Source organism: Mytilus edulis, chromosome 7 (assembly GCF_963676685.1).
Source record: "Mytilus edulis chromosome 7, xbMytEdul2.2, whole genome shotgun sequence".
Classification (NCBI taxonomy): Eukaryota; Metazoa; Mollusca; class Bivalvia; order Mytilida; family Mytilidae; genus Mytilus; species Mytilus edulis.
Window position 1 is genome coordinate 90,653,663 of NC_092350.1, and position 144,179 is coordinate 90,797,841.

The 144,179-nt window shown below is 32.1% G+C and overlaps 3 protein-coding genes across 3 annotated transcripts; 2 read left to right on the forward strand and 1 right to left on the reverse strand.

The window, feature by feature from the left end:
- The first annotated feature begins 13,089 nt into the window (after positions 1 to 13,089).
- On the forward strand, positions 13,090 to 103,603 carry LOC139483493 (uncharacterized). Its single transcript, XM_071267515.1, has 14 exons — positions 13,090 to 13,137; positions 14,780 to 14,878; positions 27,898 to 28,137; positions 41,796 to 41,888; positions 52,298 to 52,322; positions 78,497 to 78,757; positions 80,497 to 81,048; positions 88,292 to 88,398; positions 88,728 to 89,181; positions 92,376 to 93,154; positions 94,296 to 94,326; positions 96,849 to 97,117; positions 101,036 to 101,063; positions 102,863 to 103,603. Exons 1-14 carry the CDS (start codon positions 13,090 to 13,092, stop codon positions 103,252 to 103,254), a joined length of 3,378 nt encoding a protein of 1,125 aa, XP_071123616.1. The 3' UTR covers positions 103,255 to 103,603.
- Positions 103,604 to 122,882: 19,279 nt separating this feature from the next.
- LOC139529672 (uncharacterized) lies at positions 122,883 to 127,062 on the reverse strand. The gene is made up of 5 exons (XM_071325516.1): positions 126,952 to 127,062; positions 126,396 to 126,543; positions 124,966 to 125,138; positions 123,794 to 123,989; positions 122,883 to 122,989 (listed from the first exon to the last, which is right to left on the reverse strand). Exons 1-5 carry the CDS (start codon positions 127,050 to 127,052, stop codon positions 122,897 to 122,899), a joined length of 711 nt encoding a protein of 236 aa, XP_071181617.1. The 5' UTR covers positions 127,053 to 127,062; the 3' UTR covers positions 122,883 to 122,896.
- An 8,131-nt stretch (positions 127,063 to 135,193) lies between these two features.
- Positions 135,194 to 140,722, forward strand: LOC139483494 (uncharacterized). Its single transcript, XM_071267516.1, has 6 exons — positions 135,194 to 135,336; positions 136,299 to 136,416; positions 137,824 to 137,936; positions 139,185 to 139,262; positions 139,461 to 139,580; positions 140,684 to 140,722. The coding sequence occupies exons 1-6, from the start codon at positions 135,307 to 135,309 to the stop codon at positions 140,720 to 140,722; spliced, it is 498 nt and encodes a 165-aa protein (XP_071123617.1). The 5' UTR covers positions 135,194 to 135,306.
- Positions 140,723 to 144,179: the final 3,457 nt, after the last annotated feature.

Here is a 144,179-nt window from a genome sequence, read left to right on the forward strand (position 1 = left end):
AAAAATAAAATTTTTGGTATCTCTTTGATTTTTTTCCAAAAATAAGGTAAAAAAATGCTAAAATAAGGAAAATTGAAAAAAAAAACAGTTTCCAAACGTTTTCAATTATTCATTACCAGAGGAAAACACCACTTATGACTAAATTACCAATATGGAAGTCTAGTTCTATGTTGGTGTAAAACATAATGGAAATAAAACTTTTGGTTTCTTTTTTATTTAAAAAAAAATAAGATAAAAAAAAATGCAAAAATAGAGAAAATTGTAAAATTGAGAAAATTATGCTTTGGCAAACCAAAATGGTATTACATCGATTAAGTTGCAAAATACCATAAACTTTTGCATCTTTATTGTATTTATCATGTTTAAGTGATAGTTTTTGATGAAAAAAATTAAAGAAAAAAAGTTGCAGTCTCATCACCACTTTGTTCATTTGGTTGCCATAGCAACGATAAAATGTACACTATACATTTCTTGTCCTTTCTTGTACAAATTTTCACCATGAAAGTACTTAGTTGGAAAATGCAAGAACATTTTCATTGAATTGGCATGTAGATCATAAGTCAATGCCACAGATACCTACAATACAATTTTTGGCTGTACTTTGACCTTTGACTTCAAAGTAAAAAGATGATTTTTGTTTACACTTTTGTGTAGGGAGCATGATTTGTTTGCCCTGTGACAAAATCTTTTGATATTTGGCACATGTGTGCAGCACCTCAGGATAATGTGTAGTGTTCCATGGACCATCATCCCCAAATTTATCCCAACCTTCCTTTTGGGGGTATTGAACCTTCTTACTAAATTTCATAGAAATCCATTCATTAAAACTAAAGTTAATGTCCGGAAACCAATGTGTCTTCAGACGTCAACGATGACGACATAATACCATTATATGATCCCAAAAATTGTTTGCAGTCATATGAAAACTGATTAGATCCTCATTTTTAACCTAATATATTCTGAACTCCCAACTGGCATGACCATCATGACCATAGATCTTGTCCATTTAATTTTTTTTTTTTTGGGGGGGGGGGGAGGATTTAAAATCATTTTTCCAAGGTCAGCTTTAGTTAGAGGACGGACACAAGATGAATACATTAGTATATGCACATATATACTTGATAGTGACAAAATAAGCATGCTCTTGGTTTTTGCAAAATCAAATATGATATGCAGAGTGGTTATTTCTTTATTAAAGGCTGTACCTATTACTATAAACTTTTACATTGTATGGTCTCTTAATGGAGAGTTGTCTCATTACAATTATACTACATCTTCTGATTTTATTGTGTTCCATAGCAGTTTCTTCACAACCTTTGGAAATAGAAGCATTGTTTATCTTCATCACTTGGTTTGTATAAAAGTCAGAATAAGACAACAGATAATTCTTCCCATACGTCACAAGGATTATGACTTAAGGATAACTATGATAGGTACCGTACATGTAGCTGTGAAATTGGCAATCATATCAAATCCCCCTTTTTTTATAAGGGAGCTACCATTTGATTTTTATGGGGGGGGCTAGGATGAAAAATTTTGTCCTGCTTTTTTTTTTTAGTTGTAATCTCTGTCCTGCCTTTTTATTTTTTACTCTATTCGGTCCTGCCTTTTTTTTTACTAGTTTATCCTGACTTTTTTTTACACAAATTATCATCCTGCCTTTTTTTTTTAACAAGTTTCTCATCCTGCCTTTTTTTTTACTCAAAACTCCTGTCCTGCCTATTTTTTTCAAATTTCATCCTAGCCCCCCCATAAAAATCAAATGGTAGCTCCCTAAGATGGATAACTTGGCCTGATTAAATGTGACATATACTTAGCTACAGTGTTAACATAACAATTAGTTTATCATGTTTATTCAATCGATGGATTTTGAACAAGATTCAAATGCATGTACTGCACAAAACAAAAAATAAACAAGGGCATACCACAATGATACTTAAATAAAAAAAATAAATTTTTTGGTGCACATATTTCTAAATAGCACAGAAATATTAACACAATTATTTTGAAAAATACAACTTTTGACTTTTTTTTTCCTTTTAACAGATTTGTTTTAATATACATTGATCCCATTTTCTGTTACTCTGTAATAATTTGGAATTTGTTTAATCAAGTTCAACACATACACATCTTTTTTTTAATTCAAATAACGTCAGAGTACCCAAATTGCACCTATTTTGACAGTTTTTTTAACCAAAGTTTATTTATACTTCAAACAAAAGTTTTCATTATATGTTTAAAAAGATGACGTTTTGATGACGTCGCATGGTGACGTTTCAGTACATTTTGCTTTTTCAGTAAACACTTCATCTGTTGATAAATACTATGAACGTTTTGTGCATATCTAAATAGTTTTACCTATGTTGAAAGATGTGCATAGTATCAAATCATAACCAGATGCTCCGCAGGGCGTAGCTTTATACGACCGCAGAGGTTGAACCCTGAACAGTTGGGGCAAGTATGGACACAACATTCAAGCTGGATTCAGCTCTAAATTTGGATTGTGATTAAATAGTTGACACAGCATAGGTTTCTGACACAGAATGAATGTGTTCTAATGAACTTAAAATTTTTGTTTTCTCTTAGAGCAATTCACTATGCTGTTGAATATTAATCCTCTCAAAAAAATGTTTGAAGAAATTTTCTTTTTTATTTATGAAATTTCAAATGAGAAAAATTGAACCCAATTTTTTTAATCACATTCCCCTTTCCCTTATTCGAAAACTAATCTGAATTAAAATTTCTAATGGAGTTTGCAACAATAACTACTCATTTAAATACATCATAAAATATTAAGATGTAAAAAAACTGCTTGTTATCACTGAATGGTAAAGATTATTTTAATTTATCAGTTGGTAGTAAAAAGTGAATATACATTGTATATTGTATATAACAAAGATTTAAGTTGATTCTGGACAAAGAAAGATAACTCCAATTAAAAAAAATCTTGCTATTGCACAATATTTTGCAATTAGATATTTCTTGCTTACTATTCTGGACAAAGAAAGATAACTCTAATTAAAAAAAAATTTGCTATTTCACAATATTGTGCAATTAGATATTTCTTGCCATTGCGCAATACTGTGCAATTGAAAAGACTTGCTATTGCACAATACTTAATATAATAATTTTGGATCCTGATTTGGACTAACTTGAAAACTGGGCCCATAATAAAAAATCTAAGTACATTTTTGGATTCAGCATATCAAAGAACCCCAAGATTTCAATTTTTGTTAAAATCAGACTAAGTTGAATTTTGGACCCTTTGGACTTTAGTGTAGACCAATTTGAAAACAGGACCAAAAATGAAGAATCTACATACACAGTTAGATTTGGTATATCAAAGAACCCCATTTATTTAATTTTTGATGAAATCAAACAAAGTTTAATTTTGGACCCCGATTTGGACCAACTTGAAAACTGGGCCAATAATCAAGAATCTAAGTACATTTTTAGATTCAGCATATCAAAGAACCTAACTGATTCATTTTTTGTCAAAATCAAACTAAGTTTAATTTTGGACCCTTTGGACCTTAATGTAGACCAATTTGAAAACGGGACCAAAGGTTAAGAATCTACATACACAGTCATGACAGTTAGATTCGGCATATCAAAGAACCCCAATTATTCAATTTTGATGAAATCAAACAAAGTTTAATTTTGGACCCTTTGGGCCCCTTATTCTGTTGGGACCAAAACTCCCAAAATCAATACCAACCTTCCTTTTATGGTCATAAACCTTGTGTTTAAATTTCATAGATTTCTATTTACTTATACTAACGTTATGGTGCGAAAACCAAGAAAAATGCTTATTTGGGTCCCTTTTTGGCCCCTAATTCCTAAACTGTTGGGACCTAAACTCCCAAAATCAATACCAACCTTCCTTTTGTAGTCATTAACATTGTGTTTAAATTTCATTGATTTCTATTTACTTAAACTAAAGTTATTGTGCGAAAACCAAGAATAATGCTTATTTGGGCCCTTTTTTGGCCCCTAATTCCTAAACTGTTGAAACCAAAACTCCCAAAATCAATCCCAACCGTTCTTTTGTGGTCATAAACCTTGTGTCAAAATTTCATAGATTTCTATTAACTTAAACTAAAGTTATAGTGCGAAAACAAAGAAAATGCTTATTTGGGCCCTTTTTGGCCCCTAATTCCTAAAATGTTGGGACCAAAACTCCCAAAATCAATACCAACCTTCCTTTTGTGGTCATAAACCTTGTGTTAAAATTTCATAGATTTCCATTCACTTTTACTAAAGTTAGAGTGCGAAAACTAAAAGTATTCGGACGCAGGACGACGACGACGACGACGACGCCGACGCCAACGTGATAGCAATATACGACGAAAAATTTTTCAAATTTTGCGGTCGTATAAAAATACAAATTGTTTAGTCTCTAGGAAATCTTGTAAGATTTCCGCTGCTATTTTTTCTAAATAGGTGCAATTTGGGTACTCGTTGCAATTTGGGTACCGTTACGTTACATGATATTAACCCTTGCTTAACATAAATGACATATATAAATATTTGCCTATAAACACATGAAACATAATAAATATCTAAATAGTTTCAGAAGAAATTGAAATATTCTTTTAGACACCTAGTAGTATTTTAAAAGATAAAGATCCATAAACAATAAAGTTGGTAGTCTTATAATTGTTCTCTATCAAAATTGTCATTTTCAACATTGATGTGTCTCATTAACTGAAGAAACTGCCGAAATATTACCAAAAGTCAAACATATACATAAAAAACTTAAGAGGTATTTAAATGTTATGTTGGTCACTTTGATGGTGCTAAACTGGTTACATTTTCATGTTTGTTTTTCTTTTAGCTCAGTCAACTGAAAAAAAATAAAGGAACAGTTAAGCTTTACATTTATACTCAGTTTTTTGCTTGAAAATGTTTTAAATTAATTATATTAAATAAGATGAATTTGAATATTATATATACATGTATTCAAGTACACATATTTGAAGTTTAATATAATTTTTTAGAGGATTTCACATTCAGGACTTCATTTTCATTTGTAGTGGGAGATTAAAACCCTTCTTGCATATCTGGAGTACATGGTCTCATTAATTTTTGTATGTGTGTTCTCTGTGTTTTAATTTTGTCTTAAATTAAGGTGACACGGGTCATCTTATAATTGTTTAACAGTTCAATTGTTATGCCTTCTTATTATGATTTGCATTATGTACATGTATGTACTGATGTATAATGTCTAGTATATAATATACTGGATTTAAGATTCTACATACTTTATCTTATATGGTACTCTATCTAAATGAAGATAAACATGTAAAAAATGTACTTTAAGAGATACTGGTACTCACTTCTGAATTTTTCATATAAATGCAGTAGGTTAACTTCAAAATCAAGTTGATTCATTTCTCTAATTAAAGGCTCCTCTACATGTAAGTCTGTCAGCTGATGTATCTTTTATCTGTTTAAAGAAATAACAGCTTATCAGGTGATCAATTATTCTTTGAATTGAATTTGGAAAATTGTATTTAATATTAAATTAGTTATTTTATTATCCTAAGAACCTGTGGAAAATATATAATGATCTCTTAACCTCTTACCATATTAAAACATAGAAAACTTATTCAACCTTTCAAAGTTACAAGACTTTTTTGTATGATTAATTCTATTTTAAAATGGACAGGTTAATGTACAAAATGATCTAAATGAACAATTTAGAACAGAAAGGTGAATTGTGATTTACTTATTACTTTACAAGTTTACTTGATATATTTGAGTCAAACTAACCTTATATGCTCACCATGATCATACATGTACATGTACAAATGTACAATGATGTATCTGTAAATACTAATGACAAGATCTCAAAATAAGCTATTTTTTTTTCCAGTTTTGTACTAAATGTTAAAAGTTTGAAATCATTGTATCATGTATCAGAGGCGGATTTAGGGGGGAGGGGGCTTTTTGGGGAAAAAATTGGTTGCTTATATAGGGAATCATTGAAGCATGACTGGAGCAGGCCCCCTCATAGGTCAGTCAGTGGGCCCTCACTAACTTATGAAAATTTCTGGATCCGCCATTGTGTATATCATGTCTAGATTTTGTTTCTAAGGACATGAACATGATGAAGGACAATAAACAACAAATTTATGAAACAAAGGTATTGCCGTCCCAAAAGAACCCATCTAAAAAGTGGATTAACAATACAATTATCTAAGATTTAATATACAAGTTTTTTTAAATAAATATATGCAATAACCACTTTAAAATATATGAGTCTTTCGTATGTCATAAGGTCATGTAAAATATAGGTACATTGTATATGTAGCAATCAAAATTACAAAAAAATTAAATTTGACTCTCATAATTTAAAAAACAACAATTTGCTCCTGCTTTTTAACAAATTAAGCTTACTGTTTACATGTATATCTGACATAAACATATATGACTATCCTGATAACTGTAGGATTGTCTTTTATAAATTGTGACCTGGATGGAGATTTGTATCATTGACACTCATACCACATCTTTTTATACATGTATCTATTCTACATGTATATACAAATGTATTCATTTGTAGTTGCTTACATGTACAGGATGTACATGTACATATTAATGATAAACATGATAAACATAATGAATAAGATGACATGGTCTGTTATGTATATGGAGGATACATGTAGTTGTACATGTGATTTTCTCATTGGCAATCATCATGATCATACAAAATCTTCTTCTTTTGTAATTTTTGAGTCTGATAGTGTTTTTTTTTTATTTTATATTATTATCCTATTCAACATGTTCAAATAATGTTTGAACATGATGAATAAAATTGTATAAAATTGCATTCAGCACAGATCATAAACATACATGTGATGGACTGTAAAATTCAGATCAGGAGATTTGGAAATTTTGGTCAGGAGATTGGACCTCAGATCAGGAGGTTTTTTATCGACATATTTTTCGTCGTAAAACTAACCGTATGATGTGTTTTTTTCTTCAATCTTCCTTGTGAATGGCATTAGTTAAAGTCTGCATATATTAAGGAATAATTGAGAAGAATCTTTTTTTCTTTTATTTTACATTGTTGATTGCTGATGAGAATATTTTTTTCTTTTGTTTTACATTATTGATTGCTGATGAGAATCTTTTTTTCTTTTGTTTTACATTGTTGATTGCTGATGAGAATCTTTTGTTTTACATTGTTGATTGCTGATGAGAATCTTTTGTTTTACATTGTTGATTGCTGATGAGAATCTTTTGTTTTACATTGTTGATTGCTGATGAGAATCTTTTTTTCTTTTGTTTTACATTGTTGATTGCTGATGAGAATCTTTTTTTATTTGTTTTTCATTGGCATTGGCTTGAGATATAAGAGAGATTTATGCTATACATTTATTACATAATAAATAAATAATAAATTAACAAACATTGTTGAACTTTGTCAAATATTTCTGTTGTTTTGAAACTGGTGTCTTTGAAGATAACTGTCGTTTTAGCATTTTGAACACATAATGGTGTACAAAATAATCAATTTGCTTATATAATTTTTCAGTCAGCTTGTGTAGCAAACAGCTCACATTGAGCTGAAACCATTCCTTTTTCCAGTATTTTCATCTCGAGATTTTCATATACAATAAGTGTTTTTCTCGGCATCAAAAAACTTCCGATAAATTTTTGGACAACAACATTCCATTTTCCATCAATGCCGGTATTTATCGGTATTTGCCTTTAATCATCCTTGGCGTGTGCCATAAACAGAAGCCACATCGAGTAATTGATATACAAACACCTTATGATTGTTCAATCAAACTATTATCACTTGTTAATTAGCCTTTAGCAAGAATTAAAATCTCCACATGTTGCGTAATCAGGTAATGTCAGTTACACCGGATACATTCGATAAACCTCGTGTTTTTACGACTTAAAAAATCTCGGGTTTTTACGATCTGAATGATAAATTTTGTAAACAAAATAGTAAAAATGGCGACTGAAAATTTTCATTCATGAAATTTTTTCTACACGGGATTTTTTTCTCTTCGACGGGAGGACGGGAGGGGACCCCTGAAAACGGGAGTTTTGTACTCCCGTCGGGAGGTTCACATGTATGCGTAAATTTGCAGATAATAATTTCACATTGTAACTAAAAATATGGGGGAAAGTGGGGATTTATTGAGATTATTAAAGAGGCCTCATGATTGTCAGTTGGGAAAACATTGTAATTGGTAAATGACTTCTAGTTTTCAAAATAAAGCAGCATCAAACAAATGAATGTGTCTAGAAAATTCAAACAATAATTTTATTTTAATTCAATTTAAAAAAGACATTTTGAAAAGTATGTTTAGTAAAATTTATTTAATTCAATTCAAATTCAAATTCAAATATTTATTGCCATGTAAACTTTAAACATTAAGTTTGTGACATACAAAATAATAAACAATATAACTATATTTAATCTTCTGAAAAAATTATGCTTTGATCTGGGACTTATGTATACTAGTTTAATAGTCCCAGCTTTGATTGATGCCTTTTTGTATCAATTTATCCCAGAAGTAATTTCAAACTTCCATAATTTAAACTATTACCTGTTCCAACTGGTATAACTGTCGCAAAGAATTCTTTTATACATTATAACTATCATCTGCTTCAAAGAGATCCGCCTTTCCAGTTTTCAAGATGCCAAAAATTATGGCATTTAGATCTTTCTTTGTCTTTGGTGTCCTGTCCATGATATATTATGTACTGTTTTAAGGTGGGAGCAAACTGTATCATTTCCAGCTGAATCATCAAAACTACTCACGGATGGCTTTAAATTTCTCATATTCCACATTTCCAGCAAATAGTACAATAATTTCAGTCTTATAAATAATCCTCATTCCCGTACAGAATTTGTAACTGCCTTTATTAAACCAATGTGTCTAGGAATAGATCACCCGTACATGTATGCAACAATCTCTTGATGAGGGAAATAAGTTTCCCAACACCACAAAGTTATATACTTTTGTTAAATCGTATCAAAATGTTCAATTATGTATAAAAATATGCAGCAGAAGTTCATTATAGGTTAAAAGGAAGTAAATATAGATCGCTGGCGCCACCTAGATTTTACATCCAAGATAATAGGTAGAAGTAAATTTATTTTCTGCTGCCTTGGTAATTAGAAATTAAAATTGAAATAGTGAGAAATGAGTGTTGGCCATTGGTGTAGAAATAGCGAGAAATTTAGAGAAAACTCTCTAAGACTAGCAAGATTTTCTATGCCAAATTAAGCAAGGGGTGTTCTTCATTCATACTATTTCGAAAATTCCGGAACCGTTGAGTACCCTTAAAAAATGCCATTTTTCTATCAAAAAAGCTGCGGCACCATATGTGTTTGACCATTGCAATTACACCCAAAGGTGTTGATAATTCAGAATTCGAAAAATTTTTTAATGGATCTTTGATAGTGAAAAGGCAGGACCAAATAAGGCTACCATTGTCGCCTATGTAAATAATTACTTCCTTGTAACCTTAACCAAACAGCTGATTACAACCTTTATCGGTTTTTAAATTGAAGAGCATCACTTTTGGTATGTCTAAACACCAAAAAGTCGAAAACAAACTGCTGTTTCCCGACAGTTTACTGCATTAGAACATTTACATATCAACAGATACCAGAGATGTTATAATAATTTCCTGCTGTATTCATGGTCACCTTTTAGAATATATATATCAATTGTTATATTGTAGGCTGTTTTTGTTGAGAAATTAATACCCATATTTCCCTATATAAGCAGTCAAATTTACTGAAAAATCAAATTCATTTTTTTATACATAATAACCCAATATGACTTTAAAAAAGGTCATTTCCCAACAAAACAAGGTGGATACATTACAAAAACACATTTATCTCAAAAAGGCTGTTGAACAAAATTTCCAAGTTCTGCCTGGTTTTCTCTGGCATTGCCTCTTAACACATATAAAGGTATTTATTATATAGAACTCACACTATGGACCAGTTAAACATAACCCTTGTTAGTGTTGAATCTATTGCAAATACTCTTGTCTTCAAAATATTTAAAAAGAAACATCATTAAACAATCTCAATGTATATAGAACTCTTTTTATTCCATAAAAAAGAGTGTGAAACATAATTACACAACACCAATATATACCAGTATACAGCTTTTGTATTCAACACAAACAGTGAGAAACATCAATATGCACCACCAATATATTTACCACCTATACCCAAGTATAAAAGTGAAGCAAAAAATACCAAAAGGACAATCAAAACATACAAGTAGAAGAAGAATAGACAATGCCATGCCAAACAAAAAGATAAACAACAGTCCCTAAATATTACACTGAATTGGTCCATAAAAACAAACATGAAATACTGCATTACACTGATGAATACCAATCCAGTTTGTTTGTCAAAGGGTTTCTGTCTGATACTTCCTAACTGTATACAACTGACATATTGTGATTTACTTCAGAAAGCTCGACATAGGGATAGTTATCCGGCTACGGCGGCGGCGTTAGCTCTCTTCTTAAAAGCTTTATATTTTAGAAGGTAGAAGACCTGGATGCTTCATACTTTGTATATAGATGCTTCATGTTACGAAGTTTCCGTCAGTAACATGTCCAATGTCTTTGTCCTCATTTTCGTGGTTCAGTGACCACTTGAAAAAAAAGTTCAAATTTTTTGAAATGTTGAATTCTCTCTTATTATAAGTAATATGATAACTATATTTGATATGTGCGTACCTTGCAAGGTCCTCGTGTCTGTCAGACAGTTTTCACTTGACCTCGACCTCATTTCATGGATCAGTGAACAAGGTTAAGTTTTGGTGGTCAAGTCCATATCTCAGATACTATAAGCAATAGGGCTAGTATATTCGGTGTATGGAAGGACTGTAAGGTGTACATGTCCAACTGGCAGGTGTCATCTGACCTTGACCTCATTTTCATGGTTCAGTGGTTATTGTTAAATTTTTGTGTTTTGGTTTGTTTTTCTCATACCATATGCAATAAGTCTACTACATTTCTTGTATGGAATGATTGTTAAGTGTACATGTCTAGCGGGTAGATGTCATATGACCTTGACCTCATTTCCATGGTTCAGTGGTGAAAGTTAAGTTTTTGAGTTCTGGTCTTTTTTATCTAATGCTATATGCCATAGGTCAACTATATTTGGTGTGTGGAAATATTTTATGATCTTTATGTCAGTCGAGCAGGTTTTATTTAACCGTGACCTCATTTTCACGGTTCATTGCACAGTGTTAAGTTTTTGTGTTTTGGTCTATTTTTCTTAAACTATAAGTAATGTGTCAACTATATATGTTGTATAGAAGCATTGTTAGCTGTACATTTCTGCCTGGCATGGTTCAGCTGACCTGGACCTCTTTTTCAAGGTTCATTGGTCTTTGTTTAGTTATCTTGGTTAATGTTAAGTTTATGTGACAGTTGTAATAAAGCTTAGCCTTATACTTAGGACTATCAACATAATATCAATGATTAGTATAGAAGGCGAGACATTTCAGCGTGTGCACTCTTGTTTTGTCAAAGGGTTGCTGTCTGATACTGCCTAACTGCATACAACTAAAATATTGTGATTTACTTCATTACACTTAACAAACTATTTCATAGTATTCTACTCTAAAAACGAATTTTATTAAACCACTCTTGTACTGCACATGACATGTGACACCTGTTCATACAACATACACTCACCACTCCTGTACTGAACATGACATTTGACACCTGATCATACAACATTCATTAACCACTCCTGTACTGAACATGACATTTGACACCTGATCCTACAACATTCATTCACCAATCCTGTACTGAACATGACATGTGACACTTGATCATACATCATTCATCCACCACTCTTCTAGTGAACATGACATGTGACACCTGATCTTACAACATTCATTTACCACTCCTCTTCTGAACATGACATGTGACACCTGATCATACAACATGCAATTACCACGTATGTACTAAACAAGACATGTGACACCTGATCATACTACATTCATTTACCACTCAAATACTGAACATGCCATGTGACGCCATGTGATATCTGATTATACAACATTGATTCACCACTTCTGTACTGAACATGACATGTGACATCTGATCATACAACATTCAGTTACTACTCCTGTACTGAACATGACAAGTGACACCTGATCATACATCATTCATTTACCCCTCCTGTACTGAACATGACATGTGACACCTGATCATACATCATTCATCCACCACTCCTCTACTGAACATGACATGTGACATCTGATCTTACAACATTCATTTACCACTCCTGTACTGAACATGACGTGTCATCCGATCGTACATCATTTATCTCATTTATCTAACACTTATTTACTAAACAAGACACGTGACACCTGATCATGCAACATGCATTTTCCACTCCTGTACTGAACATGACATGTGACACCTGATCATACAACATGCATTTACCACTCCTGTACTGAACATGACATGTGACACCTGATCATACAACATGCATTTACAACTCCTGAATTGAACATGACATATGACACTGCTTCATAAAACATGCATGTAACATAACAATGACACACTTATACTATTATACTCAATATCAATGTGTAACATAGCAATGACACTTGGACACTCACACCAACATGTGACATAGAAATGTAATTCTTATTCCCCATACCTAACTTATGACATTACATTGACATTTTCATACTCAGCACCAAAAAGTGATATAGCCATGATACTAGTATACTTACCACCAACATGCGACATAGCAATGACACTTGGAAATTCAACCCAACATGTGACATAACAATGACACTCTTTTACTCAACACTAACATGTGACCTTGGCATGACACTCTTATACTCAACACCAACATGTGACATAGCAATGACGATCTTCTACTCTACACCATCATGTGACCTAGCCATGACACTCTTTTACTCAACACCAACATAAGACATATCAATGACACTCTTTCACTCAACACCAGCATGTGACATAGCAATGACAATCTTCTACTGAACACCATCATTTGACCTAGTTATGACACTATTTTACTCAACATCATTTTGTGACATAGCAATGAAACTCTTACACTCAGCACCAACAGGTGGCATAGCCATGACACTCGTATACTCAATCCAATCATGTGACATAGCCATGACACACTTAAACTCAACACCAACATTTGACATAGCAATAACACTCTTATACTGTAAACCAACTTATTTTCGCGGATACTTTATTTTGCGATTAGGCCTTTCTAGTGCATTTCGCGGCGATTTAATTACGAGATTCTCAAATTTACTTGATGTAGTTAAAGATGGAAAAATCCCAAGTTTAAATATTCGCAACGATTTAAAATTGTGTATTTTGTCTACTCCCAAAAGTCGCGAAAACAAATCGCTCGTGAAAATTAGTTGGTTTACAGTATACGAAATACTAACCAGAAACATGTGACATAGCAATGTCATTCTTATACTCAACAGCAACATCATGTAACATAGCAATGATACTCTTATACTCAACACCAACATGTGACAACAATGACACTATTATACTCAACACCAACATGTGACCTAGCCATTACACTGTTTTACTCAACACAAACAAGTGACATAGCAATGACACCTTTATACTTAACACCATCATGTGACATAGCAATGACACTATTATAATCAACACCAATATGTGACCTAGCCATTACACTGTTTTACTCAACACAAACAAGTGACATATCAATGACACCTTTATACTTAACACCACCATGTGACATAGCAATGACACTATTATAATCAACACTAACAAGTTGAATGACCATATCACACTTATAGGCAATGCAAACTTAAAATATTTTACTCAAAACAAACATGGCTTTTTTGCAGAATTTCACTTATACTCAACTCAAACATACGCCATTGCTATATTACCCTTATATATAACAGCACACATGATATGAAGCAACTATTATACACCAAACAAACATTTTACATGAAAATACCACGGAACACTTTTTAGGCTTTGATCAGTATTCTGATTCAACACAAAATACTGGTAATCAGACAGGTTTCATGGACAACAAATATTTGTTAGAATTATATAAAGTGGGGTCTCATTTTATTCGTAACACAGAACTGAATCAGATAGTAAAGGTTTCATTTTGTTTTCTGACGAAAAATTATTTTGTAAACATTTGATTTTAAGGAGAAGTTGACGAGAACAAGTTGTGTTAACATCTTTAGTCAGATAATGTTAATTCTACAGATCTAATGTAAAACATCTTTTAAAAATAACAAATACTTGACAGAATTATATAAAGTGGGGTCTTATTTTTCTTGTCTCTTCGTACTGAATCAGAACATATAACTCGTTTTTATATTTCTTGAAAAAAAGTTTTTTTCTTCACTTTGATCATTCTTCTTAATCATTGTTAATCAGACAGATTTAATGGATAACAAATATTTGTTAAAATTATAAAGTGGGTCTCATTTTAATTGTCTTGTCGAGCTGAGTCCATTGATATAAATATTGTTTATGTTTCTTGATAAAAGTTGTTTTTTTAACCTGACAGTTCTGATGGAAGTTCTGACATCTCACAATAAAACATGTTGTTTATTTGTTGTTTATATAGAATATAAATACGAGTGTGACTGGTCATTTTATTCAGTTTTGACTACTGACTCATGTGATATATATTTTGTTTATATTTATTACACAACATTGTCCAGTTTATGACACAAGTTTTGATGTCTGTTATATGTTGATATTACAGGATGAATTGACACCATTAATGTGGGCGGCTTTTAAAGGACACCTGGAGGTAGTGATGTACCTGGCCAGTCAGGGCACTCAGTTAGAAGCCACAGACCCGGTAATGATAGATATAATGACCTTACTCTGACCAAACATCACTTGATACAGAATCTACACAAAATCATGTTGTTAATCAGACAGGTTTAATGGACAACAAATATTTGTTAGAATTATATAAAGTGGGGTCTCATTTTATTCGTAACACATAACTTAATCACATAGTAAAGGTTTTATTTTGTTTCTTGACGAAAAATTATTTTGTAAACATTTGATTTTAAGGAGAAATTGATGAGAAAAAAATGTGTTAACATCTTTATTCAGATAATGTTAATTCTACAGATCTAATGTTAAACATCTTTTAAAAATAACAAATACTTGACAGAATTATATAAAGTGGGGTCTTATTTTTCTTGTCTCTTCGTACTGCATCAGAAAATAGAACTTGTTTTTATGTTCCTTGAAAAAAAGTTTTTTTTTTAACTTTGATCATTCTACCATGTCTACTGAATCAACATAAAATCATGTTATTAATCATATTAATCAGACATGATAAATGAACAACATATATTTAAACTTTGAATTGTTAGACTTATATTAAGTGGGGTTTGCTATTACTTTTTCCTGTTCTGTATACACAGGAAAAATTGCAACATATGTTTTTTATATGTTTTGAAAAACATATGAAAAACATATGAAAATCATATGAAAATCATATGTTTTCATATGTTTAGGACAAACATGATAAACATATGTTTGTAAACATATGAAAAAACATATGATTTTCATATGTTTTTAAAGACATTAAAAAAATGTTTGGAGAAAATGTCAAAATCAGTATAAATGCGTGTCACCCCCACAGCAGAGCTTTTTGTTTTATTCTAGATTGATCAGAATGCAAATTAGTGAATAGGTTATGATTAATGAATAATAATATGAATAAATATTCTTTATTTTATAGTTTGTTCTATATGAAGTTATTTTTTTTTAATAACCCCATTCTCTTTATTCTATGATTCTGCTTTTCATACTATCTGTTCTTTATTTTTTTATTATTTTTTATTCTGCATTTTTTTTTCATTATTCTCTATTCTTAAATCCCTAATTTTGATTCCGGACCTGCATTTTACGTACTTGGCACGTCGAGTTCGAAAACTCGGAAAACTCGGAAATCTTTTCACGGCTGAGGTTTTGTACACTATGACACAAATCCATGGACGCTCACGCGATCGTCTGCAGCTGTGTTTTTTCAATTTTTTGAATGGACAGAAATAGATTCTACTTCTACGTCTACTTATAAACAGATTAATTGAAATGGATGACTTGTCGATTAACTAGACGGAACCTGGAAACGATACATTGAAATGAAAGTCTTTATAGAGTGAAACACTGAAAGTCAACAGGTCAACGCAACGACCTTGTTTTCATGGATTACGTACATTAAAAACAGGGCAAAGAAAGGTAAATATGATAATGCCAATTTGTTTCATTATTGGACAAAAGCAGGAAGATGTGTGATTTATTTTTCACGACTGTTGAATTGTGTAAACCCGAGAACGGCAGTCTTCACGCTGAATGGCAGCCCAGGCAGCCCAGGCTTGTAAAATTTCTCTCGGACCTGTTAAAATCATATCTACAGGCCAATAGAATCTAATTATTTTTTTTTCAAAAATTGAGCTCCGGGCCTCTAGATTTAACTGTTCATCGTGAAGACTGCTTAACGATATTTCAATGTTTTAATTTATAAATATAACTGCATTTAGTAATCCGTTTCATTATCTATAATGAGGATATTACAAGATTAAGCCACAAATACATCCCAGATAACCATATTTGTAAACCCTTTAGAAATATAAAGTTAAACTTTGAAAAAAGGGGGGATTAATATTAATAAACATATTTACACTTTTGGTATTTAGCTGAAATTTTCATTAGAATAACCCAAAATGTACTCTGAATAATCTGAACAAAGCTCACCTGTGTGATTTCACCTATTAAAAAGTGGCGGATCCATAAATTTTCATAAGTGGCGGCCCCTTCCGGTCAAGCTTCAGTGATTCCCTATTTAATTAACCAAATTTTTCCCCTGTAAAGGTAACCCCCTCTAACATGTCTAAATCCGCATCTGCATATTGCCTAATGGCTGACAAATTTTCATACAAGTGTACGTTTTTGTAGATCTCTGGGTGGACTGGGGGGAGGGGAGCTTCAATACTTAATGGATAGGGGCCTGGTTGTCACTTGGGTTCTGTTATTCAACCCTTTTCATTTAATTTAGATCTTAAAAATGTATATTTTTTCCTATATTGCATAGGTAAAATTGTAGTTAAACTTTTCCTGTATTGGTGGGGTTTCTTGGTGTGTGTGTGTGTGTGTTGGAAAAATGAAACATTTAAGGCTAAGATTCTGTTAACTTACAGCTACTAAAATTGACAGGGATTTGACATTGACATATTTTCAAGCTTGAAAAAGTGACCTATTCCAGCATCACATCCTATTACCCTGTATATTACAGTATATTTATATTTCTGTACTTAAAATCAGTAGTACTGGAAATTTACTTTTAATATTAAGTACTATTTCTTTAAAATTATTTTAATATTTAGGTACAATGTATGTACTTTGCAGTACTTGATTTGTACTTAAAGTTTTGGCACAGAAAAAATACCAAGGCAACAATGATCACAATATTTCATTTTTGAAAATCTTAATTTTAAGAGATTTGAAATAGACAAACTTTCAAAATGCTGAAAATGTAACAGTGTACATTTGTAACTAAAAATCTTTAATACAAAACAAGTACTGTAAAAATCAGGTACATACTTTAACCTATAATGGTTTACTTTTTAAATTGTTATTTGTATGGAGAGTTGTCTCATTGGCACTCACACCACATCTTCCTATATCTATTAAGTTATCGTACAAGTACAAAATTAATGTAGTCTAAATAATTATGAAGTCTTCAAAGCTGTTAAATTTTATTTTATTTACGCCTTAAGTCGCAGAAAGACATCAAAGCAAAAATTTGAAATAGCTTTCAAGAAGGCTTTCTAGATGTCATAATAATTTGGACTATCGTACAATTTGACTTCAACAATGAGAAAAGTGAAAACTACAAAATCAGCTTAAAAAGACATAAAATGAAAATGACAAATGTGAAATAATTGAAGGAACAAACAGACTGATAATGATTTATATATTTTTTTATAAACAAAACAAGGAACATATATAAACAAATAAAATATACAGCAACGACCTACAGCATGTACAGTGTATAATATACTTTAGAAAGATAAAACAGTTCATAGTTAACCAATCATGCATACATGGCATAGAACACCTATGTTATTACAGAAATAAATGGGGAATGTGTGGATGGGACTCAGTTGATGCCCTGCTTGCATAGATCTTTATAGTGGATCATAAATGAATTAATCAAGAACACGTTGAACAGTTAAACTTTAACTTAAAGTAATACCTGTACTACCCAAATGTATTCCTGATTTGAGTTTTGTGGTACATTTTTAATAAGAACTTTTTATTAGTTTCATAACATTTGGTTGAGGCAAACTTGTAAGTCATGCATGTACATTTGTAAGAGAGTGGAAACAAAAAATTCAACAATTTATTCATTTGTAAAGGGTCATAACTCTAGAAAGGTGTAAGTAATTTCTCTAGAATTCAAACTTTATCTGTGTAACAAAGAGTACATTTGATGTGGTTATATTAAAGCATTGTGTTTAATTTTCATTGCATTTGGTCAAGGCAAACCAAGGTTAACCAAAATAAGTAAATGGAAACAAAACAAAATCAGCCATTTTGTATTTGTAAAGGGTATAACTCAAGAAAGTAAAGCCACCGAATATGAACTTGATCTGTATTTATAAATGTGAAAATAAGCATTGTGTATGAGTTTCATAACATTTGGTTGAGGAAAACTAAAATTAGAGAACAGAATAAGAAAAAATCAGCAATGTTTATGTTACTAAATTAAAGGGGCATACATGTAACTGAAGAAAGGTAAAAGCGAACTTGATTTGAATTATGTGGTTATAAGCATTGTGTAAAAGTTTCAAAACATTTTGTACAGTCTTCATGCTGAGTGGCAGCCCAGGCAGCCAAGGATTGTTGTAAAATTGTTCTCCGGGCTGTACAAATCATATCTACAGCCTAACATGCCAACAGAATCTAACTAAAAAAAATTAAAAATTGAGCCCTGGGCCTGTAGATTAAACAGTTCATCGTGAAGACTGTTGGTAGAGGCAAACTTAAGTCAGAGAATGAAACTAATACATGTACACGTACGTACTGACACGTAAACAATATGCATTAAAAGATGATATAAGAGCTTTTCTATATAACTTCAAAGCTTTTGCTTCGAGATATATATATATAGTTTATCATGCTTAATCACAATGTATTTTAATTTATTGTAAGACATAATGATCATGATGATCAGAGCATGCAATGAGGTTCTTAATTTACAGCGAGCTTCAAAGTAATTACTAAACTCTCTCATATAATACATGTAATACATTACATGTCTGTAATAACCATGATAACTAAGCCTTGTTATAACAGCTAAGTTTAATCACTTAAAACCTTGTCTTATTGACTAAAGAAATAAGTAATACCATATGATAGTTGATTAAAAATGTATTCATTTAACTTGAAAATTAATTATAAAGGCTATGAAAAATACTCACTAAGCTTTGAGCAGAAGTTCAGTATAATACAAAGGGAACAAATAATGGTCCAGAGTCATTCCATGACCATTATAACGAGCAATGTTTATAGTTGTCACCCAGCTATTTACGTTTTTCTTGATACTATTATAAAATTGCAAACAAAAACATGCACAAAAATTTAAGTATAGACGAATGTGCATCACAATCTAGACAATAGAAAAAGAAAGAACAGTTCTCAATGCAAATCAATAGTATTGTACAGGGGGTATGTCCAGAGGTCATTACATACGTTCTCTAGGATCTAAATTCCAGGCTAGAACAAACTTTTAGCATTTGATTAAATCGTTTATACATTATGTGCCGTATTTTAAAGGACATCATATGTTTTATATTGTGCTGTCTTGAGTCTGTTAAAGTTTTTTTTATTTTTTATACTTATCACACTATAATGGGTTAAAAATATTTCGCTAAATTGGGCTTTGACAATTTTAATTTTCAGTAAAATCGGTTAAAATCAGGCGCTAACATTGGTTCTACTTTGGTGCTAAAACGTCCCATTTTTTACGCTCAAATGTCCTACCAATGGGCTGAAATGTCCTCCGCCTGTATTTACATGTAGTTACTGCAGCAGCACACATATAGTTTCAAAAATTCTCTAGTGCCCAACAAAAACAACAAATAACTAACATATTGTTACTACAGATAAAGAAAATTTTAGAAACAAAGTGTAGACAACTCATGAAATTATCTGGCATACAACAAAATGCATGTTATTTTCACCAATAAGTCATGTAAGTTATCCCCTTAACCATGTACTGTTGACTGATGAAAAATATTGGCATTATATACTACTAGTAGTTTATTCTTTTTTCAGGCCAAATCTAGATCTGTTGATCTTGTTTTAAAAGATAAAAATAAGCCAATTTTATCATATTATAACATACATGTTTAAAAATATTTACAGCAATTTGGCAGATATTCTCACTTCATTTGATTTTACATTATTTCTTTTAGCATTTTCAATGAAAGTACATGTTCTTCAAGAAGAAGAAGCTAAGCAACAGAACGGAATTATTTGAGGCACTGCTTTCTAGATTATATAATGGCTTCATAGATTTTCATATTGATTTATGACTTTATGTGCATATAAAGAGCAGCAGGCAATGGATTATTTATGAAGAGAGGTATGTAATGAAAAGGATAACTTTATTTGAATATTTTGTTATTGTCGGACTCTCTACATGTTACAAGTTTCGATTTCATGTAAGCAGTGAAAAGTTATTTTTTCTACGGATCAATTTTACAGAAAATAGCATTGGAAGCTCTATTAACACTTCATTTCTTGTTCTTTTTAGGCTAAAAAGAACAGAAAAAACTTGTCTGTCAATATCCTTTTAGTTTTACAAAAATCCTTTCCTCTGAATCTACTGAACCAAAAAAAGAAAACCTAATTTGGCCTAAATCATCATTAGGGTATACATGTACGTATCAAATTTGAAAAAATGTATCTGTTGAGCCCGCCCATCAACCAAGATGACACCTCTGACAACCTGTTGTTGGGTTGCTGCCCCTGAATTGGTAATTTTAAGAAAATTGGTTATTGTCTTGAATATTATAATAGATAGAGACAAACTGTTAATAGCAATAATGTTCAGCAAAGTAAGTTCTACAAAAGTCAACATTACCAAAATTCTCTATTGACCCCATAAGGAGTTGTTGTCCTTAATAGTAAATTTTTCATAAATTTTGCAATCTTTTAGTCAAGTTTTCCAAAGATAAGTAGACCGTGTCTCATTATAGGAGTAATTGCCTTGAAATGATTTTTTTTATATCCTCTTTTGTGTTTTAAGCAAAAACTAAATAAGATGTAGAGAGAAACATAACAGGCTATTTACAATCATTGACCATGATAAGCAATACAAGATCAATAGAATGTGTTTACAGGAGTAATGCCTCTTGGAAATAACAGGCTATTTACAATCATTGACCATGATAAGCAATACAAGATCAATAGAATATGTTTACAGGAGTAATGCTTCTTGGAAATAACAGGCTATTTACAATCATTGACCATGATAAGCAATACAAGATCAATAGAATATGTTTACAGGAGTTATGCCTCTTGGAAATAACAGGCTATTTACAGTCATTGACCATGATAAGCAATAAAAGATTAATAGAATGTGTTTACAGGAGTAATGCCTCTTGGAAATAACAGGCTATTTACAGTCATTGACCATGATAAGCAATAAAAGATTAATAGAATATGTTTACAGGAGTTATCCCTCTTGGAAATAACAGGCTATTTACAATCATTGACCATGATAAGCAATACAAGATCAATAGAATGTGTTTACAGGAGTTATGCCTCTTGGAAATAACAGGCTATTTACAATCATTGACCATGATAAGCAATACAAGATCAATAGAATGTGTTTACAGGAGTAATGCCTCTTGGAAATAACAGGCTATTTACAGTCATTGACCATGATAAGCAATAAAAGATTAATAGAATATGTTTACAGGAGTTATGCCTCTTGGAAATAACAGGCTATTTACAATCATTGACCATGATAAGCAATACAAGATTAATAGAATATGTTTACAGGAGTTATGCCTCTTGGAAATAACAGGCTATTTACAATCATTGACCATGATAAGCAATACAAGATTAATAGAATATGTTTACAGGAGTTATGCCTCTTGGAAATAACAGGCTATTTACAATCATTGACCATGATAAGCAATACAAGATCAGTAGAATATGTTTACAGGAGTAATGCCTCTTGGAAATAGATATTTTGTTTGGAAAATTGCATACCACAGTGACACATGTTTAAATTTCTTGTAGATTATTTATAATTTTTGAAAAAGATTAAAAGAACATACATATTTTTTGTACTTATTGCTTTTTGACAGCAAATTTTATATGTTCATCATTTGTCAAAGTACATTGAAACACTGTTCTTTTATTAAATGCATGAAGTATTGATGGTTAACACAAATGACAGCATGTTATGTTCATTAGCTAATATTGCCTCTAAATGTTGTATTTTAACAATTTGCCTATGAAACAGCAAATCAAGATTTAATAAACAGGAGTTAATGCCTAAATGTTTTTATGGCCCCGCAGGTGCCATATAGCTTTACCCTTGTCCGTAATTCCGTCATTCCGCAACAAACCATTATACAGAGTTTTTTTTCTAAATGCCTTCAGATATTGGGCTGAATTTTGGAATGTGAATTAACCATGATGAGTTACAGATCAAGTTTAAGTTTTGTTCTGCTCTGCTAATTTTGGGCGAAATTACGGGCTTTGGACTTTGATAATTTTTTGAAAATCACAGTTATACAGGCTTTCTTCTAAACTCTTTCAGATATTGGAATGATTTTTGGCATGTGAGTTAACCAAGATGAGTTACAGATCAAGTTTAAGTTTCATTCCGCTCCTCTAATTTTTGCCGAAATTACAGGCTTTGGACTTTGATAATTTGTTGAAAATCACAGTTATACAGACTTTTTTCTAAACTCTTTCAGATATTGGGATGATTTTTGGCATGTGAGTTAACCAAGATGAGTTACAGATCAAGTTTAAGTTTTGTTCTCTGCTCGGCTAATTTTTCAGAAATTACAGTCTATGGACTTTGATAATTTGTTGAAATTATAGTCAGTCATACAGACTTTTAAACGCCTCCATATTTTAAGACTACCATCATGTTTTTGTCCTTATGTGTTATTGAAATTGCAGATTTTTCAACTTTTTGAGACGGGGCCATTCGTGACGCTTTGACACATCTAGTTTTTTAAACTTTAGACAGCACTTTACAGTCTGTGCCAAACTGTTTGAGGGTCTGAAAAAGAAATTTAAACTTTTCATCTGTATACATTGTATATTCAACCTAAAAAACTTAGAAGTTCTGTCTATCTGAATGATTTTTTTGTCTGACATTTTGTCGGTCAGACAGTTTTGGATACACTGCAGAATAGTTAATTTTATTTGAGAAGTTCATAATAGACATATATTTATAATTAGGGCCCCGCCAAAGGCGGGTCCCCTATAGTGATCAGTCTGTCCGTCCGTCCGTCCATCCGTGCGTCCGTTCGTAACACTTTGTGTCCGCTCCATATCTAGAGAACCATTATGATTTCATACTTTATACTTTACATGTTTATTAACCACCACCAGAGGGCGTGTCATGATGTATGTACAACTTCCTTGGTCAAAGGTCCAGGTAAAAAAACTTTGGTTTCAGTTGACAACCCTGTGTCCTGTGGTGAAGATCGTGTCCGCTCTATATCTTGAGAACCGTTATGATTTCAAAGTTTATACTTGACATGTATATGAACCAACACCAGAAGGTGTGTCATAATTTATGAACGACTGCCTAGGGAAAAGTTCAAGGTCAAAAACTTTGGTTTCAGTTGACAACCCCATGTCCTATGGTAAAGATTGTGTCCGCTCTATATCTTGAGAACCGTTATCATTTCAAAGTTTATACTTGACATGTATATAAACCAACACCAAAGGGTGTGTCATAATTTATGTGCAACTTCCTAGGTCAAAGGTCAAGGTCAAAAACTTTGGTTTCAGTTGACAACCCCATGTCCTATGGTAAAGATCGTGTCCGCTCTATATCTTGAGAGCCGTTATCATTTCAAAGTTTATACTTTAATGTTTATAAACCAACACCAAACGGTGTGTCATAATTTATCTACAACTTCCTAGGTCAAAGGTCAAGGTCAAAAACTTTGATTTCAGTTGACAAACCCATGTCCTATGGTAAAGATACACAGAGATGGCTCACATCTCAATGAAATCTAGTTTTCACTGTTCTTCTTTCTGTTTGTTTATATGTTGTTTCCATTCACTCAAAAGTAAAAGTATAAATTAGTGAGCATCAGTTCTTATTACATCTAGTTTTTATCTGGCCATCTTGAATAAATTAAAATTGACAATTTTAGCTTGTTTCTAAATGAAAAGAAAGTGCAGCATTATAATCACTTGTGTACATGTACATGTAAGCGCGGATTTCCTGCAAAAAGAACTGGTATCAAAGTAAGTTCATATGAAGCATTGCAGTTAATTTAAATAGTTTAATGTTATCTATTTAAAACTTCTCAAGTGTAATTGTAAATGTATATTGTTGTTTATTTTTCTGTCTTTCTGATGTCAAGTATATATGCATCAAGGAATCCTTACCTGTCTCCTGCTGCACAGGCATGAAATGTGAGAAGCTCAAATAGTTCAAGCATTTGCATCACAGACCTTATATTATGAAACGTATTTTTAAAATGTTCAAAAGTTGTTCTCGTCTTGAATATACATAAAATATTTGCCACTGGACATTAAAATAAGCAAGACAAATCTATAAATTAATCTTTTTGCATTATTGGAATGAGTTTTCAAACATATATCAATTTGATAATTTTATTGTAACTGTAAAGTAATTTTTAAGAACTAGAATATAGATATAAGGAGATGTGGTATGATTCTCAATGTGACAACTATCAATTAAAAAAAACATGACGAAGATAAAACATTTACTGGTCACTATACAGCAATGAACAATAATCATAATCCAAACCATAAAGTAACCTTCCTCTTGTATAAGGATGCAAAATGTGAACCATTGAAAAATTAAAAATACATACAGTATGGTAGACGGCATCCAACATAGGAACCATGTTAAAATCAGCCACAAAGGGGTTGACTAATTAACAATTACTTAAAAAAGAAATAGCAAAATAATAATAGATGCAAAAATATCTATCAGTTCACTTCAATGGATTCAATGTAACAACAAAACATTTTTCATTTTAAGCAGTCTAAGAAAGCGTGACTTTGTGTAAAGCAAAAATATTGAACACACAAAAAGATGTAGGACCACACCAGCATAAGTATTAATAATTGCACAGATATACATGTTCTGTTTTTGTTGAGATTTCAAAAGCAAAACATTGGTCCTAGACCCTAGCTTATGCTGGATCCGTCGGTGTTGTCTGTATCCTCAAAATTTAGGTTCAGTCTGTGGTTACAGTTTTTTTGAACATCAATAACTTTGTCAATCATTCATTGGTCAACATTATTTTTTTTTTCTTGATTTGGTCTTTTATCGATACTTAAAGCAAAGTTGAACTACATTATATTTATGGAATGATTGTAAAGTGTTTATATATGTCTTGCAGGTACAATGTACCATTCTTGACAGATTTTTTAAAAACTTATACTGTACTTTAATATCAGCAATATCTTGGTCAAGTTCACGAATTTTGACCAATTAACTATTTTCAAAAGAGTTATGCTCCTTGAAAATATTAAATTTAAAATAGTGGAAAATTGCCTAATAAGTGGTCTCAACAGTACAATTTTTTTTATCAAACATATAGCATACTATTAGTAATGCCCTTGAAGGTCTGTTGAGAAAAAGATTTTTTTCCAAGCACACTTTTTATTTATAATTTTTTTCAAGTGCCGTTTTTAGTTATTGCCCCTTGATAGATAAAGTGTATGCAACTCAGTGGACATTAAAACTCTGTTCTTTTATTTTTATTTGTAGGAACTGAACAGTAAAGAAACAGAATCAAAGAACATTCATTTTAGATTAATACAATATTGAACTCAAAAGTCAATCTAGTTGTCTTTCTTAATCATATGATATAAGAAGATGTGGTATTAGTGCCAATGAGACAACTCCCCATCCAAATCACAATTTGTAAAGGTAAACCATTATAGGTCAAAGTACGGTCTTCAAAACAGAGCATTTGCTCACACCAAACAGCAAGCCATAAAAGCAGCTGCATACACTTGCACCTGTAATAGCTAGCAGTGACAGTAGACCATTAACATCTGTGTATGGTGATATAGCAATAGAAATTACACATGCATCAGAGGAAAATAGAATAAAGACAATAGAAATGGCGTAAGTCACAGAGACAAACATTTGCAAATAAAATAAGACGATAGAAATGTGATCTGTCATAGAGACAAACATATGGAAATAGAATACAGACAATAGAATTAGGGTATGCCAAAGAGGCAAACATAGAAAATAGATTATAGACAATAAAAATGGGGTATGTCAAAGAGACAAAAAATATGAAAACAGAATATAGACAATAGAAATGAGATATGTCAAAGAGACATACATATGAAAATAGAATAGAGACAATAGAAATGGGACATGTCAAAGAGACATATGAAACTAGAATATAGACAATAGAAATGGAGTGTGTCAAAGAGACAAAAATATGAAAATAGAATATAGACAATAGAAAATTATGGGATATGTCAAAGAGAAACATATGAAAATACAATATAGACAATAGATATGGTGTATGTCAAAGAGACAAAAACATGAAAATAGATGATACAACAACTTAATAAAAAAAAACGGTTCTACTTGATATTTGTTTGAACTTTTGATTTTGCCATGTGTTTTCTGTGGAGTGCAGTAGTTTTCATAGAGCAACTCATCACATTGTAGTATTTACACTCAAAATGAGTTCCTGACAGAGAAAAAAAGATAAAGAAGAAAAACATCAAAAAATTACCCTTAAAAACAAATCCCAACAAAAATACATCTACATGCGAAAATAAATGCATTTAAAAAATAAAAAAAGTAAAATAAAAAATAAACATATTTAGGACCAATATGAAAACATATGTTTTGGCCAAACATATGAAAACATATATTTAGACTAAAACATAAACATATGTTTAGGTCTAGTATGAAAACATATGAAAAACATGTTTTTCATATGTTAACATGTACGAAAAACATGTTTTTCATATGATTTTAAAAACATATGTTGTTCATATGTTTTCCATATGTTTTTCATATGTTCGAAAACATATGCTTTCATGTCGGGCCTAAACATATGTTTACATAAGGTTTTAAACATATGAAAAACATATGTTGCAATTTTTCCTATGTAGAACTGAATTAGAAAATATTTTTTAAAAATACTTGACAGAATTATATAAAGTGGGTTCTCATTTTTTAATTCTTGTCGAGCTCAGTCAGAAAATATAACTTGTTTTTATGTTTGTTGAGAAAATTTTTATTTTCAACACAGAATCAGCATAAAATCATGTTGTTAATCAGACATGTAAAATGTGCAACAAATACTTGTTAGAATTATATAAACTGAGGTTTGCTATTATTTAGCTTGTTCCAATTATATACCATACTAATACTAATTTTTGTTGAACTGAATAAGGAAATATATATTTAGTTTATAATCTTAATCTACCATTTATAAGTTTATACATAAGTATAATTGTTTATTTTCTTACTCGATGTGATATTTCTTACATTTTGATAAATGTTTGACTCCTCTCTTGTTTTATTATCACACATCATTAACATGTTTATATTTTATATTGTCATAGGATGGACAAACAGCTTTACATTATGCTGCTAGGAAAGGGTATATTGACATAACAAAATGTTTAATAGATCAAGGTTGCAGTCCTTGGGTGAAATCAAAACAGGTAACATTCAGTTTTATTCTTATTAGACAGATACTTTATTCTCTAAAGAATAAATACCAGTCAACAGAGAAAGTAGAATTACAAATGGATATAAATACAAGTACAATAGTTGAGTGTAAACAGATGCAGTACAATAATGTAAACTGTAGTACAACTTTATGATGAAATACCTATATAATAAACTAAATATGAAGAAATCAGTCTGGCGCTTTACGTTTACATGGAGGGACTATCTTTATTAACACAAAAATGTATACAATTTATATATAGAACGAAAAATTCATTTGATAAGTTTAACATACATTGTAAGTCATAAAACTGATAAACCACAATTCAAACAAAATCAACACAATGATAACTAATACAGTATTTATAAATTTACTGTTTACAAATTTTTGAATTTTTTGAAAACTTAAGGCTTTACTACCTCAGGCATATATTACCTTAGCTGTATTTGGCAAAATTTTGAGGAATTTTGGTCCTCAATACTCTTGAACTTCGGAATTTATTTGGCCTTTTTAACTTTTTTGGAATCAAGCGTCACTGATGAGTCTTTTGTAGACGAAACGTGAATCTGGCGTATATACTAAATTTAGTCCTGGTATCTATGATGATTTTTTTTCAACTGAATGATAACCATTTTTACACTACCAACACAACAATCATCTCATCATACACCACCAACACAACGAAGACCAATTATACACTACTGACATAACTACCATCTCATCATACACAATCAACACAACAAAGACCAATTATACACTACCAATACAACTACCATCTCATCATACACCACCAACATAACTAAGACCAATTATATACTACTGACATAACTACCATCTCATCATACACCACCAACACAACTGAGACCAATTATACACTACCAACACAACTACCATTTCATCATACACCACCAACACAACTAAGACCAATTATATACTACCAACACAACTAACACCAATTATACACCACCAACACAACTACTATCTCATCATACACCACCAACACAACGAAGACCAATTATACACCACCAACACAACTACCATCTCATCATACACCACCAACACAACTAAGACCAATTATATACTACTGACATAACTACCATCTCATCATACACCACCAACATAACTAAGACCAATTATATACTACCAACACAACTACCATCTTATCATACACCACCAACACAACTAAGACCAATTATATACTACCAACACAACTATCATCTCATCATACACCACCAACACAACTAAGACCAATTATAAACTACCAACACAACTACCATCTCATCATACACCACCAACATAACTAAGACCAATTATACACCACCAACACAACTAAGACCAATTATAAACTACCAACACAACTACCATCTCATCATACACCACCAACATAACTAAGACCAATTATACACTACTAACACAACTAAGACCAATTATAAACTACCAACACAACTACCATCTCATCATACACCATCAACATAACTAAGACCAATTATATACTACCAACACAACTACCATCTCATCATTCACCAACACAACTAACACCAATTATACACCACCAACACAACTACCATTTCATCATACACCACCAACACAACGAAGACCAATTATACACCACCAACACAACTACCATCTCATCATACACCACCAACACAACTAAGACCAATTATATACTACTGACATAACTACCATCTCATCATACACCACCAACATAACTAAGACCAATTATATACTACCAACACAACTACCATCTTATCATACACCACCAACACAACTAAGACCAATTATATACTACCAACACAACTATCATCTCATCATACACCACCAACACAACTAAGACCAATTATATACTACCAACACAACTTCCGTCTCATCATATACCACCAACACAACTAAGACCAAATATATACTACTGACATAACTACCATCTCATCATACACCACCAACATAACTAAGACCAATTATATACTACCAACACAACTATCATCTCATCATACACCACCAACACAACTAAGACCAATTATACACTACCAACACAACTTCCGTCTCATCATATACCACCGACACAACTAAGACCAATTATATACTACTGACATAACTACCATCTCATCATACACCACCAACATAACTAAGACCAATTATATACTACCAACACAACTACCATCTTATCATACACCACCAACACAACTAAGACCAATTATATACTACCAACACAACTATCATCTCATCATACACCACCAACACAACTAAGACCAATTATACACTACCAACACAACTTCCGTCTCATCATATACCACCGACACAACTAAGACCAATCATACACCACCAACACAACTACCATCTCATCATACACCACCAACACAACTAAGACCAATTATATACTACTGACATAACTATCATCTCGTCAAACACCAGCAACACAACTAAGACCAATTATACGCCACCAACACAACTACCATCTCATCATACACCAACAACACAACTAAGACCAATTATACACTACCAACACAACTACCATCTCATTATACACCACCAACACAACTAAGACCAATTATATACTACCAACACAACTACCATCTCATCAAACACCACCAACACAACTAAGACCAATTATATACTACTGACATAACTATCATCTCATCAAACACCAGCTAAAAATAAATACTAAAAAAATAAATTTTGAACGATTCCCATTTAGTGGAATGTGACTTTCAATTATTAAATTCACAGACTTCGGTCATCTGAATTTCCATTAGAAGTATCCACTATTGTTAAACATACAACAAATTCTTAACAGAATGCAGCACAATTACCTTATAACATAACAAGTCTCTTTATTTTACAACCAAACATATAGAAAATTAATAGTGAACTTTTTGTAGGGGCGTGTATATTACCACTATCGGACTTAGTGATCAGACAATTTTTTTCTGGATTTTGACAAACCAAAAAAAAAAGCCCACTTACGGACCCTATTTTTTTCAGGATGTTACTGGAACCACCCATATATTTTTGTTTAGCCTTACACTTTACATTTCAATTTTTATCCAAGAAATAGAAAAAAGCCTCCGATTCATACTCCTTAACCTACTATTAGTACAACTGGTCGGCTCGTAATAAATGAAAATAAAACAAATCATCTGAGTGATTACGCAACATTCTCATGAAGAAAATCATCATAAATGAGATAGCTCAAACAGTCCCTCAGTTTCACGTTACTGTCCATCCGTCAGTCCGGCAAATCAGCTTTCCCACATTTTTTTTCTTCGTTCTTAAAGATATTGATTTAGTATTTGTTTAATGGTTTTATCATGACAAGTTATAGATCAAATTCGAATTTTGTTTCATTCTGATGATTTAGTCCATAAAAAAATCCATATCTAATGTTAGAGTACTATGTTCAACCATATTTCTATACAAAGAGAGATAATTCATTTTTTTTAAGGAATTCTTTAGTAAATTGTTTGAAAAATTTGTGCCAGTAAGTTTGTTTGTTATTTTGTATTAACTATTTTTTTTATACGACTGCTGAAATTGAAAATTTTTTGGTCGTATATTGGTATCATGTTGGTGTTGGCATCGTTGGTGTTGGCATCGTCGTTGTCGTCTGAAGACATTTTGTTTTGGCACTATAACTTTAGTATTAGTGAATAGAAATCTATGTAATTGAAACACAAGGTTTATGACCACAAAAGGAAGGCTGGAATTGATTTTGGGAGTATCGGTCCAAACAGTTAAGAAATTAGGGGCCAAAAAGGGCCCAATTAAACATTTTCTTGGTTTTCGACTATAACTTTAGTTTTAGTAAATAGAAATCTAAGAAATTTTGACACAAGGTTTATGACCACACCAGGAAGGTTGGGATTGATCTTGGGAGTTTTGGTCCCAACAGTTTATGAAATTAGGGGCCAAAAAAGGGCCCAAATAAGCATTATTCTTGGTTTTTGCACAATAACTTTAGTATAAGTAAATAGAAATCAATGAAATTTAAACACAAGGTTTATGAGCACAAAAGAAAGGTTAGGATTGATTTTGGGAGTTGAGGTCCCAACAGTTAAGGAATTAGGGGCTAAAAAGGGCCCAAATAAGCATTTTTCTTGGTTTTCGCACCATAACTTTAGTTTAAGTAAAAAGACATCTATGAAATTATACACAAGATTTATGACCACAACAAGAAGGTTAGGATTGAGGTCAAAAGGGTCCAAAATTAAACTTTGTTTGATTTCATACAAAATTGAATTCTTGGGGTTCTTTGATATGCTGAATCTAACCATGTATTTAGATTTTGGATATTGGACCATAATAGGTAAATGTCCAATTTAAAAATTTTAAGTTCTTAGACCACATTCATTCTGTGTCAGAAACCTAAGCTGTGTCAAATATTTATTCACAATCCAAGTTCAGATCTGTAACGAGCTTGAATGTTGTGTCCTACTTGCCCCAACTGTTCAGGGTTCAACCTCTGCGGTCGTATAAATTTGCGCCCTTCGGAGCATCTGGTTGTAATCTATTACAAAAATCTTCTCCTTTGAAACTACTGAGATACATTTAACCAAACTTGCCCACAATCATTATTAGGGTATCTAGTTTTAAAAATGTGTCCGATGATTCCGCCTACCAACCAATATGGCTGACATGGCTAAAAATAGAACATGGGGGAAAATGCAGATTTAGGCTTATATCTCTGAAACTAAAGCATTTAGAGCAAATCTGACTTTGGGTAAAATGTTCATCAGGTTAAGATCTAACTGCCCTGAAATTTTACAGACAAATCAGACAACCTGTTGTAAGGTTGCTGCTCCCAAGGAAGTTTTGCAGTTTTTGGTTATTATCTTGAATAGTATTATAGATAGAGAAACTGTAAACAGCAATATTCAGCAAAGTAAGATCTACAAATAAGTCAACATGACCAAAATGTTCAATTGACCCCTTTATGAATCATTGCCCTTTATAGTCAATTTTTAACCATTTTTTGTAAATTTGTGTAACCTTTTACAATATCTTCTCTGAAACTCCAAAGACAAAAACCAAACTTGGCCACTATCATCATTAGGGTATTTTGTTTAAAAAATGTGTCCGATGATCCTGCCTACCATCCAACATGGTCGACTTGGCTAAAAATAGAACATAGGAGTAAAATGCATGTTTTGTCTATTATTTTTTGTACCGTTATAAATAGAGAAAATCTGAAAGGAACAAAAATGTTCAGAATAATGAGCTCTACCAATTGTCCATATACTTCGAAACAGTTAGATAAATTCTAATAAGAGTTATTGCCCATAAAGGACAAGTTTTACCTTTTTATGCCCCCGGCGTAACCAAGGGGACATACATTTTTACCCTTGTCCGTCTGTACATACGTACGTCCAAAATTGGTTTCTGTTCTCTAACTTGAGTTTGTCTCAACCAAAAATTATGAAACTTATACACAATGCCTTTTACCACAAAACACAGACCAAGTTTGAATTTTGGTGGGGTCATTTTAACCATTCACAAGCTATGTCCGTTTATAAATGGAAAACAATGCAAAATTGTTAGTTTCCGTTCTCTAACTTAAGTTGCCTCAACCAAATATTATGAAACTGATACACAATGTTTTTACCACAAAATACAGATTAAGTTGAATTTTGGTGGTGTCACTTTAATCATTATCAAGTTATGCCCCATTAAAATTCGAAAAATAGCAAAATTTTTATTTTCTGTTTTGTATCTAAAGTTTGTCCCAACCAAACATTATGAGACCTATACACAATACTTAATACCACAAAACTCAGATCAAGTACAAATTTGGGTAGCGTCACTTTTATCGTTCTTAAATTATATCCCTTTATAATGTTGTATGCAAGCGGGGGCATCATCTGTGTCCATGGGGACACATTCTCCATTTATTTTTTTTATTTTTGCCTATTATCATGAAAGATATGATGTTAAGAGAGAAACCCTTTTTTCCGTTATGCCTTACATGATTTAAATTATAGTAGATTAATAAACACTTTAAATCACAAAAATTATCAGCAAGGCAAGATCTATTGAAAAAAGGCAAATTTTGAAGATATAGTTGGTAGACTGTCAATCTTCATAGGAGTGATTGCCTTCAAATGAGGATTGTGTATGCCCCACCTACGATAGTTGAGGGGCATTATGTTTTCTGGTCTGTGCTTCTGTCCGTCTGTTCGTCCGTCCGTTTGTCGTACCGTGCGTCCGTCCGTCAGCCTCGGTTAAAGTTTTTGGTCAAGGTAGTTTTCGAAGAAGTTGAAGTCCAATAAACTTGAAACTAAGTACACATATTCCCCGTTATATGATCTTTCTAATTTTAATGCCAAATTATAGTTTTGACCCCAATTTCATCTGAACATAGAAAATGATAGTGCGAAGTTCAGGTTAAAGTTTTTGGTCAAGGTAGTTTTTGATGAAGTTAAAGTTACATCAACTTGAAACTTAGTACATATGTTCCCTATGATATGAACTTTCTAATTTTAATTCCAAATTAAAGTTTTGACCCCAATTTCACGGTCCATTGAACATAGAAAATGATAGTACGAGTGGGGCATCCGTGTACTATGGACACATTCTTGTTTTACTCTCCTTTGTGTTTTGAGCAAAAACTAAAGAAGATAAAGATAAACTAAAAAGATTCATAATACAAGATCAACAAAATAGAGATCATCAACCATCTAATCATATTCTAATTACACATCTAACACCAATAATACACTACCAACACATCAACCATCTAAACATACTCCACAAACACATCTAACACCAATAATACACTTCCAATACATCAACCATCTAATCATATTCTGATTACACATCTAACACAAATAATACACTACCAACACATCAACCATCTAATCATATTCTAATTACACATCTAACACCAATAATACACTACCAACACATCAACCATCTAAATATACTATAATTACACATCTAACACCAATAATACACTACCAACACATCAACCATCTAAACATACTATAATTACACATCTAACACCAATAATACACTACCAACACATCAACCATCTAAGCATACTCTAATTACACATCTAACACCAATAATACACTACCAACACATCAACCATCTAAACATACTATAATTACACATCTAACACCAATAATACACTACCAACACATCAACCATCTAAGCATACTCTAATTACACATCTAACACCAATAATACACTACCAGCACATCAACCATCTAATCATATTCTAATTACACATCTAACACCAATAATACACTACCAACACATCAACCATCCAAACATACTCCACAAATACATCTGACACCAATAATACACTACCGACAAATCAACCATCTAATCATACTCCACAAACACATCTGACACCAATTATATATACCAGCACATCAACCATCTAATCATACTCCACAAACACATATGATAATAATAATACACTACCACCACATCAACCATCTAATCATACTCCACAACTACATCTAACACCAATAATACATTACCAACACATCAACCATCTAAACATACTATAATTACACATCTAACACCAATAATACACTACCAAGACATCAACCATCTAACCATACTCCACAAATACATCTAACACCAATAATACACTACCAACACATCAACCATCTAATCATACTCCACAAATACATCTAACACCAATAATACACTACCAGCACATCAACCATCTAATCATACTCCACAAACACATCTGATAATAATAATACACTACCACCACATCAACCATCTAATCATACTCCACAACTACATCAAACACCAATAATACAATACCAACACATCAACTATCTAAACATACTCTAATTACACATCTAACACTAATAATAGACTACCAACACATTAACCATCTAAACATACTCTCATTACACATCTAACACCAATAATACACTACCAAGACATCAACCATTTAAACATACTCCATAAACACATCAAACACCAATAATACACTACCAGCACATCAACCTTCTAATCATACTATAATCACACATCTAACACCAATAATACAGTACCAACACATCAACCATCTAAACATACTCTAATTACACATCTAACACCAATTATACACTACCAACACATCAACCATCTAATCATATTCTAATTACACATCTAACACCAATAATACACTACCAACACATCAACCATTTAAACATACTCTCATTACACATCTAACACAAATAATACACTACCAACACATCAACCATCTAAACATACTATAATTACACATCTAACACCAATAATACACTACCAACACACCAACCATCTAAGCATACTCTCATTACACATCTAACACCAATAATACACTACCAACCCATCAACCATCTAATCATACACTAATTACACATCTAACACCAATAATACACTACCAACACATCAACCATCTAAATATACTATAATTACACATCTAACACCAATAATACACTACCAACACATCAACCATCTAAACATACTCTAATTACACATCTAACACCAATTATACACTACCAACACATCAACCATCTAATCACACTCTAATTACACATCTAACACCAATAATACACTACCAACACATCAATCATCTAATCATACTCTAATTACACATCTAACACCAATAATACACTACCAACACATCAACCATCTAAACATACTCTAATTACACATCTAACACCAATAATACACTACCAACACATCAACCATCTAATCATATTCTAATTACACATATAACACCAATAATACACTACCAACACATCAACCATTTAAACATACTCCACAAACACATCTAACACTAAAAATACACTGTCAGCACATCAACTATCTATTCATACTCCAATTACACATAATACACTACCTACACATCAACCATCTAATCATACTCCAATTACACATTATACACTACCAGCACATCAACCATCAAATCATATTCTAATTACACATCTAACACCAATAATACACTACCAGCACATCAACCATCTAATCTTACTCCAATTACACATATAACACCAATAATACACCACCAGCACATTAACCATCCAATCATACCTTACTATCATAACTACCATCTAATCACATTCCACCAACACCTTACATCAATCATACACTACTAACAAAGCTATGATTTAATCTTCTCCAGCAACACATCATGCACTTCCATTATACAACTACAATCTTATCATATTTTACCAACACACTTGTTACCAAACATTCACTGACAAATCAATTAGCCGATATAGAGAGTATAAAACAAGAACAATGTTACACCACATATTTCAGTCTTTTATGCAGGTGTCATTTTGCTCGTAAAAAGAACACACACAAGAAAAATGATACTCAACAGTCACATATATCACAGTTTTCTTCATGTGTCAATATGCTAGTGAAAAGAGCACAAAAAAGAATAGTGACACTCCACAGTCACATGTGTCAGCCTTTTACTCATGTGTCATAGTGGTTGTCAATAAAGCCTGAAATAGAATAATAATACTCTCATTGTTTATGCGAATCGAACACAAAACACGCATAATAGCACTCCACAGTAACATATGCCAGCCTTTTACTCATGTGCTATTGAACTTGTGAATATAGCACAAACAAGAATAACAAGTATATGGTTTGAGCACATGTATATTTTAGGAGTAGCACATACAAATGATTATTTTTTTTCAAGAAATAATCAGAGATATGTATGAAGAAAGAAACAATCCCAGAAACATATTTCATCCTTTTACACATGTGTCATAGTTGTTGTCAACAAAGCATGTACTAGAATAATAATACTCTCATCGTACATGTGAATCGAACAAAAGTCACGAATAATGACACTCCACAGTAACATATGTCGGCCTTTCACTCATGTGTCAATAGTGGTTGGCAATAAAGCCTGAAATAGAATAATAATACCCTCATTGTCCATGTGAATCGAACACAAGGCACAAATAATGACACTCCACAGAAACATATGTCAGCCTTTTACACATGTGTCATAGAAGTTGTCAATAAATCATATACTAGAATAAGGCCTAAATTAAAATATTGTTTGTTTGCCCTTTTCCGACTCTATGTTTTGAAACAGGGTAGGTAGGTAGGTAAAATATTTTATTTTTCTTTCCCAAAAAATAACTTAGCTCAGTACATTTTTTGTCATGGGTGGGCAGGTAGGTATAATATTTTATCTTATAGATACATAATCTGCATGACATCATTTTTGTCTGTATTGCTTTTGTTTAAGTATGCTTTTGCTAATAAATTCATATGCACTACTATTTTGTTTTCAAATATCAAAATATAAGGCTGTGCGGCATATTTTCAACATTAATATGCCTGGAACTTTTGAGAGTTTTAACTTACATTAATATTCTGTACTACGTACATTGTACGCTTACCTCGACCTAAAGGTTTTCTGTAAAATATAACTTTATCCTGGTAAAATATGTCCGGGCAGACATACATTACTAGTAGAAACAGTCCCTAGAGTGTTTAAATTTTCGTGTGTGCCTGCAGGGTTTCCAATAAAAATGATACAAGACTTGAAACTCAATTGTCACGTATTTTTCATCGCATTTATAAATGATCTGTATGAAAAAACTTGGCGATTTTACTGCCAAATATTCTCCACTTTACAGACCTTTGGTTCATGTCAGATATAAATAATATATCAATGCTTGTTGAAGGCATCGTTAACATAATCATCCTGATCCACCAATCACCAAAGGCCATTCCTACATGGGATACAACGTTCGTTTACAAAATATTTTGTACACACGTTGATAATTTTGTATTGGACGAACTTTTTTTTTAATGAACCCTACTCTTCAAGTACAAAGACACAGAGTAACGTTCGTCATATCATGATTTCAAACAAATGCTTTGAATAAATAAAGGCAACAGTAGTATACCGCTGTTCAAAACTCATAAATCCATGGACAAAAAACAAAATCGGGGTAACAAACCAAAACCGAGCGAAACGCATTAAATATAAGAGGAGAACAACGACACAACATCGAAACGCAACACACACAGAAACAGACCAATCATCAGACAAAACACCACGAGAATAACAAATGTAACATGAAAACCAAATACATGAATTTGGGATAGACAAGTACCGTGCCACGTCTTATCTCAATATCTCAAAAATAAGAGAAAACACAAACGACTCAACGTTAAAATGCAACACAAAGAGAAACGAACAATATATAACAATGACCATCTTCCTGACTTGGTACAGGACACTTTTAAAGGGGAATAAAAGTGGTGGGTTGAACCTGGTTTTAAGGCATGCCAAACCTCGCACTTTAATGGCAAAGTTAAATATAACATTGAAATGACAACATAATATTACAGGACTACAATACAAATAAATAGGAGAACATATTAGACACAGAAAAACATGATTAATAGATAACAAAAAGCATCAGGTTTAAAATTCAATACGCCAAAAACGCGCCTTGCCCACACAAGACTCACCAGTGACGCCCAGATATAAAAGATCGAAAGTGAAAAAAGTACAAAGTTGTACAGCACTGAAGATCAAAAGTTGAAAAGGTTTCGCAAAATACGGCATTGTTTTTATGCCCGGGAAACTCTAAATGCAAGTGTTCATGTCAAACCCTCACGTGATACCAAACGGACTAGACCTTATGCGGGAAAGATAAAACCCGAGGATTCCGGTTAAAAGGTTTTGAGCGGGAAATACAAATATAAGATTATTTGTAGGAACAGAAAAACAAAATAAAATAAAATCTTGCAGGTAAATACAAATAAAAGATTTTCAGGCGGAACGAATTAATAGGGTCTGTCGGTAAAGGGCAAACAAACAATATTTTAATTTAAGCCTAATAATACTCTCATTGTCCATGTGAATAGAACACAAAACAAGAATAATGACACTCCAGAGTAACATATGTCCGCCTTTCACTCGTGTGTCAATAGTGGTTGGCAATAAAGCATATACTAGAATAATAGTACCCTCATTGTCCATGTGAATCAGAAGCAAAACACGAATAATGACACTCCTCAGTAACATATATATCAGCCTTTTACTCATGTGCTATTAAACTTGTGAATATAGCACAAACAAGAATAACAGACCTAGGTTTGAGCACATATATAATTTAGGAGTCACACATAAAAATGTTTATTTCTATGCCCCTGCCGTAGAGGAGGGGGCATAAAGTTTTACCCTTGTCTGTACGTCCCAAAGTTGGTTTCCGTTCTCTAACTTTAGTTTGCCTCAACCAAATCTTATGAAACTTATACATAATGTTTATTACCACAAATCACAGATCATGTTTGAATTTTGGAGTCGTCACTTTAACAGTTCTAGAGTTATGTCCCTTTACAAATGGAAAAATTGGGGGGGGGGGGGGGACGGGTGGGCATCATCAGTGTTCCATGGACACATTCCCATTTTTTTTTCAATAAAGAATCATAGATATGTATGAAGAAAGAAACAATTCCAGCTGTATTTTGCAGAATGTATTTTAAAATAAAAGTTGTACCGATAATATGAGATTTTTCATATGTGAAAAATACGTAGAGTTAATAAAATCCCTAACACTGGTGTAACTTATTACAAGTTAATGACACTTTGCTGAACATTATTGCTGTTTACAATTTATCTCTACCTATACTAATATTCAAGAAAATAACCAAAAAACGGCAAAATTTCCTTAAACAATTAACTGTAAAACAGATTGTTGAATTATCATAAAAATAACTTTATTTTTTTTTAGTTTGTGTGGCGTAAATGTAACATTTTACATACTATAATTTCTTTAACAGTAAAATCTCAAATATTATTCATTGATCTCTTTATAATGTTACTTCATATTTGTTGTTGATTTAGGTTCACTGGTTTTTATGTCAAGTATATATGAATAAGTCAACATTCAGCATTGTATAGGTAAAACTAATGCAACAATTACCTGTTATTTATCGTTTTATATTACATAGGTAAAATTAATGCAACAATTACCTATTATTTATCGTTTTACATTGTATAGGTAAAATTATTGCAACAATTGCCTATTATCTATCTTTTAACATTGTATAGGTAAAATTATTGCAACAATTGCCTATTATCTATCTTTTAACATTGTATAGGTAAAAGTAATGCAACAATTGCCTATTATCTATCTTTTTACATTGTATAGGTAAAATTAAGGCAACAATTACCTATTATTTATCTTTTTACATTGTATAGGTAAAATTATTGCAACAATTGCCTATTATCTATCTTTTAACATTGTATAGGTAAAATTATTGCAACAATTGCCTATTATCTATCTTTTAACATTGTATAGGTAAAAGTAATGCAACAATTGCCTATTATCTAGCGTTTTGTATTATATAGGTAAAATTAATACAACAATTACCTATTATTTATCTTTTTACATTGTATAGGTAAAATTATTGCAACAATTGCCTATTATCTATCTTTTTACATTGTATATTAGGTAAAATTAATGCATTAGTTACCTATTATTTATCTTTTTACATTGTATAGGTAAAATTAATGCAACAATAACCTATTATGTATCTGTTAACAATATATGGGTAATAGCAATGCAACAATTAAATTATTATTTATCGTTTTATATTATATAGGTAAAATTAATGCAACAATTACCTATTTTTTGTTGTTTTACATTGTATAGGTAAAATTAATGCAACAATTACCTATTATTTGTTGTTTTACATTGTATAGGTAAAATTATTGCAACAATTACCTATTATTTGTTGTTTTACAGTTTATGAAATAAAGGAAGATGTATATGTGTATGATTGATAAAAGAGTTTTTGATTGTATTTCAGGGTGAAACTCCATATGATATAGCAACAATAGTAAACAGGTATGATACTGAGGAAGAAAAAAGGAAGACGAAAGCAGTGATGGACTTCCTAAAGGTAAATATTCTGTCTTAATTAAAACGAAATATTGACACAAATGTGACAGATTGTTAGAGTCACAACAGACTTGGTACAAAGAAGTTACAATAAAACAGTTGCCTTTAGTTGTCTATGTGACTGTGGCATTTGTTATCAGTTGGCAATTCCAAGCTTGTAGCCTAGTATAGATGTTGGCATTTATGAACGAAAAATTTTTTGGTCGTATATTGGTATCACGTTGGCGTCGTAGTCTGCGTCGTCGTTGTCGTCGTCGTCGTCCGAATACTTTTAGTTTTCGCACTCTAACTTTAGTAAAAGTGAATAGAAATCTATGAAATTTTAACACAAGGTTTATGACCACAAACGGAAGGTTGGGATTGATTTTGGGAGTTTTGGTCCCAAAATTTTAGGAATTAGGGGCCAAAAAGGGCCTAAATAAGCATTTTCTTGGTTTTCGCACTATAACTTTAGTTTAAGTAAATAAAAATCTATGAAATTTTGATATAATGTTTATGACCACAAAAGGGAGGTTGAGATTGATTTTGGGAGTTTTAGTTTAAACAGTTTAGGAATTAGGGGCCAATAAAAGGGCCCAAATAAGCATTATTCTTGGTTTTCGCACAATAACTTTAGTATAAGTAAATAGAAATCTATGAAATTTAAACGCAAGGTTCATGACCAATAAAGGAAGGTTGGGTTTGATTTTGGGAGTTTTTGTCCCAACAGTTTAGGAATAAGGGGCCCAAAGGGTCCAAAATTGAACTTTGTTTGATTTCATCAAAAATGGAATAATTAGGGTTCTTTGATATGCCGAATCTAACTGTGTATGTAGATTCTTAATTTTTGGTCCCGTTTTCAAATTGGTCTACATTAAGGTCCAAAGGGTCTAAAACTAAACTTATTTTGATTTTAACAAAAATTAAATCCTTGGGGTTCTTTGATATGCTGAATCTAAAATTGTACTTAGATTTTTGATTATTGGCCCAGTTTTCAAGTTGGTCCAAATCGGGGTCCAAAATTAAACTTTGTTTGATTTCATAAAAAATTGAATAATTGGGGTTCTTTGGTATGCCAAATTTAACTGTGTATGTAGATTCTTAATTTTTAGTCCCGTTTTCAATTGGTCTACATTTAAGTCCAAAGGGTCCAAAATTAAACTTAGTTTGATTTTAACAAAAATTGAATTTTTGGGCTTTTTTGATATGCTGAATCTAAACATGTACTTTAATTTTTGATTATAGGCCCAGTTTTCAAGTGGGTTCAAATCAGTGTCCAAAATGATTATATTAAGTATTGTGCAATAGCAAGAAATTTTCAATTGCACAGTATTCACCAATAGCAAGAAATCTTCAATTGCACAGTATTGTGCAATAGCAAGAAATTTTCAATTGCTCAGTATTGCGCAATAGCAAGAAATCTTCAATTGCACAGTATTGTGCAATAGCAAATATTTTCAATGGCACAGTATTGCGCAATAGCAAGAAATATCTAATTGCACAATATTGTGCAATAGCAAGAAATTTTCAATTGATTGGAGTTATCTTTCTTTGTCCAGAATAGAAGTTGAATCAACTTAAATTATTGTTTTATACAATATACAATGTATATTCACTTTTACTATCAACTGATAAATTAAAACAATCTTTACCATTCAGTGATAACAAGCACCTTTTATTACATTTTAATATTTTATGATGTATTTAAATGCGTAGTTATTGTCGCAAACTCCATTAGAAATTTGAATTGAGATCAGTTTTGGAAAAAGGGAAAGGGGATGTGAAAAAAAGGGGGGGGGTAAATTTTTCTCATTTCAGATTTCATAAATAAAAAGAAAATTTCTTCAAACATTTTTTTGAGAGGATTAATATTTAACAGCATAGTGAATTGCTCAAAGGCAAAACAAATATTTTAAGTTCATTAGACCACATTCATTCTGTGTCCGAAACCTATGCTGTGTCAACTATTTAATCACAATCCAAATTTAGAGCTGAATCCAGCTTGAATGTTGTGTCCATACTTGCCCCAACCGTTCAGGGTTCAACCTCTGCGGTCGTATAAAACTGTGCCCTACGGAGCATCTGGTTGGTATTTGTTTTGTCGGCTTGCTATCTTCTGGGTTGATACATCACATCTCCTTTTATTTAAGCAAAATATGTGCATTATGTATCAGTGTATGAAAAGATTGATTTAAATGTGTATGTAAGTATGTGATAAACATATATATATAAATGCACTTTTTTACATCATTTTTAATATGATGTCAACATGTGTGTGTTTTTTGTTGTTGTGTGTAATACAATTAAGCATTGTCGTAGCAGATAGGCCCGGCCACCTTTTACATGTAAAGAAAAAAATGTTTAAAATCATTCTGAATCAAATACAAATACATATGACCTTCTGCTGTTGTCGGTTCTATTGTCGGGTTGTTGTCTCTTTGATACATTCCCCATTTCCATTCTCAATTTTAAGTTAATCACATCATTATTAAATATGCTAATTTGTACCATCGTCATATATTGCATATAAGAAAAACAAATTATCATGACTAGAAAAGGATAAAGATTTTTGTCGAGCCTGCAACTTTTTTCGCTAAAGTGAGACATACCGATCCTGCATTCCGTCGGGGCGACGTCCAAAATATTCACCCTGTAGTTAAAGTTTTAGAAATTTTAATAACTTTCCTGTAAAATTCTACCAAACATGGACAGAAGCTTGTTCCTGATCATAAGATAGTATCCAGAAGTAAATTTTGTTTATGATCATAATTGAATATGTCAAATTCATGTTCACCGATTTAATTCTAAATCTCATATTTTATTTATAACAATGTAAAACATTTATCCAAACTATCAAAAATCTGAAATATGTAAAACGTAGCTTCGTTTCGTGAGTATTTTAGTCCAAACGCCATCTTATTAATTAACGAGTTGACCTCTTAAGTCATGCGATGACCAAATAAGCGATGTAAACATAAATAAAGATATAAATAGATTAAGCAAACTCATGCTGTTGGATTATTCTTGGTCTATTTAATTTCATTTTATATAGATGAAAAATTAATTTTTTTCATCGTTTTTACCTCTATAAGAATGATTTTTTGTGGATTGGATCAGTCATTCAAATAATTTACCTTTGTTTCACTTTCAATGTTTACATTCTTTTCCTTTAAATAACTTTACACATATAATTCACGTGTTCGATTTTCAACTGGAAACTCCACACAAAAATTTACGACAAAAGGGACGATTTTTCGTTCCCTATTGTTAATTTTTCATTTTTAGATGGTGATGTTCCTTTGGCACCATCTTACGGTGTTTATATTTCACAGCTAGTTTGCTATGCCAGCGTCTGTTGTGACGTTTTTTATTTTAACGGACGAAATTTATGTATTACTGATAAATTATTAAACCAGGGATATCGTTACCATTAATTACTTAAAACCTTTACTAAATTTTTCCATAGATATAAGTTTGGTTGTACCTGTAGAAAACTTATTTCAAACGGGATAGCACATCCTCATTTTTACGGAAATGTTGTTAACCGTGCCCGGAAATTTAGAAATGATCCATGTAAACTTATCGCTCCTTTAAATAAACTTATTCTAAAAGGTTTCCAATTCAATACTGTAATAAGATCATTGAATATTATTTTTATTGGTATAATTATTGAGTTTGTTATCAGTAAATTAAAAGCAAACTAAATATTACTAGTATGTTATATACAAATACACATTCATGGATCTACAATCTGTCGATACCTGTAACTTTACATTGCACAAGGTCATGTTTTTCTCTGGCTGTTTATGACGTCTTTACACTAAATCCATTGGATGTTGGATGTATACAAATTGATAGTTTAGTCTTAAATGCATGATTTTTAGAAAGATTGGAACTTGTTCTAAATCTTTCTTAAGGCACTGGCCTCCCTAACAACACGACAGGTTAGCTACTAAATGATTATGTATTCACTGCACTGAAATATAGTTCCCTATAGTTCTCATGTATATGCACATAATACACATATAAACTGGGAAAAAATGGATATATTTTTGGAGCAGTTTATTCAAGAATGTATGTCATTACGATGTGTGCATTTGCAGGCTTTTTTTAATGAGTTTGATTAAGTAATTGAGTATTTATACAACACTAGTATGATTGATAACTGTCATTATTACTAAACAATGAGAGACAAGGTGTACCTTTAATTACAATGCCCCACCTCCTTGACTGCCAATCAAATTGACCACATTACTTATCAACCTCAGTCTTACATAATTATGCAGAACAATATATATCTCAATATACAAATTATTTGACCTCATAATTGAATACACAAATACATGTATATACATTAGGTGTTTGATATATAAGGATGATAGATTTATTCATTGCCTATTACTTTTGATCTACACTTCATAAAGTGATTCTGTAAATTATGTCTGAAAGATAAATGATTAATTAAGAATTATCAAGATCTTTAAAAAAAAAGGTAAATAAAAATATAATTATGAATATTTAAAGGTATTCAGGTAAGGTCTATAATTTACTTGATAAATTTCCAGTAATCATCTGTAATTAATGAACAATTCAGGTTAGTTCACATCTTTTTTTATCAGTAATTGGCTTGAAACAGTTAGTAAAATTTGAAAACTTTTATGATAATTACATGTATAACAAACATTTTGTTTCTTAAATTTTATTCCCCTTCAAATGTCTATTAACAATTTTAGTCAGTTGAATATTTAGAAGAAGTGAATATATATTTTTACAATCACGAAACATAAAATCTACATTTCAATAAATAAAGTTTTTTTAATTTGTTTACGTTGAAAAGTACATTTTCAATGCTCTGTGCTGGACAATACTTTATAAGTTGATCAAAAGGAACTCTATAACTGTTAATCTTTACTGCCATATAACCTATGTTTTAACTTATAAAATGCCCCAAAACTACATTTTTAGATTACTTTTGTTGACACTTTAAAGTTCTTAGCTTTATGTTTATCTGTTAATATTATGTCTTACAAGGATTGATGGTGAAATTTACTAGGATAATTTTAGATTTGCAATTGTTTTGAGACCCATGTTATTTAATTTGAGCTCATTTTATCTTCATACTGGAAAAGCACTTTTCCTTCCTAAGACCTGCTGTTTATGTAATTTTCAGCATTAGTGCTTTATTAATGTTCTTTTTTTGTCCCCACCATACCTTGATATGAAATTATTCAAACTACTCTTCCAATCTTTCCATGAGTGATATCCATCACTTTGATTTTATTAGTTGTTAGTGGCTTTTAACTAGCTGTCAGATAACTGCGAGTACTCTCAGATCTGTTCCTAGTGTCTTTTTGTTGTCGGGAAGTATCCGGCCACGTCAACTTGTATTTTTGTCCATCTGATGAGTTAAGCCTTTTTCAACTGATTTTTTAGTTCGTTCTTATGTACTGTTATACCACTGTCCCAGGTTAGGGGGAGGGTTGGGATCCCGCTAACATGTTTAACCCCGCCACATTATTTAAATATGTGCCTGTCCCAAGTCAGGAGCCTTTAACTCAGTGGTTGTCGTTTGTTTTATGTGTTACATATTTGTTTTTTGTTAATTTTTTATATAAATAAGGCCGTTAGTTTTCACGTTTGAATTGTTTTACATTGTCTTATCAGGGCCTTTTATAGCTGACTATGCGGTATGGGCTTTGTTCATTGTTGAAGGCCGTATGGTGACCTATAGTTGTTAATGTCTGTGTCATTTTGGTATCTTGTGGACAGTTGTCTCACTGGCAACCATATCACATCTTCTTTATTATATTATTACCATATAACACATATCAAGTTTGAATTTTGGTGGCATTACTTTTACTGGTATAGAGCTATGCCCCTTTACAAATAGAAAAATTCCTGATTTTTTTTCCTGTTCTCTAACTTAAGTTTGCCTCACCCAAATGTTATGACACTTATACACAATGTCTTTTACCAGAAAAAACCACAGATCAAGGTTGAATTTTGGTGACCTCACTTTTACTGTTATTGAGTTATGCCCCGTTACAATTGGAAAATTGCAGAATTTTTCGTTTTTATGTATGCCCCCGCCATAGTGGAGGAGGCATTATGTTTTACTATTGTCCGTCTATACCTACGTACGTATGTAGGTCCTAAAAATGGTTTCCGTTCTCTATCTTTAGTTTGCCTCAACCAAATGTTATAAAATTTATACACAATGTTTATAACCACAAAACACAGATCAAGTTTAAATGTTGGTGGCGGGCGTCCCTTTAACCTTTCTAGAGTTGTGCCCCTTTACAAATGGAAAAAAAATGCTGTTGTATTTTTGTTTCTGTTCTCTAACTTTAGTTTGCCTCAACCAAATGTTATGAAACTTATACACAATGTTTATCACCACAAAACACAGATCGAGTTTAAATGTTGGTGGCGTCCCTTTAACCTTTCTAGAGAAGTGCCTCTTTACAAATTCAAAAGACCCTGTTGATTTTTTTGTTTCCGTTATCTAACTTTAGTTTGCCTCAACCAAATGATATGAAATTTATACACATTGCTTATAATTAAAAAACACAGATCAAGTTCGAATTTTGGTGGGGTCTCTTTTATTGTTCTAGAGTGATGCCCTTTTACAAATTGAAAAATCGCTGAAATATTTGTTTCTGTTCTGTAACTTTAGTTTGCCTCAACCAAATGTTATGAAATTTATATACAATGCTTATAACCACAAAACACAGATCAAGTTTAAATGTTGATGGCGTCCCTTTAACCTTTCTAGAGTTGTTCCCCTTTACAAATGGAAAACAAAATGCTGTATTTTTGTTTCCGTTCTCTAATTTTAGTTTGCCTCAACCAAATATTATATGAAACTTATATACAATGTTTGTATCCACAAAACACAGTTCAAGTTCAAATTTTGGTAGCGTCACTTTTACCTTTCTAGAAAAGTGCCTATTTACAAATGGAAAAAAATGCTGATTTTTTCGTTTCCGTTCTCTAACTTTCAAGTTGCCTCAACCAATTGTTATGAAATTTATACACAATGCTTATAACCAAAAGACACAGATCAAGTTCGAATTTTGGCGACGTCAATTTTGCCTTTCTAGAGTTATGCCCTTTTACAAATTGAAAAACTGCTGCAATATTGTTTCTGTCCTGTAACTTTAGTTTGTCTCAACCAAATGTTATTAAACTTATACACAATTCTTAAAACCACAAAACACAGATCAAGTTTAAATTTTGGTTGCTTCACCTTTACCTTTCTAGAGTTGTGCCCTTTACAAATGGGAAAAATTCTGATTTTTTTGTTTCATTTCTGTTACTTTAGTTTGCCTCAACCAAATGTTCTGAAACTTGAGCACAATGCTTATAACTACAAAACACAGATCAAGTTTGAGTTTTGGTGGCGTCACTTGTATTCTTCTAGAATTATGTCCTTTTTCAAATGAAAAAAAAGTTGAATATTTTCATTTCCGTTCTCTAACTTAAGTTTGCTTCAACTAAATGTTATGAAACTTATTAAAAAGCAATGCTGATTAACACAAAACTCAGATCAAGTACACATAAGGGTTGTGTCACTTTTACAGTTCTTGAGTTATAGTTATGTCCCTTTATAACGTTGTATGCAATATGTATATAATATTGTAAACTGAAGATATAGACAACAGCAAAAGTAGGCGAGACACTGGGTTCCGCGGAACCCTTACAAATTTTGTTTCAGTGCGTGCAAATACAAATATTTGAGACATTATTTGTAACTATAGTAATGATGTTAAATAAGTTTTAATTAGTTATGAATGTAACCTCAATTTTGATAATTTGATTAATTACTCCAAGTTTGATTTAAAAAAGTGCGGTATTTTCAGTTTGAACCTGGCGCACAAATAAAGCAAGTTATTTACAAATGATGAATACATCATGAATCTTGTCCTGGATTTATTTGTATGCTAATAAATGAAATATAACAGTATTATAACAAGAAGAAGATGCATAACCCCTATAATGTAAATAGACCTTTTTTTTTGGTGTTTTGAAAAATTTAAAGATGTCATTTTTGTCGAGCCTGCAACTTTTGTTGCAGAAAGCTCGACATAGTGATAGTGATCCGGCGGCGGCTACGGCGGCGGCGGCGGCGTTAACTAACTTCTTTATATTTTAGAAGGTGGAAGACCTGGATGCTTCATACTTTGTATATAGATGCCTCATGTTACGAAGTTTCCGTCAGTCACATGTCCAATGTCCTTGACCTCTTTTTCATGGTTCAGTGACCACTTGAAAAAAAAGTTCAGAATTTTTGTAATGTTGAATTCTCTCTTATTATAAGTAATAGGGTAGCTATATTTGATATGTGCGTACCTTGCAAGGTCCTCATGCCCGTCAGACAGTTTTCACTTGACCTCGACCTCATTTCATGGATCAGTGAACAAGTTTTGGTGGTCAAGTCCATATCTCAGATACTATAAGCAATAGGGCTAGTATATTTGGTGTATGGAAGGACTGGAAGGTGTACATGTCCAACTGGCAGGTGTCATCTGACCTTGACCTCATTTTCATGGTTCAGTGGTTATAGTTTTTGTGTTTTGGTCTGTTTTTCTCATACTTTATGCAATAGGTCTACTATATTTGTTGTATGGAATGATATTAAGGTGTACATGTCTAGTGGGTAGATGTCATCTGACCTTGACCTCATTTTCATGGTTCAGTGGTCAAAGTTAAGTTTTTGAGTTTTGGTCTTTTTATCTAATATTATATATGCCAAAGGTCAACTATATTTGGTGTATGGAAATATATTATGATCTATATGTCAGTCCCGCAGGTTTTATTTGACCATGACCTCAATTGCACGGTTCATTGCACAGTGTTTTGGTCTATTTTTATAACTATAAGTAATAGGTCAACTATGTTTGTTGTATGGAAGCTTTGTTAGCTGTACATGTCTGCCTGTCATGGTTCATCTGACCTTGACCTCATTTTCATGGTTCATTGGTCTTTGTTTAGCTATCTTGGTTAATGTTTAGTTTATGTGACAGTTGTAATAAAGCTTTATACTTAGGACTATCAACATAATATCAATGATTAGTAAAGAAGGCGAGACATTTCAGTGTGTGCACTCTTGTTATTATTTTATTGTTATAGTCATGTTTACATGTATTTCATGATTTCTAACTGAACTGTCCTGAAGGGCCAAATAAGTTTTTGCCATTACTTTTTATCCATCGATTGTTTTCCCCTGTCCATTGTCCCTTAACTGTTCTTAAAAAAAATTCTCTGAAATTGAATCTCATCTATCAACATTGCCACCGTGGATAAACATAGGACATAAGGTATAAATACAGTTTTGGCTTATACCATATATATCGAAAACTAGAGCAATAGAAGTAAACTGTTTGTAATTCGTTTATTTTAAGGGGACCACTTATGTCAAGTTAAAATGATACTTGATATGCATCAGGATGGGCATATATATATATATTGACCCTATACCCACATGGTTCAGTGACAATGTTTATATATTTTACATGCCAAGGTATTTGTGTTTGATATAGCCTACACATAAGACATATATCTATGTCGACTGTGTATCTTTACTAGCACTGGGTCAATATCACTGCTGGTGGACTATGAGTATACAAAAATGACTGTTAACAAACTTTTGTCACATTCCACATTTCTATTTTTATATATGTACAGAAATGGTGGTTTAAGTTAAGTTTAGATACATTTGACGGTTTTATGTCCCTTTTGATCTTATAGCATATATAATTAACATGTTTAGGTCTTATATTTTTTTTTTAGCTTAAGGAGGTAGACCTTGGTTCAGGTAGATAACTCTTAAATCAGTTATGCGTTTGTAAAAGTCAAGTTTCGTCAACGAATTTTAAGCATTTACCTGAAACAGATTGGAAATAATCTATGTATCCAAGAAGCTTAGAACATATTTATGAAAATGACTGACACAAACGTACTGATGATTTTAAGAGTTATTTCCCGTAACCTAGTTCTACCTTTTTAAATAGTCAGGTTTGAGCGTTTATGATGATGGTAAATTCAAAGTGTTTCAAAATTAATCAATAAAGTGTAATTTCCGATTAGGTTTTTTTCTTTTTAATTTCTGTCTTTTTGTCTTGTTTTTACTTCATTTCGAACTGATGTTCATGTTAGTTATTGTGTTGTGTTGTTGCACCATTATCTCAAGTTTAGGGGAAGTGATCACTCACAAACCTGTTTCACCACCACATTCTGTATATGCATGTTCAAAGTCTGAAGCCAGTACTTCACCGGTTGTTTTTGGTTGCTGTCTGATATATTTGTATTTCTATTATTGATTGCTCGATGTCAGACTTGATTTTCTCGTCTTAATGGCTTTACATTTAACCGTGGACACACCAAGTTTATGAATTGTTATGTGATATCAGATTGTTTATTGTTTTGTAGACTGTCATGTTAGAGACTCCAGAAGGTAAGTCTAGTTATGATCTGCAAGTATTCTTTTTTTTTTAATTTTCATTTTTTATTGAAATCTGTACATTTGTTAGTAATGAAAACATCGAATACCGGAACCTTATCCCGGCCTCGTTAATTTTAGTAATAGATCATGCAAATATATATGTGTTAGTATTTGTTAGTTCATTTTACAAAAAAATATATCAGCTGTAGTTACAATATAATATCGCATTTTGTATTTGCATTAAAAAGTAACATAATAAAAGTTCAAAAATAAGGACCACAAATAAATGTATTCAACATATTAGAATAATTGTTTAACAAACATACAGATATTCTAAGTTTTTATAGTTTTTTTAAAATGGAAATTTTGAGGAAAAATAAGTTAAATAAAATTTAAAATAATAAAAAAAACGAAAAAATTAACACAGAAAAAAAAGAAAATAAATATAAATATAATGTTCTGATGAATATTTTTCATGTAACTTTTTTGTTAGTTCACAAATTAACATTCAATCATGTTTTTCACATATGAATTATAATAGGACTTTAATTACAATCGAACAAATGAGTAAATTGAATCCAAAATTTATTGAAACTCTCAAGCTTATTGTTTCTTACTGCTATACACTTCTCTAAATTATAAAGATCTTTTAGAACTTTCTTCACAGCATGAATTGATAAAACTGTCTGGAAATATCTTGTATTATAAATATATTGTTTAAGGGCCAGTCTGCCATAAAACCATGCAAAATCTCAAATTTCGTCCAAAATGGTAGTTATAACTGAGCAACATTATATATATTTCCAAAATCTTTGGGTATTTAGGAGTTAAGATAATAAAATATTTGTAAATTCACACTATTTTTCATTTAACAGCCTTATTTGCATATTTGTGAATTATAAAAAAAAAAATGCAAAAAAAATCACCATATTTAGGTACTTTTTAAAGGTCTGGATAATTGATATATCTCTTAAATATAGCATTATCTTGTTACATTTTGCAAAGAACATTATAAAAAAAAAGAAAAAATGCATTTTGACATTTTTATTACCTTTTGGCAGGTTGTCAGAGAGGTTCGTGCAACAGATGTATTAGATAACTTGCATGTAGTACATGTACTCAGTAGGTGTTTTCTCTCAAGATCATATTTATTTTTTTCAACTTTTAGGATTTTTTTGAAGGTGCATATCAGTTCTAAGACAAGTAAAAAAATTTAGCCTGGCAAATATTGGGAATTTGGTAAAAAAATGCTTCCAAATATCTATAAAATGCACTAATTGTAATAGTTTTTGCCCCTTAATATTTTAATTAAAACTGATCAAAGTAGACTTACATTCCGGACAATAACTTTAGTTTAAGTGTATTATAGATCTTTATGGGTTTTTTTTTCAGAAGGTTCAATACCACAAAAGAAAGGTTTGGATCGATTTTGGGGATGACGGTCCCAACCGTTTAGGAATTAAGGGCCCAAAAGGGGCCTAAAACAAGCATTTCATAGTTTAAGGATAATAACTTGTGTATAAGTATTTCAATTGCTCTGATATTGTATCACAATGTTTAAAACCACACGTAAAAGGTTTGAATTCATTTAAATGGGTCATGGGTTCAAAGTTAGGAATTAAGGGCCAACAAGGGGCCAACAAACAAGCATTTTTCTAGTTTCACGACAATAACTTGTGTGTAATTGTATGGATCTCTCTCAAATTGTACCCCAATACTCCATATAACAAAGGGGAGGCTGGGATTTAGTTTTGGATTAATTATCCAAAATATGTAGAAATAAGGGGCCAAAAAAGGGCCAAAAGAAGCATGTTTCTAGTTTCCAAACAATAACTTGGGTTTAACTTTAAGTATATGGATCTCTCTGTAATTGTACTACAAGGTTCTATACTTAAAAGGAAAGGATGGGATTGTGTTTAAGGGTTATTCCTTAAAGGGGGTTTCCATAAATGGGGGGGGGGGGGGATTTGTAAACAATTTTTTAAGAGGGATTTCTTTTTTTTTTTTAATTTTTCAAATTTCAAATTATGAAAATTTTCAAGAAGAAATCTTCAATTGCACAGTATTGTGCAATAGTTTGACCACATTTATTTTGTAACAAAAACTTTATTTTGTCAAAAATGCAATCACAATCCATATTCAGACAGCATCAAGCTTGAACATTGTGACCAACTTTAATTTGCCCCAACTGTTCAGGGTCCAACCACTGCGGTTGTATAAAGCTGCGCCCTGCGGAGCACCTGCTTTTCACATACTTTCAATTGATGACAGTCTTTTAAAAAGCTTGTTATATGAAACAGAGTTGTGAACATACTTGTACTTCAAAAAATCTTCCTCTTTGAAACTTTTGATTGGAATGCAACCAATTATAGGGGCAATCACTCATTGAGTGTCTACAAAAAAGTTTATATGTGCATATATAATGTGCCATATAAAAGTTTTTGATTTATATCTCAGATTAAATCAAGATAAAAGAAAGACATTTGAGGTGACCCTACTTCTTCAAAAATCGAAAGCTTTTCCAAAATTATCTTGAATGTTCCTCTGCAAAGAACATCTCTTTCTGTTTGTTGATACTTTGAGATTTTGATTTTAAGTCCCCTAACGGCTAACGTCTAAGTGGACTTAGGTTTGCACTGCGTTTGGCTGTCTGTCAGTCTGTCTATCTGTCATTTCGGCAATTCAAGACTTTTTGTGCCTGTAGATTTTGATTTGATATTTGGTTTATCGATTCATCATGACAAGTTACAGGTCAAATTCATTATTCACGCTTTAAGCTTTTCTCTTTGTTCAGTTGAAGCCCTTTCTCTAGAATAAAATTTTTGATGAAATACTTATTCATTAGAAGATTTCTGTTCAAACGGAAATAACTGATTTTTTTTAAAGACAAAATGACATTTTGAATGTTTTTCCTTTTCTTTGGTATTTAGTGATTCAGTTTTGTTCCAGTCTGATATTTGTGTGCAGAGTTGTGGTCTTTGGACATAGGAAATTCACTTAGATAGTCAGAATTTAACAAGTTTTTTTTTTGTTTTGCTTGTCTCGATATTTTTATGTAGTTTACACCATGAAAAATTATAGAACAAGTTAAAATTTTGTTCCATTACAATGAATTTGTAACGGGTTGGGGACTATGTATTGCCATGTATTACTCACAGAATGCTTGTTTTTATCGAAAAAAATTCTGATGCTGCAAAATTGTTTAATATTTAGTTAAAATAGATATTGATGACTTTATTATGTTAAATTTTTTCAGATCTTTCAAACTTTTACTTTGTTTTGCTAATACCTTCATCATAAAATTGAGAATGGAAATGGGGAATGTGTCAAAGAGACAACAATCCGACCAAATAAAAAACAACAGCAGAAGGTCACCAACAGGTCTTCAATGTAGCGAGAAATTCCCGCACCCGGAGGCGTCCTTCAGCTGGCCCCTAAACAAATATATATACTAGTTCAGTGATAATGAACGCCATACTAATTTCCAAATTGTACACAAGAAACTAAAATTAAAATAATACAAGACTAACAAAGGCCAGAGGCTCCTGACTTGAGACAGGCGCAAAAATGCGGCGGGGTTAAACATGTTTGTGAGATCTCAACCCTCCCCCTATACCTCTAACCAATGTAGAAAAGTAAACGCATAACAATGTTCATTCATGACTAAAAACTTAGACCATTTTGCACGTTTTTCTTTACGGTAGACCACCATAATATTACATGTATATAAACAGTAAAATCTTTCCATTTTAATGACAATATAAAAAAGAAGATGTGGTATGATTGCCATGGAGACAACTGTCCACAAGAGACCAAATTGACACAGACATTAACAACTAAAGGTCACCGTACGGCCTTAAGCAATGAGCAAAGCCCATACCGCATAGTCAACTATAAAAGGCCCCGATAAGACAATGTAAAACAATTCAAATGAGAAAACTAAAGGCCTTATGTATATAAAAAATGAATGAAAAACAAACCTGTTACACATAAACAAACGACTACCACTGAATTACAGGCTCCTGACTTGGGACAGGCACATACATAAATAACGTAGCGGGGTTAAACGTGTTAGCGGGGGATCCCCCCCCCCCCTAACCTAGTACAGTGGTATAACAGTAAAACATAAGAACGAATTATAAAAATCAGTTGAAAAAGGCTTAACTCATCAGATGGAAAAAAAAATACAAGTGGACGTGGCCAGGTTGTTTGCTCAACAGTTTAACCATTTATCTGTGCATATTTGTTTTTATACAACCGCAAAAAATGAAAGATTTTGGTCGTATATTGGTATGACGTTGCCGTTGTCATCGTCATCCAAAGATATTTTGTTTTTGCACTATAACTTTATCATAAGTAAATAGAAATCTATGAAATTTAAACACAAGGTTAATGACCATAAAAGACAGGTTGGGATTGATTTTGGGAGTTTTTGTCCTAACAGTTTAGGAATTAGGGGCCAAAAAGGGTCCAAAATTTAACTGTTTGATTTCATCAAAAAATGAGTTATTGGGGTTCTTTGATATGCCAAATCTAACAGTGAATTTAGATTCTTAATTTTTGGTCTTGTTTTCAAATTGGTTTACATTAAGGTCCAAAGGGTCCAAAATTAAACTTATTTTGATTTTAACAAAAATTCAATTCTTGGGGTTCTTTGATATGCTGAAAATATATATATCTAAAAATGTACTTAGATTTTTTATTATGGGCCCAGTTTTCAAGTTGGTCCAAATTGGGGTCCAAAATTCAACTTTATTTGATTCAAGAAAATTGAATAAATGGGGTTCTTCAATATGCTGAATCTAACCATGTATTTAGATTTTCAATATTTGGGCCCGGTTATCAAATTGGTCCACATTGAAGTCTAATGGGGTCTAAAATTGAACATTATTTGATTGCATCAAAAATTGAATTCTTGGGGTTCTATGATATGCTGAATCTAACCATGTATTTAGATTTTGGATATTGGACCATAATAGGTAAATGTCAAATTAATTTTTTTTTTAAGTTTTTAAGTTTAAGTTGTTAGACCAGACTCATTCTGTTGTGTCAACTATTTAATCACAATCCAAATTCAGAGCTATACCCAGCTTAAATGTTGTGTCAATACTTGCCCCAACTGTTCAGCGGTCGTATAAAGCTGCACCCTGCGGAGTATCTGGTTATTACATGTGGTTATGAAATAAATTTTATTGCAATTTGAAATATTTGTGTTTGTCTCAGCTGGTAGGAATAGGCCATCTGTATTTTACATGTCTTATTCCAAGGCTTCAAATTGTTAGAGATTCAGGGCCGTAACTAGCCTCTTTTAAAAGTGAGGCAAAATATATTCACCAAAAATATTTCAGCGAGGGGTCAGGGGGGCCCCAGAAACTCTGAAAAGAATGACGCAAAATCGTGCATTCTGAGCGTTTCCCGGACTTTAAGGAGGCTCGAGGGTATAAAAATTTCAGGAAAAAATCAAACATTTGTTTTTCATTACAAATTTTATTTATTTCCTTGTGTAGCTGTTACTTTATCATATGGTACAAAAATCATTCAAAACAATCAATTCGTGTTGGTCCCAGATGACTTTCAAAATGTATACATCATTGAAAAAGTTCCAAATTATCTCCCTTTGGTGGAAAAATGTCATTTTTTGGCTCTAAAATTGAAATATCTTTTTCAAATCATCGGTGACCTATCTTTTTTAAAATAATTTCCATATAAGCTGTACTTAAACTAAATTATTGTAAAATTTTAGCGATTTCTGTAATAAATTTCTTTATTTTATTTCGATATTACCTTTATTTTTCCTATTACTTCAACAGAAAAAAACCACCTTTACCAAAATGTATGCTTCTTTCGAAGGCATATTGTGAGCGCAAATGAACGGTGACCCCACTTTTTTATTTTATTTTTCTATTAACTATAAGATAAAGTTCATTTATAGAAAAATATAGAGAAATCCTATATAAATGATTTAGACCCGCGAACCCCCTTAGACCGATATGTAGGATAAAGCAAAAATCGTAATTCTCATAATCATTAATATCGGAGCTGTCTGTTCTTGTCTTGTATTGTGTTTAGACTTTGGTGATTTTTTTTTATGAATGAATATAAATATAATAACAATGCAGTATAATACTTTAAGTACTGCTAAAGTCGACACTAGGGACCATCTTGACCGTGTTTTATGGTATTAATGATTCTTTCATTGTTGTAGACCCTCCAACGACTGTCAAGATGAAGAACAGGATTAAAAACCCTGACCATTGATAATTTGTATTTTTTCTATGTATTGACTTTGTGGTCGATTTAGTCCCGAGCATGTTTAATCCATAATTCCTTTATTTTCTATTAAAGGGTCTGAACACGACTTAATGCAAGGTTTAACCCTTCAATGTAAAAGGTCATATGGCAATACATTTGTTGTTTTTTTCAAATGATTTGATACCGGGAAATTGGTGGTCGCACTAAAATTTAACCTATGTCAGCTAACTAGTTTTATCTGCAATAAAAAGAGCCAGTTGAAGAGTTTTGTATTCTTTTATATTAAGTTCAATTCTCCATGATTTTTTATGTGTCCAGTAGCATCGTATCTTCTAACATGTTCTTAAAATATTTTCTCGCAGAATGTCTGGCCATCGGTGGACATGCAACATTGCCAAACCACACAACCGTTCACTCGTCATCGTAGATCTAATTTCAAATATTCTTACAATTTAATGTAGTTTTTAAATTAGACAAAAGGTCCTTCGATATAAGAAAACTCAAGTTTAAAACAAAATTACTTAATTTACAAATGAAAATCAACATTTAGACTATAGTCATAAAGTAGGACAATAAATGAACAAAAGACAAACCCGGATACAGATAAGACACATAACTACAAACAATAGACCATCAACACTGAAAATTAAAGTAAATTAGAAACATGGATCACAAAAAAACATGCAGGGCGACATCAGAAAGTGAAGAGAACTTGCTTATTGCAAGACACTCGCCGAGAAAACAATTTGATATGAAGACAACTTTTTTTTTAAATTTCCAACATGAGGCATTTGCCTCATTTGCCTCCATGTAGTTACGGCCCTGAGATTACATTCTAGGAGGAAACTTAACATTACTGTTATGTCAACTGTTCTCCTAGAATTGACATAGGGATAACTAACTGGTTCATGTCAGCGTCACAAAATTTCAGTTCCAGTTTTATCAGGAACTACTAGGAGTAGTCTCTTTATATTTGACATAAAGCTTTATCATAGTATACAAAATATAGCACTTTTCTAGGTAAGAGGCACAATTCTATGAAATTCACAAAACTATTAGATCTTCCTCTTTTCTGGAAATAGATAACATGGATGTACAAGGCAGCGCTGTTTGTACAATTTTGTCTACATTTTCATACTATTATAGAAAAAAAAATACCCCGATTTCATCTGAAGGAGACGTGCTAAGAATTTTTAGTACTTTTATGATAGTATTTTTGTCTAAATTGCAAGGGGTTGCATTCATGTTGAGTCTCTATCTCTTATATGTTAAACAGTTTTATGAATCATTATCAAATACAACATGTTTTAAAAATTTAAGACTGAACTCAATTGTGGCCACTTTGAATTTAGACAAAAAGCGTCTAAAAACTAGACTATTATAAAATGCTTAAATTGTAAAGAACTCATGATGATATTACATGAGTGTGCATAGTATTGTAAATAAAACAGCCCATTTTTAAGTTACTAAAGTAATTTACTTCTGAATAAGTTAAGATTTTAAACATATGGTAAAAATGCTCAGTTTAGGGGCAAAAAATGCAAAAAAGCGATTTTCCCGGGTTTACTCCTTTAGTATATTTTATAATTTAAACTAAGTTAAACTTGGTTTATTCAATAAATATAACCAGTAAACATCAGTTCAGTCAATATTTTTCTGATATTTTGACTATTACATACTTTTAAAAAGTTTCTAATGAAACAGATAAAAAAATCAAAACATCGCCAAAATGGCCATCACGCCTATCTTTAATTATTATTTTCTCGTAAGAAGGTATCATTTGCCGAGCACTATTTTCTTGCATTTTGTAGATAAATATATAAGCTTCATGAAATATTACATTTTATTGAAAATAAAACATGATTTTACAAGATTCAAGCCTTTGAAAATATACAAATTTTGCTGAATCGGCACTTTTTCAAAACCATGCAATTTCAACCTGTTAGTAGGGGTATTGAAAAATCTCACAACTTTTTGAATTATCGTAATTTCCTTTCATTTTAAGTTGTTAGTTAAGATATTTGTTATCATTAAGCTGTATTATTTCTATAAAACAAAACAAAAATCAGGTCAAAATACCCTAAAATAGACTTGAAATGGCCATTTGTCAGTACAGAAATAGACAATTATCGAATGTTTGGCATACACAAATAATGGTTGAATATTTTTTCAAAATATTTTGCACAAATAGTTATTACATATAAGGTATCTAAAATACAAAATATCAGTCTGATTGGAATATTTTGGATTTGGACAATTTTGCATGGTTTAATCACAGACTGGCTCTTAAGACACAGAAAAATCAGATTTGAAATTTCACCCTTGTATACATGTGAGACATCACCAAACAAAAAATTCTTTTTGGTGAATGAAATACTTATACCATTAGATAAAAACCATATATCTATTTCTTCTAATAAATTTTGGACATTTTCACAATTCCATAGTACATGTTCTATAGTTTCTATTTCTTCCTTACAAAAATTACATATCTGACTATTTGTGACATTAATTTTACACAAAAATTTGTTTGTAGCTAATATTCTATGATTTATTCTAAACTGTAACCATTGTAATTTTGTGTTATTAGTAACTGCAAAAGGAAGTTTGAAAATTTCTCTCCATTCCAAGTCATTAAGTTCCAAAATTTCATTCCACTTTTTCTCCCCATTAGGAACCACTTTAGGTATTAACATCCAATATATATCTTTAGTTCCCTTTTTTCTTTTTAAAATGGTTTGAACAAAAGAGGGAATAAAAGGTTCTGTGAGCTTATTATCTCCCCTTGAATACAGCTTCTTAGTCTTATGTAATGCTGAAATGATACTATTATACATCATTATATTCCCAGAAATATCAAATTTGTCTTTTATTTCCCCATAGGAGAGAAACTTTCCACTATTACTAATCACATCATTTACAAAAACAATACCTTTATTATACCAACTTCTATAAAATACATGTTTGTTGTTGATATTTATATTCTTATTCATCCATAATGGACTAGCAAGAAAATATTCCCATGTAGAATTTATATCTTTATCTACAAAATATTGCCATGCTTTAAATACATCAATCCAAAATTTGTTTTTGACATTTGAAATAGTATTTGTTGTGTAACTATTTCCTAGTTTGAACAATGTTTCTTTATCTATAGTTGTAAATAAAATATTTAACCATTTACAGTTAGAACTAAACAATTTTCTGATACATGTACATTTTAAAGCTATCATAAATAGATGAATATTTATCATCTTTAAACCACCATTCTTATAATCCATGTTTAACACTTCTTTTTTAACTCTATGAACTGGTGAGTTCCATAAAAAATAATAAATAGCATCATTAATTTTCTTAATCATCTCAGCATTTGGGTTTGGTAATGTTAAAAAGATATGATTAAGTATTGGAAGAATAAGAGTTTTAACCACAGATATTTTACCAATAACTGTTAAGTTTCTTTTAGACCATGTTTTAATCAAATTTTTTATCTGAAGATACCTATCAGTATAATTTAAGTTTAAAATTTTATCAAGATCAATATCAAAGTTTATCCCTAACAGCCTAAAAGAAGTTGACCCCCATGATAAATCTCTGTTCTGGCATAACATTTCTCTACTGTATTTTTTACTTCCAATCCATACTACTTGAGTTTTTGTAAAATTTATCCTTAGTCCAGAAAGTTTTGCATACCAATCTAGCTCTAATAAAGATTCTTCCATAGATTCTTCACTGCCATCTAAAATCAGTGAAGTGTCATCTGCAAACTGAGATAGTTTATGTTCAACTTGAGAAATTTCTATACCCTGTATATTCGTATTACCTCTAACCTTTATTGCCAAAATCTCTGCACATAATATGAAAAGGTACGGTGATAATGGGTCCCCCTGTCTACAGCCTCGTCCAATACCAAAGAACTCTGATAAATTTCCACCCTGAATGACTGCAGAGCTAATACTATTGTAAAGTACTTTTATCCAGTTGATTATGGAATTCCCAAAATTGAAAAAAGTCAGAACTGCTAAAAGAAAATCCCAGGATACTGTATCAAAAGCTTTTTCAAAGTCTATCAACAGTAATAAACCAGGTATATCTTTTTCTTCAGTATACTGCAAAATAACATATATAAGTCGGATATTATCCCCCATATAACGCCCACTTATAAAGCCAGTTTGATCTAAATTGATAAGTTTATCTAAAACTTTTTTAAATCTATTTGCGATCACCCCTGACCCAATTTTATAAACTGTATTTAATAACGAAATGGGGCGCCAGTTCTTCAGAAAATGGCGTGGCTTGTTATCCTTTGGCAAACATGTGATGATACCTTGTTTTTGAGTGACTGATAATGATCCAATGTGAAATCCATAATTTAGAGATTCTACAATAAAATATTTTAAATCTTTCCAAAAAAATTTAAAAAACTCAGTCGAAAAACCGTCAGATCCAGGAAATTTATTATTTTTCATTTTATGTAATGTTAAACCTGCCTCGGCTATAGTTATCTCCCCTTCTAAATTATTTTTTTCATCCTCTGTTAATTTTTCAAAATATAGATATAAATAGATAGCAAACTCTTGCAGTTGGATTTGTGTCAGTCTGTCTAATTTTATGGTATAGGTTTAAATATATGTTTATCATAATTGTATCTGTATAATAATGAGTTTTTGTGGATTAAACCAGTCAATCAAATGGTTTACCCTTGTTTGATTTCAATGTTCACATTTTTTCCATTTAATATTTGCGTACGCCTAATTCCTGCGTAACCCATCTCTAGCTAAGGGGTTAAGGTCACATGAATACGGATCCAATGATGTTTAATTATTCACTTGCAAGCATTAATTCTTCAGTGATGTTAATGTTTCTTAGCTTGTTTTGACAAAATTTCACTTTCATTAATGATTGACGAAGAATATCATATTTTTTTTTATCTTTTTTTTGTATATCTCGTAGCTAATGCCCCTTTGATAAATTTGTCATACCTTCAGGGAAATTTATGAAACTTGAACTGGACGTCTGTTTATGATCATAATACAGTTTCTGCAGCAAAATTTTAAACAGTATTTTTTTGTTATATTTCAATGTGTTATTGCTAAAACTACTATAAATAAGTTAACATGATGGAAATCATTAGTCCACTCCTTTTTGAAGTGATTGCCCTTCACTGACGATTTTTTTTTGCATATTTCCTATTATTTTCATAAATTTAATAAATATATAGAAACTTCAAACAGTATAAGACATAATCTAGTCCAGATTTAATGATAGATCTTAGTTTGCTGAACAATTTTGATGTTGAAAATTTCTCATGGACTATCAGTTGATCCCTTATAGGAGTTTTTGCCCTTGAAAGTCTATTTTTATGCCCCACCTACGATAGTAGAGGGGCATTATGTTTTCTGGTCTGTGTCTCCGTTCGTCCGTCCGTCCGTTCGTCTGTGCGTCCGTTCGTCCGTCCGCTTCAGGTTAAAGTTTATGGTCAAGGTAGTTTTTGAAGAAGTTGAGGTCCAATCAACTTGAAACTTGGTACACATGTTCCCCATGATATTATCTTTCTAATTTTACTGCCAAATTATAGTTTTGACCCCATTTTCATGGTCCACTGAATATAGAAAATGATAGTGCGAAGTTCAGGTTAAAGTTTTTGGTCAAGGTAGTTTTTGATGAAGCTAAAGTTACATCAACTTGAAACTTAGTACACATGTTCCCTATGATATGATCTTTCTAATTTTAATTCCAAATTAAAGTTTGACCCCAATTTCACGGTCCACTGAACATAGAAAATGATAGTGCGAGTGGGGCATTCGTGTACTATGGACACATTCTTGTTATTAATTCTTTAATTATGTGTAACATGGTAACACTAAATGGAATGATATGAAACTTGGAAATAAGGTTCTCCAGCATCAGGAAATAAAATCTTAAGGGCTAAGTTAACTTTATATGCTTTAAATGTTTCTAGTTCTATTATCAATTTTAAGAATATTTCATTTTTTAATCTTGTCTTTACCGGAATACTGACTACTGACCTAATGATATCCTTGCCTTGGGGAATGATAGTCCAACTGAAGAGGTATCGACCCAGTGCTGTAAAATTGAAAACAATACGTTATATAGTTCATGCAACCTAAGCACTTTCCTGTAAACATTGTTTACTCACCTGACTGAAAAGCTAAGTGAGATTCTCTCATCACTTCGTGTCTGTCATCTTTCGCTGTTAACTTTTACAAAAAATCAGCCCTTTATAGTAGCTATCTTATGACGAAAAAATGTAAGAAGAATTTACTGAAGCAGACTTGGCATTTTTTGTTTATTTTTCAGTTTTCGGGGTAATAAGTGATGCTACACCGTTTTATTGCCATGTAAACTATGATAGATATAAAAGAATTTGAAATAGCAAAACATTATTAGCTTTACTAGATTTTATTATAAGTCAATTAAGCAAAATCGTCAGATATTTCCTTATAAGAGTTAATACCCTTAAATGGCAATTGTTTACCCATATTTAAATTAACCTCAAAGACAAATTATGGTACAACATTGTTTGTTCGTTTGTCTCAATCCATCTGTCCATAAATACTTCATATGATACCTCAAATTTGGTTTTATCAATCATCATGTTATTCTAACACACCATTGTGACAGACAGAAGAAAGCTCCTTTTTGAATTTAAAATTTGATGGATTTGAGGTTTCAGATTTACAAGACCTTCCTTGATTTTTTTCACTGTTTTCTCATTTACCGATCATTTGTGAAAAAAGTTGTTCCATTCGCTAGTTAAATAAATGTTCTTTGCAAATGATTGGTCAACATTTAATTATGACGTCAAATTTAGTTGATTTCTTCTAAATCTCCTATTGTGACGTCATGAAAAATGCAACCATGCCTGATGACGTCGCATATAAAGAACACAACTTTCTGCAAACCTTTGAAAATGAAGTATAAAAAATAAAAAGATTCTCCAGTATGGTTGGATTGATCTTTTCAAAATTTTATATTATTTTTTGGGATTAATAAATGGAAGCTTCTCTTCGATGTTTTCTTATTTTCTGATTCGTTGTTCCATGAACATGATAAACAAAATTTAATTTGTCCGATTTAAGTAAATGTTTCCCATGTTGAACCAAAGCTTGAGTTTGTTTTAATTGATGTATTGTAAACTTTGTATAATTGTTGGAATAAGTGACCATAAAACTATGTTTAATTAAAAAACGTCATTCAAAAGTTCTGGAACTTTTATTATTATATATATATACATCAAAGGCACTTTTTTTTAAAATGTTGTATGCTTGGATCAAATGACTACAACATTTACGCTGGTAAGAATGGTGGATGCAGACTCTCTTTGATTTTTGAATTTTTTAGTTTGTCATTTCAGACTTTTTACAGTCATATTTTTGCAATACTTATAGTCCTGGTACCTTTGATAACTATTTTATGCCTAAGAGTATTGTTATGCATTTTTTCGACAGAGCCATTTTGTGTGCTTCTGATGAAATGCTGTTTAAATATTCGTATTTAATTTTGAAACAATTCTAATACGCACAATAAGAGTGAAGCATGCTCTCATGGTGTAGCTTCTTATTTGTATTTGTGGCAAACATTATAGTACAAGTTGCTTTTAAAAAAAATTGCAATTTTGAACCTGAATGCCTGTTTGAAATGGAAGATCATATATTTGTTTACGATGCATGCTTTTACCTCATTGCTTTATGTAGATAAACTAACATGTATTCTTAATGAAACTAGTGCTCTATGTTTTTTCTTGTTAAGAAATATACTCTCTCTCTCCCATCCCCCAGTCGAGTCCAAATGATAACATTACATTATGATAAATAAGAAGCAACCACTGTATGCTAATTTCTTTCAGAGGTGCTATTCTGAGCTCGAAATGTAACCATGAAAACAGTCTTTCTTATAAAAAGAATTAAATGAAATGAATAATGATTATTAGTTTTTGTAGCCATTTCCAAGTGTCCACAAGTTAATAGTTTTGTATCTAAAACAAAGTTATCAGATAGCCAGTTAAAGTTATTGAATAAGGTCTTTCTACATAATTTGTATTTTGAACAAACGAAGAAGTAATGGTAGACATCCTCAATCTCGGACCCACAATGGCAAGAAGGAACATTTATAATATTAGCTCTAAATAGGTCATTGTTCAAGGATGAAGCGGAACAGCGCAATTGCGTTAAGATAATATTTAATTTTCTTGGGCCGTACAAATAAAACGTTTCAATTTTACATAATAGACTATCGTTTTTTATTCTTTCTTAAATTTAGAAATAGAATCTACATTGCAAATTTTTGGATCAAGTTTATTCCATTCACGTATTGTAGATCGAGGGAATACACGATTCAGCAGTAAGGGAAAGTCTACAAAATGGAACAATAATATCATGACCTTTTCGCAACGGATAACTGGTTGTACTTTGTACACAAATATTACATAGGTACTCTGGTGCATGCTTTTGGTTCATCTTATAAAACATCTGCAATTTTCTTCTCCTTCTTCTTTCAAAAAGAGATTCCCAGCCAACCTCAGAATATAAAGTTTCAGTTTTTGTAAATATTGGTAGACCTGTTACGATTCTTGTGGCTTCTAACTAAAAATTTTCTAATTTATGTGAGTAGGCTATTCCACAACTATCCCACACTTCCGTGGCATATTAAAAAAATGGGTCGAATACAAACTAAGTACAGTTTTTCTAAATTGTTTCGAGATAATCGGTATTTAAGTTTAAAACATTTTAGTGTTTCTTTTCACTAGTAATTATACTTTCAATAATTATGATTGTTCCATTTTGCTTCACTACTGAAATTAACTCCCAGATGTACTTAAAGGTATATTTTTCCTTTTTAAGGAAAAGCTAAGGTCTGGAGTCTCAATATTTGAAAAAATCATAATTTTGGTTTTATCTGAATTAAATGACATCTGCCATTTAGAACACCAAACATCCAGCTCTTTCAGGTCGCGAACGATAACAGATTTAATCTGTTCTCCAATACCAGAATAATTGAATGATGTGTCGTCAGCAAATGGCCGACACGGTGAAGTAAGCTTATCAGCAATATCATTGATATATAAGACAAAGAGAAGTCGGCCAGGAACTGATCCCTGGGGAACACCAGCTGGAACATTACAGAAGGAAGAAGACAAGTTATGTAATACTACTCTGTGTTTTCTGTCGTGTAGATCAATTCCTGAAACAAATTCCATACGTTTCCGTCAATACCATAAGCTTTCATTTTACATATAAAACCCCTATGTCAAACTTTTTTGAAAGTCACAGAATACAAAACAATTTATATCTTTTGTTTTCCAAGGAGTTTAATATGCAGTTATATATTTCTAAGAGTTCATGGACAGTTGACTTTTTAGGGAGAAATCCTGATTGGCACTCATAAATTAATTTATTAGCTTTTAAATGATTGTATAAGTGCTTAAACACAACATTTCCATAACTGTTCCGGCACAACTAATTAAGGATATCGGTCTATAATTTGATGGCAAAGATGAATCTCCCTTTTTGAAAATGGGAATCAGATTTGCTATCTTCCAGATAGCTGAGTATATCCCCTCTCTTAAGGATTTATTCAATATAATTTGGAGCGGAACTGCTACATGTGTTACATGTTTTTCATCAGACTGTCGGCATTCCAATGGGAACAAACTGTGCCCCTCTTCTTGCCGAATTGTTTCTTTATTATTATGAGGCTGACTTCATGCAGGAACTTCTTAGGGAGAAAGATAAGAAGTTAGCAATATCCTTTAACTCTGCTTTCCGCTATATAGATGGTGTCTTTCACTAATAATTCAAAATTTGATGACTATGTGGAACGCATCTATCCCATCGAACTAGAGATAAAGGATACTACATATACAGTTAAGTCGGTCTCATGTCTTGACTGACATCTAGAAATTGACAATGAGGGTCGGTTGAAAACAAAACTTTACGACAAAAGAGATGATTTCAGCTTTCCAATTGTGAACTTTCCATTTCTAAGTAGCAACATTCCAGCAGCACCTGCATACGGTGTATATATCTCCCAATTGAGACGATATTCCCGTGCTTGCCTTTCCTATCATGATTTTCTTGATAGAGGGTTGCTGCTCACAAGGAAGCTATTAAACCAAGAGTTCCAAATGGTGAAGTTGAAATCATCCCTTCGTAAATTTTACGGACGCCATCACAAGTTGGTTGACCGTTATGGAATAACCGTTTCACAAATGATATCGGATATGTACCTTACGTCGTTACTACAATCCCCTTCCCTATCATGAATGTGACCTACCGAATTAAGACTATTTACCGGATTTGTTAGCACATAAGTACCACGATGGGTGCCATATGTGGAGCAGGATCTGTTTACCCTTCCGGAGCACCTGAGATCACCCTTAGTTTGGGGTTCGTGTTGTTTATTCTTCAGTTTTCTATGTAGTGTCATATGTACTATTGTTTGTCTGTATGTCTTTTTCGTTTTTAGCCATGGCGTTGTCAGTTTATTTTAGATTTATGAGTTTGACTGTCCCTTCGGTATCTTTCGTCCCTCTTTTCTTGACACAGCTTTAGCATCTTATGACTGATCACATCAGGACCAGATGCCTTGTTTGGAATTAATATCTGAATAATATCTTTTATTTCTTTTATATTTACTTGGATATCTGAAAACTAACTATTAGTTTTTGTATCAAATTCGTTCTTCATCTAGTTTTGAAAGAGAGAGTAGTCAACACACATGCTTTGGAAAACTCAAACATTATCCTATTATCTCCGTCAGAGACAATATGACGTAGATATTAACAACAATTGTCACCGTACAGCCTTTAACAATGAACAAAACAAATATCGCATAGTAAGCTATCAAAAACCCCGAAATGACATATGTAAAACAATTCATTTGAGAAAACTGACTGCCACATTCCCTTATTTTTATATAGCAGTAACATCACTTTCAGCACACTCAGCTACATCATGGTAGTCATGTGTTATTGATGGAGGACTAACATTAGATAGGAAAACTGTCAGTAATATGTATTTATATCGAATAACCAAGTAGATTATTGTAATAAATCTGTAGGCAATATAGGAAAAGTATACTGACATAAGAAGTCTCTAAACACATCAACTCCAAATGGAGCTTTCGTTAGTAGAAGCCATATTAACTATGTGTATCAGTGAGAAAAATGTAAAAGTATAAAAATATAGTATATATTACAATACACATAATTAACATCGCCTGGTGATGTTTCATAGCATAAGGCCATGACACATCACCAGGCGCTGTTAATTATGTGTATTGGAATATATACTATATTTTTATATTGTAATAAATCTATTTTAATTCATAATGATAAGAACTAATTTGCAATATGATATTATGTTTTTGAGCCGTCGGTCAGTCCTACACAGGCAAATTTTGTTCACGTGAAATTGACGTGAAATTAACGTAAATTTCACGTGAAAAAATTCACGTGAATTTCACGTTAATCGAGCTTATACGCGTAATTCACGTGAAATATTTCACGTGAATTTCACATGAAAAATTTACGTGAATTTCACGTGAAAGCTTAATTCACGTGAATTTCACGTGAAATATCTGATTCACGTGAAATATCTGATTCACGTGAAATTCACGTGAAATATATCGCGTGAAATTCACGTTAATTGAGGTTTCACATGAAATTCACGCGAAATTCACGTTAATTGAGCATTCACATGAAATTCATGTGAATTGAGCTTTCATGTGAATTATTCTATATTATAATTAAACTTTAAAATATCCATATCATTTGACAGTTTAGCATAATATATTAGGCACACATCATGTTCTCTCTTATATTCACTGCAATGATTCATCTCTAGATCTATAGTATATGATACTTCTTCCAAATAAACTAGTTTATTTTATGGTTATTCCTAATGTATACAGTAAAAGTGTGTAAAAACCAAACATTAAGTGCACAGACTCAGATTACTTTCCTGGTTCTAAACATTTTATTATATTAGACATGTACATAAATATTTGTAATAAATCATTTAACAACCCTAACAATAGTGCATTATTATTTAAGGGAATAGTCGAAAGATTTATGGATTGTGGTCATTTAAAGAAGATGTTTGCACTGATGTATTTTAACATTTGAAATGATTTTTATCATGTACAAATGTATACATAGATGTATAAGTCATATTGTGTGGTCATCAATTATGACAAAAACCAATCATATTCTGGATAAGAACTATTTGCAAAAGATGCCAATTTTTTAGATGGTTTTGAAGAAATAACTAGTTCACCTCACCACATATTCATGTACCGATTTAAAGTCAGAAACCTTTTCAGTGATTGTCTATTATCTCATCTTAATTAAAAGACAATTATTCAGAGAATTTGGTGTTGATGGCAGCTCTTGACTCATATTGTAATCGTTTATAGTCTCTGGTCAATTCAATAGATTATGGCAAATCTTTTAGACACCTGGCTTTTGTTGAGGATTGCATGTTAGCACCTATAGCTAAATGCCTTTCGGGTGTTTTTGTTGTTTTATTGAAGTCTGATTGATGTATACCTCATATCTCATTGTATTAATAAACTAAAAAAGAAAGTTCTATGAAACAAAGGCTAGCTGATATACAAATGTACCATATTGAAAGTTTCTCTGTAATTAACAACCATTTACTTCTTTTTTTCATATTGGCATATACCATTAAAAGATTTCCAAGTTTGGCTGCACAATATAAAGCTAAAAATTCTTGTTATTTCATTTTTTTATATAAAATTTATTTTAAAAACATATGCATGATATATATGCATTTTCATTTTGTTTAAATGTAACTTGTACATTTTTGTATGTTGACACAATAATCTGAATTTGAATTGTATTGTATTCTGAAAGTACTTATGGTTGAAAAAATATACACAATAGTTAATTCCAGTTGGTAATAGTATAAATTTCCTGACTACCATGTCTGTAAATAATGTTTAAGAGTCCACTTCTGCATATAATTGATATTTGTACCCAAGGATTCCTTCATACATTTCCACTTATTCTCCTTGGATGTTGCTCCAATGATAAAATCCTGTAATGCATACTTAGCAATCATACTCTTTGAATACTTCCCACAGTTCCTGTAATACAATAAAATCAGCATGTAATGTTTATTTCTGTATTGTAGTCCAGCAAAAAAGATAACATCAACTTAATCTCCAATAATTTACCAAACTTATAATTAGAAGAAAACTGTATTGTATTTTAAGCTCTGACATAATCAATTTGTGACTTTATGGTGATTTACCCAGTTAAACCTTGACAGTAAAACCTGGGTTTTCCCAGTATTTCCCACCGGGGTGGGCAATACTCATAAAACACAGGTTTTTACAATCCCTGTTTCAGGACATTTTATAGTTCGCTATTCTGTATCAGTTTTCTTATTGTGAAACCTGTACATATGATCATTTATAGTTAGCAGTATTCAGTCATTTGGGCTCTAGTGAATAGTTGTCTCATTGGCAATCGTACCATGTTAAATTTTTATAATAAACTTCTTAAATGAAAACAAACTCTATTCATGTATGTGTACTACACATAACCTGTAAATGTAAGTATAGTTAGTGCCTATGATAACACAACTCATCATTTTCAAGCCCCTTTCTTACATGTCTTAGCCTCTTACAATCATTGCTTACACCAAATATAGCTGATCAATATCTTAATTGATTATATACAGTATACAACAAACAGACTAAAATATGAAACTTAATATTGACCAATGAACCATCATAATGAATATCAGGTCATGGTAAGATGAACCATGCCCAGACAGACATTATGACAATTCAATCAGTTGCAGACAAGACAAAAAGTACCTAATTCAATATATTTATCAGTAATTTTTTTAATCTTAGTCAAGCTATTTTGATATTCTATTTTCTTCAAACTACAAGCATAACACATAGGTATATTATAGGATTTAACACATTTTTTTTCTAGAGGTTATTGATGTGTAAACCAGGGCGATTAACTCACAAACTGAATAAAAGTCATAAATAAGGCTGTTAGTTTTCTCGTTTGAATTGTTTTACATTGTCTTATTGGAGCCTTTTATAGCTGACTATGCGGTATGGGCTTTGCTCATTGTTGAAGGCCGTACCGTGACCTATAGTTGTTAATGTCTGTGTCATTTTGGTCTTTTGTGGATAGTAGTCTCATTCAGTCATTGGCAATCATCCCACACAATGACGTCATTCAATAAATTGCGTCAAGCCCGAATGACCGTTCTATTGGACCTACATATGATAAATGTAACTACATGCCTATTCCATACATGTATATATAGTAGATTATTTTTTCCCTTGATCAGGTCTGTTGATTGATAGTGGTTTTTTTTATTTTGTCAGTTTGTGTCGACTCCTTTTTAAATTTAAAGAGACACCATTTATATTATTTCACGTGAAATTCACGTGAAATTTTTACGTGAAATTCATGTGAAATTCATGTGAAATTCACGTGAAATGAGATTCACGTAAAATTCACGTGAGCAAAATTTGGCTGTGTATTCTTGTCTTTGCAACGCCTCTGAAACCGCAAAACACAATTTCATGAAACTTTGTTTATAAGAAGGTCATACTATGTGGATGTGCATTTTTATAATAATGATTTAACTTATTTTAAGAAGATATGACCCCTTGACAAAACAATTGGGCCACCCGGCATATACTGCTGCACCAATGTATTATCACCACTCTAAACCATACCTAAGAATCAAGTGAGGAGCGCCTGGCCTTTGTTAGTCTTGTATGCTTTTTAACCGGATTTTTGTGACAAAAATGTCGGTTATTGATTTGGGGATGTACAGCGGGCAGGCGGGCGGGCGTCAATCAAATGTTGTCAGTGCATTAACTCATGAACCGTTCAACCAAAGCTTTTAAAATTTTAATATGTTGTTACTGACAACTAAATGAAGGTCAAGTTCAATAATGGCGATTTTGACTTTTACCGTTCAGGAGTTATGGTTCTTGAAAGATTGAAAAATGCAGTTTCCAGTCGTGTCCGTGCATTTTCTCATAAACCATTCGACCAAAGCTTCCCAAACTTTAATATGTTATTACCGATGACAAAATGGAGGTCATGTTCAGTAATGACGGTTTTGGCTTTTACCTTTCAGGAGTTATGGTTCTTGAAAGATTGAAAAATGGTGTTTCCAGTCGTGTCCGTGCATTTTCTCATAAACCATTCGACCAAAGCTTTTGAAATTTTTATATGTTGTTACTGATTACAAAATAGAGGTCAAGTTCAATAATGACGATTTTGACTTTTACCATTCAGGAGTTGTGGTTCTTGAAAGATCGTAAAATGGCGTTTCCATTCACGTTGTTGCATTTACTAATGAACCATTCAATCTAAGCTTTTCAAATTTTAATATGTTGATACTGACTACAAAATGGAGGTCAAATTTGATATTGACGATTTTCACTTTCAGCATTCATCAGTTATGGTTCTTGTGATATTGCCAGGACACAAATAAATGTTAATAAATCCGGTTTGCTGTTGTTGTGACAGCCTCTTGTTAATTCTAGTTTCTTTTATATATTTTGGAGTTTAGTATGACGTCCGTTATCACTGAACTATTATACATTTTTGTTTATGGGCCATTCGATCCACGCCTCTGGTAGCCATTGGTGGCCTTCGGCTGTTATCTGCTCTTTGGTCGGGTTTTTGTCTCTTTTACAATTTGATTTCAAATATTTTGGCCACGAGCATCACTGAAGAGACATGTAATGTCGAAATGCGCATCTGGTGCAAGAAAATTGATACCGTTAATTTTATTACACATTCCCTATTTCCATTCTTAATTTTATAAAAATTTCATCAAACGTTTTCGAAAATACGGACATACTTTATAGGTGTGCATATTGACAGGAAACTATTATTCAATGTTTTTTTTGTACAAGTTGCTCCTATGAACGTAGATTTAGCCATTGTTTACTACTGTTACAGTTTTCCAGCGAAAATCCTCTTTATTTGAACTAAACAACATAATTTTAATTATAATAATTCTATGAAACTTTTAGATACTAATTTGCATGTGCATAACAATAGGAAAACTCGATTCAATGCTTTTCAATTAGTTATTCCTCTTTGAATTTATGATTTTTACAGTCAGATACTACTGCAGAATTTTTGCAGCTCACCTCCTCTGAAATCATCCATTATGAATTATTTTGTAAATAATAAGGATATACAATATAGATGTGCAAATTGACAATAGATTGAGAGTAATTGTTTTTTGGGGTCAAATTCCTGACTTCTGTAAGAAAATGGTGGATCGAACCTGGTTTGATAGCTAGCTAAACTTCTCACTTCTTTATTAGTCCCATTAAATTTATATTTACAACAATGCGTGAACAAAACAAACAGACACAATAGGTAAAAATAGTTGATCACAATCCTCCGACAGTATCAAGCTTTAATTGTGTGTTCATCTCGGTGGTCGTATCAGGCTGCACTCAGCAAAGCATTATGTTTCTAGGAGTTAAACCCCTTGAATCAATCAAAGTTTGTCCCATGTTATGTCAGTTTTTCCCTCTGTCATGTATACTGTTCTTGCTAGATTTTTATGAACATCAAAATGGTTTATATGAGCAATGTCTTGGAAGAATTCGAAAAAATACAGTGCCGATCAATTATCTGTAAAATAGTTATGCCCCTTTGATACATTGATTATTTTGAAAACTGTCTCGTTAGTGCTCTACGTGTACAGTTCATGTCAGATTCGTATGAAACTTGTATCATTGATTTCTAGCCGTAATGACTTGAAAGAATTCAATAAAAACAGGGTCGTTCAGTTATTCAGTTATTATGCCCCTTAGAAACATCGATTATATGGATAATTGCATCATTGGCACTCTCGTGTGTACAATTCTTGCCAGATTAGTCAGAAACTTACACTATTAATTTTTATCACCAATGTTTTTGAAGAGTTACAAAAGCAGTACCGATCATGACCTATTTTGAAAGAGTTATACCATTTGGAAATATTAATTTTTGTGGAAAATTGCAATGTTTTTTTTACGTTAAACATGTTAAATGTTGCAGAGTTATCAAAAGAAGCATTGACTACATTATTGTTTTATACATTTTATTATTTTATTATTTTATTACATTCAAATTGAGAGACGTTTACAAATAAATAGTTACTTTCAACCCACCATTGCTTTTGAATATTGTACCAAGTCTGGAATATGGCAGTTGTTCGTTTCTATGTTTGTTGGCGTTTGTTTTTGTTATGCTTTAGTTGTTCCTTGGTTTTCCTATTATAATTGATATGTTTCCCTTGGTTTCAGCTTGTAACCTGGATTTGTTTTCGCTCAATCTATTTATGACTTTGAACAGCGATATACTACTGTTGTCTCTATTTATATTCTTCTTGTGGTTGTCAGATAATTTTAAGACATAAAGTCTAAAATATAGGCACAATGCTGGTACAGTGTAAAGAGTCCATGTATTATTTATTGTTCGTTTAGGCTTTTTTGCAATTCGGATATACGTTTGATAATGATTTAAATCAAATTTGATAACAGGAATTTGACAACTTATACTTTTTAATACGACCGCAAAAACTGAAAAAGTCAGCGTCGTCCGAATACTTTTAGTTTTCGCACTCTAACTTTAGTAAAAGTGAATAGAAATCTGTGAAATTTTGACACAAGGTTTATGATCACAAAAGAAAGGTTGGGATTGGTTTTGGGAGTTTTGGTCCCAACATTTTAGGAATTAGGGGTCAAAAAGGGCCCAAATAAGCATGTTTTTGGTTTTCGCACTATAACTTTAGTGTAAGTAAATAAAAATCTATGAAATTTTGACATAAGGTTTATTACCACGAAAGAAAGTTTGAGATTGATTTTGGGAGTTTTGGTTCCAACAGTTTAGGAATTACGGGCCAAAAAAGGGCCCAAATAAACATTATTCTTGGTTTTCGCACAATAACTTTAGTATAAGTATATAGAAATCAATGAAATTTAACACAAGGTTTATGACCACAAAAGAAAGGTTGGGATTGATTTTTGGGAGTTGAGGTCCGAACAGTTTAGGAATTAGGGGCCAAAAAGGGGCCCAAATAAGCATTTTTCTTGGTTTTCGCACCATAACTTTAGTATAAGTTAATAGAAATCTATGAAATTTAAACACAAGGTTTATGACCATAAAAGGAAGGTTGGGATTGATTTTGGGAGTTTTGGTCCCAACAGTTTAGGAATAAGGGGCCCAAAGGGTAAACTTTGTTTGATTTCAAAAAAAAAAAAATATTTGGGGTTCTTTGATATGCCGAATCTAACTGTGTATGTAGATTCTTAATTGTTGGTCCCGTTTTCAAATTGGTCTACTTTAAGGTCCAAAGGGTTCAAATTCAACTTAGTTTGATTTTAACAAAAAATGAATCGTTGGGGTTCTTCGATAAGCTGAGTCTAAAAATGTACTTAGATTTTTGATTATGGGTCCAGTTTTCAAGTTGGTCCAAATCAGGATCCAAAATTATCATATTAAGTATTGTGCAATAGCAAGAAATTTTCAATTGCATAGTATTCAGCAAAAGCAAGATATCTTCAATTGCACAGTATTGTGCAATAGCAAGCAATTTTCAATTGTACAGTATTGCGCAATAGCAAGAAATCTTCAATTGTACAGTATTTGGCAATGGCAAGTATTTTCAATTGCACAGTATTGCGCAATGGCAAGAAATATCTAATTGCACAATATTGTGCAATAGCAAGAAATTTTCAATATTCCTTTAAAATTTGAGTTATCTTTCTTTGTTCAGAATAGTAGTTGAATCAACTTAAAATCATTATTTTATACAATATACAATGTATATTCACTTTTACTACCAACTGATAAATTAAAACAATCTTTACCATTCAGTGATAACAAGCACTTTTTTACATTTTAATGATGTATTTAAATGAGTAGTTATTGTTAGGGGCAATTGGAAATTTGAATTGAGATCAGTTTTGGAATAAGGGAAAGGGGGGTGTGAATTTTTTTTTATTAATATTCAACAGCATAGTGAATTGCTCAAAGACAAACCAAAAAATTAAGTTCATTAGACCAAATTCATTCTGTGTCAGAAACCTATGCTGTGTCAACTATTTAATCACAATCCAAATTTAGAGCTGAATCCAGCTTGAATGTTGTGTCCATACTTGCCCCAACCGTTCAGGGTTCAACCTCTGCGGTCGTGTAAAGCTGCGCTCTGTGGAGCATCTGGTTATGTAATGCCTGTCAATATTCTATTTATAATTGATTTAAATTGATGTGATCAGTTGTATTGCCCATTTACGTATTTGTACATTGTAATTACCCCGACGTAGAAGAGAGGCATTTTGTTTTACAATTGTGTGTCGGTCGGTACGTACGTATGTCCGAAACTGGTTATATCGTTCTATAACTTTAGTTGGTTTAAAACAAATGGTATGAAACTTATACACAATACTTATTACCACAAAAACAACTTATACCTTTTTATGTAATGCCTGTCAATATTCTATTTATAATTGATTTATGTTGATGTGATCAGCTGTATGGCCAATTTGTGTATGTGTACATTGCAATGCGATATATCGTTTTAATGACCCCGACGTAGTAGAGAGGCATTTAGTTTTACAGTCGTGTTTTATATAGTTGGTTATATAGTTCCTTAAATTTAGTTTGCCTTAATCAAATGTTATGAATCTTATTACCCCAACATTCACATCCTTAAGAATTTGGGAAGCGTCACTTTTACCATTCTTGAGTTACGTTCCTTTATATTAACGTTAATATGAGTAAGGGCATTGTCTATGTTCCATGGATATATTCCCATTTATGTTATCCTCTTTTCCTCTGACACCGTTTTTTTTTATAATTTAAGTACAAAATATTTATTTATTTTTATCAGAATACAAAAACATGATGAAGAGGATAAAACAGTCTACCATGTTAAACCGTTTAAATCGTTTAACGGGTGAAGGTACCTACGAATCGTATGACATGCGCTGTATGGTAACTGGCCAGTTCGCCGTCGGAAAATCGACTCTGGTGAAGCTATTAGTTGGGGAAATCATTCCCGAAGGAAGACATCCTACAGATGGAATCTCTCTCCTTGAAGGTCGATGTGGTCTTGATGTCAAGACAAGAGAATGGGTTCTTATAAATCCAGGTAAGAGTTGAAATACACAAAATGTTTTGTTTTTGTCCTGTCGCATTGGGGGGAGCATTGAGCGTTGTCCGTCTGTTCGTCCGTCCGTAGATAATTTGAAGTTCAGAGGTATGTCCAAACTAAGTTTAAGTACTTTTTATTTAGTTTGCCTCCAATAAATGTTATGAAACTTACACACAATGGTTATTACCACATAACATAGATCATGAAGATCAAGGTTGAATGTTGGTGGCAACTGTTTGCTTTTTACAATTATGCTCTTAACAAATGAAAAAATTCCTGAATTTTATGGTTTCCATTCTCTAATTTCAGTTTGCCTCAACCAAATGTTACGTAATTTATGCACAATGCTTATAACCTTAAAATACTGATCAAGTTTGAATGTTGGTGTGTCATTTGGATTAAAGCTCTTCATCTTTTATATATACTTTGGATTGCAAATATTTTGGCCACGAGCATCACCGAAGAGACATGTATTGTCGAAATGCGCATCTGGTACAAGAAAAATTGGTACCGTTAATGTTATTATACCGTTCTATTCCTTTACAAATAATAACTAAACATTTTTTTTTATTAATACTTATTACTACAAAGCTGATCAATTTCAAATTTGTGTATCGTCGCTTCTACCGTTTTTGAGTTATGTCCATTTGTAACATTATATGGAAACGGGTCACCTTCCAAGTGCCATGGCCACATTTCCCCTTTATTTATAGAACTTCACTTTATCTCTGATAGAAAGGTCTCAAATTATTTACCTGTTTAAGGTCATCAGTTCGTCTTTCCTTCCTGTTCTTATCATCGCAACTCATCTGAAACCACAAAACATAAATTTCATAAAACTTCGTAGATAATAGTAATATAATACTATGTAGATGTTCATATCAACAGCAAATTATGCTACATTTTTTTTCTCCGAGAGATAAGTCCCTTTTAACTTAGGTTTTTGACCTAAATACACTCCTGCAACAGATTGCCACCACAACTCCTCTGAAACCGCATAGCAGAATTTCATTAAACTTTGTAGTTGACGGGGACTTAATATGTAGATATACAAATCCACAAAAACATTATGAGCTTACTTTTGTTAAAGTTATCAGTCTTTCAACTAAAAAATGTGATGAGATTTTGTTTGCCAATGACACAATGAGGGCAAACGGTATATGAGCGTCCTAACAAAGGTTCTTTACTGTTTATAGTAATGGCAATTACGACATAATTTCACAGAATCAAGAAATAGCACATGCAACATTTTTTTCTTCTTCTTTTTTCTGTATTTTACCAAGAAATGGACTTAGTTTTTTAACAATATTTCAATAAATGCAGACGCTGCAGGCGGAACACATAGTTCTATGTTCCTTACATACTTTAATTTTACAAGTTGTTTTCTGGTTTATTTTTTGGAGTAGGAGGGGATTGTATTTTTTTTATTATAATTTTTGTATCAGAAATATGTATAAGTAATGTACATACAAGGCAGAGATTTGTTACACGTTTTTGCATGGGTTGGGCGTCTTAAATTGATTGTTGGTGTTAGCCCTATTTTCAAGACTTTTCAACACCAAATCATCCTTCTTGGTTAGTGAAGCAGTCAAAACATTTTAGCATGTGTACAAAATGTACCCTTGTTTTCAATTTCATTTTTATCTCAGTGTAATTGGCTAGCACATCATATAAGCATTATCATATATTTATATCTTCTTATAATTCTATACAGTGGTGTTGGTTTTTTATTACAGGAACTTATAATGCAATGGACGGTGTATACACTAAGGTATTAATGACATCAAAAGAAGAGGAGGAACCCAATCCAAACAAAAAGTTAGACCAACCACAAGCATCAGATATTAGTCCTTCTAGAAGTAAAGATGATGACATGGATAATCCAGGTGTTCTACAGCAGTCACAAGCTGTGTCATGGCCTCTCCCATCAAACACATCAAGTAATATCTCCAACCAAACTCCAGCATCCCTGACGTTATCACCTCAGTCGTCCTCCGTTGTACCTCTATCAAGATATCAGCTGAAACAGAAAATGAAAGCAAAGATGACAAAAGATGAAATCAGAAAGCAAATGGAAAAAGTCCTTAAAAGTGGAAAATACAAAATGAAAGTTGGAAGACTCATCTTCTGGGACTTTGGTGGACAGTATGTCTATTATACAACACACCAGACCTTCATGACTTACAGAGCTTTGTTTCTGGTTGTATTTGATGGAAGCAAAGGATTACATGAACAGGTTCCTGATGTATTGTGTTTTCCTGGGCAGCATATGATACCAACCCCAGCAGGTAATACAGTAAAGGTGTTCATTACATGATTGACATATTCAGAAGTTTTACTTCCGTCTGCATAAATGTCTTTATACAGTCCTATTTGAGACACTTGCATATGATATCGAGATAAATCAGAAAATATCATTCAGTAAAGTGCCTATTATTTATCAGTATTGTTGAATTTAAAATCATTCTAAAACCCATCTTACATCTTTCACGGATTTAACATGCAAAGACCCGATGGATGGATAATTCTTTTTTAGCTCACCTGGCCCGAAGGAGTTATTGCTCTTTATAGTCAATTTTTAACCATTTTTCGTAAATCTTAGTTATCTTTTACAAAAATCTTCTCCTCTGAAACTACTGGGCCAAATTAAACCAAACTTGGCCACAATCATCATTGGGGTATCTAGTTTAAAATTGTGTCAGGTGACCCGTCCAACCAACCAAGATGGCCGCCATGGCTAAAAATAGATCATAGGGGTAAAATGCAGTTTTTGGCTTATCACTCAAAAACCAAAGTATTTAGAGCAAATCTGACCGGAGTAAAATTGTTTATCAGGTCAAGATCTATCTGCCCTGAAATTTTTAAATGAATTGGACAACCCGTTGATAGGTTGCTGCCCCTGAATTTGTAATTTTAAGGAAATTTTGCAGTTTTTGGATATTATCTTGAATATTATTATAGATAGAGATAAACTGTATACAGCAAAAATGTTCAGAACAGTAAGGTCTACAAATAAGTCAACAGGACCAAAATGGTCTGTTGACCCCTTTAGGAGTTATTGCCATTTATAGTCAATTTTTAACCATTTTTCGTAAATCTTAGTTATCTTTTACAAAAATCTTCTTTGAAACTAATGGGCCAAATTAAACCAAACTTGGCCAAAAGCATCATTTGGGTATCTAGTTTAAAAATTGTGTCCGGTGACCTGGCCAACCAACCAAGATGGCCGTCATGGCTAAAAATAGAACATAGGGGTAAAATGCAGTTTTTGGCTTATCACTCAAAAACCAAAGCATTTAGAGCAAATCTGACATGTGGTAAAATTGTTTATCAGGTCAAGATCTATCTGCAACAACAAAAGAGAGTTTTTAACGACCTCAGATGGCTATACAACCCTTGCACAATCAACTGAATTTTGCAGAAATCATTAATAGGATAGATTGCCCTTATATGATAATTTTTTATTACCTTTTTGGGTTTTTTTTGGCAAAGGGGGAGCTGGGGGGGGGGGGGTTGCGCAACAACTTCACAACTTCACAACTTTTTCATGACTTTGCATTTCTCGTTAGATAAATTTTACAAAATTCTCCCCTGAAACAACTGTCAAATTTAAACAAACTTGGTTTAAATCACCACTAGGATATCCACGGGACCACTGTGTATGATGACCCTGCCTGCCCACATGGCTGAAATAAAACATAGGTTTCAAACGCACGTTCTAGTATTATATCTCTGAAACTAAACGACAGTACAACAGTTGCATTTATCATGCATCAATTGTAAATAAAAATATCAGGTGAGCGACACAGGGTCCTTGGACCTTCTAGTTCATAAATTTAATGCAGATTTTGGCTTATAACTCAAAAACCAAAGCATTTAGAGGAAATCTAATGTAGTAAAAATGTTTATCAGGTCAAGATCTATCTGCCCTGTAATTTTCAGATGAATCGGTCAACCCGTTGTTGGGTTGCTGCCCCTGAATTGGTAATTTTGAGGAAATTTTGCCGTTTATGGTTATTATCTTGAATATTATTATAGATAGAGATAAACTGTAAACAGCAATTATGTTCAGCAAAGTTAGATTTACAAATAAGTCAACATGACATAAATAGTCAGTTGACCCCTTAAGGAGTTATTGCCCTTTATAGTCAATTTTTAACCATTTTTCATAAATCTAAGTAATCTTTTACAAAAATCTTCTCCTCTGAAACTAATGGGCCAAATTAATCCAAACTTGGCCACAATCATCTTTGGGGTATCTTGTCTAAAAAATGTGTGGCGTAACCCGGTCAACCAACCAAGATGGCCGCCACGGCTAAAAATAGAACATAGGGGTAAAATGCAGTTTTTGGCTTATAACTCAAAAACCAAAACATTTAGAGGAAATCTGAAAGGGGTAAAAATGTTTATCAGGTCAAAATCTATCTGCCCTGAAATTTTCAGATGAATCGATCAACCCGTTGGGTTGCTGCCCCTGAATTGGTAATTTTGAGGAATTTTGCTGTTTTTTGTTATTATCTTGAATATTATTATAGATAGAGATAAACTGTAACAGCAATAATGTTCATCAAAGTAAGATTTACAAATAAGTCAACATGACCGAAATGGTCAGTTGACCCCTTTAGGAGTTATTGCCCTTTATAGTCAATTTTTAACCATTTTTCGTAAATCTTAGTTATCTTTTACAAAAATCTTCTCCTCTGAAACTACTGGGCCAAATTAATTCAAACTTGGCCACAATCATCTTTGAGGTACCTTGTTTGAAAAATGTGTCCGATGACCTGGCTATCCAACCAAGATGGCTACCACGGCTAAAAATAGAACAGGGATAAAATGGAGTTTTTTGCTTATAACTCTGAAACCAAATCATTTAGAGGAAATCTGGCAATTAGTTAAATTGTTAATCAAGTCAATTTATATCTGCCCTGAAATATTCAAATGAATTGGACAACCGGTTGTTGGGTTGCTGCCCTCCAATGGTAATTTTTAAAGAAATTTTGCTGTTTTTGGTTATTATCTTGAATACTATTATAGATAGCAGTAAACTGTAAACAGCGATAATGTTCATCAAAGTAAGATCTACAAATAAGTCAACATGACCTAAATGGTCAATTGACCCCTTAAGGAGTTATTGCCCTTTATAGTCAATTTTTAACAATTTTCATTAATTTGGTAAATTTATGTAAATTTTTACCAAATATTTTTCTCTGTTACTTATAGGCAAAGTTCATTGTAGATATAATTGTAAGAAGCAAGAACGTTCACTAAAGTAAGAACTTCAAACACATCACCATCATCAAAATACAATTTTGTCATGAATCCATCTGTGTCCTTTGTTTAATATGCACATAGACCAAGGTGAGCGACACAGGCTCTTTAGAGCCTCTAGTTCGTAAATTTTAGTAATCTTTTACAAAAATCCTTTTCTCTGAAACTACTGGGCCAAATTTATCCAAACTTGGCCACAATCATCTTTGGGGTATCTTGTTTAAAAAAAGTGACCCGGCCATCTAACCAAGATGGCCGCCATAGCTTAAAATAGAACATAGGGGTAAAATGCAGTTTTTGGCTTATAACTCAAAAACCAAAGCATTAAGAGCAAATCTGACAGGGAGTAAAATAGTGTATCAGGTCAAGATCGATAGCTATCTGCCCTGAAACTGTCAGATGAATCGGACAACCCGTTGTTGGGTTGCTGCCCCTAAATTGGTAATTTTAAGGAAACTTTACTGTTTTGGGTTATAATCTTGAATATTATTATAGATAGAGATAAACTGTAAACAGCAATAATGTACAGCAAAGTAAGATTTACAAATAAGTCAGCTTGACTGAAATGGTCAATTGACCCCCTAAGGAGTTATTGTCCTTTATAGTCAATTTTTAACAATTTTCATAAAATTTGTAAATTTTTACTAACATTTTCCACTGAAACTACTGGGCCAAGTTCATTATAGATAGAGATAATTGTAAGCAGCAAGAATGTTCAGTAAAGTAAGATGTACACACACATCACCATCACCAAAACACAATTTTGTCATGAATCCATCTGCTTCCTTTGTTTAATATTCACATAGACCAAGGTGAGCGACACAGGCTCTTTAGAGCCTCTAGTTTTTAAAGTCCAAAGTCCAAAAAGTTGGATGCACTACATAACGAGAACATGTAAATGACAATGTTAATGATCAAAATCACATTTTCACTAAACAGTAGTTTTTTTTCGATTGTTGGGGACAAGTGGACATGAAGTCGGACACGTAGAATCATCATATTAAATGTTCGACGAGACAAGTGAAAAATCATTGATAAAAAAACATAAAACTTTCAAGACTAATTACAAACCCCTAAAACATGAACTATTTTTGTATTGCTCTAAATTAATGCTCGAAATACAGGGGTAATATGAAGGGTAGGCCAGGGACATCAATGATAAAACATGCTGACTGACGGAAGCTTTTCTATCAAGTGATAAACCTATAACACACTTTATTACTACTTTCACTATTATCACTACTAGGTAACATAAAAGCCCAAGGTAAGACTGTGCATATTATCTTGTGACCTACATCTAGAAATTGGCAATGAGGGTCGATTGAAAACAAAACTTTACCCGACAAAAGAGATGATTTCAGCTTTCCAATTGTGAACTTTTCATTCCCGTGCTTGCATTTCCTATCATGATTTTCTTGATAGAGGGTTGAAACTCGCAATGAAGCTATCAAACATAGAGTTCAAAATGGTGAAGTCAAAATCATCCCTATGTGAATTTTACGGATACCATCACGAGTTGGTTGACCATTATGGTATATCCGTTTCACAAATGATATCGGATATGGCTTTTACGTTGTAACTACAATCCCATTCCTTTTCATGAGTTAGACTATTTACCGGATTTGTTTTACTCAGCCATTAAAAAATAAACTAAACCTACAGACTTTGCCTCTTAATGTCAAAATGTCAGGTTATAATATATGCAACAGTAAAAACTAATAATCGCACTAGTCAAAATGCACCACTTGTAATCTTTTTGTATAAATAACATGTTGGAAATATTTCTTCACCATAGTATTTTTATCATAATCATTAGGGTCATTGGAAATTGACTGCTTTGTCCCTTGTATGACCCGTTACAAAGTTGTTGGGCCATATAGCTTTACCCTTCTCCATCATTCACTTATTTTGTCATGTTGTCATTCTGTCATTTCTTCATTCTTTCATTAATTTATATTTAATGCTTGATATGGTAAACTGAAAACAGCATAAATAGTTATTAAAGGTACCAGGATTATAATTTAATAAGCCAGGCGCCTGTTTCGTCTACATAAGACTCATTAGTGACGCTAAGATCAATAAGTAGAAAGTTGAAGAGCATTGAGGACCCAAAATTCAAAAAAGTGATGCCAAATACGGCTACGCTAATCTATTCCACAAATAAGAAAATTCTTTGTTCTTGCAACATTTAGAGTTTTGTTACAGAAAATTTATAAAAATGACCATATCATTGATATTCTGTTAACACCAAAGTGTTGACTACTAGGCTGGTGATACCCTCGGAGACGAAACGTCTGAATAACGATATATGTCTTTCATTGATGTTGACCTTAGACCTGTACCTGACAAACCTCAGAATCACGGTAAAATAACAGATTTTTAGTCAAAGCAGTCTTTAATTGGTAATGATCTTAGACCTGTATGTTACAAACCTCGGAATCAAGGTAAAATAACAGGTTTAATTCTGCAATGCAGTTTTTAACCAGATTTTTGTGACAAAAATGTCGGTTATTGAATTGGGGATGTACGGCGGTCGGGCGGGCGGGCGGTCGTGCGGTCTGGCAATCAAATGTTGTCCGTGCATTAACTCATGAACCGTTCAACCAAAGCTTTTAAAATTTTAATATGTTGTTACTGACAACTAAATGAAGGTCAAGTTCAATAATGGCGTTTACCGTTCAGGAGTTATGGTTCTTGAAAGATTGAAAAATGGAGTTTCCAGTCGTGTCAGTGCATTTACGCATGAACTGTTCTACCAAAGCTTCACTAATTTTAATATGTTGTTACTGATGACAAAATAGAGGCCAAGTTCAATAATGACGATTTTGACTTTTACCGTTCAGGAGTTATGGTTCTTGAAAGATTGAAAAATGGTGTTTTTAGTCGTGTCCGTGCATTTTCTCATGAACTATTCAACCAAAGCTTTTAAAATTTGTATATGTTGTTATTGATGACAAAATAGAGGTCAAGTTCAATAATGACGATTTTGACTTTTACCGTTCAGGAGTTATGGTTCTTCAAAGATTGTAAAATGGCGTTTCCATTCACGTTGTTGCATTTACTCATGAACCATTCAATCTAAGCTTTTCAAATTTTAATATGTTGTTACTGACAACTAAATGAAGGTCAAGTTCAATAATGGCGTTTACCGTTCAGGAGTTATGGTTCTTGAAAGATTGAAAAATGGAGTTTCCAGTCGTGTCAGTGCATTTACGCATGAACTGTTCTACCAAAGCTTCACTAATTTTAATATGTTGTTACTGATGACAAAATAGAGGCCAAGTTCAATAATGACGATTTTGACTTTTACCGTTCAGGAGTTATGGTTCTTGAAAGATTGAAAAATGGTGTTTTTAGTCGTGTCCGTGCATTTTCTCATGAACTATTCAACCAAAGCTTTTAAAATTTGTATATGTTGTTATTGATGACAAAATAGAGGTCAAGTTCAATAATGACGATTTTGACTTTTACCGTTCAGGAGTTATGGTTCTTCAAAGATTGTAAAATGGCGTTTCCATTCACGTTGTTGCATTTACTCATGAACCATTCAATCTAAGCTTTTCAAATTTTAATATGTTGATACTGATGACAAAATGGAGGTCAAACTTGATATTGACGATTTTCACTTTCACCATTCATCAGTAATGGTTCTTGTTATATTGCCAGGACACAAATAAATGTTAATAAATCCGGTTTGCTGTCGTTGTGACAGCCTCTTGTTTATTGATGATGACCTTAGACATGTTCGCGTTTTTTATAAAGCTGGGTTCAAATTCATATTAAAACAATTAACGATGTTTCATTGTTAATCTAACTACTTGCTAGATTAATCAACTTAATGCTTGATATGGCAAACTGAAAACAGCATAAATAGTTATGAAAGGTACCAGGATTATAATTTAATAAGCCAGATACGCATTTCATTTACTCGTTAAGACTCATCAGTGACGCTCAGATCGAACTAATTATAAAGTCAAACAAGTACAAAGTTGAAGAGCCTTGAGGACCTAAAATTCAAAAACGTTGTTCCAAACAATGCGAAGGTAATCTATTCCTGGGATATGATCATCCTTAGTTGTTTCGAAACATTTGGAGTTTCGTAACAGAGAATTTATAAAAATGACCATATCATTGATATTCTTGTCTTGACTACTGGACTGGTGATACCCTCAGGGACGACACGTCTAAACACAATATATGTCCGTGTTAGAGATGACCAGGGAAAGCACATTTTCACATAATTTTCATATGTTTCATTTTCAGTATTTTTACAACACTGGGTCAACTGTATCCTTACTTATTGTAAAGCAGTATATACAGGAATTCCTAAGATTTTATTTGTTGCAACTCATAAAGACAGAGTACCAAAGGTAAGGGAACAAAGTTATCTGATATATTAGCCTTTTTTCTAATACTATATGAAATAGTTCAACTATATCTATATCAATCTCAATATAATGTTATTCCATTAGATATTTATAAGTTTGGCAATCATCAGTTATGACCCTTTAATGATTTAATTAAGTTATAATCAGTAAACGGCTGGCTGTCAATTTTCCTGTCCTCATCAATGATTGTTCTTCAGAACTTTTTTTTTAGATTAATGGTATAGTGGTAAATTCCTTTTACATGAACTTAAGTATTGCATAGATTGTTCTTCACCATGAAATCTGATCACTCTCATGTACTTTCTTTAAAGGAGGAAATTGAAACACGGCGTACAGAGTTATATAGCGGAGTAGAAGAGTTATTCAAAGACCACGAAGGACGAGCACATCTGGTTATCAACAACAAAATATTTGTCAATGCCACAGACAACACAGATCCAGAGATCAATGTCCTAAAGAAAGCAATCACAGATCTTACCTTTCAACATCCATGTTGGGGAGAGTCAATGCCCAATGCCTCTGTTCCTCTTGAACTTGAGATTGCTAACCTGGTAGCAAACGGGAATCAAATATTGTCATTGTTGGAAGTTGAAGAATTAAATGCCATCAGCAAGGTGTCCGTCTTGTCAAAGGAAGAGCTCAGTGATTTCCTTCACTTTCAGCACTCACTTGGAAAGATGATCTATTTTGATACCCCACAGTTGAGAGGTTATGTGATCATAAGTCCGCTACTTCTGGTCGAAGTTATGAGATCGTTTGTTACAGGTACTATCTTATATAATATCAACATGTATACTCCGTGGTCATCAAACACTACCCGATGCCCATAGTACATGTCAATAATCTCTGAATCTTTTTATCGTCCGACGCCAAATATATGTCCAAACAATTCCATATTAACTATAAAAGATAAATACTTACAGTCATACAACTTGTTAAAACAATTATCGTACTCAGACTCAGAAATCATCCAATCAAGGAAAGTTTTTTTTGACTGAAATGCCTGAAATTAACACTTTTTTCCACAATCAAAGAAAAGAAAGAAAGAAAATGACGACACGTTCACCTGGTGGCAATTGCCACTACTTGATGTCAAACATGTTCTTCTATGAAACTACACAAACAGTTGCAACCAAATTTGAAATAAATGGTCAGTGAGGTATCTCTTCTTGATTGTGTTGGTGGGTTTTTTTCATTCCTGTCAGTAAATCAATGTACAGAAGCTGCCATGTCTAAGAACTTATCATAAGTAATAAATGTGTAAATGGCCTCAATATCTTGAAGTATTATACTGTAGATAGGGAAAATATAAGTAGATCAAACATGATCAGAACGTTAAGATCAGGACTCTCATAGAACAATTTGTTGTGCTTTTTTTCCATGAAAAAACAAGTTTTTAGTAAAAGTATGTTTTTACTGCATATTGCAATATAACAGATCTTCAATATAAGACCAACAATAACTTTATGCCAGTCCTGTTATCTCGGAAACTTTTTATAATAAGTACGTAGAAAAAAATCTACACACTATTGGAGCACCTTAATTAATTGTTTGTCTTATGGTAATATGTGGCGCGGACATAGATTCGTACCCTCCCTACAGTCAAACCAAATACATGAACATTGATATATTTCCTATGTCTCTCCTAAGAACGCAACATTTTAGAGTATGAGCTATGGCTAGTCGGCTCCGATTTAGAATAAATATCCGGCTAAGTTGAATCCTAACTTTTAAATTAATATCTTTAAAAATATTAAAAATACAATTTCTCTTATAAGATGAACCACACAATTTGTAAATTAAAACAGAACACGTAAATCAAATATCATTGATAAATTACTTTCATAAACTAAAATGTTAAATAACTAAATTACCGAACATCAACGAAATTCAAATTAGAAATCTTTTACGCTGTTCTGCTGTACTATTTCGTAGATCTGTTTAGTAGATTTTTTGTCTCCCGTTTTGACACTGTTATGTTTACTAATTCGTAGATCTGTTTAGTAGATTTTTGTCTCCCGTTTTGACACTGTTCTGTTGTACTAATTCGTAGATCTGTTTAGTAGATTTTTGTCTCCCGTTTTCACACTGTTCTGTTGTACTAATTCGTAGATCTGTAGATTTTTGTCTCCCGTTTTCACACTGTTCTGTTGTACTAATTCGTAGATCTGTAGATTTTTGTCTCCCGTTTTCACACTGTTCTGTTGTACTAATTCGTAGATCTGTTTAGTAGATTTTTGTCTCCCGTTTTCACACTGTTCTGTTGTACTAATTCGTAGATCTGTTTAGTAGACTTTTGTCTCCCGTTTTTGCACTGTTCTGTTGTACTGATTCGTAGATCTGTTTAGTAGATTTTTGTCTCCCGTTTTATCACTGTTCTGTTGTACTAATTCGTAGATCTGTTAAGTAGATTTTTGTCTCCCGTTTTCACACTGTTCTGTTGTACTAAGTCGTAGATCCGTTTAGTAGATTTTTGTCTCTCGTTTTCACAATGTTCTGTTTTACTGATTCGTAGATCTGTAGATTTTTGTCTCCCGTTTTCTCACTGTTCTGTTGTACTTATTCGTAGATCTGTTTAGTAGATTTTTGTCTCCCATTTTCACACTGTTCTGTTGTACTAATTCGTAGATCTGTTTAGTAGATTTTTGTCTCGCGTTTTCACACTGTTCTGTTGTACTAATTCGTAGATATGTAGATTGTTGTGTCCCGTTTTCACACTTTTCTGTTGTACTAGTTCGTAGACCTGTTTAGTAGATTTTTGTTTCCCGTTTTCACACTGTTCTGTTGTACTAATTCGTAGATCTGTTTAGTAGATTTTTGTCTCCCGTTTTCGCACTGTTCTGTTGTGCTAATTCGTAGATCTGTTTAGCAGTTTTTTGTCTCCCGTTTTCACACTGTTCTGTTGTACTGATTCGTAGATCTGTTTAGTAGATTTTTGTCTCCCCGTTTTCACACTGTTCTGTTGTTTGTTTTCTTCATATTCAATCGTCATCATTTAACTTTTACAAAACATTTTCGACTATGAAACTTCTCAGCAAAGCTTTACCAAACTTCATAGTCATCATAAGGGTATCTAGTTTAAAACAGGTATAATGACCTTGTCAAACTTCATAGTCATCATAAGAGTATCTAGTTTAAAACAGGTATAATGACCTTGTCAAACTTCATAGTCATCATAAGAGTATCTAGTTTAAAACAGGTATAATGACCTTGTCAAACTTCATAGTCATCATAAGAGTATCTAGTTTAAAACAGGTATAATGACCTTGTCAAACTTCATAGTCATCATAAGAGTATCTAGTTTAAAACAGGTATAATGACCTTGTCAAACTTCATAGTCATCATAAGAGTATCTAGTTTAAAACAGGTATAATGACCTTGTCAAACTTCATAGTCATCATAAGGGTATCTAGTTTAAAACAGGTATAATGACCTTGTCAAACTTCATAGTCATCATAAGAGTATCTAGTTTAAAACAGGTATAATGACCTTGTCAATCATTCAATATGGAAGATAGAACATAGGCATGAAATGCAAATGTTCGTTTATTGTCATGAATATAATAAAATACAAAAAATCTGAAAATTTGAAATTATCAAAAGGTTGAGATCAATTAATAAGCTGTCTGTTAGCAGCAACACTGTCAGGCAACTTCTGATAGAAGTTATTGACCTTTAATTCCGAATGCTACAAGTCTTTTGTTTTATATTTTTTCCTATTCAGTTAAAAACGTTAAAAAAGATGGAAATGAAAAAACCGGATATGATCAGCAATACAAGATCTTCAAATAAGTCATTTTTCCGAAATCGTTAGTGAAGTCTTTAGAAAGGCCAAGGAATCATAGTGACCTAAAACGATTCATTTTTAAAATACCGTTTTGTGTTATAGGCTATTTTTTGCTATTGTAAGATACTTTTAATACTATTTTTGATTATCAATTGATATTTTTCACTTAACAGATATTGCCTTTTGGCCGAAGAAAGGTCTCATACGAAATACTTTTGAAAGGATGTCAGAAAGTGGAATAGTACAAAGAAAAGAGCTTTATCTTATTTGGGAACAAAAGCACTTCAAGAAACTATCACCCTACAAAGAGTTCATATTTGATATGCTCATCCATCTTGATATTCTATCAGAGCAGCGAAGATATGATATTACTACGGGGAGTCGATTACCAGTGGAAAACTTCTTTGTTCCCTGTATGCTTACTCAAAGAAATGACACACGATTCATGACCCATGAATGCACACCAGAGAAAGCCATCAGTCTAGCTTTTGTTTTCAAAGGGACAATAATACCACCAGCCTTACCAAACCGTCTCATTAGCGCATGTCTAAGTATGTGGACCGTGAAGACATATGAAGGAAAACAACTCCTGTTTTCAGGGTTCATTGGATTATCATTCGATAAAGCACATACTATTGTTGTCTGTGTTGAAGGTAACAGGATTTTGCTCTACGTAGTCCACGAAACCTCCAATGGAATGATCGTACTAGATATTGCCACTGGTATTAAGGAATGTCTGTTTACAACATTAGAGAGAATCTCAGAGTTCTATAAGTCCACAGTCCATGTCTCCTCTGGCAGCCAAAAACTACCCTTCCACATTGAATATGCATGCTCCATGTTAGAATGTTACATCAACGAAGAGGCAGCATTCACAACTGATGAATGGATCTGTGATAAACATAAGATCATACATACTAAAGACAAGTGGAATATTTGGAATCAAGATCAGGTAAATTAGAACTATTAAGTTGATATTATATAATACAATCTTGAATCAAATTAAACAGTGATGTTTGCTTCTGCAATCTCCAAAAATAGAAAACAAGATGTTAAATCAAATAAAACAACGGTTAACATTTCTAACACACAAGATAAAATCCAGTGTAACTGATATCTCACAAGATAAAATCCAGTGTAGCTGATATCTGACAAGATAAAATCCAGTGTAACTAATATCTGACAAGATACAATCAAGTGTAACTGATCAGACAAGAACATTTACGTGTTATTTATCTGACAAGGAATTATAAAAAATACCCGGAAGTTTCTCCATGTATGACTGATGGAAAATAAAATGTGATCTTTACTAATTTAAAGATGAAAGAAGTCTTTTTTTAAGTTTATAATGTAGCAGTTTTAATGTTTTTTTTTACATTTAGGTCAAATAATATAAGCTAAATGGTCTGTTGACTTTTTTTTTCAATTTGAACCATATCATGTTTACTGTTGAATCAAATAGAATGTGGAAGGTAAAATGCCTAATACAGTAACTACAAAACTAACCACACGATATTGAGAGGCACCATACAGACCAACAAGTGACAGGTGTTTATGCAATATAAATGGGTCATGACAAACAATACTACGGTCTATAAGTACCCCACACAATCCTTATTTCGTAAATATAAAATAACAAACTTGAAGTATTAACTGGACTCGACAGGTTCCAAAATATGAACAATTGAAAGGCTAAACAATTTTTATGTTGAAAAGCAGTGAACATCTAATATTCCATAAAGTTGTGAGAAGTTGAAAACAAGAACATTTGAAAGAAAATAGTCTGCACAGTAGCTTGATTTTTTGAAATATTTTGTTAATGAGTCGACAACGAGATCCCTATGTATACTTTATATGTTACATGCCATTGTTTGGCACATACAGGCGGTGAGCCCTCATATTATAACATATATGACTAATCGTTTTGTTTTTATCACTCTGAAACAATTCTATATATTTCAGTTCAAATTAACAGACAATGCTAACAATTTTACCATCAGTAAACTATGAATACATTAATTCTTAACCTCAGACTGTTGTATCCATTGTTTTTTGTAAAAACTGATTTTTGTATCAACCAATATTTTTTTCAGACAAAAAAAGAATGTGAAATAAACTGTCAAGGTAAATAGTACAGAATAACTACATACTAATGTAAACATATATTGTAAATAGTTTTTATACGTCCGTTTATGGGACTTATTATGGTAAAATGTTGTCTGTCGTCACATGTTGGACAATAACTCAAAAACGTCTTAATCAATTTTGCATGAATCGTTATTGAATTGTTTATAGCTATTGACACCCCCTTTTATCTAGATTTTAGGTTTCCGAGTTATTGGGTTTTATTTTATTCATCAAGAAGTGAGATTTTTCAGTTTTAGGACAATTACTCAAAACACTTTCATTAATTTGCAAAAAACTTTGATGAATTATTTATATCTATTTATGTTTGCACGCAATATTAAGGCGTTTGAAGCAGAATGAAAAAACACCAACCCCTCAGTCGAGTGTCCTAGCAGGAGTAACGAATTTTATATTGGAATTCAGACTCCTTATTGAGGACAGTGTATGACTTGCACATGTGATATATTGGTAATGAATAGGCTCTGTTGTTTGCTTTAATCTGCATATTTTTTTTTAAAATATTTGCAAACAATTGGTTTTACTGTTTCTTGGAATAAAACAATTAAATGACTTACTGCATTAATCAGACTGATGTATCTGATTTCTAATGATTGATTTAGTTATTCAAATAAAATTGTCAATCCTAGTCATTTAAGGGAAAATAACTGAAAGAATTACTTTTTGTAGACCTGAGACTTTTGTCTCCGAAAGCTCGATATAAATATCGTGATCAAAAGGCGGAGGATACTTTGGCAGATTGGCTAGCTTCTGGAGATCTGGATGCTTCACTTTTTGTATATAAATACCTCATTGGCCTTGAAATGGTTCAGTGTCTACTTGCAAAAAAGATAAATTTGTATTAATGGTAATTTCTGTCTAAATATAAGTAATATGCCAACTATTAGTACATGTAGTATGTGCATACCTTACAATGTCATCATGCTCGTCAGACAGTTTCCACTCCACTTTAACTAGACCTCATTTCATGGATCAGTGAACAAGATTAAGTTTTTGTGGTCAAGTTCGTATCTCAGATACTATAAGCAATAGGTCTAGTATATTCGGTGTGTGGAAGGACAAAATGTGTACATGTCCAACTGGCCGGGTGTCATCTGACCTTGACCTCATTTTCATGGTTAAGTGGTTATGGTTAAGTTTTTGTGTTTTGGTCTGTTTTTCTTATACTGTATGCTATAGGTCTACTATATATGGAATGATTGAAAGGTGTACATGTCGATCTGGCAGGAAATGTATTGAAATATTTTATGATGTATATGTCAGTCTTGCAGGTTTTCTGTGACCTTGACCTCATGGTCACGGTTCATGGCTGAGTGTTTTTGTGTTTTCTTTTAAACTTTGATCATGTTTCCTATCATGATTTTCTTGGAAGAGGATTGCTGCTCACAAGGAAGCTATTACACCAAGAGGTCCAAGTAGTGAAGTTGAAATCATCTCTATGTAAATATTACGGAGGCCATGACGAGCTGACCATTATGGAATAACCGTTTCACAGATGATATCGGATATGTTCCTATGTTGTAGCTACAATACCCTTCCCTTTTTAGAAGTGTGACCTACCGTATTAAACAATTTACCAGATGTGTAAGAACATTAAGCAACTTGACGGTGGTCAAATATGGAGCAGGATTTGCTGACCCTTCCGGAGCACCTGAGATCATCCCAATTTTTTGTTTGGGTTCGTGATGCTTAGTCTTTAGTATTCTATGCTGTGTCTTATGTACTATTATTTGTATGTTTGTCTTTTTATTCCTAGCCATGTCGTTGTCAGTTTATTTTCAACGTATGAGTTTCACTATCCTTCTGATATTTGTCGTCCCTCTTTTAAGCAATAGGTCAACTATATTTAGAACGGAAGAATTATTAGCGGTACGTGTCTGCCTGGCACTGTTCGTCTGACCTTGGCCTGATTTATTGTTATGGTTCATTGGTCAATTCTTGGTTAAGTCTGTTTCTTAAAAACTATTATCAATAGGTCAATTGTATTTAGTGTATTAGATAGTTGTAAGGTGTACATGTTTTTCTTGTTTGGTTTTCATAACCTTGAACTCATTGACTTTGATCATTTTATGTTTATGTGATAGCTGAAGAAAAGCCTTATATTTAGGACTATCAACTTATTAACAATGATTAGTAAATAAAGCGAGATATTTCAGTGTGTGTGCACTCTTGTTTATACTGGATTTTTTTTTCTTTTAATGTTACTTTTAGAAAGAAAGCTAGGTAAGGGACACAATTTTTTTATTTTTATTTTTCGAAAGCATGTTTCAAAATTAACCTATCTTCTCAAATTTTATTTCAAAATTCAATCTTGTAGACTTTCTTTTTATTCGGTGATCCATACTTTTTATTATATTTATAAAAAAAGATGAATACTTTCTGTGTTTTTGCTTCACAGATAGGACAACCATAAATAATATAATTGCTATTAATAGGGTTATTGTTTACAGTACTGTTTGTGATTTTACTTTTGCATTATGTAGCAATTTATTCAAATTTAGGTTTACAAGAAGATGCCTTGAATCAAATTCCAAGTGATATTGAACTTCAACGATTTTCATCACGATGTGAGGAAATGTTAATACGAGAGTTGGCTATACATCTTGGCATTACTTTGCACGAATGGGAAAAGTTTAGATCTGATTATGAATTTGTCGACATTGTAAAGTATAGAGTACTGGTCACCTGGAGAGAAAAGTATTCAGGAAGGTTCAGTAACATAGCAAAAGCTTTACAAGATATGGATTTGACTACCCACACACTGTGTCAGGTAAACTATTATACTGCACTTATCAATTTATACTTTGTACATGTATAACCCTAGAAAGAGGAATGATACGTATTCTAAATTGGCCCTTGAATTGCAAAAAGAACATCGCATTACAAAACTGGGGCAATTCGATTAACAATTGGTGCTATAAGATATATTTTTTTTTTCTCATTTTCTATTTCCCTTTTTTATACAATACATGTATGTTTACATTTTCTGTTTTTTTTTTTAAGGTTAGTTACATGTATTAAATGAATCGCCTGATATATTATTTGCAAACAATATTTGTTAGAACAAGTTTCACAATTGAGGTTTGTGCCCAACCATTTTTAATATCAATTAGTTTTGATGAAATGACATGAGTATATACGTTTAACTTAAATACTGTGTATGACCTTGATGTGTTCTACATGGTTTTGTTTTGTCATTAAATTGTTACTGTCAATTTAGAGTTACTACTTTTAGAATGCACACCCCAATGAACTTAACATTTCAAATAACGTACGCAAAGATCAAAAATATATTAGTTGTGATTAAAACAATTTAAGTATTTAACTTTTCTTCAGTATGTTAAGCAGACGTATTATTCTCTTTCCCAATTTATAATTAGTATTCTACTGACAAAGTCAAAAGGTTTGCAATATGTCTGTCTGCATATCCGTCAGTCTTGCAAATACGTTTTCCATACTTTTTATTCATTCTTAGATATATTACTTTCACATGATTGATACTTGGTATATAGTTTTGTCATGACCAGTAACAGACCAATTTCAAATTTTCTTGCAGTCTGGTGATTTGTTTTGCAGAGTTCTGGTCCTAAGCAATTTACACATATACTCGGTTTTCCACACTTTTTTTCATCATGTTTGTTTATATTTATTCGATATTTGTAAAAAAAAAAGCCATGACACGTACTAGTTGAAGTAAAATGTGTTTAATGGTAGGAGACTAGGTATTACTGTGCTGGACTAATTATTACATGTATTATGCGGTAGGGGAATATGTACTAAACGTAGTGATACTTATTATCTAGTAGAGGACTATGTATAGACAATAACTATTATTAACCAAAAGGGGACTATGTATTCCAATGTAGTACCCTCAAATTGCTTGTTTTTGTAATCATTCAGCATGCAGATATGTGTTTTAACCGGTAGAGAACTATGTAATGCTATGCCATACTCTCTGAATGCTTTTCATTTTATTTATCATGCCTGTAGATATATTTATTAACCAGTAGGCGACTATGTATTGGCACGCAGTACTCTCAGAATGCCTTTTTTTGTAATCATCCTGTCTGTAGATGACTATGTATTGCCATACAGTACTTATTATTAATCGGTGGGAGAATATCTATTCCACTGTAGTTCTAATTATACGCGGTAGGGGAGTTTGCCTTGCCATGTAGTTGTAATTATTAACGTGAAAAGCACTGTGTTCCCAAGCAACATTAATTATCAAACGGTTAGATACTTATTTTGCCATGTGGTTCTAATTATAACCAGAAAGGGATTATGTAAAGCTGTTGATGTTGATGGCTCTGTATTGCTTCAGCTTCATCTTCGAACTTCATTTGCCTTTTTTAACTTGTTTTTTATTCGAGCACCAATGATTGGTCTTATGTGGACTAAATGCAGGGATGGTGCAGATACTTAATTTCAATCCAGATGTATATGTTGAAATTATTTATTGCAATGCAGTATTTAGCTATATTAGCATACAGTACTAAGTATTAACCAACAAGGACTATGTATTGGCATGCAGTTCTAATTACTTTACGGTATAACACTATGTACTGCCATGAAGAACTAACCATTAACCATAAGGGGACTATGTATTAGCATGCAGCATTTATCATAAACTGGTAGGGGACTATTTCCAAACGTAAGAAATAAAGAATGCTTGTTTTGTTATTCTGTCTATAGATATAGTGTTTCGGTACTGGACTATGTATTGCCTTGTACAATGGTCATGATCACTGATATGAAAAGACGTTTTGTGTTAAATTGGTTTCATTAGAATAACTTAAGTTCCTTGTGATTGGTTGTGAATAAAAATGGAACATAAATAAAGGCAAAAGTAGTATACCGCTGTTCAAAACTCGTAAATTTATGGACAAAAAAAATCGGGGTAACAAACTAAATCTGCGGGAAATGCATTAAATATAAGAGGAGAACAACGACACAACACTGAAATGTAATACACAGAAATGGATAAGCATTAGACCAAATCCGATGAGAATAACAAATATAAAATAAAAACTAAATACATGAATTTTGGATAGAAAAGTACCGTGACACGTCTTATAGTACTGTGAATTCACACTCAAATACAAAAAAAACACACAACGTTAAAATGTAACACACAGAAACGAACTATAATATAGCATGGCCATATTCCTGACTTGGAACAGAACATTTCTAAAGAAAAAAGATGGTGGGTTGAACATGGTTTTGTGGCGTGTCAAACCTCGCACTTTAATGGCAATGTTAAATATAACATTAAAATGACAACATAATATTACAGGACTACAATACAAATAAATAGGAGAACATATTAGACAAAGAAACACATGAATAATAGCTAACAAAAGGCATGAGGTTTAAAATTCAATACGCCCGAAACGCGCCTCGTCCACACAAGACTCACCAGTGACGCCCAGATATAAAAGTTCAAAATTAAAAAAAAGTACAAAGTTGTACAGCACTGAAGTTCAAAAGATCAAAACGGTTGTGCAAAATACGGCTAGGGTTTTCTGCTTTAGACATGTGGGATAAGAACAATTTATGCTATTGCAAACAGTAATTGTTTTCAAATCTTATCTTTTCGAATATAAAAGATATACATGATAACAACTGAAGTATTAACTAATTACAGAAAACAAAACCCGGATACATTACGAAGACCAACACAAAAAAACAGACACACCCTACCTAGTCAAGACATATAAAATTAGGTTAATCAATAGATTCATGTCAAGTTACAGTAAATGGGCTTTTTTAACCTTTTGCATACATCTGGTTCTTTGAACTTAAAATGATTTTTGTTTCTGAAATATTACTGAGTTAATTCCTTCAAAACAGATAAAAAAAGTGTATAGAACGCGATAAGCGACAACAATGTTCTTAAGTTTGTCTTAAATTTTAAAATCTCAAATTTTGTATGCCTACGTTTTTATTAAAATAAATTATATTGTTGGTACATGAATTTCTGATACAAAAGAATCCGTTTTCAATGTACATATCATTTAAAAGATTGTTCTGGGTAAAACAAAATGCAACACAACGTCCAATTAAAAATAACGTTAAATGCTGTACAGCGATGTTTTTACTTTTTTTGCAACTAACCAAATAACTTATTTGGTAAAAGGATAAATGCATTTTTTTTTTCGATTTTCAGTTATAGTTCAGCCATACCACGATGTATGACAAATAGTATCAAAATCTGTGAATAGCCAAACCCTTTACTGTTCTTTGACCTTAAAACTAAAGACCATTGAATATATTTTATGATTGTTTTGAGAATTGTCCCTGTTTTTTTTTCTCCCTTGCTGATTTGAGGGAAAATTGTGCAGATAGACAACATAATAAACAGTAAGTCGGCTAAAGTTCCAAGTTCAAGATCAGTGTTACAAAAAATGAAATATTTTGACCTATGAGTGGTAATATCAATTTAGTGTCTTCTTAGTCTTTTTTAGAAGATGTTGGTTTCCTTGTAAACTATCAGTGACATATAAGATTAAACATTTTTATCGCATTTATTCTTATATTATTTCAGTAAAAGAGCAACGGTCTTGATCATGAAATACCATTTACAAGTCAGTTAGGGTAGAGGTCAACAACATTTAGACATATACAGAAACTAAACTACACTAAAACTGTTGTTCATTTCTGTAATAGCTTCCAACGTATTTTGTAGGTTAAAAGAATCAGACAAGGTCATTGTGGTATGTATTTAAACAATATCTGGTTATAATTACCATTGAAGCCTTAATATGATGTAATTTTGATAGTGGGATGCCAACTATTTATACATACACTTATACTTTAATAAATGTGTGGACCGGCTTGTGTTTTATAAATAAAGTGCATCCTGGAATGAAACCATTACATTGTATTCGTTGATCTGTTTCCAGTACCTTGTATTCGTTGATCTGTTACCAGTATCTTGTATCCAATGATCGGTAACAAGAACCTTTTATTCGTTGATATGTCACCAATACCTTGTATTCGTTGATATGTAATGAGTACCTTGTATTAGTTGATATGTAACCAATACCTTGCATCCGTTGATATGCAACGAGTACCTTGTATTCGTTGATATGTAACCAATACCTTGCATTCGTTGATATGTAACGAGTACCTGGTATTAGTTGATCTGTTACCAGTACCTTGTATTCGTTGATCTGTTACCAGTACCTTGTATTCGTTGATCTGTTACCAGTACCTTGTATCCAATGATCTGTAACAAGAACCTTTTATTCGTTGATATGTCACCAATACCTTGTACTCGTTGATATGTAACCAATACCTTGCATTCGTTGATATGTAACGAGTACCTTGTATTCGTTGATATGTAACCAAAACCTTGCATTCGTTGCTATGTAACGAGTACCTTGTATTCGTTGATATGTAACCAATACCTTGTATTCGTTGATATGTAACAAGTACATTTGTACCTTGTATTCGTTGATATGTAACAAGTACCTTGTATTCGTTGATATGTAACCAATACCTTGCATTCGTTGACCGTTTAGTAGGATGCAATGTTAGATCATGAACTGTTTGTATGTATAATATAGTCTGTAACCAATATACTGCATTCTTAGATCTTAGATAAGTCCAACATAAACTGACAAAACTGGGGCTGAAAAAGGTAAACAGACAAACACACAAACATGAAAATAGAACACTAATTGCTGAGCATTCGCGAAACAGATATTCCATAGCGGACAACCAACTAGTGATACAGTCCGTAAAACTTGCAAAAAAATGAGTTTTAACTTTACCACTTGGACCTTTTGGTTTAATGTGTTCCTTTTTATGCGCAGTAACCCTTTAAAAGAAATCATATTGGGATTTAAAATGTAAAATAACAAAAATACCAAACTCTGAGGAAATATCCCAGAATATCGCATAACGCAGTATCGACAGTAACATGCATATTTTAGTCCGTACAGTGCATTCTATGATCTATAACCAGTTATATGATATGCAATCAGTTAATTGTATTCCTTTTGTAAACCTGTAATATGTATCTATTGATCTTTAGCCAGAAACATGCATTCTTTTATTTGTAACCTGTTACATGCATCCTTTGACTAAGATAACTGTTATTTCTTCAGCACACAGATATTACTTGATCGACTCTAAATGAGGTTGTTTTAACCATACAATGGTCATATTTGAGCGTTCAGTGATCTTAAGATAGAAACAATGAATCGCTGGTAACATCAAATTGAAATATAGTACACATGTTCATTATGATCTAAACCTGAAAACTATAATTAAATAAAAAAAAGATTTGGCCCTAATTGTATGGTTCACTGAGCATATACATGTAATGATAAATGCAGTTTGACATAACGTGGTTGCCATGTCAACATAAGACTAACTATGCAAATTCATTGTGGAGTGAACATAAAATAATATGCAGAATACAATTTTGACCCTGAATTCAAGATTCAATAAGTAAGGAATATGATAGTGCCAGTAATAATGCATACCATTGTTATTGTTATTACAGTTATCAATGACGAATACATGGATTTGATACCAACAGATGAAATACTAGATAAACTGGCACACGTAATAGGTACAGTATCCTTCCAACTGGGTATAGAATTAGGACTACCTATAACATCGATAGATATTATTCAGTACAACAATGGGCGGGATTTAGTAGCACAATGTAAAGATATATTATTCCAATGGAGAGAAGACCAGAGAGTCCGGCCAACTATACGTGTTCTGGTCCAAGCTCTGGTAAATATTGATAGAGGTGCTAAATGTTTGGAGGAAATCATTAAAACCGTTGGTGTGAAGAAATACACCCAACACGAGGAAGTTGAGGAGGAGAAGGAAGGAAAAGTTAAAACTCTAATGAAAAAACTGAATCCTTTTCAGAAGAAGAAATAGAAAATATGTTTCAGTTAGTCTTTGTTTTTATTGTAACCATGTTTTTAAATCATGTTTGTTAATTTTGGGGAACAGTATTGAGTATGTAAAAAGCCTACTGTGGTTTTCGTCTTATCAATAGCAACTTATATGAAAACATAATTCAAAACCACAAATACAAACAAATACAAATTTGAACAAAAAGTTTTTGGCTCTATCACATTTTAACAAGGGTTTCAAAGAGTATGTTCATGTAATCTTAATATACAATACATTTAAAATACCTGAAGTATATTAACTGCTGTGTTGTGTTTTTTAGTATGGTTACATATTATACTTTTACACAGATTGAAGGAATTTTTTTGTTTTGTTATAGTGTTGTGCAGTTAGAATTGTAAATACAGCTGTTTCTTAAACTACGCCCCTTTTGAGGTGGCATACAATATCCATAGATAACAAATTTTGTAGTACTGGTTCCCAGATATGATCTCTCATCTCGTAAAAACATAACAGTAAATACACATATGCATATCGGTCAAATTGAAATCTGTGTAAAACCCTAAGTCTAGGATGGTGGAGTACAGAATTTGAGATCTCGTTATTACGGCTATGAGACAACGCCCCATTAGAGACCAAACGATATAAAAGTTAACAACCAGTTTAAAATAATTGTGTCGATGCCAACTGAAAATTTCCATTTTATTGAGATAACAATTTCATTGTAAATTTCGCCTCAATTTATCTTTAGCAACATGTTGGATATTATAACAAGAGTTGAAACTTCTATCTTAAAAAAAACAAAAAAAAACAAGTCTCACCTTTTAAAGTAGAGGTTTGTTGTTGTTTCTTTAGTTTTCTGTGTTGTATTTTCAGTGACTGACTTTATTGTTCTTTTATGCTATTGCTTCTTTCTATTCGTTGTTGCCAGAAACAAAGAGTATTCATTTAGTATGTTCAGTGTTGTTTTAAGGAATAGAGAATATGAACCATTATCGTTATTTAGTGTATTTTCCCCTAGCTATAAACTGATTATAAATTGTCTGTCAAGCTTTTGGATATGTCTCGGTCTTATCTCAATTGGAAAACAATGGATATTTCATTATTGTTTATAAAATTAACGTCACAACCGGGCAATCAACCATATTATGAATCCCATCTCCAACTACATAACATTAGACAATGAGTCATGTTCTATAGCTTAAGATGTATAATGTTGATAATAATTGTCTATTGCCTACTTGCTATCTGTATTTCCCCTGTTTAGCTAACCTGATTGATAGATCTAACGCTTCTATCATCTTACATTTATCGTCCGTCGTCGCAATGCTGATTTTTACCTATTATTTTGCAATTTGCCTTAAGTGATAAACATAAGACCCATTGGTGGACTTCGGCTGTTGTCTGCTCTTTGGTAGGAATTTTGACTCTTTGAAATATTTTCCATTTCCATTATCAATGTTATCATAACTGATAAATAGACAGTTACATATCTAAAAGTGAGCAGCAAGACACGATTTACTTACAAGCCAAATTTTGCCGATGAAGTTAGTGGACTTTTACTTTTAAAGGGATTGTTTTAAACCCCATTTTTTATTATGAACAAAAACTAAAGGAGACCTAGAGAGAAACTAAACAATTTCTATAAATGGTCAGCAATAAAACAAAATTCTATGATTTCTATTCATAGACCAAGGTGACCGACTCAGGCAACTTAAACACTCTAGTTTCACCTAGATACTGTTGTCTAATGCGGGGTTCACACATTGCTGATTATTGCTCCAGTTGTATCAGACAGCGATACGACACGAAATGTAAAAAAAGTCGGAATACTATCCTTAATTATCTGGAATGTCCTATCATTGTCTGAACTAAGTCGTTTAAGTTCGTAACAGATTCCTGCGGGTCGGGAAGGGTCCGAATAGTTCGGCGAAGCACCACGACAGTTATATGCGTCCCTTAACATTCGGGGACACTCAGCCGATTGTGTGTAGTTGGATTACAATCGTGCCTATGTCGTGACAGATTCTGTTGTATCGGATCATAATCCTAACGATGTTCTGTGTATTCCGGACGTTGTCCTGTGGAACGGGAATGATCTGGAGAAATTTTTCATTGCTGTTTCTCTGCCGATTGAGTTCAGATTGCATCCATATCTTGTCGATTGCGAACCGTTGTTGCCGAAACCGTTCCGGAACAGTCCCGTTATTAATACGAAATTCGTCAATGATACCCACGTCAGAGTCCCGACAATTACAGAATACAATACGATTGAGACCAGACAAAGCCGTTTGCAATACGATAGAGCGCACCGTGATAGGATTACGTTCCGACAGTACCCGATCATCCCGAGTATGCCGACAAATTTCGAACGGATAACTTCCGTCAGCGTCGGTTCACTGTTTGGTCACTGTCTGATCTCTGTCGGATTACATTCAGAAGAATCGGGACGCAGTCGTGACAGACTCGGTCGATTTTTACCAGGAGAAAGATACAAATTAGATTAGAAGCGGATTGAGAACGGGATTATCGGGATAAATTCACTTGGAAACGGTTGAATATCGACGCTTCCTGAACAATATCTGATTGTTGTCGTGATTAAATTATTTGTTTTACAAATTTTAATTAAAGTTTGAATTTCCATTAACGATTCACATAATCTTGATCAGAATTTTGACAAATTTTAATCGGGAATGGTCCTGTCAAGGACGGCAGTAAAAATCGTGAATGTGTGACCCCAGCTTAAGGATACATATTTGTTTTCGCAGTGTCATACAAAAAACGTAAATACAAGAATAGTGTGTATATTGTATTTGTTTACTACAGTTATTATGTAACTTGTTGTAGATTGTGTGCTTTCATCTGTCTGACAAATTGTGTCATGTATATGATTACATTGTATTCCAATGTAGCTGTACACTTATTTCCCACTTATGTTGTATATTGTGTCATTTTAACACGTTAGACACATTTCATCATTTAAAAAAGTATGTTGTTTATGTCTTGGTTGTACACATATTATGTACTACTGATGTATATTGTGTCATTGTTACATATGTTTGCACCTTGTATCTTGTAAATAAAAGGATGTTGATTTATACATGTACGTTCTATGTGTTAGTAAATGAATTAAAAAAAACGAGGGCAAAGATCAAAATCTTTAACTTGAAGAAAAATATACCATATTAAACATGTTAAATCCAAAAAGAAAAAAAAATACATTTAAAAACAAAAGCACATCAGTCTTAACAAAATGAGGCAAAATAAGTAGAGAAAATGGCAACACGATAACACAGAAAAAAGGGAATGATGGCAGGTGCTCAGGAAAAAGGCAACAAGATAAAACTTTAAAACGGGTATGATCGCAGGTACTCAGGAAGGGTAAATATATCCTGCTTCCACGATTATCAATGAAGAAAAAAAATGAAATATCGCAGGTGTTCAAAAGGGGTAAGTAGTTCTTGCTGCCATATATTTCAATGATTAAATGATAAATAAAAGACAACAACAACCTACAAAAGACAAAAGTAAAATAAAAACTGAGCAAAAAACAAACTGTCTTCTCTTAACATACAAGGCCGAACGGAACCAACATGTCATCCGTTATTCTTTAAGAGTGTACTTAAAAAGGTGTTCCCGATCAGAACGCGAAAGATGCCAGAGGGGCATTCAAACTCATAAGTCGAAAATATACTGACACAACCATGGCTAAAAAAAAGGAAAAAAATATCAATAGACAAACAAAAAAAAAACACATAACATAAAACACTTAGGTGCTCCGGAAGGTTAAGCATAATTTGTTTCACATTTGGCACCTGTCGTGTTATCAGAAGGCATGGCAGTGTCTTCTGTCTTGGGTTTATTACCTGCAGAAAATATACCGGTAATGAAAGTAAAGACGGGTAAAATGTATATGATGGTATACATAGAGATCATCTGGTCAGATAACTAGCACGTATGTATACAACATGAACCGATGCAGATAGATCGTTTTCAGCATAAACTGAAATGTAGACAAACTGTGTACAAATCTAATTGCCAACAAAAAATCTTGAATTAGTAGGAATCAAGAAACAAAATAGCTGCGGGGCACCACTCGTTGAAATGTGCACACATTACAATCAATTTGTGTCTCTAACAGACATAAGCAAGTTATGCTATTTTCAAACTGACCAAAGGAGGCAGTCACTTGAACTTTGAACTAGATTTCTATACTCGGGCTTTATCAGACCCAAAATGACTTCCCAGTAAATGATCTAAACGAATGTATTCAGGAGTTTGACATACAAAATTTGTTAATGGTGTCTTTGGTTAGTTTTTTATTTGTTCGTAAAAAAATTAAAGGGTGTCCCTAACTCAATCTTGCTTAATTTGTATTTTGGTGATTATATACAGCCATACTTCTAATATAGTTCTTGTTTATATTTAGGATGTCTTTCTTGTACAGTTATAATGGGTAGATACTTAAAATTTGCCGACATATGTCAATTTTGCAGTTTTGAGTCAACATCAGTATTCATGTACGTAGTTTGTTGTTTGGTAATATATCAACATGGTTACAATGTTATTATTATTATCATTGATTTGTTCATAACTGTAGTGATATTGAGAATGGAAATGTGGAATGTGTCAAAGAGATAGCAACCCGATCTTAGAGCATAAAACAGCACAAGGCAATCATGGGTCTTCAACACAGCACGAAAAATAATACAACTTTGAATTTATCGTCATTGTAAGAACTGTTCAGCCAGAAATTGAACTAAGTATCTTAGCTGTTGACAAAACCTTTCGGAATTTTTTATCTTTATTATTGCTCTTCCACTTCGTACTTTTTTTATGCCTTCAGAACTATTATTGATCGAGCGTTAATTTGAATCCTGTTAACAATGATCATTTAATGCATATAAGATATTGCGAATGTTTTCTTTTAGATTAAAGATATTTTAGAAAATGGTTCAGTAGTGAACATTTTAATTAAGTAGACTAGTAATTTTTCGTTTGATTTAATACTGACACCTTATAAATCATTTGTTTTTTCTTCTTTGAGAAGTATATATATGTAAAAAGAATGAATGACTTTATTTTTTCTGGTGTCGTCTTGTAAACAAAATACCAACAGTGATTGCTTCTTGGAATTTATATGACTTGGCTTTGATTTGTCTGTAACATGTTTAAGCTAACTATTTTATAAAAGATTTACGGTCTTCCTCTGGTGACAAATATTGACTGTTTGGAGACATTTACCAATTTTGACCAACTATTTCCGTCTGATAATTTTACACAAAGCATTTATGTTTACAAATCGAATAAATCATTAATATGTTTTAAAACAAATATTGGTCCAAGTATAGGCCTTGATGTACCTTTCATTTCAATTTATGCTCTATGTACCCGAGACAATTGTACACACTTCTCGGATACCGTTTTGACAAATTTAGGGCATGGATGTTTCCTGGTTGCAAGATTACTGGATTATTATATAATAATGTTGATTTTGATATATCATACTCTTGTGACATTACGATCCTTTCACTTACGAGTGGCCCAAGTAGTCGAACTACTAAAGCACTAGCCAATCAGCACTGACATTGGGAGTTCGAATCCCGCACGTACCAGGTGCGCTCGACTCAAATCTTAATTGACTAGGATCGTCAGTTTTTCTAACCAAGGTCGGTGATTATCTCAGGGCACTTCGTCTCCCGCCACCAATAAAAACTGACCGCCACGAAATAGCACAATAGTGGCTTTAAACAGAGATCAATAAATCATTCACTTATAAAAGCTTTATATTACTTGTCCAGACTTTTCTGATCTAAATGATCATAGAGCATAAATCATATGAAAACATTTTGCAATTCTTAAAGAAAACTTATAACTTTTATTGTCCAAAGCAGGCATAAAGGTATAGGACACGGGCCTACATTTTTTCGTTTACATATAGTCCATACATTGTATGGACAGTGTAAGCCCAAGATTAAGTCTGCTATGATGTTTCGACTTTTAAGCATAAGGGGTATGTTAAATTTCTATCCGACAGTTGTTCATGTTTTGGTGTTGATGTTTCTTGATTTAAAAATCAGGTGTAAGCTCTAAACCTCTATAACAATAGACTCAGCAACAAATAGTATAACATTTGTTGTATTTTTTGTCATGCTCTAACGGCCTGTTTGACGCACGTGCAATTTGCTGAGAGCTTCATGTACATAGACAACAAACCCTTTATAAAACTTTCACTTTATCTGTATAAAAGTATTTAACAATGATTGATTCATCCGAGTCATTTCATACGCCCTACCTAAACAGAATTAACCATGGGACCTGTGATTTCTTCCTGAAGACTATGGAGGTTGGTTTTATTATCGTTTAACTGTTATCTTTGTTATGCAATAGTTTAGTAGCTCACAATATGATCTGAGGAAGGACAGATACAGTAGCTACATTATTTTTTCATTAACTGTACATTACTGGAAAAGGGCACTTGACTCTAAAATTATTAGAAAAAAGAAATATAAAATGGCTGGCAGACCCCCATAGACAAAATACATAAGCAAAAAAGAAAACAAGAATACAAGAAAAAACAAAACGCATCAACACAATTGCGGGGTATAAATACCGCGCCTCGCCAAAAGGATATTTACAAAAATTGACAAAGCAGTTAAATTTAAAGATATACAAAGAAAATTAAAAAGAACACTATAACACATTATAAAGATGATAAACAACATCAGTGTGTGTATTTTAAAACCAATATGTACCAGAAGAACATTCAAACTCATAACTCGAAAAAAAAACCTGACAACGCCTTATCAAGCCGGAATTTAAACGTTGTAACAACATTGAATGAACGTTGATCTTTAAAGTTGAAAAGACATTGAATTCCTTGTTAGTTTTGAAAGTTGACACAACGTTGAATATCTGACGTTGAAAAAATATTATATTCTTAGCATTGCATCAATGTTGATTTTTTTTAATTTAATATAGGTTAAAACTTAACATTGAAACACCGTCACCCTATGCATAATATTACAACATTGTTTCATGTTGAAATAAGAAATTCGTTGTTTGTTGTTGGTTCATCTTTAACATGTGTTTGTCGTTTCATAATTAGGTGGTTATCGCGGACTACTTGTATACGGTGTGGTGTTTGGTTATTGTTGGAGTCCGTTTAGTGACTTCCATATCAGTTGGACTCATATAGCCAATAGGTGATCTGTTTAATAGAAACAACTTATCTCTGAATTCATTTTTAATATTTTCGTGATAATAAACTGTAGTCTCTAAACTTCTCCAACCATTCCTGGTGCACAATCCTTTCTTTAATTCAGCTTCTGCTGTTGTTGTGTATGCATCCATTTCTCTCTCTAAAAAATCCCACAAATACCATTTTGTAAACATGACTTTTATGTGACAATTACCTAGAATATTAAAGACAGGATCATGAAGGCTGAGTATGCTGTTTCCAGATTATAGTACATATTTATATAGAAGTCATACGATTAGAACGTACAACAAAAAATGCAATGGACACACTGAAGTCAAAAATGATATCTATAGCATGCAGTATGGTGAGATTTTTAAAATTTTACACACGCGTGCATGTAAAATCTCCAATTGTTAACATTACACAAGCATTCAAAGACAATTAATACAGCAACGGATACTAATTTAAGGAGTCACTTTCATTTCTATGAATTAGTCTTTCATGATAACGATCCTAATATTGTCTAGGAAAATTGTAATATTTCTACTGTTTTTATCACACTTAACATGCTTAATGATCGCTGTTGCGTTTGAAAAAGACGGTCACATACGTGCAGTTATATATTAATCAGCATCATGGCACGTGATAATATTATCACTAGATAATTGGCACCGCCAATCCTCGTGTATCTTCTGTGTACATGCCTCACTGTCACATGTTGTGTCTTATCTATGATTATTTTTTTTTCCGGATAATAACAAATTTGTTAGTAGCATATTTCGATGAATGATAACTTATATTTTTTTTCTGTAAGACGTCGGATTGACTTTATAATTCTTTGGAAACATATATATATATATATATATTGTACAAACAGATTAAAAGGCAACTTTGATTACAATTTTCCATAACAACATCCTTATTTGTGAACTTTTGTTGATGCAACAACAAACGATGTACAACTATGATGCGTTCCCCTTTAACACTGATGATGAATAACTTTTTATATCTTTTTTCTCGACGAACTTCTATCGTCGACATATCAACCAACATTAAACGTTGAAACAATTTTATTTTAACCTTACTTTAATATTAAAAATCAACTAAAATTCAACATTGACTTTCTGCAATATAACTTCGACGTTGCTGTTACAACGTTGAAACACCTTTGAAGCAACGTCATACAAAAATATCAACCACTTTTCAGCATTGAAATGACGTTGAATGCCGGTTGGGTGCAAGAGATAAATGTTATTTGGCTACCAGGGGATTCATTTCTCGGAAGCCAATTGGAAAATATCTTATATAGCGTCTGATAATTGTTTCTGAATGAAATATATGACAAGCAATTCCCGTCAAAACGTGTTTTTGAATCAATTATTCTTGTTTATTGTTTTTTTCACACGTTATTGTCATTATAATGGAACTTTATTCGACTGTCATACATGTGAGATATTTGGCTAGCTACAAAACCAGGTGTAATTCACCATTTTCCAAAAAAGAAAGTGACTGTTCTCTGTCAGGAATATGACAGTTGTTATTCATTCGTTTTATAGTTCTTTCATTTGTCTTTGTTCTATTATTAATATTACTTTTACTGTTGAATGGTTTCATGTGATATCCGTTTCACGTGGCTCGGTACTTATACATCTCGTCAATGTGTTTGTATTGGCTTTCATTTTTTTGTGGTTTGTTTTGTATTTGCGACTTTTTGTATTTCTTTTGTCTTATAACGTGACTCTGTACTTTAAAAGAGTATGATATTGTTTTATTATATGTCATTATGATATATTTCTATTATGAATTACAACATACGTTGAACCACAAACGTCAAAATCATTCAATCGCGTAGTGGTATTAACTATTTTTGAATTCTTATAAATTCTATATATAACTTTTGGACTAGTTTAAATCTCGGTCTATTTCTTAAATTTATTCTGACATACTTTTGATTTTTTAACCCTGTACACAGGAAAAATTGCAACATATGATTTTTATATGTTTTACAAAACATATGAAAAACATATGATTTTTACATGTTTTTCATATGTTTTGTTCAACATATGATAATCATATGTTTTAAAACATATGTTTTCTGTCTGTTTTGAAACATATGAAAAACATATTCATATGAAAAACATATGTTTCATAAATCTTATGAAAAACATATGTTTTTCACGAAACATATGAAAAACAGCTGTTGAAAATCTTATGAAAAACATATGTTTTTTATGAATCATATGATAAACATATGTTTTTCTTTATGTTGAAAATTACGTGAAAAAGGTATTTTTGTGGTATTTGAAGAGCATATTCAGCCTATTATACTCCCAGATTCAGCATATTAATCTATAATCTAACACCATATATTAGTGATAAACCCTGATAGTTTTGCATGGTTCACAAATCTCATTAGTGATCTTAGATCGAAGATGTTGAACAAATGTGTAAACATACATATGTTTTGCCTATGTATAACTATGATATTACAACAAATGCATAAGATAATGCATGAATCTTTAAAGAAATGATATATGCCAATGCTAAGGAAAATGCATACTTAATATTATTAACTTAAAAGTACTTGTTTCAGTCACAATATAATCATAAACTTAAGTTATGAAAATATTGCAAAGTCAATAAAGTCAATCAACAACGCAAAGGGTTGTAGTAAAAAATCTCCACAGAAATGAAATGTGCAGACGCTTATATAATAACATGTCAAATACCATAGACTTACCATACATTAGGTGATCCCTCGTAAACCAATTCATCAGAAACTTTAACATGTAAGCTATAGAAAACTTCAAAGTCAATAGACCATGACTGAAGGGGCTTGGACCAAGTTATCTTCATTGAAATGATGAGTTTCAATACTATTATTTTCTAAAAGAAGTCATTTGTATGTATTTCCCATAGGGTCCTATGTTAAAGTAAGTCCCCTGCTGGTAGCCATTTTGGATGATGGCTACAAAGTAACAGCACTTCGTCAGCACCTCATAAGGAACATTTATGCTATGTTTGGTTAGAACCTCATAAGGAACATTCATGCTATGTTTGGTTTGATTCCATTCAGTGGTTCTCCAGAAGAAGTTCAAAATGTAAAAAGTTTACACCGCCTGATGCCAAGTGATGAGAAAAGCTCATTGGAATTGAGATGTGCCTACGTCAGAAACAGTATTCCTTAGTCCTGCTTTTTGATTCAAGGTGACACAAAAACCAGAAAAGAAGGATTTATTCTTTTTATATATTGATTAAACAAGACACCATTGTAATATGTATGATTAGACATGGTGAATGTGTCCAAGAAATAACAACCTGAAATCTACACAATTCAACTCAAGCATAGGTACACTCTTTAGAGTACGAGTTAGTGTTTGGTACAGAAATATGTTGGTCATTTCTCATTGTGAAAGTTTTTCCAATGTTACTTGAAATATAGATAATATTAGGCAGTTGGAAATTGAATCTGCACAAACTATCTATGACAAAATAAAAGTAAATCTAGAATTGAACAGTTGAAACAGTTTATTATTAATATAAACTATTTTCCAGAGACTTAAATATATATATAAAACATGTAACTGAAAATTTCAGTGATCCTCAATAAGTGTTTGATGTGTAAAAAAATATGATTCTTACTATATCTGATTCTGGCTAATACAAAATATTGCAATTTTATTCAAGGAATGACTGTAATATTTTTTCTGTCTAGGAAGAAATAACAAAAAAAGTTTAATGCACACTGAATAAGGCGCGTAGTGGGTTATTTATCAGTGTGCACCACATTTGTATGTTATTCCAAATGGACAGAAAAAATATTACAGTCATTTCTTATAACTTGATGATCACAGTCACATGACTAAATTATGTCTATGAGCAGATAACAAAATTATGTCAGCCAATCATAAGACGCATTACATCCAAAATTAAATTATTTATATATATATATATATATTTATATCAATGAAATCAGATACAGCAAAACCAAATTATAGTTAACTCTCTAGGTTTATAATTAAGGAATAACAGTACTGTAGTTGAAGAGTTGCCACCGTCAATTGTAGATTTGACGGTCGCAAATGCAGTTTTACTGGCAACGCGTAGCGGAGACAGTAAAACGGAGATTTGCGACCGTCAAATCAAAATTGACGGTGGCGACTCTTCAACTACAGTACTGTTATTCCGATTCTAATGCATTGCAAAAGAAAAAATACGATAAAACTTGATAAATTGTCTATATTTGTCAATAAAAAAAAATCCGCGAAACTTCATGAATGATTTTGGCACAAAGACGTCACGGCTAAAAGTGACGTCATACAAATGAAAACGTACTGTCTGGAGGTTATTACGTTACCTGTACGCTTTAAATTCGGATAAAATTACATTAAAACGGCGAATTCTAGGTAGGTGTTGTTTTATTTTGTTGATTCATCAATTCAAAATGGCGGGCCCTCCTTAGTTACGCCTGGTCAACTGTGGATTTGACGGCAACTTTTAGCCAATGAAAAAGATTGTTACATCCAAATTGCATTAGAATGAACAATTCCTTAATCACAAACCAAATCTATCAAAAATGCATAGGAAATTGTATCAGCAAATAAAAATTAGATATAAACAGCAAAGTTCCTGATATGACAAATCATTTATCAATCCCTCAGATCAATATGAACATGTAACGAAAACCTAACCTAACAAATATGATAATTAGATACATCACAGGTAAGACATTTTATTAACAATTTGTTCTGCCACAATCTAAAAAATTGGATGAAGAGTTTTTTTAATTGAAATAAAATGATAAAAAAAACTTGTTCTAAATTGATTCCTCACATAAACATTTGAACCGTCATTTAAATTACAATTTTGAAGAAATTGGAAGACTGGTACTTGAGTAAGCCTGATTATGATACAAGAATAACTGAAAACAGGGTCTAAAACTTTATACCCAAATACAACTTCATAGTTACATTATCATACCTAAAAATTACAAATGAAAGACTTTTTGATATTTATACTAAGAATTGCTAAATCCATAACAAAAAAATGTAAAAAAATAATTAAATTTGAACAATTAAAAGTTTTTCCATTTATGAAAATTTATTTTGAAATATTATATACAGCGTCAAGTGATGGATTTTTGTACATAGTAAAATTGAGAATGGAAATGGGGAATGTATCAAGGAGACAACAACCCAACCAAAGAAAAAACAACAGCGGAAGGTCACCAACAGGTCTTCAATGTAACGAGAAATTCCCGCATCGGAGGTGTCCTTCAGCTGGTCCCTAAACAAAGACCAGAGGATACTACTATATAGTTCAGTGATAATGAACGCCATACTAATTTCCAAATTGTACACAAGAAACTAAAATTAAAATAATACAAGACTAACAAAGACCAGAGGATAGTGACTGTTTTCAAAAAGATATGGTTTCTATACATTTCTTTTCTAAATAAAGGAGATTAAACTACTTTCGGTTTAAAATATGTCATTTCTGGTATTCTTTGATAGTTTATTGATACTGATTCCAAAAGTATATGATTCAATATACTTTTACATTAAATAAGTACAAAAAATACTACTTCTGGTTTACACCACATCACCTCATGTTGGCTTTTTCATGGTCAAGTAGCTTGCATTGCAATGCAAAAAGTCCCATGGCTTTATCGTGTATACATATATATATGAGGTAAAAACAAAGTTCAAAATCTACAACGTAAAATTTACCTATGACCTTGAGTTCATTTTCAAGGGCATAAAACAAGGGCTTTAAACCAAGAGATCATAGATCTTAATTATATATGGTTAATGAATTATATCACTTTATGCCTAGGGAAGAAAACTCAAATTTAATTTAAGCGTACTCTTTCAACCAAAATTTATGTGTAACATGTCACAATTTACATTTTAGTAAAAATATGTTGTTGATATCTTACAAAGTTTTTGAAAAGAATTAAAAATAAGCCAAATTTTAATATGACAACTAGTTATTATAAATGCCCAACCCATGCTTAAATGAAAACAAATCTACGGCAGCCATGAATTATTTCTTAAATCAAAAATTTTAAATATGACTTTGACCTCTAACATTGACCTAATTTTATTATTTTTGAATCAATGACCTCAAATTAAAAGATCCTAGGTCTCTTATCACTGAAATTTTACAAGATAGAAATACATATCACTGATATCAAATACATAAGGGGGAATAACTCTTATATATGGCTTTGGTCAAAATAAGACAATTCATGCGAAGAATATAACCATCAATTTTATAAAATAAATTAGTTGCTTTCTTTTACTCCTACACAGAAAAGTATTTGGTTACAGGGGTAATTTCAAGATGCACACACTGTTGGATATCATAAACCAAATATCAAAGTGACAAATTACAAATCAAACGTATATTTTTCTAGCAGAGGTATTACATGAACATTTGGGTTTAATGAATTCAACTGATAAATGATCGATGCTATGAAAACAATTTTAGGTAATACTAGTTATACAGATTTGTTTGCCAAAAATTTGTAATATATATTGTGTACAAGTTTAATGATTGTACAAATTATAACAAATTATATAATTACTACAGATTATTTGTACAAGTTATCAGTATTTTATGAATTGATCCACACATATGGATGATGCAAGCATACAGTATTTTGTTTCACATATTTCCTTCATATTTCCTTCATATTTTCACAACTACATGATAACTCATAATACTGAGCATTGATACAAAAAAAACATGAGAATTTAAACCATTCAGATATTTTTATTTCCAGTTTAAGGACAAGGAGTATTTAATAAAATGTTATGTTGGCTTATATAAATTTGAATTTAAAAGATAAACAGGTACATTTAAGAAGATAAATCTGTATCACCTGATACAAGATGGTATGCATCAAACAACTTATAACTTGTACACACAAGAGTGGACACACTGAAATGTCTCGCCTTTTTAACTAATCATTGATATCATGTTGATAGACATAAATATAAAGCTTTATTACAACTGTCACATAAACTCAACATTAACCCAGAAAACAAAACATTGATCAATGAACCATGAAAATGAGGTCAAGGTCAGATTACCATGCCAGGCAGACATGTGCAGCTAACAATTCTTCAATGCAACAAATATAGCTGATGTATTGCTTATAAATTAACAAAAACAGACCAAAACACAAACACTTAGCAATATTTCCATACACCAAATATAGTTGACCTAATGCATACAGTATTAGAAAAATAGACCAAAACTCAAAAACTTAAAAACTTATCTTTGACCACTGGACCATGAAAATGAGGTCAAGGTCAGATGACACCTGTTACCAAGACATGACATGACACCTTACAATCATTACATACACCAAATATAGTAGACCTATTGCATATAGTATAAGAAAAACAGACAAAAACACAAAAACTTTACTATAACCACTGAACCATGAAAATGAGGTCAAGGTCAAATGACACCTACCAGTTGGACATAAACACCTTACAGTCCTTCCATGCACTGAATACACTAGACCTATTGCTTATAGACATGAACTTGACCACTAACACTTAACCTTGTTCACTGATCCATGAAATGAGGTCGAGGTCAAGTGAAAACTGTCTGATGGGCATGAAGACCTTGCAAGGTACGCACATACCAAATATAGTTACCTAATTTCTTATAAGAGAGAAATTAACATTACAAAAAAACTTGACTTTTTTTCAACCATGAAAATGAAGTCAAAGACATTGGACATGTGACTGATTGAAAGTTCGTAACATGATGCATCTATATACTAAGTATGAAGCACCCAGGTTTTCTCTAAAATATAAAGCTGTTAAGAAGTTAGCTGATGCCGCTACCGCCACTGGATCACTATCCCTATGTCGAGCTTTCTGCAACAAAAGTACCTGTACAAATTATAATTTGTACAAACTTATATCTTACACACAACATATACATAATAATCATATTACAATTTAAAAACATTCAACAAATAGATTTGACACTGAAGTTTATGCTTAAAAGTGACTGTTCTTCTGACAATGTTTTCTTGTTCAATTTTTTCTGTGTTTAACCCCTCGATAACTTTGCATCTAGCTTCATGGCAGTTGTGAATAACTGGACTCTTGGATAATATTTGGAGGGTAGGCACATATTCTTTAAGATTTGAAAGATTCAAAACCGGACACTGAAGAACCTTATCACCAGTAATGGTACATTTCAATACCACAGCTATTAATTTCACAGATCCTCTTTTAGGACAGATCTTCAGAGCTTCTTTGAAATTTCCATAGCAGATCTGAAAAATACATTTAAATAATAGTAATCTAATAACAATTCTGATTTAATTTGCATACCAACTATGCTTGAATGTGATTGGTTCATTAGAGTTACTTTCCTTTGTTTACTATAGGATTAAAACAGTGTGATCCACTTCTACATAATGAGATTGAATTTTTTATTTATGATATGAAGCAATACATCACAGAGTAGCAATAACAACATGCTTATCGCACACGTTTCCAAACTGTGTGTAATTATCTCTCTATACTTAGTAGTCAATAAAAGAACCTATTTTTCGCATTTTGAACTTATATATTTTATTTTAAATTTCAATATATCTATATATCTTAACAGCATATTGAAAAGAGTTGTATCTCTGAAAAACTAAATAAGATAACTGTGTATTTAGACACTGTGTAACTAAATGTAAATATATATATTAATAATTTGACTTACATTACTATTTATATTTCTGTATTTCACCCAGTCACCAGCATGTATTAGATCACCATTCGGAGCACATACACTCGTACCTCTTTCAAAGGTGTAATTATCATTTTCAACTATTGATTCCATTTGAAGTGTAATGCGTAACAACGCATCTTGCGTTTCACGCTCAACAATGGGATGTCCATTTCCATCTCTTTTTAGGAGAGAAACTCTTCCTGGTATTTTGCTTTTTTCTGGTGTTATACCAAGAAATTTCAAAATTGACCCTTTTTCACCACATTTTAGTACTTTGGAAGATGCTTGTGTCCTGAAAATTATCAAAATAAATGAAAACCTCTTATATTAAAAAATGTACTTGCCACTTTAGTTAACTATGCTTATGAATGTCTATTACTTATAGCAACAGTGACCTTGCATCACTGACCCCCTTCTTCCCCCTTTTAATGAAACAGAAGTCAACATGCTGAAACCTTCTTCAAACAATAATATATTACTGTATACATACAAACATATGCAAAAATGAGAATTGTAATGATTATTTGTTTTAAAAAAGGAAATAAATACCTTGCTATATCAGCCAAGCTTGATCAAACATATGTTACATGCTTGAGTATCAAACTGAACATGTCAAAAGAGTTTTAAATATTTTTTTTTTCTTTTGTCCAGTAAAATCACTGCTCCAAATGAGTTGAAGGGTTTAAATCCTGCAAAGGCTGTACTGTCACCTATACTTGCTTACTTTTACTACTTTAAACATGGATCGAGGCTTGTCTTATTGGTAATCATAGCACATGTTATTGTTCATATCTATATTTTTGGAAATGATAGTGTTAAATCAGTGATATTGTTGGCTTTTTTTTCAAAACTACCCCTTTTTTATTTGGAAAATGTGTCATTTTTATCAAATTTGGAAATCTATAATACTATGAATTTGACTGGAGTACTTCAATTTGCAGACCCCATTTCAAGAAGTAAACGCTTATGGGGTTCGTGTTGTTTATTCTTTAGTTTTCTATGTTGTGTCGTGTGTACTATTGTTTTCTGTTTGTCTTTTTTATTTTTAGCCATGGCGTTGTCAGTTTGTTTTAGATTTATGAGTTTGACTGTCCCTTTGGTATCTTTCGTCCCTCTTTTATTTGAAATAAGACCCCTTGTTGTCAGTGAATGTACATAAATAGACCATCAAATCTGCACATATAGTCATTTTAGGAATGAAAAATATTTAAATGAGTGTTTTTCAGTTTGTATTCATCCTCAATTACTACTAACAGACTAAGACTACACTGGTTGGGAAAAAAGTTTTCTTTTTGGGATAATTTTAAGCCATTTTTTATTCAAATTGGGATTTTTTTCCAGGGGAAAAAGCCTGTATTCTCCAGTAATTTAAGCCAAACAATATCACTGTAAATGAACCTCACTTCATGTAGTTTAACAATGCAACATACCATATTCTACGTCTTTCAAAGTATCCTCCTGTAAGCACATGGAAACACAAAAAGTTTTGTGCAAATTTGAAGGCAGTGTCTCTGCTCCTGGCCTTTTTGTTCTGTTGGAAGATAAGGTTTCTTATATTTCCATGTTTTTTTTCAAAACCATCCTCAAGAAAACCACTAGGAGGGCCATGTCTTTCAATATCATCTACCTGAAATTTAAAAAAAAAACAAAATTAATTTTAACAATCAAGTTTCAATCATTTTTTACATCCTTTTTTTACAGGGAATACCATTACAAATGATATATTTTAAAAATGACTTGTTTCCTCTCTCTAGTTTGAGACTACCATAGTCATTGAGGTAATGTTGCTCAATCTTTTTCTCTTAAGCTTATAATGTTGTATTTAATATGTGTGTGTGTTTTAGGTCATGGTATTAAAATTATAATTACACCTTATGTAAGAATCCTTGATTTTGATTGGTTGATAGCCAGTGTATTTTTCACCAATTTACTGTTATCAAATGAATATCATTTATTTTTTTAAACCACCTGGGTATTGGCAAAAAGGATATGCCTTTTTTACCCTCTCTGCCGTGGTATTAGCCACAAAATACATTCGGTGTAATTAAACAGAAATAGCATGTTCTTGAGGGGTATTTGCGAAAAGTACCAGTCTTGAGAATGAATTTCCCTCGCCTTACTGCTCACAAAATTTAACATTCTCTCGACTGGTATTTTTTGCAAATAACCCTCCTTAACATGATATATCTGTTTAAAATTCAACAATAAGACAGTCAATGCCTAATTCAAGTATAATGAATATGCTGTGTATCAGGTACTCAGTTCCTTGTTAAAGGGACTACTACTGCATCACAAATTTTCTTAAACTAGCATTAAAAATGCATCCTTGAAAAAAATTGTAACATTTACAACCTTTTCAAAACCAAAATAAGTATTTAACACAATAGTAACAACATCCCATAATCATCTTACCAAGTGTAGCAAAAGATGTGCTTTTACTTTTCTGGTTAATTCTGGGGCATATTGGTATATGAGTAGCTGATACTCTCTAATATCCTCTCTTATCTGGTCCAAATCTTCTGAACGAAAAGATGTTTCATTCAACTTCTTCTGGATTTTTAAAAATAAAATTAAACAAATTCAAAACAGAAAAAGCTTTGATTTATGATAAATTAAGTTTGAAAACCATAAAATGTCAAAATATACATTGTATCTAAAATCTGTTATCTAGTTCAGCTTCTATAAATTTATAGATTTAACATTGTTATACTGATATTTATAGAAATGATTAAACCGAGTAAATGATATATAAGGCATGAAGATGGAATATTATCTATTACATAGAATCTGCAGACAAAAATTTTGGATAAAAATATATATATTTTGATTTTGGATGTAACACTTCTTCTGACTGGCTGACGTCGCTTTGTTTATCATAACATGGACACATATTTGTCTTGGGACCATGGCGTCATCAACATTTTTTCACCGGTTTAAAATGGAATTTAGAATTAAATTATAAGAAATTACTGTAATATTTGGTCATTCACTATTCGAAATAACATAAACAATAATGTGTCTAAAGTACATGGAGGCCCCACTGGCTTTATCATTTCCATGTTCAATGGACCGTGAAATTGGGTAAAAAATCTAATATGGCCTTAAAAGTAAAGAAAACAACCAAAAGGGAACATGTGTACGAAGTTTCAATTTGATTGGACTTTAACTTCATCGAAAACTACTGACTACCTTGACCAAAAACTTAAAATAAGAAAGATCATATCATAAGGAACATGTGTACTAAGTTTCAAATTGATTGGACTTCAGCTTCATAAAAAACGACCACAAACTTTAACCTGAAGTGCGAGGAACGGACAGACAGACAAACGGACAGAAAGACGAACGGACAGACAGACGGAAGGACACACAGACTAGAAAACATAATTCCCTCTACTATTGTAGGTGGGGCATAAGTGGGGCATAAAAATGTGTTTCACACTGTTAAATATGTTTAGTGTTCCCCACATATTTTATGATATTTTCATCGACAGAAAAAATATTACAATCATTCCTTAAATATATTTAATTACAAATTATATCAACAAACTTGATTAGCAAAATAAAATTAAACACTTGAACGTTTAAGGCAGGGAAGGTCAACCGTTATAAAAACATAGTACATTTAAATGTGCACCGTGTATTCAACAAGGACACTGCAATCACTTCCAATACAAAGTGCAATGGAAATAAATTCATATGTTACTAAGTTAATTATGTCTTACATACCAGAGCCAAACTAGTCGCCATCTTAATATATCTTCTTGGAACACCAGCATACAACATATTAATTGGTGCTATTTGCAACTGAAAAAAATAGCATTCAAAAACTATGGGAAATTTCTAAAATATTAAAAAAAAATGATTATCATTTGTTCCATATCTTTAAAAAGTAGGCTGTAATATATAAGCATAGTTATAAAATAAATACTGAATAGTAGAATGGAAAAAATACATACGACCATTTGCAAGTGGTAACTGTCATTCCAGATACTATTAAATATTAAAATGCTGATTATTAAAAACACTGTAGGTAGAAATTGTTGTACTTCTAGTAGTGACTTTTATGCCCCATTTAAGGTCATTATTAATCCTGGTTTGTGCGTCCGTTCATTAGTTTGTCTGGATCGTCTGTCCCGCTTCAGTTTAAAGTTTGCGGTCAAGGCAGCTTTGGTGAAGTTGCAGTCCAATCAACTTAAAACTTAATACACATGTTCCCTATGATATGATCTTTCTAATCTTTAGACTGAACAGAGAAACACAGACCATGAAAGTGCAGATGGGGCATCTGTTTACTAAGGACACATTCCTGTTTCTGTAGGTTATACAGTGATAAAAAGATTATCAGAAATTAGTCTTATTATGTCTCCTATATTTCATCTGTCATAGGTTATTATAGACCTAGGGCATAACTCTTCTTAAATAATTCAATCAGCACTCATTTTCAAACAAAATTTATACTCATGACAGGTCTTACAACAAATTTCCGTAAGCACCCACATATACCCTGCTTCCCCAAATGGGGTCTCCCATTTAAAAGATTTCAGTTATTTGGGGGATATGTCATTCTTGTTTGAGTCTCCAAATTAGAATATTAATAAATTTACACACATATTCTTTAAAATCCTTCCCTTGTCTACTGCCTAAGTGTTTATCAAAATCATGAAACTGAGCTCCAGGTTTAATGGACAGCAAATGCTGCATAAGCTTTGTCTTAACATTTTCTCCAATGTTGTTGAATATGTATTGGATTAAATGTTTGATTAATCCTAATGGTAATAAGTGGAGAAGGCCAACTGGAATATCTCTATAAAAAAGAGGCATGAATTAGAGCTATTATTACATATATATATATATATGTATACCTTACATATATTTTAAACAATTCTATTGGGTAAAATGTTATCACGTGACATGGAATAATTCAGTTGTTTTTCATTCAATAACAAGGAAGGATGAATAACCCTAAAAATTTCCACCAGGCGAATAACATTTTGAGTTTGTTGATTTGAACTTGAGTTATCTCCTATGAAAATGACACCACAGACATAAATAAACAAAATGGCAGCGTTTACATTACACTGGAAGCCCACCGAGAGACGAGGAAATTAGGCATTAGACATGAATAGAGTGCCACCAGCTGATGATATCTCTTATAAAGTAACGGTCCTTTTCAGGGCCATCAATATTTTTCAAAAAGATACTACCTATGTTGTCATTCTAGAAATTCTAGAACACAAATGTATGTTCAAAGGTCAGCTTGTCTTTGTTATTGTTATGTAAATAATATAGAAAGTGTTGGAAAGGCCTTTCCACTGTAAGTTCTGTATAATAAAACAATTGTGGCCCCGTAGAATCAATGAATATCCACCTTTTCAACGTGCCATAATTGTATAATATATTCCCATGACTTATTGGTCTTATCCTATTATTTCAATTATTATTTAGTGTTTCTTTATTTGTTGTAATGTAAGTGTAAAGGTTGGGGTCTGTAAAAATGTTTAAACCCGCTGAATTTCTATCAACTTTCATTTTCTTGTTTTGTATTCAAATTAGACAGTCTGTTTTACTGTTTAAATTGTTCCATACTAGTAATTTTGGGGTATTTTATATAGCTTGCTATCTGGGATGAGTCAAGGCTCTGTGTTAAAGGTTTTACTGTAACCTAAAATTGTTTATTTTAACTACATTGTCTCTTGGATAGAGAGTTGTATAAATGACACTCACACCACTTCTTCTTATTCATATCAATATTGAACAGATACTGATTGATTTATGTTTACCTGTGTGGATCCAATACATCCCACATAACATTGTCATGCTCTTTCACACCTTTTTTTTTCCTAAATTTTTTTTTATCCTTTTCAAGAGATCTTAAATTAAGTCTGCTTAACTGTAGCTTAGTATCTGCAGGTGTCCTTTTCTGGCAAAGCGACATAAAGTGATCTGCATCTGCCTAAAAACATAAAACAAAATGAAGAACATGTATATGAAAGACAATTTTTTTTGGCAATGTTAATATCTCTCTTATTATATAGTTATATGATTTCCAGGGGCAGATGGGCAGAAGGAGGTTACAGGGTTGGTTCCAAACATATGTCCTGACACAAATCCATTGTTTGTATCAAAAAAGGATGGTTTAATATGTCTCCTTTATTGCACATATTTCATCTGTCAAAGGTTATTATAGACCTAGGGCATAAATCTTCTTATAAAGTCAATCAGCACTAAATTTCAAACAAGAATTGGACCTATGAGAGGACTTACAATGCTAATTTCCTTAAAATTAATATGTTCCAACCCACCCCCTTGATCAGCCACTGATTTTTTATAAGGTATGTGCATACCTTCTACTGTACTAATGCCTGTCAGACAGTTTTCAATTGACCTGGACCTCATTTCATAGATCAGTTGTATGGAACGATTGATAAGTGTACATTTGCCACCGACAGTGGCATGTGATTTTGACCTTAATTTCATAGTTCATTTGTCAAAGTTTAGTTTTCATTTATTTCTGGGAAACTTTAAGCATCCACTCAATTATATTTAGTGTATGGAATGTAATGTGTCTCATAAGTAAATTTTATGGCTGGGTGATGATTGCTTTCATGTATATCTATACGACCGTAAAAATTTTAAAAAAGTTTGGTTGTATATAAGTATGACATTCAGTGTAGTAGGAAGACAGATGGTTACCAGATAATAATTTTAGTAAACAGACATCCATAAAACCATAACACTATAACACAATGTTGATAACCACAAAAGGAAGGTCTTGGTTGGTTTTGGAGGTTATTGTCCCATTGGTTTAGGAATTAGAGGCCCAAAGGTGCCAAAAACAAGAATTTATCTAGTGTCAGGACAGGAAGTTGTGTATAAGTATTTCAATTGCTCTGAAATTGTGCCACAATGTTTAATATCAAAACTAGAAAGTTGGGATTTATTTTAAGGGTTATTGGGCAAACAGTCTATAAAGGCCAATAAGGCACCAAAAACACGCATTTTTCTTGTTTCAGGACAATAACTTGTGTGTCACTGTATAAATCTCTCTGACATTGTACGTGTGTACCACAAAGTTCCATATAACAAAGGAAAGGCTGGGATTGAGTTAACAGTTCATGCAGGTTCATTGGTTCATTTGCCAAAGTTTCAATTTCTTTCAAGATGTAAATCATTTAAAAATTATATTCATTTAAAATGTAGTCATACATACATAACATTTTGGACAATACTTCTGAGCTGTTGCACCCAGATGATTACAACAGAATGACATCATGTTAAAATCAGCAACAACACAATCAACTATCCCTTTCACAAAACATGTCTTCTTATTGGCTGCATCAAACGTCTCAATTCCATTTCTAAATTAAATATTAAAACTGATGAGGAATGTGAATCACTTAATTTGATGTGTATTTCTCATAATTATCAATTCTTAAAATACTAATTTATAGCAATTAGTAACTTGTTAAAAGCAGCAGGCTCAATTTTTTTGTATTTCCTTTATCTTTCAAACACAGTTACAATAAAATATATGTACTGTATCATTTATATATGATCGAGGAGGCAATTTGTTTTCTGTCTTGTATATTTGCTTTTTTGAATAAACATCTGGAATTTAGGATGAACTGCAAAAATTACCAAAATAGCTTCAACATATATTGGTAACAGTGGATGATATTTTGCTAAGCATCTTTAAGTTAATCTTACAAACAGTTGCCCATTTTATTTCTTCACATTTATTTATTTAATTCAAACTGTGCATGTACCTATTGCTTTTGATATCGTCTATAATTATCTTTGCAACATCCATAATGTCAGCTTTTTCTAATGCTCCCAAGAACTGAATTGTTTCTTGTTTCTGCCTCATATCTATAGGAATCCCTAATAAAACAAATATAAAATTCTTTAACAATATTATGATACAGGAAGGAGTTGGTTTAGAAATGTGTGGAAATTATATTTTTTACTTTTTGGTTGCCAGATTTATTAACAAAATCATATCTATCTTACATAGATTTGTCAAAACATTTTATTATATATTTGCAACATGTTCTTTTCATTTATAATGTGATTTTCAGCTCATGTACTAATTGATGTAAGGCGTCTTGAATCTTCTAATTAGCTGATGTTGTTTAGTTTATCAGCTCATAGACATAATTTTGTCATGTGACCGTGACGTCATGATTTTTTTTTCATGGAATCTGGTTTAAAATGGAATTTAGAATAAAATTATTAGTTCTGTTTATTCAAAATAACATACACAGGTTATTCAGTGTGCACCATTTTTTAATATTACTTCTTCATTGACAGAAAAAAATCACTTATGTCGTCATTTCTACAAAATATCATATACATGTTAGATTGATTTTTTTTTAATTTGCGAAAGATTGTATTATGACTGTATGTCACAAAAATGATGTAACATGTTTAACCCTGTCACATTATGTATGGCGTGCCTGTCCCAAGTCAGGAGCATGCAATTTTGCTGTCGTTTGTTGCTGTGTTAGATATTTGTTTTTCATTCGTTTATTTGTACATTAATTAGGCCTCTAGTTTGAACTGATCTGCTTTGTCATTTCGGGGCCTTTATAATTTACTATTCTGTATGGGCGTTGCTCATTGTTTAGGACGGTACAGCAGTTGTTAATTGTTAATTTCTGTGATCAACATCAATAACAATTTTTCTAAAATTAAATAAATGTTCTAAGAATTAATTATACCTTTTGAGTGACTTTGATATCTTAGGATGTGCCATATTGAGCTTTAAGATCTGTGATGGTTTAATTGACCAAACAGGGATGCCATCTTTACTACTCAAAAAAATTGTACAGTATAACATGTATAATAAATCAAATTCAGTGGCGGATCTAGAAATTTCCATAAGAGGGGACCCACTGACTGTCTAAAGGGGCCCCGATTCCGTCACGCTTCAATGATTCCCTCTATAACCCACCAAATTTTTTTGGGAAAAGGGGGGGTCAGGACATTTTCCTCTGACGTTTTAGTGTACAAAGCACTATGAATGCCTTTCATGTATAACAAAAGTGCAGTAATGTGATGTTAGTATAATTAAGCTTAATGTAGACTACATGACATTGAGATATTAAAGGAGGTCTGGTAAGGGCCTATTTTGGCCTCAAATTTCAAGTTCATCTGCCGAAAGATCTTAGACAAATTTTAATAACACTTAAGTGTCTATTTTAGTTGAGTCAATAATTGTATGTATAAGATTTTAACTAATTTACTCATTAAAACCGCCTTGATACTACTTTTTTCTATATACTGATATACATGTTCATAAAATCCTTTATTTTATACTTTCATGTATATGCTTATGCAACAACCATTTGTTTTTCGGGGGGGGGGGGGGGGGGGGGGGAATGGATTATTTTGGAAAAAATATGTTTTGTTTCAAGTTTTATGAGAAAAAATAATTTGTTTTTGACCCCGAGATAAAAAAAATTGTTTGTTTCACCCTCAGCTGCCACTATATGTATTTGCTAAAATTGAAAGACTGTCATTCGCTAAAGGTGAAAAAAAGGTTGTTTTGGAAAAAAATACATAGCCCCCCTCCCCCCCCCCCCCCTGAAAATCAAGAAGTTCTAACAAACCTGTAAATTCCAAAAAACCTCCTGCTGAGTCACTAAAGTCGAGCGCACCCTAAAAGGTGTACTTGATTTTGTTGATTTTTTTTTTTTAACCAATAACTATATTAATAAACTTGTTGTAAGGAAATCAATGCTAGCACTGCATGCAATAATTCTATATCTATCAGTAATATAATTGCCAAATATGAGAGTACAAGGATAAAGAGGGTGGTAAAGGGTTATTTTTCGTGCAACGTGATCGCCGTTTTTTATTTGCACATTCAACATGTTTCTTCTATTTTATTTGACGTTCAGTCTTGCAAGACAGGTTCCTCGATCAACGTGTTTTGCTTACTTAATTTTACGTGCATCGTGATTTCAAATGAGTATTTTACGGGCTCTGTATTTTTCAAATAAAGTTCAAACACTAGGCAGGGATCGTCAAGAAAAAAAGATTGATTGAATATTATGTAAAACAGAGAGTTTATATATACAGAGGACAGTGACTCAGTCACAAAAGATTCAAATCAAGGTGGGTTTTTTTTGTGCAACATTGACGTGACAAAAATTATTTCACGTTCAACATGAAATTATGTCTTATTTCACGTTTTTTTCCGTGCAAGCATCCCCTCTTTATCACCCTCGATAAATGCTGTGGATTTTCTAAAAAATTTCTGTATGTTAAGCATTGAATCAATATACAATCATTTGACAATGGTACATAATCCTTAATAAAGCCCTCACTTTTGTAACAAAATCTTTCCAGCTGAAGTCTCCAATCTTTTTATTTTTCAAACTCTGCAGAGTTGGGACATCTGTCACATTCAGTTCTCTCATCATAAAAATGATAAACTTCACTATTTCATCACTCTGAAAATTGAATAATGGTTTTATTTTTTTCAATGCCTATTAATTAAAATTATGTGAAATAATTTTAGGAACCTTGTAAAATAAAACAAATATGACGAACTAATTGTTAAAAATTGTTATTAAACAAAGTTAAGCCTATTTCAACTGATTGTTATAGTTTGTTCTTATGTTGTACTGTTATACCACTGTCCCAGGTTAGGGGAAGGCTTGAGATCCCGCTAACATGTTCATGATGTTTAACCCCGCCACATTATTTATGTATGTGCCTGTCCCAAGCCAGGAGCCTGTAATTCAGTGGTTGTCGTTTGTTTATGTGTTACATATTTGTTTTTTGTTCATTTTTTACATAAATGAGGTCGTTCGTTTTCTCGTTTGAATTGTTTTACATTGTCTAGTCAGGGCCTTTTATAGCTGACTATGCGGTATGGGCTTTGCTCATTGTTGAAGGCCGTACGGTGACCTATAGTTGTTAATGTTTGTGTCATTTTGGTCTTTTGTGGATAGTTGTCTCATTGGCAATCATACCATATCTTCTTTTTTATAAAGTACAATAATTTCTTACATAATTTTGTACATGCCTTAAGCATGATAAGGAGTCAATTGATAATTATGGTCATATAATTCACTCATTTGTATATCTGACTTTGCTGAAAACTTTTGCTGTTTACAGTTTCTCTTTATGATATATCTTATTGCAAGTAAATATATAAAACACTTACAACTGGGTGAGTTGTGGAGTTCATTAACACATACATCAACAACTCTGCTTTTGACTTAAATGGAAACCATTGTGGCTCTGTTTTTGAAGTGGCTTGATCACCGACATCGTCTGATAAATCATCATCTGAAAACGCTTCCGAATATTCTGTTTCTGTTTCTGTCTGGTAATAGCCTCCTTCAACAAACTGAAGATTCTGCTATATATGTTTCTGACGAGTTCCGTTTGCAGGAGAAGACATCCAAGTAAATAAATTGTTGAAGTAAAACCGTGGAACTAACTATATACAGTGAATTTGAATTAAACTTTAAAAACTGGCTAAAAACAGTAGGAGCCTCCAAGGCTCTAGAGGTTTGACACTAGGGCCTTGAAGGCACCTAGTGTCTCTGCCTGTGGGATGTCTGGTGGTAAGGCGTTCCAGTCCCTTATAGTCTGTGGTAAGTATGATGTCTTGTGTGCATCAATACGTGAGTGCGGTACTTGGTATGCCTTAGGATGTATATTTTTCCCTTTTCTTACTGATGGTGTGAGTCGTCCTTCTTTCTCTATTGCTACCATATTATTCTCTATTTTATAGAACATCACTAGTCTGGTTTCCTTTCTTCGTTGTTGCAGTGGTTTCCATTTTAGGTGGTCTATCATTTCTGTGACACTTGCAGTTGGTTTGTCCTTATTTGTCACGTATCTTGCAGCTCTTCTTTGTATCTGTTCTATTTTGTAGATTGATTCTTTTGTTGCTGGGTCCCAGACAGATGCTGCATATTCTAATTGTGGTCTTACTAGTCCAATATAAGCTTGGCTCTTTACTTTTGTTGATGATATTCTGATGTTTCTCCTCAGGAATCCCAGTGTTTTATTTGCTTTATCAGTTATCTGTTGTATATGTTGGTCCCATTTTAGGTTGTTTTGAATGGTGAGACCTAAATATTTGGCTGCCTGCACTTCTTCCAGATTGTGACCATGGAGATTGTATGAAGTTTGAATTGGTGTTTTCTTGTTTGTTACCCTCAGTATGTTGCATTCGTCGGGGTGGAATTTCATGCACCATAATTGTTCCCATTCAGCTAACTTATCAAGGTCTTCTTGTAGTATTTTTCCACTGTCTTTTGATGTTATTGTCAGGTAGGCGATGGTATCATCTGCAAACAGGCGAACTGTAGCATTTAAATCTTCTTGCAGATCGTTGATGTAGTATAGAAACAGGCTTGGCCCAAGGACTGAGCCCTGTGGTACTCCTGAGTCAACAGGGACTGATGTTGAATTGCATCCTTCTAGTACAACAGTTTGTGTTCTTCCACTCAGCCAGTTTTTTATCCACCTATTTGTGTTGCCTTTTATTCCGTAAGTATGTAGTTTGTTTACTAGTAAGCTGTGGTTGACCTTATCAAAGGCCTTAGCAAAGTCCATTATCAGCACATCTGTTTGTTGTCCCATGTTCATGTTATTAGCTAGGTCGTCAATAAATTCGATGAGCTGAGTTTCACAGGACCTGCCTTTCCTGAAACCATGTTGTAATTTGTACAGAATTTTGTTGTTTTCACCATGGGTCATAATATATGATACAATTATATGTTCCATTACCTTACAGCAAATTGACGTCAGTGAGATTGGTCTATAGTTTGAAGCAGTATACTTTTATTCCTGGTCGTGTGTGTCAATTTGAACCGGCGACGATACGTTAGAAGACCCATTATCACTTGACGGAGGTTGGACTATCAGAGGCGAAGATAAAGACTGTGTTGGCGAATGATCTTGAGATACGGGACTTGCATGTGATGTTAAGAAGTGTAGCTGTGCATGTCTTGTTGACTGAAGATGTCTTTGGTATTGGTAAGTTCGTCTTGTTGTGAAGTTGCAAGGAGAACACTCGTATGTTGACATTTTGGGTTATAATGCGATGTTCTCTAGTCTTATCATGTGTTAACAAGTGCTTACCCGAACATACCGAAATCCAATCATTAGCTTTGCTAAAACAGGGAACTTTTTTATAACCTTTTGTTATTATTATTATTGAAATTGTTGAAATAAAGATTAAATATCAAGTAGATAAAATGAAAACATTTATATTTCGTAAAACAATAATACTGTGCTTAGTCAAATTTTGACCAAAGCATAAAATAATATAATTATACGGGACTGCGTTCAGGTATATAGTTACTCTCTCGGGTTACATTAAAGACCTGAAAGTGGACCTGAAAAGACCTGAAAAGACCTGAAAATATACGACTAAAATTATTTAAATTGCAATAACTTTTTTATTTTTGGATCAAATGTCTTCAAGTTGGAATTTTATTAATTGTAAATATTCATATTTCATTAAAATTCAAATGTTTTAAATCAAAAACAAGTTTTAATGTAAAAAGTTGGACCTGAACGGAGAAATGAAAAGACCTGAAGGGACCTGAAAATCTATGGTCGGACTAATTCTAACTTTAATAACTTTTATAAAATTCAGTGGATATCTTTCAACTTTAGATTTTGTGAAACAAAAAATTCAATATAATGATAATATAAATAAAAAAATATATGAAAAATATCGCTGGGATATCAAAACTCGGACTTGAACGGAAAATTAAAAATCTGAATGATCCTAAAATTCCGCTAATATTTTTTTAAACGAAAATAATAAACATAGACGAAACATGTGGTTGTTAACTTTTCATGTTCGATGTCATTTGGTATCTTGTGGAGATCTGTCTCATTGGGATCACACCCCATCGTCTTTGTAATTTGTATTGAAGGAAAATACTAATACGATAGTTCGTGTAACAAGATATAACGTTAGTGATAATTATTAAAAACTATATTAAACCCCAAATAAACTCCTACTACAACAACCCGTTGATGGATAAGTTGAGATCTATAGATGATAAAAGTAAATAATTTTTTTATAACTGACTTGATCCAAATATGGTCTTCATTTGTTTTTGTTGTTGTTATATGTCACAAACTGTAAAGTTTATATGGCAAAAAAACTTTGAATTAAATTGAATTGATAATCCAATTAAAAGATTAAAGTGAACTGTTTATTTAGACTAATGATCCAATTATCACCTAATATCAATACAAGGTGTGAATTACAACCGTCACACGTTCATGTAATTAAAACTGACATTCCAATCGACGAACACGCGTCTTTAAATAAGATATGGTTTATGGGGAAGCAATACTATTATTTATTTTTTTCATTTTTAGGTTTAAGACCTGCTTTAATATATATTAATGAAATTTAAGCAAGTTGAATTAGTTTGAATAATTTCAACGGGCAATTAACTGATCCTTTCATCATCAAGACAGCAAGGTTATTTGTATTCATTTATTTTCCTGTATTAATATAAAGTCATTCGTTCTCTTCAATATACTTTTGTCTAAAATAAAAAACAAATATAAAAAATAATTTGTGCGAGTTTAAATACATCTTCCCCTATGCTCCATATGGTGTCTTCAACCTATGCCAACATTTGATAAAAATATATTCAACCTATGCCTACAAACAAAACACAATAGGTGTTGTTGTAACAATTATTAATTAATAAAATGTAAAATACAGTCAGTATATTTAAGCATTAAATATTACTCTTTTAAAATTTAGAAACAAAAAGGAAGTATTTGCAAAATTGTGTTGTAGTAAAAACGGAATTATTAAAAAAAATAATCTGAAGAGACAAAAATTGTAAAATTGAACCCTTGATACTATCAGAATGGTGTTGAAATAAAAATTTTTAAATCAAATTAAGTTTGCATATAGAATTTAGAATAAATATTAAAAAAAAAAACTGTTTGGTTTATTTATAGCAAACTACACATTCCAGTGGGACAGTGGACTATTTATTTACTTAATTTTAGTTTAGACCATATGAGAAACCTCTCGTGTAGTCCTTACTTTGTGACCAACTTTAAAAGATGTCCAAATTTAGGACTACTCTGTGAAACCCATTAAAGACTAGAATATGCCGTAAAACTATCCTAATACATGTCTTACTCCTGATTTAGTTTTGTGAAACTGGCCCCAGAGACTCAAAGATAACAAATGATGACACCAGTTGGTTGTGCAGATGCAGCATCATACCTTATAATATGACTTTTGTCCAATTCTCTGTATGTTTTAGAATTAAACATTTAAAAATAGAGATTATTTACTTGATTCAGTATTTTTTCACTAGTACATTTTCACTAGTACTTGTAAAAAAAATGTCTTTTATTTCCCCGACAAGGTCCAAATTTTGTAACTTAACCATTATATTTTCGATAAAATTCTTTATCATTTCAATGGTTTATTATACCTTTCCTATAACAAAATTCATAATTCAAGGAGATTGATTGAAAACAGTTAAAGAACTTAAATAAATCTGGCCGCAGTCTGTTCAAGCAAATTTATGTTATTTAATTTTCCGTTCAGGTCCGAGTTTTCACACCCCATCGATATTTTTCATATCATTTTTTTTTTAAATTTTATCATTATACTGAACTTTTAATTTCATAAAAACTAAAGTTGAAAGATAACTATTGAATATTAAAAAAGTTATTAAAGTTAGAATTAGTCCGACCATAGATTTTCAGGTCCCTTCAGGTCTTTTCATTTCTCTGTTCAGGTCCAACTTTTAGCATCAAAAATTTGTTTTTAATTTTAAACATTTAAATTTTAATGAAATATGGATATTTATGATTAATAAAATTCCAACTTGAAGAAATTCCATCCAATAATAAAAAAGTTATTGCAATTTAAATAATTTTAATCGTATACTTTCAGGTCTTTTCATGTCTTTTCAGGTCCACTTTCAGGTCTTTAGTGTAACCCTACTCTCTCTCTTACGTCATAAAGCAGACGACGCCTTCAGTGCTTTTGAATGACATTGTGTTTAAACTAGCGACATTACTGTCAAAAGTGTAAATAATAAGCGACATTACTGTCAAAAGTGTGAATATTTATTACAGAAATTACAGAAATGTCAAAAAGGCAGTCAAGTGTCTTTGATGTAAGTTAGGGCTGCTTAGTGTTATCAATAGAGTGGGGCGCAAATTCGCTTGGGACACAATTTCACCGTTTTCTAATTTTCATGTGTAAAATCTTCAAAGAATGGCTGAACCGAAAAAAAATAGTTTTACAACTAACATATATTTTTTTTAATTGAAACTTATAACAAAATTTCGGCACGAACTGCAAAAGACCGAAAGCGGACAACGATTATCGGCTAATTTCCTGCATGAAAACACGATTTCAAATTATTACTTTAATTTACTATTTTTTAGTAAATCATTACTGATAATCCTAAACCATATGCATTCTTGTATGGGATGATTAAACAAATCAAAGCAAAAACAGGGGGACCCACATCCTTCTGTTTGAAATCTTGTAAACAGTACAGATCCCCACCTCTAAACCTAATATATTCTTGTATGGTATAATAAAACAAATCTAATAAAATATTGGACCATGGGAATGGCTTATTATGGGAGCTTTGGTTGGGAAACTTCATAACAGCATCCTGTTACAATTACTTCTAGTTGATAATCGGGACCAGTTTTCAAGTTGGTCCAAATTGGGGTCCAATATCAAACTTTGTTTGATTTCAACAAAAATTGAATGTATGGGGTTCAATGATATGCTTAATCTAACCATGTATTTAGATTTTTGATTTTTGGGCCGTGTTAACAATTTGGTAATGTTGAGGTCGAAAGAGTCCAAAATAAAACTTTGATTTAAACAAAAATCGAATCAGTACACGGCCTTCAACACGGAACCTTGGCTCACACTGAACAACAAGATGTAAAGGGCCCCTAAATTACTAGTGTAAAATCATTCAAACGGGAAAGCTGGCCCATGCAGACATCTGGTTATATTTAGTTTTCAAACTGATAGATGAAAAACTTTTTGGGAAAGACTACATTTGTACATGGGTGAAGTAAGAAGATAATTTTATATATTTATTTTGCACAGGATTCACAGGAGGAGGGGGATTTGAGCCAAAGGGATTTATTTGCAGAGGCTTTGTCATCTGCACAAGACCCTGGAAATAATGCACAAGGAATTCCACAAAATGTTGGAAATGAAATATATAAGTTTGACTTGTGATAACTTGATGAAGATATTAAATGAATGGCTATCATAAATTATTGACACTCATTTTAATTAAATTTCTATAAAACATAAGGCTCCGACATTTTTTTTTTGTATTATTGATATTATTTATATTCCACTGTAACAAAAACAATGTACACACATGTTGGCATATGAATACACAAGGCAGACAGTGGGTGTGTCACCATAAAAATTTACAACATTTGTTAATAAAAGTTAAGTATTACTTTTAACCAATCAAAAGACACCAAATTTATTTATTATTTAATGAATGGCTGTTATTTATTTTGAATTTATTGAACCATAAAATTAATTTTTTACTCTTCACATTGAATAATCCGCGAAGCGAAGCGGATTATGTTAAATGTGAAGAGTCAAAAATTAATTTTATGGTTCAATAAAATTCAAAATAAATTATTGCCATTCATTATAAATAAATTTTTATAAAAAATAAGGCTCAAAGATATATATATATAACAACGTACACAGATGTTTGCGTATGAAAACACAACGTTAGAGTGGGCGTGTCGCCATAAAAATTGATAACATTGTAAATAAAGCCAATTATTTTAACCAATCAGAAGACAGTAAATACATCAAATTTATTTATATAATAATTACTTTTTTGCAAAAAGTAAAACATAAACAACAGGTTAAAATTCAAACATTAGTGACAAGAAACATACATATATGAAAAAAGTGTTGAGCAATTCAATTAAGTTAATATTGATAATGCATGTATAAATATATTGAGATCTAAAATTATTTTTTAAGTTTAAGAGTTTTTATAAAGTCAAGCTGGTTAAGAATAGGAGAATTTGATTTTGGTGTGAGTTCAACACACTTTATAAAGCTCAATGTTGAAGGCTGTACTTTGACCTGTAATTGTTAACTTAATTTTTATACATTAATTGTGACTTGGATTATGGAGATTTTAGTCTCATTGGCACTGCATATACTACATCTTATTGACATTAATTGTACTTATGAGATGATTTCTAATATTACTGTTTTACCAATAAAGGAAAAAGTGTTCCTTGCCATCTAGATTTTACAAATTTTACACACTATGTGTTACCTCTGAGATGAAGATGAACATGTGTATGAGGCAAACTTAAGTTAGAGTATTAAAATATATAATAAACATAAGGGCAGTCAATGGTTACATTAATGCCCCCTTACCTTATAAATTAAAAGAGGGGAATATTAATTAATTGGAACCTTTAAGAAATTCACCGTTTAGGTTTATTTTATACATTTATAACTGTTTCTGAAATATAATTAGAACACATAGGAAGTTTACAAAGGACAAAATGGTATGAACATGTGTTGTAATCACATTATTTTAGTATTGCGTTTATTTGTAAATAAAAATATCTTTTAGTAAAAACACTAATGAAATTAGAAAAAAACTTGGAAGGTGTGATGAAAGATGTGGCAGCGCTAAAGAGGCAACAAAATGATGGAGCTTTTTCCATGGAAACCTGTACATTTAAGGTAATATATTTTGTTTGACATTACATGTACTACGAACCATTTATTATTTAGCGTTTTTTTCATGTGTTTGCCATTTCAATATGAGGCACCAACATTCAAACCCAAGTTGTAGACCATAAATATATCTCAATCACCTGCTTTTATTCATCATAAAAGCCACAACAGAATCAAATATTGTTATGCATGACATGATTTTATTTAGTGTTTACCTTTAGTCATTTGCAAGTCATTGTACTAATATTTTTCAACCATTAAAAAAATGATATAAATTTATTCTAAAACCAGATGCTCTGCAAGGCACAGTTTTATACGAGTGCAGAGGTTGCGCAATGAACAGTATTGGCAAGTATGGCACAACATACAGGCTTGATACAACTCTCAATTTGGATTGTGATTAAATAGTTGACACAGGATAGGTTTCTGACACAGAATGAATGTGGTCTAATGAACCTAAAAAATAATAATTGACTTTTGAGCAATACACTATGCTGTTGAATATTATTCCCCTCAAAAAGAGTTTTCAACAATAACCACTCATTTTAATACATCATAAAATATTAGAGTATAAATTATAATGCAATTTGGATGTACATGTAACCATATTTTTCATTGGCTAAAATTTGCCGTCAAATCCACTATTACGAGGGGACAGCCATTTTGAATTGATTGAATGAACAAATGTTTAAATTCTACTATATAAATTTAAATAACACATCACCTACCTTGAATTCACAGTTTTAATGCAATTTTATTTGAATTTGAAGCGTACAGTTAATTAGTGTAAAATTAAGACATTTTATCAAGTTTTATCATATTTTTTTCTTTTTTTAATCATCCCAAAAATCAATCCCAACCTTCCTTTTGAGATATTGAACCTTTTTATAAAATGTCATGGAGATCCATTCACTTAAGGTTTATGTACCCTTCTGTAGCCATTTTTGTACGAACTTTTCAAACCTCAATTGTATTAAAACTACAGATATAATGAATAATAAAGATAGGCCATTTAGTACATATTACAAGGGGAAACTTGATGCAAAGCATTATTTTTTACTGTTTCATTGCATTTGATAGAAAAAGAGGACTTTGTGGCAAATAAATCAAGATTTTTGTAGAAAAAAGATAAACCTTAAACTGAAGTGAGTGTTTGGACACCAGACAATAAAGATGACACTAATCACTATAGTTTGATTACAAATAATAATAGAATTTTGAAAATCATCAAATGTTTTTTTACTTTTGTTTCAGAAAAGACTTAATGTTTTCCTCAAGGAAAAATTCAGCAGATGTCCGTGGCTGAAGACTCAATCTGACTTGGAGTTTAAAGTAAGTATTAAAATCTGTTTATCATAATAGATAGAAGAACCATCAGTTAAATATTCTTATATGATTTGTAGTCCAGTCAATCAAAGAGAAGTAAAAAATATATATTTTATACTTTTTGAATACATTAAAAATACTGTTTTTTTTTATTAAACTGCATGAAATGTGTAATCAGATTTTTTTTTTCAGTTTTAATTACAGAATGAAGTTAGAAAATGTCTAAAGCAAGACAATTTTCAGACCAATACTTTGGCATACAGGTCAGTGAACCAGTGGGCAACTACCAGGGTCACTGAATATCGTAACCAATTGAGAAGAAAAGTAAGATTTTATATTTTGTAGTTACTGTAGTAGTGTTTTTGTAAAAAATACAAATACAAACAGAACCGAAGGGTAAAAATTAAAAAAAAAAATAAATTAGAAACAACACAAACTCCATCAAAACAGGGAATATAATCAGGTGCTCCAATAGGTTAAGCATTTCCTGTACTGTATATGGCACCCTTCATGTTATCTCTTCGTTAAGAGGAAGAATATTAGATATGACTTCTGACACACTTTTGTCATAATATCCAATCAGCTCTGGACTTTAATTTAACCTTGAAAGTGCCCTTTGTGTTTATCTGTAAGTCATTCAATTCAGATTAATGCAATATTTAGTGATAGAAAACCCCTTTTTTTTAGCCCTCTCTGCAAGTCGCAGGGGACATACATCTTACTCTTACCTTAATTCTAGAGATATGCCCCTTTATAAGTTTTTTTGTTTGTTTACGTACTCCAACATTAAGTTTGGCTCATTGAAAGTTTATAAAACTCATGCACCATGCTACACACTAAAACATCCAGATAGAGTTTGAATATGGGCCTTTAGTAATACTGTTTTAGAGTTATCCCCCTTTATAAGTTGAAAAATTCAATTTATTTTTGTTTTCACCCTTTTATTTAGTTTGGAACATCCACAAATTATTTTTGTTTCCACCCTTTAATTTAGTTTGGAACATCCACAAATTATTTTGTTTCCACCATTTAATTTAGTTTGGAACATCCACAAATTATTTTTGTTTTCACCCATTCATTTAGTTTGGAACATCCACAAATTATTTTTGTTTCCACCCTTTCATTTAGTTTGGCTCATCCACAAATTATTTTTGTTTTCAACCATTCATTTAGTTTGGCTCATCCACATATTTATGAAACTCATACTTAGAACCAAAACAAACAGACAGAGTTCAAATTTTGGCGGTAAGTTGTTTACCGTCGTAGAAATATGCTTCTTTATAACTTTGAAAACTCAACAGGTGCAAATTTGATTGTTTCTGCACTTTTAAACTTGCTTCATCCAAATTTAATGAGAACTCATACACAATGTTTTTTTGCAGTCACTTCTTGCATACAGTTTATAATTGCTTGTATTTTTTTTTAAGTTGATGTCAGACCAATCAGGAGACAGTAAATACACCTAAATTATTTATTAATTAATAAATAAGGAAAGTTTTTGCAGTTTCTAAAAAATAAACAGAGTTTTTCATTCATTTAATTAAAAGCATTCACATAAGTATATTTTTTTACATTTTCTATTATAGGTAATGAGATGTAGTAAAGAAGAAACAATGAGATGGAGTTAAGGAATGAATTATAAAGAATGAACATGATGAAAGAAGGAACATAGCCAAAAAGATACTGAAATAAAAATAAATAAATACATTTGTTAATACATAAATTTGTATGTTTTTAATTAGCACAGATCAACCAATATGACATTTGATAGTGATATTAGATATTCACATTTAGGACATATAAGAAGATGTGCTATGAGTACCAATGAGACAACTCTCTATCCAAGTCACAATATAGTTCAAGATACAGTCCTCAATACGAAGTGTAGAGTTATATAAGATAACTGGTACAGATGATTGCCAATGATACAACTCAAGTGATTATTAGTAATTCTATGGCCTTGAAATGGGAGTAAAAACCAACTTATTAGCAAGCTATGATGGACCAGTTTATAGAATTTATAATTTCTTTCAACCTTATTAATCATTTTGTTATTCGACTTACAAGTTCAAGGTACATAGACAGCTAGATGTATTTCTTGCATGCTTGATTATAATTCTGTTGATAATGTAAAAATATCGGGAAATGATGAGACTGTCATTAAAGTGAGAGGGTTAGCGCTATAGAACCAGGTTTAATCCACCATTTTCTACATTTGAAAATGCCTGTACCAAGTCAGGAATATGACAGTTTTTGTCCATTCGTTTTTGATGCGTTTTGTTATTTGATTTTGCCATGTGGTTATAGCTTCAATTGTATTTATAGTAACATGTCACTTGTATAATCACCTTAAGAATTTTCTTCACTAATATTTGATATTTTAGGCAGTTATTACCGTATAAGTATGATCTGTTTAATATTTTTAGTCTGAGATAAACTAGTCATTGTAACATTGATCATGGTCTAATTGCTTTGAGAGTTCATTTTTTGTGTTATACTATCCCTATGTATTGTATAATTTTGAGAAGATATATGTTTCAATGTTTTCCTTTGTTTTCCAAGTTAAAATTTACGGTTAAACGTTTAGATAAAATTAAGAATGGAAATGGGGAATGTGTCAAAGAGACAACAACTCGACCATAGAAAAAACAACATCAGAAGGTCAGCAACTGGACTAAGCACCTTAAGAATTTTCTTCACTGATATTTGATATTTTAGGCAGTGATTACTGTTTAAGTATGATCTATTTAATATTTTTATAGTCTGAAATAAACCAGTCATAGTAACATTTCTCATGGTCTTATTGCTTTGATACACATATTGTTCTTTCGATTTTAAGTGTGTGCGAGCTATTATTTGTATTTTATTTTGTAAAGACAATACCTGTCATGGGATACAATCACAATAGAATAAGAAGACAGAAAGACTGTTCATGCAGCTGCTCAACAGCAAACTAAGCGTATACTGCTTAACTTGCCTCGTCGGAAGTTGAATTTGAATAAATCTGGGTTTTTTTTGTACTTAAAAAAAAAGAAAGCTGATTGAAATAGCATAACTAAAACATTCTTTTTTTTGTATGTGTAGTAAGGAAAAAAGACCAGAAACTCAGCAAGATTAAATTACACAGCGACATATAGTATCAGTGTAGGAACGGCATCAATATTCTAATAGAGAAATAGACCAATGTTGAGAGTACTGAACAATCAATGATACGTTATTATAGTATAGATTTTTAGTTATTGAAAGAATCATATAAACAAATATTATAGGTTAATCTGATTAATTTTTGAACTTCGAGCCTTAGTGGTTCAAGCTTTGATCATAATGTGCCTTCAATAAGGAAGGAAACACATTGCAATCTTAAATCATATTTCGTAGACAAATATACAACACCATTGCCAAGATACGCAAACAAGACACATAATATTACACTTCCAACTAAAGATGCATCTAATCGCCCCAACCCCTCAATTTACGACAGTACAACATCATTGTATTTGACTTTAAAGACGTCATTATGACGTTGTTGTAACGTCTCTGTAAGTAATTTTTATTTAAACTACGTTCTTTTTAGGTCAGTAATAGGTCGTATCGACGTCAAAAATTACGTCAGGCAGACGTATTTGATACCTTTCATTTCTATGTAAAAACAACGTTAGTTACTGACGTCAACGAGACTTACAAGTACTTTCAAATAACTTTGTTCTGACGTAATTTTGATTACTGGGCTACTTCATCCTTTATAACATTACATTTCTGTCCAAGCTGAACGACCGAATATTGTAATGTACTTCACTTGGTCATTTAATTAGGTTTTACATTTTTAAGTTTGCATGCTACATTACTGTATCCAAATAAGCTTGGGAAAACTTTTTGGTATCAATAAAATTCTGTAGAATTCAAACATTCTGCGTTTAATCGAGATTGTTTTTTTGTAGACGCTCTTCTAGCGTGCACAGATATAAGCCTTGTATCGTGTTTGTCTAGAATGACCTTTTGCAGACTTGTATTAATTTTAGTAGAGCTTTTAAAAGATGGGCAGGTTATGAAAATTGACGAATATTTACTGTTTTTAAATGATTAGATGTGTTTTTTTATGTGACTGGGTAATTTAACTTAATATGTAATTACTTCACAAGGAACGCATCACTGACACACGAAAATGATGTTATTGCTTGGCCAAATCCACACACCATTTAGTGTTTTATGATAAAGTCAAACATATGAATGATTTATCTTTGAAATGCATGCAAACAAATCAAAACAATTGTTATAGAAAAAAGTTGAATAACAACATTACCAAACACTGAGTAAATTTTAAAACGGAAAGTTAAAAATGTCAAACAAATCACACGAATGGAATGTTCAGTGTTAATTTGCTATGGTTTAGATAATGAAAAAAAAAACATGGGTAAATGAATGTGAGACAACTATGCTGTAAATCGAAATGTATTTTGCTTGTAAAAAGGGAAAAAAGCTTGGCAAGTAAATTTTGATAGTGGCAAAGCGATGATAAAAAGTAATTGTCCGACGGACAACATAGGAAAACGTGTTGATAAAACATATGTGAAATGTGCACTAGTATTGATGGCAATAAACAACGAAAGAGGGCAGGATCTTGGAGTTAACGATGAGTTAACTTGGCTTTTGCATATAGTGAAAGTACATAAACGCCGCAATCATCATTTCTGCTCGTTTGTCTGGTTTGCACCAAAATGCATCATATATATATAAATTGTTTGTAATTTAAATGTTGAAATACTAAGAACACTAAGCTTGCATTAACTCCCATGATTAATAAAGTCAACAGTAGTATACCGCTGTTCAAACTCATAAATCCATGGACAAAAAAACAAAATCGGGGTAACAAACTAAAACTGAGGAAAACGCATAAATATAAGAGGAGAACAACGACACAACACT

Bases quoted from the DNA above. Each gene is read 5' to 3' on its own strand.
- LOC139483493 (XM_071267515.1), top strand. From the start codon at position 13,090: ATGAAACTCTTACACTCAGCACCAACAGGTGGCATAGCCATGACACTC. The intron at 93,155-94,295 runs GTAAATTAGAAC...TATTTTTTTCAG, and splicing joins ATATTTGGAATCAAGATCAG to ACAAAAAAAGAATGTGAAAT. The intron at 97,118-101,035 runs GTAAACTATTAT...CGTATTTTGTAG, and splicing joins CTACCCACACACTGTGTCAG to GTTAAAAGAATCAGACAAGG.
- LOC139529672 (XM_071325516.1), bottom strand. From the start codon at position 127,052: ATGAGGCAGAAACAAGAAACAATTCAGTTCTTGGGAGCATTAGAAAAA. The intron at 126,544-126,951 runs GTACATGCACAG...TATTTAATTTAG, and splicing joins GACGATATCAAAAGCAATAG to AAATGGAATTGAGACGTTTG. The intron at 123,990-124,965 runs GTAAACATAAAT...TCTTTTTTATAG, and splicing joins GATGTATTGGATCCACACAG to AGATATTCCAGTTGGCCTTC.
- LOC139483494 (XM_071267516.1), top strand. From the start codon at position 135,307: ATGTCAAAAAGGCAGTCAAGTGTCTTTGAT. The intron at 136,417-137,823 runs ATAAGTTTGACT...AATATCTTTTAG, and splicing joins AAATGTTGGAAATGAAATAT to TAAAAACACTAATGAAATTA. The intron at 137,937-139,184 runs GTAATATATTTT...CTTTTGTTTCAG, and splicing joins TGGAAACCTGTACATTTAAG to AAAAGACTTAATGTTTTCCT.